The 119988-nt window shown below is 39.4% G+C and overlaps 2 protein-coding genes and 1 long non-coding RNA gene across 7 annotated transcripts; 1 reads left to right on the top strand and 2 right to left on the bottom strand.

The window, feature by feature from the left end:
* Nucleotides 1-2856: 2856 nt before the first annotated feature.
* LOC120887863 (uncharacterized) lies at nucleotides 2857-6248 on the bottom strand. Its single transcript, XR_005731180.2, has 2 exons — nucleotides 5353-6248; nucleotides 2857-4097 (listed from the first exon to the last, which is right to left on the bottom strand). It is a non-coding gene; the product is annotated as an uncharacterized LOC120887863 (long non-coding RNA).
* Nucleotides 6217-60901, top strand: Washc4 (WASH complex subunit 4). Of its 3 annotated transcripts, XM_005322335.5 has the most exons (33): nucleotides 6217-6372; nucleotides 9561-9700; nucleotides 12964-13017; nucleotides 13114-13179; nucleotides 13936-13981; nucleotides 14615-14682; nucleotides 17642-17724; nucleotides 19390-19432; nucleotides 19868-19971; nucleotides 20646-20766; nucleotides 22141-22264; nucleotides 22357-22484; nucleotides 24028-24188; nucleotides 29896-30022; nucleotides 34112-34237; nucleotides 36824-36931; nucleotides 37478-37624; nucleotides 37750-37829; nucleotides 38964-39069; nucleotides 39575-39691; nucleotides 40969-41137; nucleotides 41394-41548; nucleotides 42708-42782; nucleotides 43031-43135; nucleotides 45137-45271; nucleotides 46535-46643; nucleotides 49879-49945; nucleotides 50396-50482; nucleotides 53809-53956; nucleotides 56072-56168; nucleotides 56917-57113; nucleotides 57431-57530; nucleotides 58717-60901. In XM_005322335.5, the coding sequence occupies exons 1-33, from the start codon at nucleotides 6312-6314 to the stop codon at nucleotides 58782-58784; spliced, it is 3522 nt and encodes a 1173-aa protein (XP_005322392.1). In that variant the 5' UTR covers nucleotides 6217-6311; the 3' UTR covers nucleotides 58785-60901. The 3 variants fall into 3 exon arrangements, 2 of the variants coding, with proteins under 2 accessions (XP_005322392.1, XP_021580142.1); XR_013440327.1 differs by lacking the exons at nucleotides 56072-56168; nucleotides 56917-57113; nucleotides 57431-57530; nucleotides 58717-60901 and adding an exon at nucleotides 51780-51954 and having other exon boundaries at nucleotides 53809-53931; XM_021724467.3 differs by lacking the exons at nucleotides 6217-6372; nucleotides 9561-9700; nucleotides 12964-13017; ... (1 more) ...; nucleotides 13936-13981; nucleotides 14615-14682 and having other exon boundaries at nucleotides 17643-17724; nucleotides 19856-19971.
* Appl2 (adaptor protein, phosphotyrosine interacting with PH domain and leucine zipper 2) lies at nucleotides 51114-113957 on the bottom strand. 3 transcript variants are annotated; one of them, XR_005731179.2, is made up of 22 exons: nucleotides 113733-113956; nucleotides 107842-107940; nucleotides 96957-97016; nucleotides 96318-96389; nucleotides 93263-93350; nucleotides 90097-90138; nucleotides 89904-89962; nucleotides 88928-89074; nucleotides 85447-85529; nucleotides 81649-81807; nucleotides 80156-80344; nucleotides 78718-78760; nucleotides 78582-78638; nucleotides 78414-78502; nucleotides 73864-74022; nucleotides 73646-73698; nucleotides 72149-72323; nucleotides 68427-68463; nucleotides 68082-68222; nucleotides 67243-67290; nucleotides 65639-65998; nucleotides 51114-53973 (listed from the first exon to the last, which is right to left on the bottom strand). XR_005731179.2 is itself a non-coding variant. In XM_013357301.4 (21 exons), exons 1-21 carry the CDS (start codon nucleotides 113784-113786, stop codon nucleotides 65776-65778), a joined length of 1863 nt encoding a protein of 620 aa, XP_013212755.1. In that variant the 5' UTR covers nucleotides 113787-113957; the 3' UTR covers nucleotides 64887-65775. The 3 variants fall into 3 exon arrangements, 2 of the variants coding, with proteins under 2 accessions (XP_013212755.1, XP_005322390.1); XM_013357301.4 differs by lacking the exon at nucleotides 51114-53973 and having other exon boundaries at nucleotides 64887-65784; nucleotides 113733-113957; XM_005322333.5 differs by lacking the exon at nucleotides 51114-53973 and having other exon boundaries at nucleotides 64887-65998.
* Between the last annotated feature and the right edge of the window lie 6031 nt (nucleotides 113958-119988).

Below are 119988 nucleotides of genomic sequence, written 5' to 3'. Positions count from 1 at the left end.
TCTAAGTGGCAGCTGAGAATCTAAGAGATTGAATATCAAGAGTAGTAATTAACAGTTTGAAAAGATAAGTGGAGGTTTGACAGACTCTGCCAAGCAGTCCTGCAAAGTTATACTCCAGGATGAAGGTCATAAAGACAAACCCAGCTTTCAATCAGAACAGTCTTAGTTTGGGTTAAAGTAATCTGTCCCTACTCTAATGGCCTTCCAGAGAAAATGGAGAAAGATAACATCATTCATAGCCTTAAATTATCTTTGCCAACTCTTCACACACAATGGCAAGAGTTCACTGAAAAAATTATCAGATATACCAGGAAATAAGAGCAAATGATGGAAAACCAAGAGAAAAAGAAATATCATCAGCCAGCAGAAAAGAGACCCACAGGAAATCTAGATATTGGAATTGTCAGAAAGGATTTCAGACTTCTTAATTTCTTACATTTATAGTTGTTATTTTAAAATGGGGGTTTACTGAGTCATTAGGGCAGCTAATTTTGAAAAATACATTCTTCATCTACTTTTATTTATTCATGGTGTTGGGGATTAAAACCAGGGCCTAACATGTTATGTATATGTTCTACCAGAGCTATATCCCTAGCCCTGAAAAATAAATTTTTAAAATAAACTTAGAAATTTGAAGAAGTCCTTATATCTAGAATGATCGATAACTACAGTTTTTAATATCTCAAACACTTTGAGTGTTTAATGTATACCAAGAACTGTGCAATATGGGAATAAATCATGGTCCCTGATATCAAAGAATCTATGGCCAACGTGAGGCTGAGGAGCCACAGAGACTTTCACATCCTGACCCCCTGAACCTTAGAATGTGTTAGCTTATGTGTTTGAAGGGAACTTGCAGAAGTAATTATTTTTGAGATATGGCGATTAAACTGGATTATCTAGGCAAACTCAATGTAATCACAAAGGTCCTTATAAAGGGAAGGCAGAGTCAGTGAATAGCAGATGTGGTGACAGAAGGAAAAGGTTTGAGTCATGCATGGCAGCTAAAAGGACAAAGATACAAATTGTCCCAGCAGAATATCCAGGAAGACACCTTGACTTTAACCTGTTGAGACTGATTTTGGATTTCAAACCTCCAGAACTGAAATATAATAGATGTGTTTTAAGTCACTAAGTTTGTGACAATTTGTTAAGCAGCAAAGGGAAACTAATAATACCCTATTAGAGTGGACAACTGCATCAACAGATAATTTCCAAGTGGTATATACTGTGGAAGCACAGGACTGGAACTCCCAGTCCAATCTGGAATTCAGAGAATCACATATAATGGTAATCTATAAGATTCCACAATCATTGATGACACAACCAGTACAGGGATGCTTGGGTCCCTTAAATCAAAGGCCAGACTGGAAGAAACCTTGGACTGCATGCTGTGAAGTGAAAACTCCATGCAGAGGCAGTGGGAATCCAGGAAAAGAGCGGAAGTGGGATGTGACTAGATCTGGTAGGTTTTTTTTTTTTTTAATTGAACCCCAGGGGCTCAATAAATTGAGCCACATCTTCAGCCCTTTTTCTATGAGCAATAGAGAGAGAAGGTCCATCATAGGTTACGTTACTGTCCAAGTGAGAGATTATTTGCTGAAAAAATACATGAACATATTAGCAATCTTTCTGACAGGTATACACAGGACTCTGTGACAAATCACTAGGTGAGATGTCTTCTGGAAGTTATAACCACAGATTTTACATTGTAGGAAAAATAATGTATATTAAAAACAAGTTCACCAAGGCCTTATTTATATAATATGTAAAAATAATTTGGTGTGGAGTGAGCTGGTACTTAATGTGCGGGTATAAACACCTGTAGGTTAAAGGCAGAATTCCTGGGAGCTGGCAGCAGGCACCTTCTGTGGGCAGCTGTTCTAAAGTTCTCAGAAGCTCTCAAATCAGCACAATACTGTCCATGTAAAATGTTTCCCCTTCTATCTGCAAACTCACCTTGCAGAAAATACTGTGTGAATGAAGAGTAGTATAAAGAAAGATATTTAATTTCTCAAAATGATTTTTCATCTTCTGTAGACTAGGTCTAAGAAATAGTTAATCAAAACTTTCAGATAGCATTTTTCAGTTAGTGAATGTACTTTTTTATTTAATATCTAACTTGCACTTTTCTAACAAATTTGAAATTCTAGGCTCTGGAATTTGGTTTAAAGATATTTAATTTCAAGACAGGCAATCCTTAAGTTTTTAAGAAATAAGGCCATATTGGTTCATAATAGCAAATACTCTACAATTTGTGGTTGGTATTGTTCTATGTGCCTTGTATGTAAAAATTAATTTAGTTCTTATAACAATCCTATGAGGTATTTTCTATTTTTTTCTCATTTTAAAGATGAGAAAATTGAGGCAGAGGTTAAGTTGCTTGGTCTGATATCACATGGCTACCAAGAGGCTGTGTTTAGATTTAGACCTAAGCAATATGGTTACTGGAATATCATGCTAAGTGAAATAAGCCAATCCCCCCAAAAACTAAAGGCCAAATGTTTTCTCTGATATGTGGATGCTACTTCAAAATAAGGGGGATGGGCAAAGAAGAATAGTTACTTTAGATTTGGTAGAGGGGAGTGAAGGGAGGGGAGGGGGTATGAGGGTAGGAAGAATAGTAGAATTAATCAGACATAATTACCCTAAGTACATATATGACTACATGACCAGTGTGATTCCACATCATGTACAACCAGAAGAATGAGAAATTATACTCTGTTTATATATGATGTGTCAAAGTACATCCTACTGCCATGTATAACTAATTAGAACAAATAAAAAATATAATAAAAAATTGTGCTTTTAACTATTGTCCTGAACAAGCTATGCCTTTAACATAGACTGGACACATTTGTGTCTTTCCACATTGTCAGGATTTATTGAGTAATAATAAATTTACAAGCTACATCAATTTCATCAGCTTCAAATTCCTGAAATTACTCATGGTTCACTTGGTGTTATGACCCTGGCAATCATGATTTCTTCCATTCCATTTCAGTCTTAATTACTAATGTTTATAACACTCAAATCACACATCATACTTAACGCAATGCTATATAGGTTACAGAAGGCTAAGGAAGGTTAAGGGTGGACACAGGGTTTCAAGAGGCCCAATGGCAGGGAGCAATATAACTACAGAAGACTTACTGCAAGTGGTCAGATCAGGAACCAGCTGAAGAACTTGCTCAGGGGTCAAGGCTATCAGGGTGCTGAACTTATTCTAAGCCAAGGTCCAGAGGGCAGGCAGTTGAGAAGTGGGGGAGGGTGAGGACCTGCTGAGCTGAAGTCCTAGGAACAGAGTTGGGAGTTTGTTACCTGTGGACCTCCTGAGCAGTTCACTGGATGGGTTGCAACACCACCCATTACCGTTTTGGTGGTCCTCCTTTTATGTATTTCAGGTGAGAGGATTACTTCTGGTGAGATTGATAAACTCAGGCGCCTTGTTTCTCTGATATGGGTTTGATGTCCATGCATCCATGAGTTTCTGATTTAATTTGGTAAGTTCACAAGTGGTCATTATTCATTATTCAATTTTCAGTTTGTGCCTTATGATCATGCTGTATTGCTGGAGGTTATTCTTCTTGATGAATTCTGTATGTCTACCATCTGGAGGTTATCTGTTTGCTCAGACAAGTTTTCGAGTCATTCTGCTTTAGCACTTTAATTCAAAATGGAGTAGCTCGGGTCAAACTGCTTTATAAAATGGAATAAGTCAGGGCACTGCTGTTCCACACAAATGGAGCAACTCAGAGCAGGGCAGTGCCTTCTTTCCACAATCATTACTTGATACTCCCTTTCAACGCTAACTTATTAATAAATTAGTGTATTTGCAGATTCAAATTGCTCTTACTTGTAACTTCAGTTTATCATAATGAACTATTGGGAGATTAATTATGTGTGATTAAAGTAAATGTGAAGAACACGGCAAAGCAGATTTCAAGATCACTCAGAGAGTAATGTGAAAAAAGGTTTGCCAGAAGCTAGGCATGGTGATGCATGCCTGTAATCTCAGCTACTGAGGGGGCTGAGATGGGACATCAGTTGAGTCCACTAGTTCAAGATGAGCTTTGGCAACACAGTGAGTGAGATCCCTGTATCAAAAAAAAAAAAAAAAAAAAGAAGGTCAAAAATAAATAAAATGCCCACTCACAAGCAAGAACCAAAGGAGCATGGGTCAATCTTTTTTGTCTGTTTTATTATTTTTACGTTTAAGTAGAGTTGGCACTCTATAAATATTTGATCCACTGCAAATCTGTGGACTCTGTATTTGTTTTTCATTACTGCAACAAAATACCTGGGGCTGTATTTTTTAACAAAGAGGTTTATTTTGGGTCAGAATTCTGGCCTAAGTGTGAGAGGCTGCATGTGGTAATGGTCTGCTTGCTGACAGAATCCCAAGGTGGTTCAGGGTTATCACATAGAAAGAGATTAAGGGACAGGTATGTTCATTTCTTCTGAAGTCTCTCCCTCTGAGCTACAACCCCAGCCCCATTTCCACCTTCTTAATACCTCACAATGGGGATCAAACTTCAACACATGAAATCTTGGAGGATAGCATTCAAACCATATCCAAACAATAATATCTAATAACCTTATATCTAAATCAGCTCACAAAGGCTCTACTTCTCAATACTATTGTTGTATAAATTTCCACCTTGACATTTCCATGGTGTTGGAGACCTCCTGCTGGCTCTACCACTGAGCTATAATCCCAGCCACACACATTTCCATCTTCTTTTTTTAAAAATCTTTGTTTTATTTATTCATTTATTTATTTTTTATGTGGTGCTGAGGATCGAACCCAGTTCCTCACGCATGCGAGGCAAGCGCTCAACCACTGAGCTACAACCCCAGCCCCAATTCCACCTTCTTAATACCTCACAGTGGGGATCAAACTTCAACACATGAAAACTTGGAGGATGGCATTCAAACCATATCCAAACAATAATATCTAGAACAAAGTTTTTCAAGAGAAATTCTACCTGGGTACTGTGGTGCATGCCTGCAACACAAGCTACTTGGGAAGCTGAGGCAGAAGATGGTAAGTCTGAGGCCAGCCTGGATAACTCCTGGGTAAGACCTTGTCTTAAAATAAAAAATAAAAAGGACTGGGGATGTAGCTCAGTGATAGACTGCCCCTGAGTTCAATGGCCAGTAAGGTGGGGGTGGGGAGGAGAGCACTGGACATTGATTACTTATTTTGGTACTTAACATTACACACACACACACACACACACACAAACAAACAAAACAAAAAACTCACCAAAAAACCTTAATAAATTCTCCTTGCTAAAGATTCGTAGAAACTTAAGTATACACAACAAAACTTTAAAACTTTCTACTCACCAACACATACTTTTTCGGAGTTGCTGTCCTCTTTAGTGTGATTTCTCTCCCCATGAATTTGCAAAAACATATGCATGTTTATATAACTTAAAATACAAATGCAACCATAAATATGCATTATTTTGCAACTGCCTGCTGTTGGTGTTTCTTACCATTACAGATCTACTTCTTTTAATAACTCTTTAGTAATTCATAAAGGCTATATTGTTTTCTATTACTATCCCATTCTGAGGGACATTTAGATCGTTTCCTATTAAAAACCACGCTGCAATGTACATTCATGGGCAAATATCTGGATAAACGTAGAACGTGCGGGTAACACCAATCCCTTATTCGTGGAGAAGCCCCCTCCGCGTTCCTAAAAGCGCCGGGAGGAGAGCCGTGGAATGCAGGGTAAGCAGGAAGATGCCCTTTAGGGCAATCGTAATTGTTCCTCTCGCACTGAGGTCTTGGACGAGCTGGGAGCGCAAGGCCTCCGTTGCCAGTGACAGGAAAGACGATGGACATCTGCGCTTCTTGGAAAGGAGCCTGGACAGCGTCCTCCCCAAGACCACGCCTTCCTGTGGAGCCCCCACGCCGTCGCTGAGGCCCTTTCAAGGCCGGACTGAGGAGCAACTCCCCTCGGCAATAAAAATAGTCGTGAGACCGCAAGGTGAAATTGCGGGAGCCTGAATGGCATGGGAAAGTAGTGAGCGGTGGCAAGGCCCACGCAAGGACCCAAGAAGCCCGCGGAAACAGGCGCCGCAGCCGCCGCCGCCGCCATGGCGACCGCGTCCGTCCCCGGCGGAGGACTCACTTTCCCAGCGGTCCCCGCGGCCGCAGGGGCCGCGAGCTCGGCCGGCCCTCGCGCGCAGGGGCGGGGCCGAGGCCGGAAGTCACGTGCCGTGACAGCCGCTGGGGCGAGGCCGGCGTCGCCGCCCGGGCTGGTTGGGGCTGTGTCTGTGGGAGGCGCTGGGGTGATGGCGGTGGAGACTCTGTCCCCTGACTGGGAGTTTGACCGCGTTGACGACGGCTCACAGAGTAAGGGAGTGTCAGGGCGCGGGCCGACCCTGCCGGGCCGGCCGCAGCCCTGGCGGCGCTCCTGCCAGGAGGGCTCTGCGTCGGGGCGCCGCGCAGCCGTCGGGTCCCGGACCCTGGCCACCCCGGGGGTGTGAGTGGGACGCGCCCTCGGGTGTGCCTTCCCGGGTCGCGGCCCGCAGACGGCGGGTCGGCCGGCCAGGGCTCTGCGTGCGCGGGCCGACCGCGGTGGCTCTTTGCGGCCGGGGCTGCGGGCGGGCGCGCCCAGGAGGCCCCCGGCCTGCCTCGCGGGGACCTCGTCGAGTTCGCGGAGTGTGCACTTCAAGCAGAGGCTCCTGCCTGGGTTCCTGTTTCGGTTTCCTGTTTTTCTTCTTTTTCTCAAACCAACTTTTGGAAGTTTGGGTTCTGGTACTTAGAACCGTAGAAGATAGCGAGGAAACAGCTGTTCACGCTGTAGAAAATAACCCGAATATCATTTTACCCTTCTCCAGGCCCATTATGTTAACTCGTGTGTTTCCTGGGATGGCCAGTCTTGCATAGCAGCTGTAAAAGCTTTCAAAAATTACAACAGAGCTTCCCATTTTGCTTCATAAATAGAATGGACTGATTTTTTAAAACTTAGAATTCAGCAACCAAAAAAAAGGAAAACCTAACAGTTTCTTTTGGCAAAATATAGAGCCCAAACTAATTATCTTAATGAAACTACTTGAGATTACTGCAAGTCCTCAGTCTGTTTCTTTGTTGATATTAATCTAAATAAGAGATATTGGGGCATGCTGTTTTCCCCAAATCGGAAAGTCAGTTTTTAAAAATTCTAGGTGAACTTTGTCTGATTTTATAAAGAGAAACTTAACATCTATGAATTTAAGATTATTCATTTCTCAAAGATGGGTAAACTACATCCAGCATTGTTTGAAGTTTTTTACAAAACATTCCTTAAGATATTAACGCTTATGCAACATAAAAGTAATCTTGGAGCTATTGATAAAAATCTTGAATGATTTTTTGTTGCAGGTCTTTGGTGCTTATTGTGATAATCATGTTGTCATGTATGGTGTTTTGTGGGCAAAGGTTTCCTATGTTAGTATCTTCAAAACAATAATGAGGCTGGGGGTTGTGGCTCAGCAGTAGAGCACTGGCCTAGCACATGTAAGGCCCTGGGTTGGATCCTCAGCACCACATAAAAATAAAATATATTGTGTCCAATTAAAACTAAAAAATAAATAAATGGGATGGGGTTGTGGCTCAGTGACAGAGTGCTGGCCTGGCACACGTGAAGTACTGGGTTTAATCCTCAGCACCACATAAAAATAAAATAAAGGATATTAAAAAATAATGAAGATATGTTATTTGGTTTTGAAATGATTCCAACTTGAAGTAGAATAATCTGATTCATTCAACAGACATTTTCTACACTCCAGTTGCTGTTAGGGGTACAAAGATAAGGCAAGGAAGGGTAGCTATTGGAAAAGATGACTGTTATACAGGTGTTTAGAATTCTGAATAATCATGTGATTCTTATGTCAAGTCATGTACTTTAACTTTTACTAATTTTTCAACTATTCATAATTGGCAAGGAACCTCAATGTTATTAGGGTTTTCTGTTCCCTTCTACCTTGTGAATTCTCAAACTAAGGGAGCAATTTATTGGTGTGTTTTTCTAGTATTGTCTTTGGGAATTCATTTGCTGGTCAAATGAAGCTTGATCCTTTCCCATGTAACAGAATAAAATGTCAATTTGGGGTCCTGAACACTTATGTAGTTTTTGTGTTAGCTGTAGGAAAGAGAAGACTGGTTTTTATTGATTTTTGGACTATGAATCATATCTAGACTAAATGTTTTCCAAAACTACCTAGATTAATGCTGTAATGAGATAAAAACTTTATTGAGCTAAATTGGTTCTTCTGATTCAGATCATGAGTTGCAAACACTAAGGAAAAATAGGAAGGTAGATCTTTAATACAGCATGAGTCAGAATATACTTTATCTTAGAGTGGCTTCAGATTGCTAAGTTAAAAGTTTTTAAAAAAATTTTAGTTGTAGGTGAACATAATACCTTTATTTTATTTATTTATTTTTATGTAGTACTGAGGATCAAACTCAGTGCCTCACATATGCTAAGTAAGCACTGTACCACTGAGCTACAACCCCAGCCCCATATTGTTAATTTGAAAAGAAAAATTTTCTTTTATTAGAAGACAAAGATTGAATAGTTGTACACATCAATAAAAGAAACTTGAATTTGCTGCCTTTGTGAATAAATAATTTTTATGTATAGGATGAAGTAATTACTTTCATTAATTTTGATGAACTGGCATTTTTAAAATATAGTTTATTCCAGTGACTTTAAGCTTAAAGTCATGAATTGTGTTAATTCTGTAAATATCAGCACAGTGTTTTGTTCTGATTTTACTATTCCAACTTGTTTTTATAGTTAAATAATTTAACAAATTATAAAACATGGTAAATTTTTAGGCATTATGAGAAAAATATTCTTAAATTATCATCTAAAAATGTTGCTTCTTTAACAATACAGATTTTTTTTTTTTTTTTTTTGGCACTGGGGATTGAATCCAGGGGTGCTTAACCCTTGAGCCACATATTCAGTCCTGTCTATGTTTTATTTTGAAACTAAGGTCTTGCTAAGTTGTTGAGATTGGCTTTGAACTTGTGATCCTTCTGCCTCAGCCTCCTGAGTTGCTGGATTTGCAGGTGTGCTGTGCCTGGCTTAAGTTACCAGCCCAGCCAGCAGCTTGTTTATTTTTGTAGTGCTGGGGATTGAGCCCAGGTCCTTGCACATTCTAGGCAAGCCCTCTACCACGAGCCATATCCCCAGGTCAATGTAGATTTTTGCACCTGCTTCAGGCCAGGTTGTGAATATTTATATTTTTCAGTAGAGTTGTTTCTCACTAAAACATAGAATCAAGACATTGAGTTGTCAGAGGCATTATTCAGATTGGTTAGAAGTCCTGGGTAAATGGGTCACTGTTTTTAAAATTGTTTTATGCATTTGGAAAAAGTTGAAGGCTGAATTACTGTTTAACTTTGGAACTTTATTTTCAAGAAGTCCAGACATTCCAAAGTAATAATTAACAATGCTTTGCTGTGATTTCTGAGGTTATTTGAAGTATGTAGAGTTCTGTAATTCATTACTTGTGGCTCTAACATACTGTTTTAAAATTTAAATTTAGAAATTCATGCTGAAGTCCAACTTAAGAATTATGGAAAATTTCTTGAGGAATATACATCTCAATTGAGAAGAATCGAGGATGCGCTGGATGATTCAATTGGAGATGTTTGGGATTTCAATCTTGATCCTATAGCGTTAAAGGTTTGATTTGGTTTGATTATTTTACTTATGTATATATTTTCAGGACCTAGTATATATTAAACTTCAATTTTAAAGTAGAAAATATATTTTATTTTCAATCTTTAAGAGTAAAAAGAAATTACAGAAAATTGTTAACTTTCTTTTCTCTAACCTAGGTAGATGTTTTTAAAATTTGTTTTTTGAAAGAATGATTCTTGAAGATGTTAGTGTCAAAGAGTGGTACAAGCTTCAGCTTTTTGACTTGGTCATTGTTTTTCATCACTAAAAAAATAATAAGAGTGCTGGATAGACTATTTAAGCTTGGCTTGTTTGTTCTTATGGAGGTTATTTTCATTCACTGAAAAGTACTGATTTTTAAAGATACTGCTCAGTGAATTTTGCCAACATGTATGCCCATAACTTGTATCCCAATCAAGATATAAGAATATTTTCATCATTTTCAAAAAGTTTCTTTGTGTTGTGTTGGAGATATTGAAGTGGGAGTGATTGTTTAATGTGTTACTCTGTTACATTTTGAGATTACTCTCTTGTTCTGTCTTTGAAACTGGTCTGTTTCCACTTAAATAATAATTAATATTTGTTGAGCACTTATATACTGTGTCTGTCCTAAGTCACACATTCCCTTTTTGTTAATGACAGCTTTCTTGAGATGTAATTTGAATATCATAAAATTAACCCCCTTATTAACCCCCTTAAATTGTACAATTCAGTGATCTTTTTTTATGTTTATTTACAGAATTGTGCAACCATCACCATTGTCAGTTTTAGAACATTTTTATCACCCCTAAAATCTTGCACCTTTTAGTCACCCCTGCTCCCATATTGTGCTACACCAATATCCACTGACTCTAGGCTACTACCAATCAGTTTACTTTATCTCTCTATAGATTTGTCCCTTTTGAACATTTCATAGTTGGAGACATACAATATGTAGTCCTTTGTGTCCAACTTCTTTTACTTACCGTAATGTTTTTAAGGCTTATCCATATAAGGCTCATGAGCATGTCATACTTTATTTTTATTGCTGAATAATATTCCTTTGTATGAAATGCAAATACAGTGTATTTATGCATTCATCAATTGCTAAATAGTTGGAGTTTTCCTTTTTGGAATAGAGTTCTAAAATAATGCCGCTGTAAGCATTCGTGTACAAGTTTTTTGTAGACATGTTTTCATATCTCTTGAAGTGTAAGCCTCAGTGGAATTGCTGGGTCATATGCTGTTTAATTTTCTAAGGATCTGTAAGACTTTTTCCCAATGTGGCCACACCATTTTACATTCCTACCATCAATGCATGAGGGTTCCAGTTTCTCTCCATATCATTGTCAACACTTGATATTATGTTCTTAAAAAAATTATTATAGCCATACTAGTGGGTATGAAATGATATCTTATTGTGGTTTTGATTTGAATTTCATATGGCTATTTCTCCTATGACTAATGATGTTGAGCATCTTTTCCTGTGCTCTTTGCCATTTATACAAATGGAGAAATTCTCTTTAGAGAAATGTCTGTGCAGATCCTCTGCTCTTCCTTTTTTTTGTCAGGGGTGGGAGGAGGTGGCAGGGTCTTGCATTGTTGCCCATGCTGGCCTCAAACTCTTGGGCTCGGGATTCTCCTATCTCTGCCTCCCATCCAAGTAGCTGGGACTTCAGGTGCTCGCCTCTGTACCTGGCCCTAGCCCATTTTAAAATCGGACTTTTAATTCTTGTGTTGTAAGACAGGTATTGACTTTTAAAATCCCACAACAATGCTGTATCATCTCTGTTTGCAAATGAAAAATAAAGGAATGGAAAAGTTAAGCAACACACTCAAAAAGTGAATTTAAGTGACAAATCAATAAAAGGCATTTTAGTTCCAGAGCACATTCCTTATCTGCTACTCTAAATTGCCTTACTAATGCTTTATGTATTTGTAAAATGAAATTACTCTAAACTTTTCTGTCTTGCTGACTGGATAAGCATAGTTATCCTTTAAAAAATCTTTAAGCTAAATTTGTTGCTGTCTGTTTTTTTTCTTTGACACATCTATCAGAATCATTGTATATAAATTATAGGAATTTCACTAGGAAATTGCCATTGTCAACCTGTATTATCTCTGAAGGTAATGAGTTTCTGTATTTTTTTTCTTGTTTTATAAAGACTTATTCTTGAGCTTTAAGAGCCTCATAGTTGTGATCATAAACATTGGTGTTTCTCTCAACTCTCAGATTTTATAAAAGGGTGAAATAATCTCTTAGCTTTTATGTTCCCCCACAGAAGCATTCTAATCTCTTAAATTTTATCATTATACAAAACCTTCCTGCTCCCTGTTGCTTTCTTTGGAATCTTCTTAATTCCATTATTGGGCAATTGTTTCATGTTTCTAACTCCACAAGAGTAGTAGTACTTTCGGGGAATCACAAAATCAGGCAAAATCTCTGAAAACAAATTCCAACATAATAATAAGGTTATTTACCTACATAAATAAGGTTATTTACCTACTTAATTGTTATTATTATTACCAAAAGAAAGATTTGAAACTTAAAAGTCATCACTTGTAGATGATGATTATAGGAAGGCTTTGTGAAAGAGGTAGATTGTGAGCTGGTCTTAGAAGATAAGTGAACCAAAGACTGCATTTTTAAGTGTTTTTGGATCTTTGATTTATACAAGAAAAGATTATATTTTCTCTTTTCTTCTTTGTTCTGTTCTTTATGATAACTTACTTTTCCCTTTTAGCTATCATATTAACATCTTACTAAATTGTAAATTGTTTTTTCCCCTCTTTGGTACTGGAGATTGAACGCAGGGTCTCACACATGCTAGGCAAGTGCTCTACCACTAAGCTACATCTCAGACCATATTTTATTGAATGTATGCCTGCATAATGAGTTCCAAAATGATAGTTGTCCTTTCCCATGTTCATAATTAATAGAATTTATTGATTAGTATTATCTCATTACTTAGCATTTTATTGCACTGCATTTATAATCAACCACCTTATGTCCCAGAGCACAACTACAGTCTTTCAGCATAGTGGTGTTATGTTGGGTCATTTCTTCTTGAGCTTGTTTATTTTCCTTCTTGAGCTTATTATTTTTTCTTACTTCTTCTGTTGAGATTGTTTTGAACAAACAAGTTGGTTGGGTTTTAGTTCTGAGTAACAGGGTCTAACACAAGTTTAAACAGAGTATAGATATTCTCAATTCATGTATTTAAAATTTCAGTGATTTTTTTTTTTTCCAGATTAAAAAGAAATGTTCTTTTTCTTTGTTTCTATAGCTTTTGCCTTATGAACAGTCTTCCCTTTTGGAACTCATAAAGACTGAAAACAAGGTACAAAGTCCTAAACCTAAAAATGTATTTTAAAAAAATGCTTTTGTTATTTGTTAAAATTTACTTTTTCTATTTTCTTTTCTCTCATGAAACTAGGTTTTAAACAAAGTCATCACTGTTTATGCTGCACTTTGTTGTGAAATCAAGAAATTAAAATATGAGGTAATTATTTTTATATCTAAAACTTTAAAACCAGGTCATTTAGAGCAAAAAAGTGCTTATATATGTGTGGTGTCCTATGAATATTGAATATTAAATGAATTATTTGAAATAACAGTAATGCTAATAATACTAATAGTAAGATACTAATAGTTATAACACCATTGCGTATTCTTGTGTGCCAAACACCATGCTAATATGGTTAGTCCTCCCTAACTCAGGGAGGTAGGTGAGGAATAGAAGAAACTGAGGCTTAAAGAGGGTGTCACTTTGTCTAATGTCTTGCATCTTAACAGTTTGAATCCAGGTCTGGATACCTCCCAAGTTGGTGTTACCTGCCATATGTAGTGGCTAGCTAGATATAACTGATTTCTTAAAAAAACCTTTGAATCCTTAGTACCTATTTGGTTTTGTGTTTTCTTATCCAAGAGCCATTTACACTCTGATAAAAGTTGGTTTAAGTGTCATCTTTTTTTCCCTCTCACTCTTTGACACTGTGGTTGCTATCTATTAACTAGTGGAACAGTGTGGGACAATGAGGGTGGTCAGATGAGTTAAGGCTAAAGAAATCAGGATATAGCTTTGAGTATCAGTAACATATTTGTTAATCTTAAGAAAAATTGAATTTACTTGTAAGTAGCTTTTGAAATTAAAAAAAGTTGTAAATGATGTTGTAGTCCTCTGTTATGTATAAATAAGAGAGCCTAGAAATTTGAAAACAAAACAATGTTTAAAATTATTTTATTATTTTTTAAACAGGCTGAAACTAAGTTTTACAATGGGCTCTTGTTTTATGGAGAAGGAGGTATGTTTTAAAGTTTCAAAATGGTATTGTGGTAATGAGATTGAAATGAACAGAAAGTTGACAGAACATGATTATGTCATGTATTAGTGTGAGAAAAAAAAAATTCCAGTTTTTTGTTGGTTTATTTGGTTGGTTAAACAAGAGAATTCTCTAAAACTGATTTGTGGTATTTTCATAAGTTACAAAGCATGGTAATGCATGCCTGTTACTCCACCAGAGGCTGAGACAGGAGGATCACAAGTTTGGGGCCAACCTCAGCCACTTAGCAAGACCCTGCCTCAAAATTGAAAAGGCAATGGGGATGTAGCTTGTGGTGTAGCACCTTTTGGTTTAATCCCAGATACCAAACCAAACTAACCCCCCAAAAGTACCATAATTAGATGAGGATTTTTCTTGAATTCATTTAATAGTGTAGCAGATGGTTACTTTTAATTGTATGACTAATGTCGCATTTTTCTCTTTAGTGAAAATTCTTTAATGTTATGCAGATTAAAAAAATGAAGAAAAAGACAAGAAAAAATATAACAAATACTATGTGGATTAGAAGATGTCCTAATTAAAAAAATAAGTGTATTTTGGTGTTGAATTCAGACGAAAAAATTGAAATGTAATTATTCATGTTGCCCTTTAAAGCTACAGATTCCAGCATGGTGGAAGGTGATTGCCAAATTCAAATGGGGAGATTTATTTCATTCTTACAGGTAAGTGATTTTTGCTTTTTAATGAGCTTTTTCTTTTAAAAGTTTGAATAAATCCCAATTTAGAAAGTTCTGGAAACTTTACATGCTAAGGATATGTGTGCTCTGTGAGACACTTAATAAGCATTGGATTGTAGTTTAAGAGATAGACTTCTGAAAAATTTCCAAGCACTCTTAGAGGAATAAGGTATCAAAATCAGTTTCTTGGCATAATTTTTTAAAGGATAATTTATCATGCTTTTAAAGTCACTTCAAGTTTGTACCTTGTGGAAGAAGATAAATTACATGTGGGAAAGTTGTAAATGGTGAAGCTTAAGCTGTTGGATGAGCATTGATAAGATTGTTAAAAGCAGCGGTGCTTGATGCTTCTAAAAGAATATTTCAATTTAGATATGCTTTGTATCTCTGAAGAGTTTTAGTGATTCCATATCTTTTGGCTTGATTTAATCAAAAGCATGAAATAATCTCTATTCCCTTGCTGCCCCAGTGGGAGAGCATACAATAATGCACAAAGTGACAAAAACAAAAATCAGGACTAAAGAAAAAATATCCATAGTTCCACCTCCCTTCTGATTGTTGGATATAAGACTTGATACGTTTTATCAAATTGTGCATGCAAATATATGGTTCAAATCCTTATAATTTCTTTGTGGGGTGTCTACTTGACCTAATTGAGAGCACTTTGTTGATGATGGTATGTGTTATTCAAGGTCTTATCTAGAAAACAAATCACAGAAGGTCCTTCAAAAGATCTAGATCAGAGGTTACAAAATGGCGAATAGTGTAGCAAGAAGTCTAGAAATCTTAATTTACCACATGGGGGCAATAAGCAATAAAATTTTATATGGAATTGTTTTAAATAAGTAGATTTTAGCTGCATTTGACAAAAAACTAATTATGTTGCATACCTTAGATATACACAATAATATTTTTAAAAGAGGGTATTTAATATAAAGAATTGGTTACACAGGAATTAGAGGACTGAAAGAACAAAATAGGTAATCCAAAGGAAGTAGATATGACCTCAACATCAAGGGAACAGAAGGAAAAAGTTGGGTTTTCCAGAATCTAGGAGCTTGAAATAACCATGTGGAATTGGTGTTCATATCCCCGAGGATTTGGCCCTGCCTGTGCTGGTACCTTGAGAGGGTGGTTTGAGGTTATATTTGAAGTGCTGAAAGAAACTGGTTACTGGTGCAAACTTCCATTGTTGGGATGAGGAGCTCTTACAGAGGTATCTTGATAAAAACAGCAAAAAATTGAAAGCATGTCCTCTTCCTGCCTCCTAATCTCTTGTTGGCAGAATCTAACAGGAGGTCTTCTGGATAGGAAAGTGTCTAAAAATATAGTTTATAGGGTTTCAGTAAATGTGTCAGTTTCTCCCCTTAGTTTTATCAAATTTGCATTTCTTAATTTGCAGATATTTTATCCTGTGTATATAAATTTAGAATTTTTAATGATTCCTGATAAATTTAATCTTATTGCTATGAGGTGACTCTTAAGTTATGATAATAATTATATAATATATAATTGTGGGGGCTGGGGTTGTGGCTCAGTGGTAGAGCGCTTACCTAGCATGTGGGAGGCACTGGGTTCAATTCTCAGCACCACATATGAATAAATAAAATAAAGATCCATTGACAACCAAAAAACATTATATATATATTTGTGGAAATATATGTTACATTTACAGGTTAAGAATCTCCTATCCAAAAATACTGAAACATTCAGCTCCAAAATCTGAAACCATTTGAGCACTGATGTGACAATCACAAGTAGAAAATATCATAACCTAGATTAATAAAAATACTATGTCCAGTTGCCTGCAGGCTATGTGTATAAGGGGTATATGAAACAAATGAATTTCATATTTAGACTTGGTTCCCATCCCCTGGATATCTCATTATGGATATGCAAATATTCTCAGGTATTCCAGCCAAAGCACAAATCTGCTTCCAAGCATTTCAGATAAAGGATGTTCAACCTGTGTAGTGATTAGCTATAGTAATGCTCATAAAATCTGTTTGTTTGATAGTAATATGGCTGCCTCAACTCTGTTCTAGTTGGCATTTTCTTGATTTATCATTTTATAATTCTTTCAAATATTTTGTGTCATCATGCATTTTTTAAGAAAAAAATACATTTTAAAATAATTGCACATACAGTCATGTGCCATGTAACTGTTTCGGTCAACAGTGGACTGAATTTACAACAGTATTCCCATAAGATTATATTGCTTAGTGGTGTTATAGCTGTATTGATTTGTGTAAATACACTTTGTGATGTCTGTACATCTACTCTTAGTGCTGAGGATACAACAGTACATAAAACCAACAAAAATTGCTGCTCTCATAGAGCTTAAAATTATAAATAGTTTTAAATTTAATCAGATTTAAAATGTTTTAGATACACACTTTCTATGGGTTTAAAAGTCGAGGTCTGAGATACAACAGATGTGAATTTATTATTTAATGACAAGCACAACCCTGGAGTAATTGATACTTCACTTATTGTGTGCCAAGCCCACTTATAGATTATAAAGGTACTTAATATTTGAAGTGATTTCTAGACCCCTTCTCTCATCTTCCTATTTTCCAAAACTGGCAGCCTTTGAGCTCCTTCATTCATGTTGAGCAATAATTCAGTGTTAGCTATCATGCTAGGCAATAGATATTCAAAGACAGAATGAATCCCACCTAGATGCTATATGAATAGCTAGAACAGTTAGACTTAAAATAGAAGTATGAATGAAGTGCAGTGGGAACAGAACTAGGAATGGCCTGGGATGCAGGAAGTGAGTTAATTGATTGCTTGAGGAATGCTTAAGTTATTTGACTTGTGGATAATTGGATATTTTACTAGAAAGTGATTATTTTTCAAAGGTTCTTTACCATAAAAATTAGTTTAAAAAGATGACATTTAAAAGGCAATTTTGTAACACATACTCAACTTATCATTTCAGGAACTGTCTTGTTTTGTTACGAGATGCTATGAAGTGGTGATGAATGTAGTCCATCAGTTGGCCGCCCTCTATATCAGTAACAAGTAATAGATTTTACATATGTTTTTGCTTTTATATTAGAGATACAAGAAATGTCTTTTAAAAACTAAACATCTGAAATAGTTTTTTGTTCACTTATTTATTCAGCATTCTTTGAATGCTTACGATGTTTTAAGTGCTACTTATGGGTACATTACATAAATTAATAAGCACAATTTCTACCGTAGTGCATGACCCCATTATTTGTCTGAATGAGAATGTCAACCAGAAAAAAAAAACTTAGAAGAAATTTGACCATATAGAAAAAAACTAATGTGGAATTTATTCTTGCACTATATTCTCTCTTTGCTCCTTTCTTATCTACATTAGTAGTTTCCTGATTCATGAGACTTTTTTTCTTAAAATCAGGGGTCCTGAGGAGTGGAGCTAAGGAATCTATACTGAAAAAATTTTGTAGTCCTATAATCTTCCAAATTTAGGGACCACTATCCTAAATTAAGAAACGTGATCAAGTTTTCCTAGAGCGTTTGCTATTCTTACTACCACACAATAATATCTACCATTTGATTAATTCTTTATACTTAAACATTTTCTCACATTTACTATTTAATTATATCCTTACAGTAATTTTGTTTAGATGTTTGACTAGGGCTCTTTTTAAATTTTTTTTAAATTTAGTTGTAGATGGACACAATACTTTTATTTATCTATTTTTATATGGTGCTGAGGATCAAACCTAGTGCCTCACATGTGCTAGACAAGCATTCTACCACTGAGCCACAACCCCAGCCCCTTGACTAACACTCTTAATGATAAGAGATATATGAGGCCCATAGAAGTTATTTATTAAGATTCCATGGCAACTTTGGCACTGTTACTTTGGTCATCAGTTGATTCATTGTTCTAAATGTGTTCTAAGTATACCTTAACTCTAATTCATTAATTCATTGTTCTAAATGTACCTTAACTTTTCATAAATGGGTAGAATGTTTTTACTCTCATTCTCATGCATTTCTTATCAGGTACTTTTTTGTTCTGGCTTATCAGTGAAGTTATCCCTGTGTCAGGAGAGAGGGAGAGTATAGCTCCCTGTCTCTCCCAGCCCCACCTCGACCCTGAAGGATGAAATTGATTTGAATTTTCTCTTTATTTAAAAAAATGTGTTCTTTGAAATATCTATATGTATTTTAACATATAAATACTATTATAAATTATTTATTGTTGAGTAAATTGGATGTTTAGGAAGGAAGTGAAATGAATTTTCTGTGGCTTTTGACTTTAGTATAATCTTAGAAGTATGTTTTTCAGTAGGAATAAGAACAAGAAATCAATCTGACCAAAGAGAGGCCTAGTTCCAAAATACCACTTCGGTTAGGATTCAAAGAGCCTAGCTGATATTTCTGTCATTGTCCAGGATATATCTTTTAGGTTTAAATCGCTAGGATTATTCATGGGCCACATGTTGTCATGTCCCTTCCTGTGAGTACACAGGGATAGCAGTCTGAATGCATAGGTCAGTTCCCTTCTTAGGAGAGAGGAACATGGTAGTAATTTCTTAGATCTCTTAAATTTTAATGACTGAAGCCTTAAGATGAGTGCATATTAAAATTCTAAGAACTTCTACTAGTGTGTATATTCTTTAAAATAAGAATGAACTGTTTCTTTAAAAAAAGCAATTTTTTTTTAACTTGGGTGTTATTTTATTATAGGATTGCCCCCAAAATTATAGAGACAACTGGAGTTCATTTTCAGGTAATTTAACTTGACCAGTAAAGCTCATTTTTACTGTGTTTTACTTTGGAGTATGTGTGATTAGGAAGTGTAACAATCATACCAAGATTCTTATAGGATTTTTTTTTCATATTCTTTTTTCACTTGTGTAGTTGATGAGGCATTACTGACTATCACTGTTATTTTTAGTTTTCCTGGTTGTGGCCCGGTACACATTCTTCATAGTCTCTTTGATCAATGAAAAATGTCATAATTAAGGAAGAAATATTGGGCAAAGGTTTCTCTATTTAAGACTGATAGTCTCATTTGAGGATCAAACCTGTAGTTTAATAAACTATGTTACCCCCCTGCTTTAACTAATTCAGTAATTAGCCCAAATATTTTACTTTGAAAATCTATATGAGGCTTAATTTCTAACTAGTGACTAAATGATAATCATTAAAGGTTTTTTGACAGACTATGTATGAGCACTTGGGAGAACTGCTGACAGTTTTGCTCACTCTGGATGAAATTATTGATAATCATATCACACTGAAAGACCACTGGACTATGTACAAAAGGTACATCAATTAAGATAACTTTATTCTCTTACATTTATGAAGATAGTACTGTTGCTTAATTTCAGATGGATTTGTCTGAGGGCATGATAAACCTATATAAAGCATATTCATTCATTTTGTTTTTGTATCAGGGATTGAATCCAGGGGCACTTAGCACTGAGTCACATCCCCAGCCCTTTTTAAAATTTTTTATTTTGAGGCAGGGTCTTCTTAGTTGCTCAAGTCCTCACTAAGTTGCTGAGGCTGGCTTCGAACTTGCAATTCTCCTGCTTTAGCCTCCTAAGCCAGTGGGATTTAAGGTGTGCATAGCAAGCATCCTCATTCTTAAGAAGAGTCAAATGTTAATTTACCTGCCTTAGGACTCTGATTTATTTTTTTCTTTAGACTCTATTTAAGTGATTTTTTTTCTCTGAATTGACTTCATTTTATTAATGCTCTAAAACTTTATTTTATGTTTTATTCAATGTATAAATATTCAGTAAATATCTGGTATATACAAAGCTCCAGGCATCTGAATTTAAGATGATATAAAGAAGCAAAAGAAAATTTCATGTATGAGGATTATTCTGCTCAAATTTTCAAATGTATAGCGCCAAATAAGAATGAGGAAAAAGTTTGAGTTTTTAATAATTCACTTAAGTAGATTTAAGATCTTTTTCCTGCTTTTCTACAAGGTTACTGAAGTCTGTACATCACAACCCTTCCAAATTTGGAATTCAGGAAGAAAAACTAAAGCCATTTGAAAAGTTCTTGTTAAAACTAGAAGGGCAGTTACTTGATGGCCTGATATTTCAGGTGAGTAGAGCTGTATCAGGCTATAACCAATGATCTTGTATTAGTTAACCCAGCTAAGAATTTTTTGAATAATGTTGAGTTTGTTTTTCTTTAAAAAGTGCTTTGACTTAAAATCATTGTTAGTGTATTAATTGATAACTATTTTGGTATTTAGTAGTAAACAAAAAAGTGTATTGATTGTAATAGGGGTGAGGGTTTTCTTTTAAATTATGTAAAAGGAGAAAATTAAGGACTAAGATTTAAGTGTTTGTGTTAAATATTTTTTATTGTTAAATACATATTGTTTGTTGTTAAATACCTCTAGATTTAGGTTTGTAAAACTACCTTAAAAAAGTCTGATGAGGGCTTGGGGTTGTGGCTCCGTGGTAGAGTGTTTGCTCGTACATGAGAGACCCTGGGTTCGATCTTGAGCACCATATAAAAATAAATAAACAAAATAAAGATATTGTGTCCATGTATAACTAAAAAACCATTAAAAAAAAAGTCTGATGAATTCATCCTAGGCTCAAGGAATATAATGTTGAGTCTGCACAATTCATTTAGTACCTTCTACGAATGTTTAAATTCTGCATACATTAATTACTTCCTATTTTTTTTTTCTGGTGCTGGGGATCAAACCAAGGCCTGCTATGAGCTATATCATTAGCCCTAAAAATCACTTTCCTAGTCATAATAGCTACATTTAGGTATTACTATTACCTAATAGTCACATGTAATTCACGGCAAACTGTTAATCAGATAGCACATAATCAGAACGTTTCCATCATCACAGAAAGTTCTATTGGAGAGGTCTGATTTAGGTAGTGTTCCCAAGAGATTGGATTATATTCTGTTTTACATGTGCTTTAGGGTAACTTTTAATTTATATTGCTCATGATCACAATTTAAATAGAGTAATCCGAGCTTTTGTTTTTATAATTTAACTGTTAATTAGATTCAGAAGGTAACTATTTTTGATATTTATTCTTTTGCCAGGGGATATTTCCACACATACTATAATAAAGTGCTAGGAAAGCAAATGTAAACAGAAAAAAAATACAGGTTCTACCCTTGAGAGTGCAAAGTAAAATAAAAACATGCTTCCCAGTGTGTCATCAGAAATATCTTCTGTACACCTCTTAAGCATCATTTTGGATATCTGTTTATCCAGAATTAGATATTTGGGGTTTAGTTTTATTACTTTCACATAATTGTAGTCAGATGTATAAGTATATACACATTTTTCAGTCAAGAGGACTTAGGTACTAAAGTAAGAATTTGTGTTTTAGTTTTAATAATATTAAAATGATAACTATAGGTGTTTATCATATATTTTAAATGTTTGATGCTTTATGATTAAGAGTCTCAATTTCTCTTTAAATATCTCCTGTATAGGCCTGTATAGAACAACAGTTTGATTCTCTCAACGGTGGAGTATCTGTGTCAAAGAATAGCACTTTTGCTGAAGAATTTGCACATAGTATTCGTTCAATTTTTGCAAATGTAGAAGCCAAACTTGGTAATATAGATCACATTTTATTGTTTGCAAAGTTTGCATTGCCTTATAAGCATAATTTAAGTGTATTTTCTCTTGTGTTATTATTTTATAAGGAGAACCTTCTGAAATTGACCAGAGAGACAAGTATGTTGGAATTTGTGGACTCTTTGTACTGCACTTTCAAATTTTTCGAACTGTTGATAAAAAGTTTTATAAGTCTTTGTTGGATATTTGTAAGAAGGTATGAATATGGAACTTATTTTTTGAGTAGATTGAAAAGATTTTGGATATAACTAGATATTTAAAATACATTTTATTCTTATTTACAAAAATAATTAGATAGTATTCAGAGTTTTTTTCTTCCACATTTTCTTATTGGTGCATTATAGATGTATGTAATTATGGGATATGTTGTTACATATTTGTATATGCACACAGTGTAACAATAAAATTTGGCCAGTATCTTGATAGTATTCAGTTTTAAAATCCAAGCGTTCCAGAAATAAGTAACATAGTAAATGAAAATATTCTGTAATTCCACTTCATAAGACTATGTATAGACAGGTGGATGTTTAGATTTTTTTTTCTTATATATTTTACTGCTAATACTGCATTTTTCTTCTGTTTCTTCCTCTTCTTTTTGTCACTCAGTCTTACTGTTAACGTAGAAAAAATTTAAAGTATTTTTTCTGCTAATGTATAAAAAAATTTTTTTCTGCTTCTTTGATATTTCCCTGGGATTTCTGAATTGAAAATTTAGTTTGTAATGTCATCAAATTATACAGGACCACATGAGAACCAGCCATCAGTTTTTTTTCCCCCCTCTCATTTGAAAAAAAAATTTCTTTTCACTAATAATAGAGTGAAAGTAAGGACATGAGTATTTAAGTTTTTATTTGTACTTTCATTGTAAAATCTGTAAAAGAGCAGGGAATTGGGTGTATGTGCCTGTGTATGTGTTAATATTTAGGAAGAATAAAATTGACGTGTTCAGCACCAGAAATAGAAATGCTTTCACTTTATGTCATAGTAAAATATTTGTTTTATAATATATTAGTGAGTTTTTTTAGTTCTGTTTTGATTTTTGGTACTGGGGATTGAACCCAGGAATGTTTACCACTGAGTTGTATCTCCATGCCTTTTTATTTTTAAATTTTATTTATTTATTTTTATGTACTAGGGATTTATGTTTTCGTACCCATAAGCACTTAACCACTGAGCCACATCCTCAGCCTTTTTTTTTTAAATACTTTTATGTATGTATGTATGTATATATGTATTTATTTTTATGTGGTGCTGAGGATCAAACCCAGGGCCTCACACATGCAAAGGATGTGCTCTACTACTGAGCCACAACCCCAGCCCCAGCCTTTTTATTTTTTAAAAAATTTATTTAGAGATAGGGTCTTTCTGAGTTACTCAGGGCCTTGTTAATTGCTGAAGCTGGCTTTGAACTTGTGATCTTCCTGTCTCAGCCTCTCAAGCTGCTGGTATTACAGGCGTGCTCCACTATGCTCCTTTTTATTTTAATTTTTGAGACAGGGTCTCACTAAGTTTCAGGGGGCCTCTCTAAATTGTGAAAGCTGTTCTCAAACATGAGATCCTACTGCCTCATCTTCCCAAGTCACTGGAATTGCAGGCATGCGCCTTAGCACCAGCTCTATTAATGAATTTTTTTGTGTGGTTACTTTTTCATGAATTATTTTCCATGTACATTGTAGAACTACTAAACAGTGTAAAGCTTGCATTTAATATTTTTTTCTCCCTTGTCTTCACTGTTTCAGGTACCAGCCATCACATTAACTGCTAATATTATTTGGTTTCCTGATAATTTTCTGATCCAGAAAATACCAGCAGCTGCCAAACTTCTAGACAGAAAAAGTCTTCAAGCCATTAAAATACACAGGGATACTTTCTTACAGCAGAAAGCTCAATCACTTACCAAGTAGGTTTCATAAGCAATTCTAGTGAAAATATGTGTTTTATAATGTTTTATATTGAAAGCATTTGAATTATAAGATCAAGGGTACTTTTTCATTACCAGAGAAATTTGGGCAATTTCCAGATTTATTTTCTAGAAACTTTAAAAAAAAAGTTGTGTAGGCTTAAAGTCAGTTTAAAGTGTAGGCTTATTGTTTATAGATACACTTTTTATTAGCCATATTTTTTTTTTTTCCTAAAGTGAAGTCTGATTTATTTGCAGTATGTCTTTTTTTTTTTTTTTTGTACTGGGCATCAAACCCAGAGGTGCTTAACACTGAGCCACATCCACAGTCATTTTTATTTTTTATTTTGAAATGGGGTCTAAGTTGCTTAGGGTCTTGCTAAGTTGCCGAGGCCAGCCTCAAACTTGTAACCCTCCTGCCTCAGCCTCCTGAGTAACTGTAATTCTGAGCATGTACTACCTCACCCAACAATGTATGTCTTTTGATGAAATCAGAAACCTTGGGTGTTCATGATATTTGGAGGAATTTACTTTAACTTGCTGCTCTTCTTTTTATTCCCCTTTTTACTTACTTATCTGAATTTCTGTTTCTTTATTTTGCAGTACTAGGGATTAAGCCCAGGGCTTTGCACAAGCTAGACAGGTGTTCTACCACTCAACTGTATCCCGAACACGTTTTGTTTTGAGACTGGATCTCAGTAAATTGCTGAGGTTGGCTTTGAACTTTGGAACTTTGGATCCTTCTGCCTCAACTCTATTAGTTGTAGGGATTGTAGACATGCGCCACTATGCCCATCTTATTTTTATTTTTATGAAAGTAGTGTATGCATATATTTAAAAAGTCAAAAAGTGATAAAGCTTAAAGAGAAAAAGAATTGTCCTGAGCCCAATTGTCCTGTTCTTCCCTGTACCTCAGTCCTACTTCCTAAAAGAACACTTAACTCTTTGTTTCTTCAGACATTTACATCTTTATGTTTTGTTTATCTCTTATTGGGTTAATTTTCAAACATGCATATAATAAAAATAATGTAAAGAAACATGTTTTCATCACCCAGCTTCAGAAATCAATGTATAGCACATTGTTACATGAGTATACTGCTAACACTTGTTAAATTGGATGAAGATTTTAAGTGAAATGGCATGAAACTATACCATTGACTTTGTTCTGTATACATATATTGTCTGTGTTATGATGAAAAATATAACAGGAATTCTTAACTACTTTCTGTTGATCCTGATGATCAAGGTGAAATTGGGTCTCTGCTTTACAACGAGGGAAGGAGAAACATTACTGAAATACAGGAAATCCTTAAAGTATCTTTTAGGAGCCGCATATATTGTGATTAGTCAGTGGAAAATGATAACACTTAAGGTAGGTCTGCTCACAGCAGAGATACCAGAGCTCTATTGTACATCCTAAAACAGTGGAAGGGGGACAAAGGTTTGGGTATAAAGAGGTGAATTTAATATCAGATGGAGAGTTAGGTTAACAGGAATTAGGTTAAAAATAGTTGCGTTATCAGTAAGTTAAAAAAAATGTATGGGTAATTAAGTTCTTAGAAGCTCAGTATTCTTTTGTGGTGAGATGCAGTTGTTAAAAATGCCAGCGTATACTTGGATTACATGAATAAACATAGTACCCAGGTCATGGACCTATCTGGGCCAAGGGAATTGTTAATTTCATTAAATTCTTATTGGTTAGATCATAGTTAATGTTTGGAAGTACTGCTTTTTACAAGGGCCAGAACTCCAGCTAAGTAAAGCTGATCAGGATGGCAGAGGATCTGGGAACCATGCCTTCTCTTTTTAAAGGCCATGAAGAGTCTTTCTGTAGTTTGTCCTTTAAAAGAGAAATCTGAAGAATGATGTGGTGAGTTTCTTTCTGAGGGTCATTCAGAGTGAAGAGAGAGCAGATTTGATCTCTGTGGCTCCAGAAGATTAAATTGAAAATGGAAGGTGGAGATAACAGATAGTAATGATAACATTTTAGAGCAATTCACTATGTAGCAGACCTTGTGCTGAAGGGTTATGCACATTGTCTCACATAAATTCTGTAATAATCTTAGGTGAGAAATAATAAAAGTAACAGCTGGAGACTATGTGAGTGCTCACTGTATGGAGTGTGTATGTATGTATGTATATGTGTGTATGTGTATATATATAATTTCAGGAACTTCTCACGTATTATTTCCTCTATTTACCAGAAAAGCCCATGAAGTAAATAGATAACTCATGTTATTGCCATTATATAGATTAGAAAAGTTAAGTAGAGAGAGATTAAATTTTCCCAAGTTTAAATAACTATTAGATGGCAGAACCAGGAAGTTCAGCTGTTGGAGCCCAAACTATTAACTGCTACTCTAAACTTTTTAATCGTATTTTAATCCTATTTTTAGGAGGAAAATTCGGTTTAGAGAAATGAAGTTTGCCAGGCCACACACTTCAGTACATATTAGAAAAGGAATTCAAACTGGTGTCTCCTGTTGTAGGGCATCTCCAGTGGGTAGAGTTGTGCAGTAAACTGATGTAAACCTGAGATAATAGATTGCTCTGAGATAATATACTGTGCTTCACTGGAGCTGTGTGCAGTGTAGATGAACATCAGCCCACCAGACAGTAGGAAGTGCGTCTTAGTAGGTAGAGATAGAAGTTCACATACAGATTTTGTTTCTAAATTCATTTGAATCGATTCCAATATCTCTCTCTCTCTCTCTCTCTCTCTCTCTCGATATCTTTATTATTTCTCACCTAAGATTATTACAGAGTTTACATGAAACAGTGTACATGATATATATATATATATATATGTGTGTGTGTGTGTGTATGTATGTATGTATAAATAAAATTTTGGAGTTTCAGAGAGCTGAAGGTGGTGGTTATGTTTTTCATTCTTTTTGCAGTTATGCCAGAAACCTAAAATTCACCTCGCTAAAGTGAAACTCTGGAGAAGGGAAATGCAGTCAGTGTGAGCTTTGTCTTGACATTTTAAAGCAAGTTGGGGGGTGATAGAGTTGTCTGAAGGGTGGGCTGCAGTGTTTATGTAAGTGAAGAGGCAGGACTGCAGGAGTTTCCCTGCCCCTACACTAAATGTTAGATTTGAAGTCATCAGTGTCCCAGCCACTGCCTTCACTGGGATTCAAAGTCTGTGGTTGGTACATTTTGCTTTTCATTCACAACCATTTTGACCCTCAAAAATAACTGCCTTTAGGGGATAGAGGTCTAAACCCTTGTGTCACTCTCAGGTTGACATACTGTTGTTGACATTGCTTAGTACTTTTTATTGGGACAGGAAATTTTTTTTGTTGTTGTTGTTGTTAGTGTTTTTCCTGTTTGTACTTTGAAAGGAAGCTGATAATCTGATGAGACTCTGGGGCATTTTTATACTTTTTGTTAACTTGAAGCAGTTTCAAGATCTGGCTCTGAATGTGAGAGTGATGGGCAAAACTGATGTAAACCTCTACTTTGTTGACAGTCTTATCTGAGGCTGAGAATGCTTTTTGCTTTTGTAATGCCTTATACAAAATTTATCTGCTTGCTATCAGGGAATGCTACATGGTCTAGTCTCTTTTTCTGATCCTTGCTTATGACTTTTTTTTTCCATATGAAAATTGCCAATATCCTGCCATTTTTGACCAGCAAAATTGTAGTTTTTCACATACTCAACATAATGTAATAAAACTCCTTATATTCCTCACTCACTTTCAACGCACAGCTCTTATGAATTTCACTGGAATTATCTTACACTTTATATTCACCCTAAACATTTGTCTTTTCTAAACATGATTCTTTTCTAGAACTCCTGTTCATAGTATTCTAATGCATCTCCTTCCAATCCTTGCACTACCAGAAAAGCATTTACCCAGCCTACAAGTCCACATTTATTCTCACCTGGGACACTTCATTTATTACACTCCCTGGACCATCAAATGCATCATCCCCATAGCTCTTCCCACTGGGAGTTCTTTCATCACTTCCTTCAAGATCCCCCTGAGTTGTTGCTCATGACCCATCTAGGTGCCTCCTGAAAACTGAAAATGCTGCTCTAAGACCTTGTTTTTTCACTGTTCCATACTTTTAAATAGATGTTTAATAATATATTTCAGCACCTTTGGAAGCAAAGCCAAAACTGTAACTATTGATATCTTTTGTTTAATGGAATCATGGCTCCGCAGAAATTGTTTTTCTCAGAGTTTTATGCTAGGGGTTGCTTTATACCCCTAAACACATTACAGATTTTGATGTAATCCCTTTTCAGATTTAGTTTTTGAGATTGACAGTTTGCCTGGCAATGTGGCTACCCACCAACTTCACTGTGGGATTCTACCCTTAGTCAAGTGAGTATCTTTAGTCTCTTGCCCCAAAGAGCTCTCCGTTAGTGATTCTGACTGGCAATAGTCAGATATTTCTTTATGCTGTCTGAAGAAGGGTTTTAAAAAAAGAATTAGTTTTGTTGGATCACATAAAAAGGAATTATTCATTTTTTGCAAATATTTTTTTTAGAGAGGAAAATTTAAATAACTTGTAGGAGTTAAAATTTCCCATCTGAATGAGATTGTCTTAGACATATTGGCAGAGTGATTTGTTTGTAATCATTTTGAATAGTAGAATTATCCTTATTGTTTGTTTTCAGGATGGGACAGCTTCCTGGATTTGGGCTTGAATATTAGTGTGGAAGCTTACTAGTTGTATGATCTTGGCACATTACTTCTGTGTGATAGTTTCCTCTTCTGTAAGGTGGAAATCTAGCATCTACCTCATAAGGCCAATGTGAAGACTGAATGAGCAAATTTTTGTAAAGTGCTTAAAAAAGTGGTTGGCAGACAGCATTCAATAACTGTGATCTTTTCAATTGAGATTCTGGCAACTTCCATTGTTCTTTCTGGTTCAAGCTGTCATTATCTTGCATTATTACAGTAGCTTGCTTGGTGCTTTTCCTAAGAAAACCATTGTCTCCTCTATAGTTTGTCAGAAAAGTGATACTGATCATCATAAAGTTAGATCAAGTCACTCTGATCAGATCTTCTAATGGCTTCCCATGTCACTCAGTTGAAGTCCGTTCTTTCCATAAGGACTTCCAGTCTCTTCCCCACATCTTGAGCCCCACCCTTGTACTTCTCTGTTCTCCTTTTCTGCTCTCATTCCTGCTTAGTCTGCTCTAGTCATACTGACTAAATTTTTGTTATTAACTAAACATGCCAGACACATTTCCAAATGTCTTAGGACATTTACGCTTATTACTTACTTTCCTTAAATTCTGTTCTTATATATTTTGCCTTGATTACTCATTTATTTTTTTCAATCTTGGCATGAAGTCACCTACTTAATTAGCCTACTTTGATCACTCTATTTAAAATTGTACCCCTGATCCAGGCCTTGCCCCTTTCTCTGCTTTATTTTTTTCTCACAGGATGTATTCTCTAACATCTTTGAGTTATTTTAAGATTTTAATAATTGATTTCTTGATTATGTAACTCTAGAATATAAGCTTCACAGAGGAAGGGATTTGCATCTGTTTGTTCTCAGTACTATATAGAATGCCTCACCTGTATAGGCACTCAGGAAATATTTGTTGAGTAAGTAAATTATATCTATTATATCTGTCTTTTGAATGGCTGCTGTAAGGAAAAATTTTATTCCGACCAACATGATAAAAATCAAACTCAATTTCTTTCCTGTGCTTAGTAACCCCAATATTTTCCTTTGTTAGAGATGTACAGTCTTACTACGTCTTTGTGAGCTCATGGATGATGAAAATGGAATCTGTTTTATCTAAAGAGCAGAGAATGGATAAATTTGCCGAAGACCTCACCAATAGATGTAATATTTTTATACAGGTAGTTACGTCTTCTTTTTTGGAATATTTTTTGGGGTAATTTCTTTGTTAATTTAATTTATAGAAGTTACAATTAGAAAGTACTGGGAAAGGATAAGGGTATGTTTTTGTGTTAAAAATTCTTTTGGTTATTTTTGGATAAATGTGCCTTATTAATTTGGATTTCCTAACCCAAAGCTCTGCATTCCCTTTAAAGCATGACTTTTTTTAATTGCATCTCATAAATTTTAATGTTGTATTTTCATTATCAGTTTAAAATATTTTAAAATTTTAATTGTGACTTAAATCTGTGGGTTTTTAAATGATGTTTCTTAATTTACAAGTTAATTTCTTAGTTATCTTTTTATTACTGATTTGAAGCAATATTCAAATTACTTGTTTTGAAATTTATAAAGTCCTAGCCTTGGCTCAGCATTCGTAAACATTTTATGTGTATTTGGAAAGAATGTAAAATTTACATTTGTCAGTTGCAGTGTTGTGTATATGACAAGAGACTTACTTTTATAAATGATTTTTTCTGTGTATTCTATTTGTTATTGAGAGAGCTGGGTCAGAATCTCCTACTATTGTGCATTTGTCTATTTAGTTTTGTAGTTCTGTCAATTTTTGTTTCATATGATTTGAGATTATGTATTAAGTTTAGAATTGTTATATCTTGTAGAACTGGACTTTTTATCATTACGAAATGTGTGTTTGTGGGCTGGGGATGTAGCTCAGTGGTAGGGCATGTGCTTAGAATGAGTGAGGCTCTGGGTTAGATCCCTAGCACCCTTGCCCCTTGAAAAAAATACTTGTTTATCTTTAGTAATGCTTTTTGTCTTAGGTCTCTTTTGTGTGATATTAACATAGCTGTACCAGTTTTCTGTTAGTTAATATCTGCATGGTATATCTTTCTTGATATTTATACTTAGAGCCTTTTGGCTCCCTATGTGTGTCTCCTGTAAGTAACATTTTTCCCCAATCTGATAATCTTTGTTTTTCATTGAACTTTTTTTTAAATGTATGTAACTATTGATGTATATACATTTTTTAAAAATATTTTTTAGTTGTAGATGGAAGAGAATACCTTTATTTTTATTTATTTATTTTTATGTGGTGCTGAGGATTGAATCCAGTGCTTTACACGTGCCATACAAATGCTCTACCACTGAGCTACATCCCCAGCCCTTGATGTATATTTTTTTAAAACTATCACTTAACTAGTTGCTTTCTATTTGTCTACTTTTGTTCTGTATCCCTTTTCCTTCCTTGTGGATTATTTTTATCATTTTATTTCTCATTTCTCTAATAGCTTGTTATTCTGTATTTTACTGTTCTTTTTGAGATTACTCTGGAGATTTAAAGATGCATTGTTTTCTCACTCAGCTCTCATATAACTTAGTAGTTTTACCACTTTCCAGATAATGTAATGGTTTTAAACCACTTTAAATCTGTTTATTTCCCTCTCACCTTTTGTGTTGCTATTGGTAACTTTGATTCTTTGTATATTTTAAATATAAGCATTATTTTTGCTTATATTTTGTTATTTTTATAGTCAGTGTTCATCTAGATTCACACTGCCCTATACTGTCTATTTCTTTTCATCCTTGTGTGGAATACCTGCTAGTAATTCATTTAATATGAATTTTTTTTGATGAATTGGCATAGTTTTGGGTCTGCGTATATCTTCGTTTCAATAGTTTTGCTGTGTTAGAATTTGGTTGGCTGGGTTTTTTCATCTAGGTTTAAAGATGTCATTGTTTTCTGGCTTGCTTTGTTTTTGTTGAAGTTAGCTGCTGATTTTAAATCTTTTTTTTTTTTTAAGACCTCTTTGTTTAATTACCTGTAAGATTTAAGTTTTGGATTTTGGCAGTATTACTGTGATGCTCTTAAGTGTTTGTGTACGTGCTGTTTGGAATTTGTAGTTTCTTGAATTTGTGGGAAATTCTCAGTCATGCCTCAGTACTGTTTCTGTTCTTTTCTTTTTCTATTCTTATTCTCTATATCTAATCTGCTGTTTAGGATAGATTGGGAACCCAGTCTACCACAATCAGTCCAGGACAGTTGGCAGCCTGGATACATCAATCCAGTCATAGATTGAGATGATTTGAAGGACTTCAAACTTCTGATGGCTAGTTTTGTTCCAGTTCACCCTTAATTGGGGGAGGGGGCAGGTAATCCATCTTTTCAGGGTCCCCAAACGGAGCCTGCATGGTTTCTCAGAACTTTCTCCCCTCCTTGATGGGCTGTGAACTCCTGTTTTTTATCCTCTTCCCTGGAGACATTGTTGAAAGATGTACTTGGCTTTTGTCTTTAACAGAATCCTCTAAGGTAGATATTCTAAGAGAAGGCAACCCCACATACTGGCTCCCTTCTCTGGGTTTCTGTCTTCTCTTAGATCTTGGCCTCCTGTTTTCTTACTTTTTTTCTAGCTCTTTCATGCCTTCGGAGAGATTTCACAATTGTTTTGCTCACCTTTTCTGGTTCTCAGTGGGAAAGGTGGTTCATATTATTCATTCTGTCTTTAACAGTGAGGTCCCAGACTCCTCTGTCCCCATTTAGATTTTAAAGTACATCCTTCATGTGTAGCCAGTTCACAGATTAGTGATGAAGTGGGTGGAATGGGCCCAGGTGTTCTGTACTTCAAGCCCCCAATTGGGGGGGAAAAAAAAAAAAAGGAATCCTTTTTTCTGCCTGCCATAGTGTGGCAGCAGAATGGAGTCTGTCTCTTCCCTGGCAGGTAAGATAATGATGAGTAGATACCTACTTCCCTGTTCTTCTGTTTCTGCTTTGTAACTTTTTCTGGCATGGCACTAGGGCAGGGTTGATGGTCTGTAGCTGACAAGGTAAGACTTGCAGCTCCTTTTTGAAGTATATCCCATGCTTTGGTCTTACTGCTACTTTTCTTTCTCTTTCATTTCCTCATTCTCTTACTGAAGCATGTTCAGAGAAACTCCCACTTCTACTCTGTGTTGAGTATCATTCCTTTAGCAGAGCCATGGTTACTTCTGTGACAGAACTTTCTCATGTGTGGTGGGGCAGGAGAAAAAGGTTGACAAACACTGGTGTAGATCTTGTCTCACCTTCTTGCCTGTATCCACAATTACATAGTTGGTTCATCTTTGAAATATAAATGTATATTTTGGGGACCTGTAGAAGCCCAGAGAATTGCTATCATTATCTTTGCATTTTTGTGTGTCTCTTTTGGGTTTAAAGGAAAATATATATTTGAGCTGGGTGTGGAAGCGTATACTATAATCCCAGCTACTTGGGAGGCTGAGGCAGGAGGATTGCAAGTTCAAGGTCAGCCTCAGCAATTTAGTGAGACCCTGTCTCAAATTAAAAAATAAAAAAGGCTGGGGATGTGGCTTATAGACTAAGTGCCCTGGGCTCAATCTCTGGTACAAAGAAAAAAAAATTGAGAGTTAACGTCCCTTTTTCCTGTTTTCTTATTTATTCTTTCCCTGAATTTAATAGTGTCAAAATGTTTTTAAACCTGTGCTTCCTTCATGGATTGAAGGGGAGGAGGCAATCTGTTCTCAGTGAGCTAAAAGGAGAAAAGACCTGATTAGCAGAGACAGGATAGCAGATGGACTGTGTGGACTGGTCTAGGAAAAGAGGAAAGGTGGAAGTGGCTTGGAAGTCAGAGATTTCCTTGTGTGTCTGCTTTGGTCAGAAAGCAGCTCTCTTCTTTTTTAATTCCTAGCTCTTTAGAGTCCTCAGTTCTTGCCCTAAGTGGCAACAGATAGGAGTCTGTTCTCTTCCCTGGCAGGTAAGATGAGGAAGAGTAGAAACCTCCCTGACATCCAAACCATTTCTCTGAAGTTTTTTTTTTTTTAATGGAAATATTTAAAAACTGATTATATACTATAATTTCAGTGGTACTAATCTTCTGGTTTTTGTGGTGGTCTAAACTTTAAGGGCTGCTTTAAGCTTAAATTGTCCCTGAAAGCAAGATTATTTCAAAATTTTAAGACTGGCTTTAAAAGGAACTTGAAAACACTAATTATTGGCAAGTTGGGGACTAACTACTATTAACATAGAGAATTAAATCTTGAAGAAAAGAAATCTTTTCTAATGATTATACTCAGTGTTTTATTTTCTTTTACAGGGCTTCTTATATGCATATAGTATTAGTACTATTATTAAAACCACGATGAATCTCTACATGTCCATGCAAAAGCCAATGACCAAAACCTCAGTTAAGGCATTATGCAGGCTTGTTGAACTTCTGAAGGTAGGTCTTGGGTTATGTTACCTTGCCATCATGTTTCTCAAATGATCCAGGCTTAAATTAGAATGATCATGTTTGTAACATTTGACTTTTTGTTTACATGAGAACAAAAACTTGTGAAAAAGTGTACTTGCCTCTCAAATGAAATTTCTAAATGTTGTGAATGTTCATTACAGATGCTTCTTGACTTATGATGGAGTTATGTACTGTTAACCTCATAACTTAGTGTAGTCTGCCTTAATATACCCAGGATGCTTACGTTAGCCTGCAGATGGGCAAAATCATCTAATGCAAAGCCTATTTTATAATAAAGTGCTGAATTAATCTCATGTGATTTATTGAATAGTATACTGAAAGGAAAAAACAGAACATAGGCTTTTATACCATTATAAAGTAGAAAAGTTGAAGGTTGAAGACTGCTTATATAGTTAAACTTTATTGAAGGTTAAGGTAGAGAGAAAGGAAATAGTAAGGTTTTAGTATTATTAGTTCAGTTTTATTTATGGAAATTTAAAAAGTGGTTTTTAAAAATTTAAAAGCATGTTAAATGAGGTTAAAAAACAACATTCATTATTTTTTAATTTTTATATCCATTATTTTATAATGCTCACATGCATATGAGATTAGTTAATAGGAAGATTTTTTTTGATATTTAGAAAAAGTGCTTATAATCTTGTGATTTGAACAATAGGCTACTTACAGAGGTGGTCATATGAATTCAAAATTATAGTACTTGTGGAAATATAAAATGTTTCTTAGCATATAGTGTAAATAAAAAATAAAACCTTCAAGCAGGAGAGCCCAATTTATCTTATATAAAAATTTAAATTAAGATTTACTGGTAAATATCTGCTAACAATGGACATTAGATTTGTTTAGGAAATATTTTCTTTTTTTTGATATTGTGCCTTTGGATTTTCAGGGTTTTTTTTTTTAAAGAAATATTTTTTTAAATGAAATATAAAGATGGACGTGAGTATATATAATATTTCAGTATAGTTTTAAAAGAACAAATTTATCCCACTGAAGAAATAGAGTGTTACCAGTGATTTCAAAGCCTCCTGTGTGTCCTTCTGGATTGGATCTCAACCAGGCCCCACAGAGGAAATCAGTGTTCTGAAATTTTACACTTATTTCCTTGTTTATCTTTTTAGCTGAATCCATGAGCCACTCATAGTTACATTTGGCTGTAGAGTTTATGTTGATGGAGTAATACTTTATATATATTCCTTTTGTCTTTTTTACTCATCATTTTGTATTGGAATATGTTGGGATTAGTAGCTGTATTATGTTGCTTTCCATTGCTGGTGGCTTGCTTGAGGATGGAATTGAGAGTGGTTTCCAGTTATTGCTATTATAAACAGTGCTGCCATTCTTGTGTTTCTTGGTGTATCTGCGGAAGAGTTTTTCTAATGTAATATATACCTATGGGTGCGTTGCTGGGTTGTAAGCTATGTGTGTATTCAAGTTTTAGGATGAAGACAAATTGTTTTCCCAAATAATTATGTCATTTTATATACCTCCCATATATATTAGACTTCCTCTTATTCTCTAGCTGGCCAGCCCTTGTGTAGGTTGAGTAGCATCTGAAATGTTTGGGACTAGACATGTTTAGCATCTCAATTTTTTTGTTTTTTGTTTTGTTTTTAGAATATTTGCATATGTGCAGTGAGGTATCTTAGGAATGAGATCCAAATCTAAACATAAAATTCACTAAGAGTTTCATATATACCTCATACAAATATCCAGGAGATAACTTCATACAATGTTTTTTTTTGCATGCCCATGCTTTGACCATGACTCTTGCACATGAGATCAGGTGTGGAATTTTCCATTTGCCATGTTATGTTAGTGCCCCCAAAGTTTTGATATTGGATCATTTCAAATTTCTGATTTTTAATTTAGGGATACTTAACCTGTATTATCAGGCTTCAGGTATTTTTGTTTCTTTTATAAATTAGTGAGTATAATTGGTTTTGGTCATGACTTTTTATGTTCAACTCCTATTTGTTAGTGATGCTGAATATTTATTCAATGATTTATTAACTGTGTTTCTTTTGAGAAAGATGTGTTCTTGTTTTTGTTCAGTTTTCAATTGCATTGTATGCCTTTAAAAAAATCATTCTTTTGGAGTGTGTACATATACTGAATACTAATTTCTTGTACTTGGCAGATTCTCTTTTCATACTTTGGCTTATTTTTTTTTTTATTTCTTTAATAATAGCTTTTTTTTTTTTTTTGGTGATGGGAAGTTCCGAGATTGAACTCAGGGGCACTCAACCACTGAGCCACTTCCCCAGCCCTATTTTGTATTTTATTTAGAGACAGGGATTCACCAAGTTGCTTAGCATTTTGTTGTTGGTTTTGAACTGTGATCGTCCTGCCTTAATCTCCCAAACTGCTTGGTAATGATGGCTTTTGGCAAAGAGAGTTCTTAATTTTAATACAGCGGAATTTTCCAGTCTTTCATAGTGTTATTTTTGTATCTCATTTACAAATTTCTTCTCTTGCCTGAGGTCATAAAGATATTCTTTAATTTTGCTTGAAAGTTTTAAGTTGATCTTAACAAAATTACTTTTGATTTTTAAGGCAATAGAGCATATGTTCTACAGAAGAAGCATGGTTGTGGCTGATTCAGTTGCACATATAACACAGCACCTTCAACACCAGGCTCTTAATTCTATTTCTGTCGCCAAGGTATGCAAATTATTATATATTCAGCATAATTGGGTTACTGTTTTTTTTTTGTCCTGTTGTTTTATATGTTTTCTAGCTTAGCCTATTTATTCCATTCCTTTGAACATAACATCTTGGTCATTTATATCCATGGTGTTTTATGATTTTTATTTAGGATCATTGTTATCTCCTCTGAAATTGCAGCATGTAATATACTGTAATATACTTCTACTAAAACTGATATTGTATGTACTTTTGAAATTGATGTATCATTTTTTTAAAGAAGTGATTTCTTATTAGTATGGAAATTCAAGGGTTTTTAGAAGTGATTTCTTGTTAAATTTATATGGAAAATTTAAAGTATGCCCAATACATTTGCTATTCCCATCAGTGCTAAGACAAAGTTACCGAAGGAAAGTACAAAACATTATATGACAAGCTCAGGGGAAAGGTGTTATTTATGTTTTCTTAAACTGAATTGTGGAAGAGATAAAGAGAAGTTTTTCTTCTGTAGCTTTGGTCATTATCCCAGGAGCAAAATTAATAGTTTTCTGTTTTGTCTTAAAGAAAAGAGTAATTTCTGACAAAAAATACAGCGAACAGCGTCTTGATGTGCTCTCTGCTTTAGTTTTGGCTGAAAATACTCTAAATGGACCAAGCACAAAGCAACGGCGACTTATCGTTTCTTTAGCACTAAGTGTTGGCACACAAATGGTAAATGTATTGCTATTATTTATGGAATAAATATAAGGTCTGAAATTTCACAGTTTCTTTGTTATTGATCCAAGAAACCTGCCTTTACTTTGACTGTAACTTCTCTTTTCCCTACTTCCTGATAGAAAACATTCAAAGATGAAGAACTCTTTCCACTTCAAGTAGTCATGAAAAAACTGGATCTTATCAGTGAACTTAGAGAACGGTAAGCAGGACTGGTGAATATAATAATACTCAAAAAATAGGGCAATTTGGAGCATTAGTTTTCTTTTTTAGCATAAAGAGGAGTAAAATTCAGATTGAGCATTAGTCCTCTTTAATTTCTTTGGCATGACCAAAGTGAGACTGTGACTAGGGATCATATTCATTTAGCTTTTCTTCTCCATGAAGCATGCGGCTTCTAGAAAAGCAGTGCACTCAGAGCCTTAGGCAGATTCTTGTGCATGTTGTGATTATTATGCTGATTATCACTTACTGGGCTTTCAAAATTGTTGCTTTATTGTAAGGCTTCATCAATTTGTGAGAAACTTAGAGATCCTTTGACTCATAGTGTCCTATGATTTTATTTTGAGGTAGAAATTTTAATTACAATGTCAGTAGCCAGTCACATTTTTGCAGCTACTTGTGACTTTATTGTTTACTTTTTGTTGAGTAAACAGTAAGCTTCCTGAAAGGAAAATTAGCCTTACAAATTTTGACTTCCAGCTGAATTATGTTACAGCACAATAATATTTTTAATGCTCATAATATATATTTTTTTAATTTTGAGCTGAACATATATTTGTAGTTGCATTTAGTTTTCCATCTTTGGAAGAAATATTAAACCTTCATTATAAGATTTAATGATCATTTTGTTACTTTATAAGGTATGAAATAGTCATTTAGTGACAGAGACTATGGATAGGTTATGTGTGACTGGACTTTTTTGCATTACAGTTTTTTAAGTTTTACTTTCCAACTTGGAAACAGGTAAAATGGTACATGTTATGCAATAGTCATATTAAATAATATTGAAAATAAATTTATTTTAAACTCTTCTTTAAAAGTCACCCATTATAGTTTGATAATTTTTTTCTTCTATTTTTTTGAGAATCTAATTCTGCATATATGCAAAATTCTGTCAGTGTGTCAGGTATTGGAGAATTTTATTAAAATCTTAGCTCAATTTGAAAAATAATTTTTTTGTGATTTTTCTGAACTAATGTTAGGTGAAGTGATGTAGGGAAAGTAAAATGAGTGACAGGTCTCTTGCCCTAATAGTATATAAAGTCATTCTTTTATGTTGTTTTGGGAAACTTTAGTTTTGATACCACTAATTACTATAATACTTATATTGTAGAGTTCAAATACAGTGTGACTGTTGTTTTTTATACTGGCATCGAGCAGTCTTCCCAATTTATTTAGATGATGTGTATGAAAATGCCGTTGATGCAGCTAGATTACATGTAAGTAAAGAATAATAAAGAATTAACTCATCATATTTTATTCACTTTAAGTTTTAAAATAGGTTATCTGATTTAATAAACTATTTTAAAATTGACCTCTAATACTGTTTTGAACAATGTTATGAATATCCAATAAATGTTTCTGTGGTTTAATTTTGTTAATATGAAGGAAGTTAATTTTAATATATTTAACTTCTCACTTATTCCTGATCATTCTCATTTCACTTGATTTTAATTGGTATTAGTAGTCTGACATTACTCATCAGCAAACCACATGTTATTCATAATTTTTGTTTATGGAAATAAAGCAGTTTCAGTGTACAAGGTAGGAAAGGATGTCAATATAAAATTTTATGTATTTAGGAAAGTAAGATAGTTGTAGAAAAATCATATTTTCTTCAGATCAAGGTTTTATCTTTCTTGATTCAGATAAATAGCCTTTGTAATATTGTTTATAGCTTATGTTTTTTTTCTAAATTCATACTTTAAAATTTGTTTTCATTAGTACATGTTCAGTGCTTTACGAGACTGTGTGCCGGCTATGATGCATGCAAGGCATTTAGAGTCCTATGAGATTCTCCTGGATTGCTATGACAAGGAAATTATGGAAATTTTAAATGAGGTAAGACCATATTTGAGATTGGAAAAAAAAAAAAACCCACAAATATGCAAGTGAGGAAACGGATTAAATAATGTTTTGGAATGCAGTGTTTGAAAAAAAGTTTTGAATTGAAACAGACTTCCATTGAGTCAAAAATTACTCTTTATAAAAAATCATTGTATAGAGCAAAGGAACTATTTTTAGTTATAATATCACTATTATGCTAAATAGTCTGTAATTCATAATCATTTTAGAAATCAGACTAGGAATTAGGAAATTTTTAATTTAGCAAACAGTGTGTTCGAATTTAAATTTGTATTAATTAGAAGAATGTATACATAAAATGTGTTTGTTGAATGCTGCTGATAGTACAGTTAAGGCAATTTTACTATTAATATTTTATTGAATTTCATATGAAGAGTATCTTAGAGGAGAGAATTATTTAAAAGACTTGCATAACAATTTGACTGCAATATATAGTGTTTCCTGTTTTAGTGTTTATAATAAACACTGATACCTTTAAAATCAAATTTCCATCTAGTGATGTTTTATTTGGAGGGAAGAACTAAAAATGAGTCAACTTTACAGTGTAAACCTATGTGGGTTTGATGAAATTAGGAAAATTTTATGTAATTTTTTGTATTAAAAAATATTCTTTCTTTTTCTCTCCCTCCCTTTTTTCCTTCCTTCCTCTCCATGTCTTCCTTCCTCATCTTTTTCTCCCTCCCTCCCTCTCTCCCTCCTTTCCTTTTTTCTAACTTCAAACCCAGGGCCTTGCATATACAAGGCAGGCAGGTGTCTCCTACTGATCTATATCCCCAACCCATAAATATTTTCATTTAGAAATTAAATACATATCCAGTATTTAGAACTCTGTGGTAGATCAGAAAGATTTTTTTTCTTTCCTCACTTGCGTATTTGTGGGTTTTTTCTTCCTTTGTTGCTGTTCCCATAAATTTTATGCTTATATTACATATTCATGTTCCTTATTGTGAAGCTATTGCTTTTTTGGTTTTCTTTTTAGCTAAATTTAAAATATTAATGAAAATAAAGGTTTGACAATTAGATAATTTCTCCCTGGCCCTCTCCCTCTAATTATTGTTATAAAATGAGCAAAATAATTTTCATTTTCCAGTTAAAATATTATCATGATGTATTTAGAATCCTAAACAGAACTAGTTTGATAATTTTTTTCTTCAATGCACTGATTATAAACTCTCAAAACATAGTCATATAGAGAAACAATACAATTGGGATATCATTTTGAAAAATTAAACTATCAATTCATCTCTGAACAGCATTTGTTGGACAAGTTGTGCAAAGAAATAGAGAAGGATCTGAGACTTTCTGTGCATACTCATTTAAAGCTGGATGACCGAAACCCTTTCAAAGTTGGCATGAAAGACCTGGCTCTTTTTTTCTCTCTAAATCCAATTAGGTTTTTCAATCGCTTCATTGACATTCGAGGTGAGTTTTTTTTCCTTCTTAATTCATATCCTATATCTCTTTAATAAACTATGAAAGAAGAAATAAAACCTTGAGGGTATTATTTTTGGTATGTGCTAATTTATTCTTTAACTCCTTTGTGTTTATTTCCTAGCACCTTATCTTAAAGGAAGAAATATAATATTCAAAGACAAGTATTGTTTTTCTTTCCTTTCTAGTTCCTTTTCTGCTGTTTTTTATGATTCAAAAATTGTTTGGAATTTGTTTTTTCTGGTAGCTTATGTAACTCACTACCTAGACAAGACTTTCTACAATCTCACAACAGTAGCCCTTCATGATTGGGCCACGTACAGTGAAATGAGAAATTTAGCTACTCAACGTTATGGATTGGTTATGACAGAGGCACATCTTCCTAGTCAGACTTTGGAACAGGTATGTACAATGTACTCCTAACATAATCTGACTGTAATATAACAATATTTCTTTAGGAAGTCTTTTCTTTTTACTTTTTACTATGTGTGTGTGTGTTGTTTTTTTTTTAAAGAAAATATTTTCTATATAAAACCTCATACATGAGAAGAGTGAGAAATTAGATGCCACTATTTGACTTTATGAAAGAATTACTAGCGGCTTCCAGGGTGCACCCAGATTTCTGTTGAGTGTTGGTGATGTATATAAATTTCACAAACATACTAGGTGACTTGAGCAGAATTGCAAATAGTTTACTCAGGTTCATATTTAAGGATTTTAAACTTAGGCATTAGTGTCTTAGGAAAGTGGTTAATTTTATAGAATTACGAATATATTTGCTCTTAAAATGAGTGCAAAGCAGCATTTGGTGTAGAGTAAAAAGGTGTGAACAAATTTTTAGATTAGAACACAATAAAAAACTATAACTGAAACTAGAGGTATTGTAATGCTACTTTAAGCCATAATTAGAAAAGTATAGAAAAATGTAGATGGTATACTATTGGGTGTATGTAGTAATACTGTGTCTGAAGAATGAAGGAATCTCAGTAGAGAACTTGTGCAAGAGAACTTGTGCATTAAAAGATGTCTAATTTGGAGTTAGACTTTCTTAAATCCCAGGGTTCTGGCTCTTCGTGACTTGTGACCCTAGAGAACTTCCTTAGCTTCATTTTCTTCACCTGTGGAATTTAGAATAATCCTTTGTAAAAGAACCTTGCATAGTAGCTGAAACGTAGTATGCATTTTACAAATATAGTATATCCTGTGAATACCATTTAGAATCTGTTCATTAGTTTATATAAAAAAAATGTGAGTAATATCCTTGGAAAGACAAATAGGTATTTTCAAGGATGGTGGGGAAATGATGGTGGGTCATCATCTTTGATTATTTGAACTTCTGTTCACATAGAAGAGGTAAAATCGTAATCAACAAGGCTTTCTCAAAAAGGTAGTTCTGATTATGTATGTCAGAAGGCTCTTATACCTTTGGTCATACTTTTTATTTAGTTTCTTAAAATAGTTTCAAAATATTGGGAAGCTTAATATAATCAGTGTCACTGTATTGATATAATTTTGATTATTTAAATTTATAATTATAGAACTTATGTGGATTATGTTGTAGGGCCTTGATGTTTTGGAAATCATGAGAAACATTCATATATTTGTGTCTCGATACCTCTATAATCTCAACAATCAGGTAAGTAGGTTGAAGAATTTTTTTTTTTTAATTGTGAGTGGTTATTTAAGTGGAAGACAAGGCACAAGGAATTGATTCTCAAGGCCAAAATTAGTAAAATATTCAAAACAAAATGAATGATTAGAGATCTTGTTTATTGCTTTGATGCTACTTGGTTATACTATCTTCTTGAATGGCTTCCCAGTTAAATTAATGAAACCAATTCTAAAATTTTCTTTGGATAACTGATTAAATTTGTTTCATTGCAGATTTTTATTGAACGAACAAGCAATAACAAACATTTGAATACTATTAATATTCGGCATATTGCTAATTCAATTCGAACACATGGCACAGGAATCATGAATACCACAGTAAGTGCACTTTTGGTGGGGGACTGGGGTTGGTTGGTAGGTACTTAGACCCCTGCTTAATTTAATAGGTTGGAAGATAATTTTCTTATAGAATATTCTGGCAAATATGCATTACTACTTGTTGATATTATAGCTGAATTTCCATTTTTTTTTCTGTTAGTATAATTAAAAATATTGGGCACTAAATTGTATTCGATGTGATAGAAGTTTTGCTTATAAAAGGCTCCTTAACAGACATCACAGCATCATCATTATAAATAGCACTGTAGTTTTGAGGACGTCCATATGTATGTTGATTCTGATATTCTCTGGAAGTTAATTAAAAAATTAATCACTGATAGTAGTTTAAGGTCATTTATGTCCTTTACGTGGAGGGGCTACTAATTATTAAATATCCATATAATTGTGAATTTACTAAAAATATTTTACTCTTAGAAATGGACATTCATTCACTTGAGGAAATCTTTTAAATGTGTGTGCTGTTTTTCCCTTTCTGAAGAAAGAGATCTTTGAATTTACCTCACTTTTAGCATAATTTCTCCTGAAGAGGAAAAAATTGTGAATGCTTAAGTAGTAAAATATTAAATATCTTTGGAGTGAGGGAATAGGAAGAAGATTGGAAAGTTAAGTTGGGATCATTTTAGTATATATATTAGGAATGCTTTGAAGTTTTAGAGCCGATGAGTGTGATTGAGGCTCTATTTTAAAATAGTTAAATATTTTAACTATTTTAAAATAGTTACCAGTATAGAAATGAAATCTGTATAGTCAGAGTTTTAAATTTAAAATAAGGAATCATCCATGTAGAAATCATATCTGAAACCTTTCATGATAAATCAACTTTTGAGGATAAACTCTTCCTTACCTTCTATCATCTACCACAGACTCATTCATGTAACAAGTATTACCAGTGTATTTTATGTGCCTCTGGCACTAGGGTGAGAAAAACAGACATTTCCTAGTAGAGAAATATTGAAAATCAGTTAATCTTACTAATGAATGTAGGTTACTGATGTGTGATGATAAAGTGAGCAGAGGAAAGTGAGAATCAGAGTGGCAGAGTTACTATGAAGAGTAGAAGGACAAAGAAAAGACCACAAAGGAGATAAAAAGCAAAGAAACAGACACAGAGCAGGGAGAGTACAAAGTTTAAGCCACAATGTAAGTTTAGAGGAAGGACCCATTTCTATAACTAGGTAAATGAAGATTCAGTAAAAAGGGCTTAAATTTGTCCAAACCATTTGTTGTATCTGAGAGTCCTAGGAATGGAAATGAGTATGGGGCTTCCATTTTGTAGGTTAGAATTAATGTTATGTTATTTTAGTACAATCCCAGCTCAACTTTCACTTTGTCAGAAGATTCTGAATCTACTTCAGGCCTTTTGTTATTCATTCTCAAAGCACTCATACTTCTCATTTTTAGAAATTATTGCAGTTGAAATATAACAACTTATTGAACAGAACTTGTTTAAAACATCTGTCACTCCTGCTAGAATATAACCTCATAAGGACAAGGACTGCATCTAGCATGAGAATAGCATATTGCTTTGTGTGTAAAAGGCATTAAAAAATGCTTACAGATAATTAAATGTTTAATATCGTCCTTGAGGAATCTTCAAGGAGCATCATGTTTCTTACTTCCGTTTCATTCTAGCTGTGCATATTAGTAATAAGTAATCTTAATGATGGATCAAACATAGGAACTTCTTACTGGTGCATGACTTAAAAGCTAGGGGCTTCAGTCTTGTTTTGTGTTTCCCATTACTACTTTTAATCCTGTCATGAGAATATTGTACACTTTTTTCTCCTTTTTTTAGGAGAAATATGAGAAGCCTGTAGAAAGTTCTATAAACTTAGGCAAAAAAAAGCTTCATTATTTAAATATTTCAGGTCCAAAATAAGTTGAATTTTAAAATAGTACTTTTTAGATCATTGTTATTTGATAATATTGACCTAAAATTAATTTTTTAATTTAACTTTTTTTAAAATTTTAATTTTATAGGTTAATTTCACTTACCAATTTTTGAAAAAGAAGTTCTATATATTTAGCCAGTTTATGTATGATGAACATATCAAGTCCAGATTGATTAAAGATATTCGGTTTTTCAGGGAAATCAAGGACCAAAATGATCATAAGGTACGCTACATATTTGCTATTAGGTACTTTGATTCAGCTGTGTGCCGTATATGGCTAATGTTTATGCTACAATACATTATTTAGATCTCTGTGGGGTTTTTCTTTCTTTATTAATTTTTCACATGTTATCTACATCTGACCTCCAAGTTCCTTTGTCTTTTCCCTTATAATTTCCTAATCTTTGCATTCTCTGTGTGCTTAAGCATAAGGAAAAATAAAATAATCAATGTAGCCAGGTTTACTTTTGTAAAATTTTAAAATAATATAAAAACATAATTTTGAAACATTTAAGCCTACATGTAAAGTGTATATTCTATCCTCCCTCATTTTCTTCCTCTCAATTTTATTTTCTGGAGACAGTGGCTGTTAGCAGTGCTGTGTTATACCCTTCACAATATCTTCACAGTAGACACACATAATTACACACATTTATACATCTGTCTTTTTTTTTTTTTTTAAAGAGAGAGTGAGAGAGAGAGAGAATTTTTTTAATATTTATTTTTTAGTTCTCGGCGGACACAACATCTTTGTTTGTATGTGGTGCTGAGGATCGAACCCGGGCCGCACACATGCCAGGCGAGTGCGTTACCGCTTGAGCCACATCCCCAGCCCCACATCTTTCTTTTTTATAGCAAAAATGGAGTGATGTTATACACATTCTTCTGCAGTATACTCATAAAATATCAGTACCTATAGATCTAATTATTTTTAATAGTTGGTAGTATAGAGATAATAACTTACTTAATTTTATATTGATGAATCTTTCCCCCCTCATTTTTCATTTTTATAAATGGTGCTAAGGGTAGCATCCTAACACATATGTCTCTAACTTTAAAAAGTTGTTTTATTATTGATGGCACCTAGAAATTTTAAGCCACTTGATGTATTTTCATTGGAAAAAAATGTTCATAAATATCAGATACCTATTTAGCCCACAGAAACTTGACACATCTAGAAACAAATGTTTCTAGGATGAATAAGGTTCTTTTTCAATCTGATAAGAGTTTTGAGGTGTTTAGACACTAGTAATTTGTGAAGTAAAACTTATTTAGTGGCATACCTTTAATACCAAAAAGAAAAAAAAAACTGAATGTTAATAGTGTTTTTTTTTTCACACAACTTTTATGTCATTAGACGTGAGTGGTATCTTTTTGAAGGCATGATGAGATACAAAATTAGACAGGAAAGTTTATTGCCGTAATTGATTTAGTAGGCATTTTATGGTTTAGGGGTCTAAAGGTAGTCTTAAAATTATCTCTCTAGTATCCTTTTGATAGAGCAGAAAAATTCAATCGAGGCATCAGAAAACTTGGAATAACACCAGAGGGACAGAGCTATCTTGATCAGTTCAGGCAACTCATCAGCCAAATTGGTAAGTTACTATAAAAGTGTTGGGAAACAAAGTACAAAGCCCAATAATCTCATATATTAAATAGGTCATGCTAATAAACAGCTTATTATGTGAATGTCTCAACTTAGTTTTATTTCACTGGGGTAATTTTCTTAACACAATTACTGTTGCTACAGAAGAAATTGATAGACTGATCACAAATTTAAAATATACTTAATACATTTCACAAAGATTATATTCATAATTGATAGTCTGCTGGTTAGTAATTACTGGGTACCTACTCTGTTCAAAGCACTGTTTTGGGCTTCTAAGAGATTTTCTCACATTAAATGTAAGAGTATAATGAATTTACGTGAAAAGTTAGTAATTTAATAAGCTGTATAAAAATTTAAAGATAAAATACTGGATACTATAATTTTTGATGCTGCACCCTTTTATACATGTGCATATGATTTGAACTAACAAGTGGAATTTGTCTTCTGAAATATAGTATATGACATTTAAAAGCAGTTAAAAATAATCATAGCTTAATAAAATCTTATACTTATTTAGGCTTTTCACATATTATCTTTGTTAATGTCCTTACAATAATTCTGAAAGAGAGACTGTAATCACTGTTTTTAAAATGCAGAAAGAGGCCAGGCATGGTGGTGTACACCTGTAATCCCAGCTACTTGGGAGGCAGAGGCAGGGGGATTGCAAGTTTAAAGCCAGCCTCAGCAACTTAGGGAGACCCTAAGCAACTTAGTGAGACTGTGTCTCAAAATAAAAAAAAAGGGCTGGGGATATAGCTTAGTGGTTAAGCATCCCTGGATTAAATCTCTAGAACTAAAAATAAATAAATAGAAAAGGAGAGAGAAGGAGGGAGTAAAAGAAAAAGAGACTTAGAGAAAAAAAAATGGTGTTGCTGAGGCTTAAATCAAGGTTGTTCAGGTATAAGTCCAGAGGTGTTTTTAAATTCTTCACATTTTATGTTAAATGATACCAATCACTTAATAATATCTTCTTAGCTATATTTTGGGAAATTTTTGCCTTCTGAGATTCATTTATTCATTTATCAAACATTTACTAAGCATCAGTTGTGATGAATGTTCTTTTAGGTGCTGGGGATGCAGACAATCTTTGCTCCCAAGGGGCTTTAAATTTACTAGTAGGAAATATGTTACAAGTATTTAGTGCTAGAGTAACATCACTGAATTGTAGCTTAAGTTTTATAGATTGCTTGGTTTGGATATTAAATGTTTCTATGATAGTACAAAAATATTAGCTTTGTAAATTTTTTATCTTAAACCATTTAATATAAGGTGTTGAGTATTGTTTTCTTCAGGGAGTATTGTTTTCTAATATGATATCATTTAATATCATATTAGGTGGCCACTTCTGGAGCAGTATTTCTTAGTTTTTGAGAATCTGGTGAAAATTCTGGATTGATTTCTCCTAGAACTAATATTAGCCTGTATGTACTTATACTTTTGTATATAAGGTACAGGAGTCCAGGTGCTTTAAGTGTGGGTCTAGGGACCTCAGATTAAGAGCTGTCCTTGGAGCAGTATTGCTTAAATTTCATTTTTCACATACTAATATCAGAATTTTGACAGTAAAAAAGATCTCTGCCCTTCTAGAGTTTAATAGATGAGACTGACATAAAAAGAAGTTGTATAATTTGACCTAGATCTTCCAGCTAATGAGTGGCAGAGTCTGAATGTGAACCCAAGTAGTCTGGTTTCAGAGTTTTGCTCCTAACCATTGCTCTGTATCTACCTCTCACATTTCAATTGGCCAGACATATGTCTGACAGTTTGGAGGAAAATAGTAAAACTAGATAATTGATTTTTCTAATATGTGCTTTAAAAAAAAAAAAAAACCTCAAAAACCCCACTGGGACAGGCCTTAAGATAGATTCAGTGATACCTGCCTTGTAGGGTTGTTAATGTCAAAACATATGTTACCATAATGGTTAAAAAATGTTAACTGCTTCTTACCTTTTTATCTGTTCTCTCCTAAATAATTTCAATTCACTTCAATTTTGTATTGAATTCCTACCCTGTGCTAGGACTTGCTGACTCTAGGGATGAAGCAATGAAGAAGTCAAAGGCTGTACTCATGGATCTTGCATTGTAGTGGGGGGAGATATAAACAAAAAGATAATAAGTCACTGATAAGTGCTGGGTGAGGTTATGTAATGGCATTATGCAGTGATATTCAGGGAAAGCTTTTGAAGGTGACATATGAACAGGGACTTAATAAAATGAGGGCATAAACCTTGTTCATATCTAGGGAAAAAGTATACCTGACAGTTGACAGTCAATTGCAAAACTCTTGAGTCTGCTTGGCATTATGAGGACTTGGCTGGGGGCTGGAATGGAGTTAGTGAAGACCTGATTGGCAAGGTGTGATAGCAGAACAGCATCTAGGGGTAGGAAAATGCAGGGCTATATTGAAGTTGAACATACAGAGTTTGGGTTTTATTGAGATGGAAAACCATTGTAGAGTTTTCAGAAAAGGTATGATGTGCTCCAACTTAGTTTTTATAAAGTAACTAGCTATAGCTGGGTGTATTGGTGTGCACCTGTAATCCCAGCAACACAGAAGGTTGATGCAGGAGGATTCCAAGTTCATGGTCAGCTTTAGCAGCTTAGCAAGGTCCTAAACAATTAGTGAGGCCCTGTCTCAGAATAAAAAAGAAAAAGGGCTGGGAATATGGCTCAGTGGTTAAGCACTTTTGAGTTCAATCCCCAGTACTGCCCCTGCTCCCAACAGTAACTAGCTGCTAGTTAAATGAAAGATTGAAGGATATGGCAAAGTGCTTATGGTGAAGGTAGGGAAATCAGGAAACCATTGCATATTGTAGTGTTCTAGGCAAGATGTGGCAATTAGGAATAGGATGATAACTGTAAATGTTGTTGAAGAGGGAGGGAGAAAAAGAGGAAACTGGATTTCAGTGTGAAAGCAAATAAACTATTGATATTAGAATTTAAAACTCTTAGATCATTTTAACATAGCATTTAATGAATTTAGTTTGTTGAAAGTTAGGTTTATTTTAAATATTTAACGTGGATGTATATAACTTTTAAGTACAGAAATATGTTAACAGCTTTGCTTTTAATGGAACACTGAACAGAACTAAAATGTAGCAGATTATTTTGGTACTTTGGAGTGGAAACCTTGTAATTGACTACTGTATGTAATTATATTCCTGATTATAGAATTTAGAGTTATTTATATAAATATCTGATTTTTTTATGTGGTTTTTAAGGTAATGCTATGGGCTATGTACGAATGATAAGATCTGGTGGTCTTCATTGTAGCAGCAATGCCATTAGGTATGGATGCAAATATCATTTTTGCCTTGTTTGTGCTATTTGAAAATTGTTACTTAAATCTGTTTATTGATTATAGAGAAGGTGTTTATTTGTGTTAATATATTTTGAGATAAAATGTAGACAAAATCCATTAATTCTAATATGAAAGAAAACCATTACTTCTACTAGATTTCTTTGCTTTATACTTTTGAAATCTTTATTTCTCTTGAGGTTGTAGTTATGTTTATTTGTCAGTATGGAAAACAAGAGGATCTAAAGAGTATGTGATTTTAAGGATTAAAATGTGATCATGTCTAAAATTTGATTTGGAACTTAAGTGGTGATATTAACAATGTTACTGAAATGTAGAGTTCTTCCTAAATGCATAATTGAAAAATTTTGAGTCCTATGGTACCACTTTTATGTCTGTGTCAGTTGCTCTAATAAATTCTTTCCCAAATTCTTATATAGATTTGTGCCTGATCTTGAAGATATTGTAAACTTTGAGGAACTAGTGAAAGAAGAAGGTCTTTCAGAAGAAACATTAAAAGCAGCAAGGTAGTCTAATTTTGGAATAACTAAATTTGGAAGTTTAAAGTAGTGTGTTTATATAAAACATTAATGAGAAGACTAGAGGGTAATATGTAATTAATATGCCAGGATCTTTATTATGCAAATTTTGTATGGTCTCAGTTTATGAAATAACATTGTTTTTTAGAGACTTATGGCATTCTAGGATCTTTCCAACTTCACTAAAAAGGCATCTTCTGGAACATGCTGTCTAGTATGGAACTCACTAGCCACATATGACTCTAGGCACCTGAAATGTGTTTGGGTCAAACAACTTATCTCAAAGATTTAGTATAAGAAAAGGATTGTCAGATATCTCATTCGTAAAATTCATTTTACCTATTTCTTCTTACTTTAAAAATATTTCTATTCATTAGCACTGTTTTTGAATGCCATTTCTTCCTTTCATGTCCTCTAAAGCAGCATAGTAGAGTCCTCTAGGAGAGCAGCCACTACCATACCATACACTGCTGTTGAGCACTTGAAATATGGCAGATTAGACTGGGGAACTGAATTTTTTTCATTTTACTACTGATAGGGATCTTAGTGGGTAGTGCAGATCTACAGGCTTGAGTCATTAGTGATTTTGTAACATAAAACTTGAGAGAAAAATTAAGAATTTGTTTAGAAAATTATAGATTTTATTTTTAATATTTATAGCACTTTATTGAAACAGATATGAAGGGGCACTCTGAACAAAGTGGAGACAGTTTGAATGTCAAAAAGAGTAATGGGGAGCTGGGGTTGCAGCTCATTGGTAGAGCGCTTACCTCGCCACGCGTAAGGCACTGGGTTCCATCCCTGGCACCACATAAAAATAAACAAAATAAAAGTATTGTGTCCATCTACAGCTTAAAAAAAAAAGAGTAATGATAGAAATAGGTCATAAAACATTGAATAAAAAAAACTATGAGTTACAGTGATAATAAGAAAGGTTAAAACAGAGTTGTTTTTTTCTTTTAACAAAAGAATGGCAGCTAACATAAAGCAGATGAGAAAATTAAGGGGAAAAAACATCACATTTTGCAATTATAACACTTAAATGTTGGGTGAAAAGTTTTTGGAAACCAGAGAACTCATTTTCAAAAATCATCCCACAAAATTGCTTATTAATCACACAGGGAAAAGCTATCTGCAATGTAGAAGAGATGTCTACAACGTTAATCAAGTGATAAAACAGCACATTGGTAATGGGACAGACTGATATTATATGGCCTCCTGATGTAATGTAATGAAAAGCACCTAGTTTATATTCTTCCTAGGAGTGTTTCTCTGAATTTATTAGGAAGAAGCAATGTGAGAAATCCAGAATGTGGGGCGTTCTGTGAAATACCTGGCCTAGACTCTTAAAAAATGTCAGATGTCATGAAAGACCAAAAAGGCAAAGAGGCTGTCTAGATTAGGAGAATAAAGAGACCTGATAACCAAATGTAATGGGGTTGTCCTTAATCATAATCCAGGTAAAGAAAACATTTATCTATAAAGGACATTTGGGGAATGATTGGGGAGATTTGAAAAATGGGTTGTGTATTAGATAATGTTATATTTTATTCTTGGGTGTACTGATGTGGCTTTCTAGGGAAATGTCTTTATTCTAATAGAGTAATGCTGAAGTATTTATGTGCTAAGTGACATGAGGTTTGCAATTTTGAAATGTTTCTGAAAAATAGAGAAAACTAGCAAATTGTGAAGAAGTGTGAATCTAATTAAGGGCATTCAGGGTTCATTATACTATATTTTAATTTTTTTATAGGCTTGATATTTTTAAAAATAAAAATATTAAAATATACCAGAAAATATATGTGTACATTTTAATGAAAACATGACCTGAACACAGAAGCTTTGTTCTGCAGTATCCTACTGGATAGCATAGTGTGCTTTACTAGATTTCAGAAGACAGGTATTAAAGTCATTTGAAGTCATGAAAATGATTAAAATGGTTGCGGCTTGCATACCAAAGAAAGAAAATTGCACCATTTATCTCCTCTTAAATGTCATCATTTTCTTCAAAATTGGGGACTGTTTAAAAAATACTTTGAAGAAGCCAAAGGAAGTTACAGTAGGATATTGGTTTTTAAGATATCTAGGGTAAAGCTGATTGCTAACTGAAAGATCCACATTTGTGCAAGGGAGAGAATGGTTAATAGTAAGTGAAGAAATGTCATGGCAGATGAAATCCAAGAGTTGTGGGGTCATGGTAATGAGTAAATTATCCACATAAACAGTAGAGAACTGGGGAAGGCATCCTAGTCCTAGGTTAGGGTAGGGGCTAAAAGTTGGTAGATGCTTGCTTTCCAAAAGAGTAGATGAATATACAGATGACCACTGATTTATAATGGCTCAACTTACCATTTTATTTTACTTTCAACTTTACTCTTTTTTCAATTTTAGGATGGTGTGAAAATGATAAAGCATTCAGTAGAAATTATACTTTGATTATTTTGATTTATGTTTTTGTGGTGCTGAGATCAAGCTTAGGGCTGGTGCTTGCTAGTACCTGGTGCTTTCAAGGCAAGTACTTTACCACTAAACTGCATCCCTAGCTCCTGTATGTCTTGGATTTGGATCTCTTTTTGGGCTAGCAATTTGCATTATGAACTTCTTGTGCGATTCAGAGCAGAACAGTGAGTTATAGCTCCCTGTCAGCCTCACAATCAGAAAGCGAAACAACTGATATACTCCAGTATACTGCATTGCTAGGCTGTCATGTTCAGTTGGCTACGTGTGTACACACATTTTTATTTTATTTTATTTTCAATTTACTGTGGATTTATCAGGATGCAAACCCATTGTAGGTTGAGGAGCATCTGTAGTTGGATCATGTAGTTGGATTAAAGGAGAGATTTCTGCCTTCCTCTGGTGGAGGAATAACATGTAGAAGTAGTATACATGAGGATTTCAGGAGGAAAAGCAGCTAATATTTCTGAAGATTGAAAGAAAAGCTTCTTGAAAGAAGGCCAGGTTTAAGTTGAGGTAAGGAGATGTAGAGGAAGGACTAGTGAAGAGACTTAAAATGAAGACTTTACTTACAATGAGATGTTGTACAGGGCTCATTGTGGGGAAAAGAAATACAGAACCTTATCATTTTAAGTCCCCGGATGCTCTATTCTGTTTTAATAATTAAGTTAACTAGATGATTCTAATTAGTTTCTGTCCATAAGAAAATTATTTCATTGTGAACTCCAAGAAAACTTATATAGAAATTGTATAATGTTTCCTGCTTATGAGTGCTTTTATCTAAAAGCACACACTGTTTTTTAAAGGCCACACCTTATTTAAAAGAGGAAACACATTTTTGTTTGTTTGGTTTTTAGGCATTTGGACTCGGTCCTCAGTGATCATACACGAAATTCTGCTGAAGGCACAGAATATTTCAAAATGCTTGTAGATGTTTTTGCTCCAGAATTTCGAAGGCCAAAGAATATACATCTCCGAAATTTCTATATCATTGTTCCTCCTCTAGTGAGTATATTCAGAACCTAAAATGAATTTGAAAAAAGAGTATTAATAAATCTGGTTTTCTTGTAAGCATGAAATGCACACAGACTGTATTACTGACTTTCTGGTTGTAGGTAAAACTAAGTGTGAGCTCAGTGAATGTGACCAACTTTTTTTTTATTCATTAGCTATGTTGAACTTATTTAATAGTTAAGAGATTATTATTTGTTATAGACTGCCAGAGAAATCATAGTGTTTTAAATTACTTGAGTATATGCCATTACATATCCCATAGAATCTTTGGCCAGAATAATACCATGTAATCATTTTAATCGCTTAGCATAGACTGACTTCAGCTGTTTTAATATAAAGTTTTTTCTAACATCTCTCTTAAAAGCCTGTTATTTGAGGATAACTTCTGTCTATTCAGTAGTAAATACCAATACCTAAATATTTAGTGCTTTCTCCTTATTAAAATATGTAATATGTTCTGTATTTCTGTAGTCCCTATCAAAAAGTAGCTTATTAACAAAAATGACATTATAAAGACAATTTTTCCATTGGGGGAAATGGAGTCAAAAGTTTAGATAGGTTAATCTTCCCTGAAGCTTTCTATAATAGTTTTTCAATTTGTAAATAGATAGCTCTAAAATCTAAATATCACTTTGCAGTTTTAGCTTTTTATTGTATCTACCTTTGACCAAGAATAACAACTTTTCATATTTTTGCCTGAATTGTTGACACCCATCTTCATACATTTTACATAACCATTATTGCCTATCAGAAATAGCTATTGACTTATTGATAGCTTTTGTTTTTCATAAATTTTGTTTTATATACTTGTTAGTTATCATTACAATTTAGTAGCTATGGTAGAGCAAAGATGTCCACATTCATCTAATAAGCATCTTTCCATTTTAGGTTAGGTCCAAACTAGTATGTGGCAACACTGTAGTTCACTTAGGGTGAGTTCTCACTGTATTTCTTTAAGATGGAGGAAAAATGTTTAGGCCCTAGTAGCAGTAATGAAAACCATTGGTGACCTTAGCGGGGAGCCTGGAGATTTACAGAATTCAGTTCCAAATGGACTAAGAGCTCTACCAAGAAGTATAGAACACTACCTTTGTGCTCAAGTTTACAGTTTTAAAATGTAAATAAGCTATCTTAAAAAAGATTTAAATAACAGTTGATAAATATTTTGCAAATATGTGATTGTGAAATGAATTTCACAGGCAATAAAAGTGAAACTTGATGTTTTGTTTTCAATGTTGGCTGTTAACTGTATTCATCACTGTATCGTAATTATTTTTAAACAATGTTTTCTGAACCCCTCTATGGCTCTGCTGTCCTTGTATTATCACATGTGGCCACTAAAAGTTTTTTTTTTAATTTTATGAAATTAAAAATTCACTTTCTCAGTTATACTAGCCTCAGTGGCCACATATGACTAACGGCTTAGTATGTTGGACAGAAAAAAAAAAAAATCTGTGCCAGTAGTGCTGCTTGGTGTAAACTCTAGATGGTAATTAGTTTTTTTTTCCTAATCAAAAGTTCTTTTATGCATGTTACATAGTAGCTTTAGTAAATCTTTGTTGAACAAATTGATTAGTTAAGGTATTTTGGAAAAGCTTAATTTTCAAGAGAAGTACTACTTTTGAGGAATTCACCCTTTAGCCAAAGAACTTTTAATCCCTTTTAACCAAAAACATGATAAGTAGTATTTTAGAATGAATCAAGCAGGCAGAAGTAAAAGCTTCCTGCATAGGCTTAAGAGTATTTTGTTATAAAGCAGGACCATTTCTGACCCCCACATTCTTTTTGTATCATTTTGGGTAAGATGCTAAATCTCCCAGTGCTCAGTGTTTTCATCTCTAAAATGTGTATCATACTTTATAATGAACCATATACACTGTGCTTGGGTTAAGTAGTGATTGAAGGAGGACTCATGTTTTAAGGGCTTGGAAAGAAAGCCATTAAGAGACATTTGAACAGATTTGTGTCCTCACTAAGAGATTGTCTTAGGCAAATGTTTCAGAACGAAAGACAGGAACCTAGGGTTATTTTGCGGTTTTTGAAATGTCTGTTCTGAAGATTCTAAAGACTTTCTTAACACAGTTGTTTCTTTAATATCTCTTTTAGACTCTCAACTTTGTAGAGCATTCCATTAGTTGCAAGGAAAAATTGAATAAAAAAAATAAAATTGGAGCAGCCTTTACTGATGATGGTTTTGCCATGGGTAAGCTTAAATGGAACTATTTTCGCACTGATTTTTATGTTCATCTTAAAATATGTTTTTATATTGACTTAAAAATAGGTTTTTGTGCTCTTTAAAGATTGATTTTTCATGGGATAGTGCTTACTGTTTGTTTCATTTTTGTGGGGTCATCTGACAATACTTTTTTTTCCTCCTCATCTTTAACTGTATTTCAGTAGTCTGTTAGTATTGCTAATCACTTTTCTAACTTGACTGAACACTTAGGCTTTGTTTTTGTTGGGTTTTCATAGTTTTAAGCATCTTGTATTTAGTTTCCCTGTAACTTCCTCTTCATTTGCTCTTTATCAGTGGAACTTTTTTTTTAAATGTTTTTTTTAGTTGTAGATGAACACAATACTATTATTATTATTTTTATGTGGTGCTGAGAATTGAACCCAGTGTGTCACACATTCTGTGTGAAGCAAGTGCTCTACCACTGAGACCCAGCCCCAGCCCTATCAGTGGAACTTTTTATTCGCTACTCTCAATAGCCCAATATTTTTCCAGGCCATATTATTTATTTTCTTCTTACTTGATTTTTCTTTAGTTTTTTACATTCTTACATATTTTCTTAGGAAAATTAAGCCATCTCGGTAGCTTCACTCATTTATGAAATAAAATGTGATTTGAAAGAGTATTGATTCAAAATGGTTAGCTTATTGCTAAGAGTTATTGGTGAAGGCATAGAATACAACCTCTACACTCACTGTAATTTTGCTTATGACTGTAGGTGTGGCTTACATCCTAAAGCTTTTGGATCAGTACCAGGAGTTTGATTCACTTCACTGGTTCCAGTCTGTTAGAGAGAAATACCTGAAGGAGATAAGAGCAGTTGCTAAGCAACAGAACATACAATCAGCTAGTCAAGATGAAAAACTATTGCAAACCATGAACCTCACTCAGAAGCGACTGGATGTCTATCTACAGGTAGAGGAATGTAAAAGTCAAATCTGCTTTGACTTGCTTTTTGATATCTGAAAACCATAATCCATATGGAAAACCCCATTTTAAACAAGTGAGATGAATATAGGGTATATTTTAGGATTAATGATATTTGAAAGTTGTTTGATTCAGATCTTAATAATGGATAGGCTACTTAGTTTATTTATGATTTATGCCAGAGGGTTTTAATATAATAAGACACATTAAAGTACAAATATTTTCTTTTTAGTTTTGTTTCTTTTATTCTTGATATTTTGTGATAATAAGCATTTTTTCTTTTTATTTCAAATTTGTTTATTTAGGAATTTGAATTGCTCTATTTCTCACTGAGCAGTGCAAGAATTTTCTTCAGAGCAGACAAGACTGCAGCTGAAGAGAACCAAGAAAAGAAAGAAAAGGAAGGTCAGTGAGTGACTTGAATTTGGAAAAAAACAATAAATCTCTTTTTAACTGTAGACATGAATATACCATTTTTGGGTCAGATTTCTAGCTTCCTTTTTTCTTTTGGAAAATAATATAGACCTAGAAATAAGTCTTTAAAAAAAAAAACTAATGCCTATATTTAAGTTGAAAAGAAATTTACTTAATTCATGAATTAGAATTAAACATGCTTAAAATTATTTTAGACTATTATCTGGAAGATATTTAGTATTTTTTATTAAATTAATTCAATTTAGGATCATTTTCAAGGCAAAAGATTTGGAAGAATTTGAGTTAATATAATCTAAACTGTGCAGAAACTTGAGTGCTTAGGTTCTGCTTAGGCATTTTGTGATGCTTTTCAGTGCAGGAGACTGGAAAAAACTGCTGATGGACTAGACCATTTGCTTTAAATCCTGAATCATTAAAACAAAACCACCAAACCACTGTAGTCTCAAGGCAGTGGGATTCCTTGCTTTGATTTTTTTCTTGAAGAACTCTCTAGGGTTCTGGTTTGATGTATATCACTTACATGCTCAAGTTACACTTCTTAACTGTATTTTAGCTAAAGATTGCTCAGAGATGTCAGTTGCTGAATAAGTACATTTGTCAAATAATTTTCATTTGTTAAATAGTATATGCACATGACATTTACACAAAATGCCAGGATTTTGTTCTGATCCCAGACAGTAAAAAGCTGTTTATAAAAAGTAAGTTACAAGTACAAATGGAAAGTTATTCATTCTGGACAACTTTAATATGTGAGTTTGCTGCCACATCTCTGTCAGTATTGGCAGTGTACCATAGTGGTGATTTCTTGGTTCAACTGGAAGAAGTGGTGTGCGGGGGAGCATAACCTATTTAGATGAGAGATACCAAGATTCCACAGGAAAAAAATGCTCAATTTGAAGTCCCTCCCCAGTTGCAATTCCTCTCTCTCAACTCTGCATTTCCATTAACAACCAGTCAGAACTTGCTTAGTATTTAGTCTATGTAAAACAAAACAAAAACTAGTTATAATTTGTTATGTTAAAGAAAAGTTTGATGGATACCACCTTTTAATTTGACAAGTAACAATATTGCTCTTTTCAAATTTTATTTACGTTTTAATTCACTTTTTAAAATTGGACATAAATATGACCATTGTTGTTTTCACTCATACTTCTAGAAGAAACTAAAACAAGCAATGGAGACCTGTCTGATTGCACTGTGTCTACTGATCCTGTTGTGAAGTGATATTGATGGTATGAGATCATCAGAATTGTGTTAATATTTTTGCCAGTGAAATGGATGTTGTAAGCTATCATCAAATTGTTTCCTGGGTCATCTCTGGAAAATATTTTAGTTGTGACAACTCTTAAGGCAGTGCTCTGAAGTTCAGCCATTCTGTTTACAAAGGCTCTGCTTTTCAAAGGTTGAGAATAAGATTTTAAAAGTTGACTTTTGCCTAGACTTTAGGCTAGAAGATGTTTCTAGGAAAAATTATTTGTTGGCAAATCCAGATTCCTAAAATGTCACCTCAGATCTCTTGCAGTCTACAAGTGTTTGTAATTTATATTTGCATAGGTCTTTATCTCAAGTCATTGGAAATTCAATGCATACACTATATAGCCAGTAAATACATGTCTTAAAAAAAAAAGAATTGAACCTGAAATTTATGAAGCATACATATCAATATTCTTACAAAAAGAGTATGTGAAGACGACTTTGATACTGGAGGTGAGATACAAATGTGTTATGTACCCTTTGTGTACAGTATAACTGATGATCCTTCGTTGTTAATTTCGTGTGACTCACAAGAGCTGCTGCTGATGTCTTTTGATGAGACATTGTAATTAGTTTACATTGCTTTGGGAACATTTAACCTCCAACAACTGCTTTAAGATTTACTTAATACTCAAAAAGTCAGATAAAGCCATAGAATCCTGCTTGTTCACTTTTGGTTGATATCAAAAAAAGTTGAATGAATTGTTTCTACATCTAAACTCAGGTTTCTTCTGTTAGGTTAAATTGAAATCCTGATGGTTTGGGCAGGCTTTTTCTTCATATCAAGTATAATCTAAAATACAAGATTAAATAATTGCACTGTGCAGGCTTTTAAAAAATTACCACTGTGAGAATAAAACTCTAATAAATCACTTTCTGATTTTAAGAATATAGAAAGATTTTGAGTAAATTTTAGTTCCTGGCAAGCTACTGGCTTTATTTTTGTAAAGATGTTAGTTAATAATTATATGGTTTAATCTTGGCCTTTTTAAATATAATAAAATAATACCTTTATGATGAAAAAGAAAATTTAAAACTTTAAATGTAATACAAATATCATTTGGGAAAATGCTTGATTTTTCTGTTGCATTTGCCTGCTAAACATTTCTTTGGATAAATCCTGCAAGGAAGGAATTCTAACATTTTTGGAATGGGTATTCAGTGCTCTGTCTGTGCTCATTGGTTTAGGGTCAGGAAAACTTTCCCAGCCCAAGATAAATACCTTCCCTATTAAAGTCAGAAGAAACAGAATTTGTAGAAACTGTTTTATGTTTATTATGTAAACATGGCTTAAAAATTATGGACAATGGATAGATTAAAGACATTTGATATTTTAAATTCATACTAACTGTAGAAATGGCCCTAAAGCATGCTGCATAATTGATAATTTGATAATTTATATTTTCATTATTATAAATGTTTATATTAATGATATTGCATTTAATTATATCAAATTAGTCACCATTTCATAGCAACAGTATTGTTTTCTGTTTTTCTTCTCTAACTTTCTAAATTATATCCTTCAATGGGGATAGAAATTGTAATTAAAAGAATCACATCTTTTGATTATCCCCATATGTAAATTAATCATTTTATCAATACTAGAGGCCACATGCTGACTCCCTGGATACCTACAATTGAGAAGAAAGTGACAGATTATTATTTCACCTTTAGTTCAAAATAACATCACTGCAGTCTGGAGAAATCATAATTTCAGATATTTGAAATAAAATCTCTGAAAAGTATTTAAATGGTATCAAACTGCAGAGCAACAGGGCTTCAGTATATTCCCACCTGAGTTAATATATACACTTGGATGTTTTTTCTTACTAACATATTAATGTTAATATTTTTTCAGACATACTGTAATTTAAAAATTAATGTGAACATTTGTTATAAGTTCACAGAAAACTTAATGATGTTCAAATTCTCAGGAATTAAGGACTAACCATACATTGTCAGTTCAAATTAAATTTTGTAAAGGATGGCAAGTTTGTTACCTCACTTGAGTGGGGGTTCCCTCTCCCAATTCTAAGAAAATACAATATGTATAATAAAACATTAATAAATATAATTTTAAACTTTTCCTTCCCCTGGATGTTTATGTTCAAAATTGAATATCTTGAACCAGTAGTTCTTAACATTTACCTTTCTGGGTCTCCTTAAATCAAATAAAATATACGGAATCTCTCAAAGAAAAAATGCTTGCAAGCTGTCCAGAGGCAAAAAATTTCAAGTATATAATGGGATTGGATTTTGTCTATCCCAGGAAAAGAACCTTTGTTTTCTTTCCTTTATCCATTCTTGATCTTTCCAATAGCTTGATATTTTCAAATAAAAGGAACAACATGAATTTATTTTAAATCCTAATCCTGGAAAGGGATCCTAAGTATGAAGTGATATGTTAGAAATAACTATAATCCTATTTACAAACATGGGTTGAAGTGAAACAGTAATAAACAAGAGCCTTTTAAATACTACATTGGAAGGCAAGAGATAACAATCCTGTTAAACATTATGCTGGAGAAATGTCTGATTACCACCTTTTTTATTCTGAGGTATTAAATTTGTAAAATTGTGGGAAAGATAATACTACCACGTACATCATGTTACTTTTTGATGCTGGTTTTGCTGAAAGTATGAATGGTAGACTTTCATAATTTGGGGGATGGGTACTGGGGATTGAACTCTGGGGCTCTTGAATACTGAGCCATATCCCCAGCCCTACTTTGTATTTTTACTTAGACACAGGTTTTCACAGCATTGCGTAGTGCCTTGCTTTTGCTGAGGCTGGCTTTGAACTTGTGGTCCTCCTGCCTCAGCTTACTGAGCCACTGGGATTACAGGTATGTGCCACCATGCCTAACGACTTTAAAAATCTTGGCACTATTCTCTTTTCCAGCTTCAGGTTGCAGAAGTTTCAGATGTCTATCACCCCGCTACTCCTTGGTATTGATGCACCATTTTATTGAACTATTTTCCTGTCAGTGGAGATTAACATTACTTATTTGGTTTGCCACTAAGTCAATGCAAACCACAATTTACATATGCTCTTGGTATAAGGATCTTGGATGTGATTTTACCCTACTTGCAGGCTACTACGTTTGATTGCCATGATGTCATGGATGCTGACCAAAGGGACAATAATGCAGGCAATATGAGCACCAGCGTATTTTCATCAGTCCCCCTTTCCCTTAAATTCCATAGGGAAATGTTTCATGGATCCTGACAGATGCTTTAATGCCTAGGGGCTTTGTTACTCCTGAAGACCACTGAGTATAGGAAATCCATGACTTATATAGCAAATAGTAAAAAAAAAAAAAGCCTGCTCTATGTACTGGAGGAAGATACTTCATCCTTCAGGGTTGCTCATTTCAGTTTTCCCATCCAGTATCAGCTCTTCTCTGGCTTAGGGAGAGCTGACAGGTACCTAGAAGTATCTGTCTGTATAAAAATAATTTTTAAACAAAGCTTTTAGGTGTTAGGAACAATTACATAGGTTTTTAAGATTTCAGATAAAAAAGAGGAATCTACAGTAAGTGGAAATCTATGGAAATTAGATTGCACAAGGAACTCTTGAGATGGTGATGGCAAAGTTATAGTTTATATAAAAGTAAATTTTTACATATAGTACAGTGTATAAAAAGTTTGGCCAGTAAGTAGTTTCCCTATTTTGATAGCTTACCTCTTCATTACCACTTAAAACTAAGTGATCTCTCGAGTTCCCATTAGTGAAGATAAATTTCGCAGGAATATAGATGAAATTTATCTTTCTATTGATGCATGTCTGATGATGCATAATTCTGGGATCATCTTTAAGAACTAAAACATTGTATAATGTATGTAAGATATATGTAAACTGAAGCATTCTGTAGTAGTGCCCTCATTAAGGAGGAGGGAAACTTTTATACCTAGAAGTATCTGTTGATATACAATCAATTTTAAAGTATTTAAACAATTTTTGTAGAAATAAAAATACTTTGAAATTGTTTCTGAATATCAGAATAATCTTCACAGCTTAGTACTAAGAAATATTTGGTAATTGCTTATCTCTGAGGTCATATACATAACACATAGTGGTTAGAAGCATACACTCCAAGGACAGACTGATGTGAATCTTGATTTGCTGCCTGTGAGGTTATATAGGCACAAGTTGGGATAGTAAAAATAAGGAGTTCATGAGATTTTGAGGATTAATTTATATAAAACACTTTATATTTTACATTTTAGCTATTTTATATGGTTTATTGATTTGTACTCTTAGGTAGAAATGCATTTGGTATATAAGTGTTAGCTGCTATTATCACTCTTTTAGGTGGAGTTTGAAAAGCAGTCTGTATTTGACTGTGGCGAGTCTATGTTCTTAGCTCAGTGACTAGGCTAGTTGTAAATGTGAAGAAGGCCTTGCTCTTCCCTAAAAGCAGTCATAAGAGGGCAGACTTATGGGTATGTGATGGAGAAATCCATATGGAAATCGAAACTGGTGAGGATAGCTGGTTTTCTAAAAAGGTTCCATTTCCTATACTCCCACCATTCATTTGGCACTAATTTTTCACAGGGCTTCTATATGCATTAATACATAATTCAGTAAGTTGAGGAAAAAGTGCAGATCACCTGGTTTCTAAATTAAAATTTTTATTTAAAAATATGTATGACCTATTTAAAGAATACTACTTGGGAAATGACGGTGTTGGTTGAACACTTGTTCCCACTTCCTCAGAGGCTCCCTCCCAGCATTCCCCCAACTACTGTTCAGGGTTTGGTGGAAATAGATCTGTTGCTTTTGTTTAGTTTTGTCACCTTTCTGTATTTTCCTAAATAATGTAGTGTTTTGCATGTTTATCCTTACCATAAATAGCATCTTACACTGTATGTTTTTATGACTCTAGTATGATTTTTGAAATGCATGTTGGTGCATAGCTATATCTTATTTTTACTTCTCTAATATTGTTAGTGATTGTAGATGTTTAACCTACTGTACCATTGATGACATTGGGGTTTTCACATTTGGGATACTATTGAACATCCTTGCTGTAACCACTGTTGTACATGTCCTAGAGCATATGTTGAAACTGCTAAGTGGTGGGACAGGCACACTTTCAAATTTACTATAGACTGTCACATTGTTCTCTCATTTCAGCAGTGGGTTAGACTCCCCATTGCTCCTTTCCCTTCCAACAGCTGAATATTTGCAGTCTGTTGAATATAAAATGTCTGTTGTTTTAATTTGCACTTTCTATTAAGAGAAAATGAGCACAATTCTGTTTGAGTACTTTGTAGTTTTTAATCTATGAAATGCTTTCATGACTTTGTACGTTTTTAAAATACTTGGGAGTACTTTATATATTCTGAATATTTGGTCTTGTATCTTTGCTTAGTTAATATTTTCATTCTGTTTTTTTTTTTTTTTTGATGATGGGTTTCAATTAAATCCAGAGCCTCACACAATGCTAGGCAAGTGCTGTCACTGAATTTCTTCCCCAGCCCTCGTATTTTGTGATGAAATTTTTTTTTAAGGTGCTGAATTTCAGACTTTTTCTCTTTTCCTTATTTTCTGCATGGTCTATATTTTATTTAAGCCACTGTATTAACAATGCTTTAGTTTCCAACCTAGTAACTAACTGTTTAAGACTTGAGATTGTCTACTTCATACCTCCCTCCATTGAAAAAGTCTATTGGGGGCAGGGAGGACTGTGGCTTTTGCAGCTGAGAATTTACTGATCTACTACAGTTAGAATGAATCTAGAACTCACTTAATGGTCTCATATTGGCTTAGATCAGCTAATCATGTCTCTGATGGTGTACACATTTCAGGAGTGATTCTTCTAATAGACCCTATGAAGTTAACTTAGTTTTGGTCTGCAAAGGTTGTTTTATTAATTCCCCATTTAAAAAAATACTCATGTTGAATAGTTACTTTTTGATGAGCTTTCCCCTCTGCAGTGATTTCATTAAACCTTAGTGGTGTTTGTTTTGTTTTGTTTTTTGTTTTTGTTAAATTGTTATATCCAGAGAACTGACTCTAGTTTCCTTCCAGGAAATATTCTACAAAATAACAGCAAGCAAAAGAAAGAAACAGAATGGTAATTTTTATTGCTGGTTAATTACAAAAATGATAGTCTGTTGAACTTGGTTACAATTAAACATACTGTACCAATTCATGATCTTATATTTATTTCATAGCTAGGAGGGATCTGGGAGTCTTGGAACAAGAAATATTGGGGTAGAAATAGGAACTTAAGACCAAGCCCCACGACCAGCTGTGCTTCAAGTGAGTTTTAAAAATTAATTGACCCCTTCCTTGAGGAGGGTCTGGCTCAGAAGAAACAGGAACTGATAGAGCTGCATCCTGAATAGCCATTTAAAGGTCATATCTAAGAGGACCTTAAACTTCTGAATGCTGGTTCAGTGAGGTTGTGTTATAAAACTTTCTTTGTAGTATTCATCTACTAGTCCTTTTATTGCATGATGTCTAACATAGTTGCCAATACTAGACCTGCATCTCTACTGGTACTTGGGCTTCAAAGCAGTGCTTGTCACCTCACTGCACATGGTAATGCTGCTAGGTCCAATTATGAGATAAGCTGAATTATAAATATACAACCTTCAGGATGACAGGCACTTGATAAGCTTTAAGTAAAATATAAAAATAGATTATATTAATTGGAAATATTTAGTATTTATCAACTTGTAAAGCTACTTTTTCTCCACCTTTAAAATAGACACTAGAAACTCAAGAGATGACATTCAGATAAAATGAACAATGCATTTTTCATAGCTTTCATTGTGAGCACTGCAATGCAATCTAAGGAAAAAAGACTTACCACAAGGCACCTAAAATAACATTTGTAGATGGGTAGGAAGGCTGTCACCCTTTTCTTAACTGTTTCCCTCCCAAGTCTCAGTATCAAGGCATCAAAGGGCACATTCCACAAACGATTGTCAGCATTCTGAAGCCAGGTCAGTGTGCCTATACATCAGAGAAGTTGAAAACCCTTAAGGAGGTAGCTTTCCTTCCTGTGCGCGCTTCCCCCACAGGCCCCAGTGAGTCACGCTTCAGATTCTGCGCTTCTATTTTCACTTGGATTTCCATCATTGTCATCTGATTGATCATTTAACAGTACATATTTTCCATCATTGGTTAGTGGTATAGACAGCATTAATTGAGCCAGTGCTTCTGGATCCTGAAGTTAGGAGAGTTTAAAAGAAGGAAAAAAGAAAATGCTTAAGATGCACTTAAACCCCTTCAGTTTGGCTTTCAGTGTGTTCTGTTACCTAACCTCATTCCTCCTGACTCTTGTCAATGTGGGCTTTCAGCTGGGTCTCCTCACTTTGCTGAAAGAAAACTCAAAGGCATTACTTATTCTAGAGTCCAGGCTAATTTTCCTCTTGGTCATAATATCACTTATGTACCCATAATTAGCTTTCCAAAGAGAGTCCATATAGGAACTTCCATCATAAAATCTTTGTCTTCTTTGTCTTTAAACCCCATTCTTTTCTGTCTTTAGTCTACATCAGGAGTTGACAAACCATGGCCATTTATTTAGCTCACTATTTATTTAGTCACTAAGTTTTATGGGAGCACAGCTGTACATTTACATACTGCTTATGGCTGCTTTTGTTACAATAGCAGAGTAAAGAGGCTGTGAAGATAATAAGCCTAAAAGATAAAGACCTTTTATAGAAAAAGTGGGCCAACTTCTCACCTATACCATTAAATACTAACTTTGTAGTGTGTGACATTATTTCAAGTTTATAGGTCTTCCACCCTCTTCAAGCACTGACTACACTAAAAAGGTATCTTCATTTTACTCTTTAAAGTAAAATATTTTAAGTTTAAAAATCCAGTTCCTCACTGGCCACATTCAGTATGCATATTAAATAATGCAGATCTAGAACATTTCTATTATGTAATATAATTCTTCTAGACACTGCTGGACTTAAAGATACCCCGAGATGAAGGACCATATTTTCCTTTCACTACTATAATTCCAGGATTTTTTATATAAAATAGGTTCTCAAAAACTTGTTGGATCAGACTGTAAGCTGCTTAATGTGAGAGACAGTGATCATTTCTAATAAGTTCCCAGGTGATAACTATCAATGCTGCTGGGCCTATGATCGTCCTCTAAGGAGCAAGGCCGTAGAGCATGGTGGGTACCTACCTCATGGGAAACCTAGCCAACTAGTATGCAAGCAAGAAAATTAATAAAGCAGGAGCTGCAGCAATGATACTTATTAATTAAAAAGTATAGATATGCTACCAGTGAACATGGAAACAGATGATCAAAGATGTCTGGTGGTTAGAATGCTTAAAGAAAATCCCAAATTTGGTCTCACTGTCTAATGAGTATCACTTTTCTCTCTTGAGAAAAATGTACAAATGTCTATAGAACAGTTGTTAAACCAGCACTAAAATCCACCTTACCTTTTGAACCTCAATAATTTCTTTTCCCAAATTAATAGCATAACATATCTGCAAAAGACAAGAAAAGTAATGTTTGGTAAAGGTAGAAAAGGATAAAAATTTTAGGAAAAAAAATGTGATACGGAAATATAGTGAGGGCACTGTTTATGTCCACATGGAAAGACAGGATTGGCTGTTGGAGATTTGTCCCAGCATACAAATGTCCTGACCTCCTATTGCTGATTTGTACCATACAAAAAAAATTACAGGAAAGTTAAGTTATTCCAGCATTTAAAATTCCTGATAGGATTTTTTTCTCTGAAGTATATTTAGCTATTACATGTTCAGATACATAATGGTAAACAGATACTTAATAAAGGAAGATTAACTTTGATAATTCTAAGTACCAGATGTAGTCAGTATTTTTCATACTAAACAAAAGAACAGCTTAGATGTGTTTTCCTGATGTCTTCCTTGATTTGCTCTTTGAGACTATTCTCTACTGTAACTTTCTGCTTTATTATTTCTTTTAAGGAACAAATTTTGGGGGAACTGCTTTTAACATTTCATGATATCCTTATAATAATAAACTATCTTGCTAATATAGTTCTTCCCCATTCACCCTATTTTAGCTGACATATAATTTGTTCCATGGGAAAACTTTAATCAAGTCAGTTTTCTTAATTTAGTAGAGCCTTCCTAGGAACTATCACTGTCTGAATTCCTGGATGACTGTCTGAACACAGGAATGACCAACTAGATACAGGGGGCTAGTACAGAAAGAAAATCATTAAAAATGGACTTGTCTGGATTGAGATTTTACAGAATCTTAATATTAAAAAACAAACAAAAAACAAGACCTTTTCGCCTTCTGAGTTGCTTTCAAAAATGTACGTGCTGAGAGACTCTTCTCCTGTGGACTCTGGAATTCGGATGACAAAGCCAACCAGTCTTTTGTTTTCTTGATGAGCAGCAAACTGTGTGACACTGGTAAGTTCAAACTGGAGGGATGGGAAAGGGTTAGATGTGTAATCACAACAACTGGAATTTTAAAAATAAGGTTATTCTCTATGGAAAAGTCGTGAAAAAGAATGTACTAGTAGTGACTGTCATTTAACAAATTATTAAGTGCCTAGGTGTGTTTAAAGTAGAAGGTGAGGTAAAAGGCATTGAATCACTAACATTAACATGGATGAGGTACTTACGTTGGCCCTTGACACCTGAGTCTGAGGATCTATCAACCTGCAATTTTAAGAGATTTATAATATCACAAATGTTGAAAAAACTTATAAGAACTGGTGAGGGAGGGGTTATAAAATAGGTAAAAGTTCAGAATGAAGTCATCAAATAACCTCAGAGATAAAAAATAAGGTCGGGCTGAGGGCAGGGCAAAACAGTTTCATGAGACCATGTGCTGTGGTTTCTGCCTTTTTTGAACCTCTGTAGGTAATACTCAGGCTGTCTATAGTGGAAGATTATAAGCAAGTAGAAGAACTGATTTTCAATGTTTTGGTGCTTACCCCCCAAAAAAGCAGCAGCATAATTTTTGAGAGTTCTAGTGTATAATAGAATGGATCATATTCTGTACAAGCTTCCTTTCCAACATTCATTGGCTTCTTTAGTTACCCTGAAGTGCTGGATCAATTTATTTTAAATTTAACTTAAAAAGTGTGTGTGTGGGGGGGTAGGTGTGAAAAGAGAATGAAGGGGTTTTGACAAAACTATACTTTTCAGGATGGATGTAAGAGGGGTTATGTTTAATTTTAAGAAGGCATTTCAGACTGTATTCTTTCAACATTTTAAGCTTCATTTAATAATGAGGTTGATGTATCTTGGACCTGCATTAGAGAATTTAATGTTGTCTTAAATACAAAGAGGTAAATTTCCCCTATATACTTATATTGTGTTAGTTTAATTAACATGGTGTATAAATTATTATGGAATTGGTATAGTTTTTTTAGGTGAAAGCAAAAATCTGTTTTTAAAACAATGGTTATAATTTCCATATATTTGAAATGTCTAGAGTAGGGAAGATATGTCTAGAGTAGTCAAAATATGTCCTGGATCTATAAAAGATCCAGAACATATCCTGAGAAAAGCTTTTAAAAAAATAAGATTTTATTCATAATAATCTAATTCTCAGGGTAAGGTTCATCAGAAATATTTGAAAATGTTTAAAGTAAATGAAAAGGGCAGATTTAATGAATGGCAGAAACTAAATCCTCATTTTTGCCAAAGTTTTAGTTACTTTTCTTGAAGCTGACATTGAGCATTTTCCATGTCCCAGTCAGTTGTAAATGCTTTAAATATATTAACTCAATTATTTCTTATTTCAACACTATGAGGTGTGAATACAGTTTTCATTTTAAAAATTAAAGGAATTGAGATACAGAGGTTAAGGAAGTTTGCCTGAAGTTGTGCAGCTAAGAAATGCCATAGCCAGGTATAAAACCCTCATATAGTCTGGCCTCCCATAGAAATCACAGGCAGATGGGCTGTCCAGCTGGTAAGAAGCATTCCAGACTTATAACAGTAATGTATACCACTATATGTTAAAACACTGGCATCCATTCCACCTTTAGGTCTCTTAAGTTTGGTTAGAGTGAATCAATCTCTGTGTAACAACTCCAGGTATATTTAAAAAACAGATTTGTAGAGCTGTGTGTATGTAATGGAAATTCGATCTTGTGATTGAGATCTCCCATGTTCTTGGGTAGGCAGAATTAATATTGTCAAAATGGCCATTCTACCAAAACTGTTATACAGATTTAATGCAATTCCTATTAAAATCCCAATGACATTCTTCATAGAAATATAAAAAGCAATCATGAAATTCATTGGAAAAATAAGAGACCCAGAACAGCTAAAGCAATCCTCAGCAAGAAGAGTGAAGCAGAAGGCATCACAATACCAGACCTTAAACTATACTACAGAGCAATACTAACAAAAACTGCATGGTGTTGGCATCAAAATAGACATGTAGACCAATGTTACAGAATAGAAGATACAGAGACCAACCCATATAAATACAATTATCTCATACTAGACAAAGGCACCAAAAACATATATTGGAGAAAAGATAACCTGTTCACCAAACGGTGTTGGGAAAACTGGAAATCCATATGTAGGAAAATGAAATTAGACCTCTTTGGGGAAAACTGGAAATCCATATGTAGGAAAATGAAATTAGACCTCTTTATCTCTCACCATGCACAAAAATCAACTCAAAGACTTAGGCACTGGAACAGAGACCCTGCACCTAATAGAAGAAAAAGCAGGACTCAATCTCCACCAGGTTGGCTTAGGAACTGACTTCCTTAGCCAGAGATTTGGTTGCTTTCTTATTGGAAAATCCACAGAGGTCCACGTTTAGTTGTTTAAAATGCCAGAGGGTGGTTTTTCGATGTATCAATTTAAACTTATTTAACTTTCTCACTTTTTAAAAAATTTTTGTTTTCTTGTATACTTGAAACAATTATTCTTATAGTATTTCTCTTTTTTCAGTAGTGGGGATTGAACTCAGGGGTCTTTTCATGCTGAGGTACATCTCCAGCTCTCAGAATGGGATCTTACTGAGAGGTTCAGGTTGGCCTGAAACTTTTAATTATTTTGCCTCAGCCTGAGTCTGTCCTACTATATTTCTGTAAACCATTGCAAATTCTATTCAACAAGACAGACTAGAAGTAAATACATTAATGTTAGTCCAAATGAGCAGTATTGATTGATCATAGGAATTAAGCTGAGGTTGGAGGAATGGAGTGGGAAAGAAAGGAAAAGTATTTAAGTAGAGTTGATCCATCTCAGTGATTAACTAGATCAGGAATTTGGAGAGAAAGGTATTTAGGATGCTTTTAGTTGAGTGATCAGATAGATGAAGTTGACTTAACTTTTTGTCTGAGTCAAGGGAAGATATAGGGCTGTTGTACTTTGTACAGATCACATGATAAAAGCTTGTATTTCGTTCCCAAAGGCCCCCACGAGACTTATTCAAAACAAGACTAAGACAAGTAGGCCAAGGCTTGATAACTGGCCATAGTAAGGAGACTTGACATTGTGAAATTCTCGGAATGAATTATTATTCCCGGTTTACTATCTTCAATCAAAATCTCTAATAATAACAAATGTTATTGACGGTTTTTGGCTCTGACAGAGTGCTGTCTCGTAGAAGTAAGGTATGAAGTCTTACACATCATTTAAGTCTTCCCAACAGCCACAGTAAGAAACATGAAAAGAAACAAATTAATCTAAAATACTGTCAGACATGTACTAACACTGAAAAACTATCTCAATTCCAACTAGTTAAGTAGTCTAGTTTAGGCAGATTCATGTTTTTTTTTTCATTGTTAATTTTTATAAACAGTACTCTCAAGTGAGTTTCATTTTCAAGCTGAGATATGACATAGAGAATAGAATAACAGCATGGTTAGAAACATAGTACAGGCTGAACATACCTAATCTGAACATTAGAAATCCAGAATGCCCCAAAGTTAGAAATGTACTGACATGATGCCTCAAGTGGAAAATTCCACACCATGAAATTTTATTTCATGAACAAAATTATTAAAAATATTATATTATTTAAAATATTACCTTTGTGTATATGAAACAAAAGAATTTCATATTTAGACTTGTGTTTCATCCCGCAACACCTCAAATATTCCAAATCTGAAAAAATCCAACACAGTTCTGGTCCCAAGCATTTCTGATAAGGGAATTCTAGTCATCACTGAATTTTTGTCCTTAAGGGAGCATCTTTTATATTATATCTTATAAAATGGAAATGTAAAAAGGAAAGGGGCGAAACAAGATTAGCATCTTCATCTAATTCAATTGAACATACTCCGGCACTAATTTTTCAGATGGTTGATGTGCCCTAAAAGAGGAATCAAATGCAGCCATGAGAGTATGAAAATGAAACCAAATGTACCTCAGAGTTTGACTGGTGACCATCAGATGAGACTCTGTCATTCGGAAGATGTTATGAATAGCCCGAGCTGCTAACACTTGTCTCATTGCTTCATAGATCACTTCGGTAGTGCTGTCTGTTTTAACTGCCATTGACCCCAAAAAACGAACTATAAACATCTGTTGCAAAAGAGAATCTGCAAGAGAGCATATTCTGCTCAGAATCACATTTATTTTGCCTGCTGTTAATCTGCTTACCAATGCCAGATACCCTGTCTGAACAGGCCAAAGACCTCAGGCTTGCTTTCTATGAAGAACTTTCTACTCAAATTTCTCAATAAGACTTTTCAAAGCCTAGTATTGCTAAAAGCTCTGAATCTTTTCTCTACATCTGTCAGTTTGAAACTACTTTAAACAGACTAGAAAAGCTCTTCTTTTTCTCCATTTATGAGATGGAAGTGCCAGGTGAATGTACTTCTAGAACTAAATCTCAAGAGCATTTCCACTAGATCCTGGAAAACTCATTAATTATTTGGGCTTCTTATAGAGGCAGCTTTATTTGTGGTAAGAGAGACCTGATGTTGGGTCTCACTCAGCTCATATATCATACTTATAACTGAGACAATGATTATAAACCAAAATAACTTATTGATCCTAAAGAATTTCCAACATTAGCTTCTAGATATTGGCATATAATCTGACAAAACTGGATAATGGCAACCACAAGTTAAAGATAATGAATGTTTTTTTAAAGTTCACTTTTTCAGTAGGAACAATAATTCATGCACCCATTATTTTAAACTGAAGGGCCTTTTTTTCTCTGTCCCTAAAAATAACGTAAGGGTTTAAAAATTACTAGGAAACTATAAATGGTTACTCTAATAGTAACTTTTGTGGGGGTAACAGGGGCACTTAATCACTGAGCCACATCCCCAGCTCTTCTTTATATTTTATTTAGAGACACGTTCTCACTAAGTTGCTTAGGTCTTTGCTAATTTGTTAAGGCTGGCTTTGAACTCATGCTTCTCCTGCCTCAGCCTCCCGAGCCACTGGGATTACAGGTATGTGCAACCATTCCTGGCTCCTAATTTCTTTTTTTGTATAGACACATTTGAAAGATTTTTTTAAGTTATTTATTTAATTAGGTTTATATGCATTTTGATTCATTGTAGACAGTTGCAGCAAACTTTTCATTTCTCTAGGTGTAATGATGTAGTGTCGTACCACATGTGCAGTCATACATGTACCTAGGGTAATAATGTCCATCTCATTCCACCACTGAAAGATTTTTTTCCTTGGATTGTTGCCACACAGTGTACAAAGACAGCCAGATACAAGTAGCACCAGACTTTAGACACAACCTATTTCTTTGGAGGAGCTCCAAAGACAGTATGGGGTGGCGCATAATTTCAGTTCATATTCTAAATCAGAGTTCTCTTAGGACATTTCACATCTTATTTCAATTACCCTGATCATTTTCTGCAGGGGAAAGAATAAGCACACCAAACTTGCCACTTACCTTCTGCTTCCGGAAATGACTCATCTTCAGTTTCACCAAAAGGGTTGATCCGCCTAGGGGAATAGCCAAGGTCAACAATCATGACAGCTACTGCTGAAAGGACACTGAATACACTGAATTCTAAGTCAGAATGGGCCATGACCTTTGGTGGTGATGGTGGAAGGAACACAAGATATTGAATCTACTTTCTCCCAGAGATATCTTCCCTTATCCCATACCTGCTCCCTCTGTTCTGATCCAGGAATTCTGTGGCAGGAAGTACAATATCAAACTGAATAGGCGTCCCAGGTGCGATCAGTTCTTCTGCTTCAGGAATACTGACTTTTGCTTTGGGAACAATCTTGTCATTTTCTGTTTCTGAATTTTTCAAGTTCTGGCTGAAGTATAAAATGGGGGACAGGGAATCAAATGACTTTTAAAATCTCAAGGGAGATTTCAGTCAGTCCCTCACTCCAATCACATCTGGCTAAAAACCTTCAGATCGCCCCACAACAATCTGAGCTGTGACACTACAACCTGTTATATCACGTATCTCTTCCTTTGGACAGGTTTTTGAGGTTGGGGCTATAGCAAAGTCATATTATTATTTAAAAGTAGGGACCGTTAGTAGGAACTCAAAGTGTTAGCTACAAGAACCAGTGTCTTGGCATTTGATCAGTCTGGTTCTGATTACCTGGAACCCTCTCCCCTTCCCATGATGACTTCCTCTAGAGCCACACCTCCACGTGCTGCACCTTGCAGCTGCCTCCAGCTGGGGTGTGGGGTGCCTGATGTTGAAAACCCTGTGCTCCCCCTATTTTTGCCCCAAGGCCTGCCCTCACTGCCTAGTAAGTGTTCAGAGAAGAGTTAGCCAGCTCTCCCCCACACACCAGCCTGTAAGTCTTTAGCTCCTGAGTCTTCAAAGTCACAGAGCCAGTCTGGTACCCCTGAGCTTAACACTGTGATATTCCCGCCCCGCTGCCACAAACCCCACCACTGCTTCTGAGGGGACCCTATAAAAACTGTGTCATTTGCATAGTGATTAATCATGTACCAACATATTTCTTTCTTCTCTTCCAGTGTCAGAATACTACAATTTAACTTCACCATTGAAAAATCTTTTCTCCTTAGCTAGAATGTAAACTCCTTTGAGGGGCACAGAATATCAATATTTTTATTTAATTGTCAGGATCATACAAAGCCCTCAATTATCTTTCTGCTCATTTGATGTTTTTATAACAGATTTTTGTTACAAAAACATCAAATGAACAGAAATGACTGTGTGAAACTACAAGAGTCATTTGACAGATGGTCAATGACTGAATGGAATGTGTTGGACTACATAGGCTTGGAGATGGCCACTGCAAGAGAACCTTGGAGACCTTTTAAACTCCATTGGTAACAGAAAAAAATTGAGGTTCCTAGACAACCTGTGAGTTAGGTTAAGAGTGGTAGAGCTCCCCTTGCTGCCTCAGTAATCTCAGTGGTAGAATCACAGCTGCTTTTTGATCCTGTTGTTATGAAGGACCTATGATTTAATAAGTAGTAAGCACAAGAGAGTGGTGTGAGTAGAAGTTTAAAGGGAGAAAGTCCAAGATTTTGGCTCCCCAGAGTGTCAAGTGGGCGGTAGCCCAATCAAGTGAGGGTGGGACCAGGTTACTGAAGACCTTAATGCTAACGTTTTTTGGGGCTGGATCAGAACTTGACTCTCCAGTACAGGAAGCCACTGAGGACTCTGAACAGAGTAACACGTCAAGTTTCACCTGGGATCTCCAGTTTTGATGGACACTTTGTAATCATCATCCTAATTGACCTCTAATGGACATGGCTTCTCCTCCCTGTAGCCCCTCTCTTCCAGGTTCTGCTGTGCCACACTTGTGGGTTTTCTGGAGGTACTTCTCTACTCCAGATGTTGGAGTTTTTCAGGATTCTCTCAGAGCCTCCACTTCTCCCTCTGCCCGCTCGCCTCACACAATCTCTTCCACTACCGTCTCATGCTTTGGCTCATACCCTGCTCAGACTTGCATTCTAGCCAGAATCCTTGGTCAAATGCTTGACTGGGAAGACTTAAAAGCCTCTTCAACCTAACGTGACCCAAACAGAACTCCTCTTTATGTCTGCTGCCACCAGACACAAAGGTTGTCCTTTGACTGTCCTTTTCCTTCTACTCCATATCTCATCCATCACATGTCCCACATGACTTACCTACAAAATAAATCAAATCCATGTCCTTTTCATGTCTGCCATGGTCCTGGTCTAGCCACCACTCCCAAGGACTGCGTGGTTCTGCCTCTCCATCTTTGTCTGCCCTCCTCCCTCCATGAGTCCCCAAGATCCTGAACATGGCTTCCTTCTGGTCAGCCTCATCTTGCTCCATGATCTCCTTTGCCTAACAGTTTCTCAGGTGTGCTAAGCTCTTTCCTGCTTCATCACCCCTGTTGTCAGGAATGCATCACCTCTGGCTGGCTGCAAGAACAGTGACTTCTCATCTTGTATTTGTCAATCTGAACACCTCCACAGACAGGCCCTGCACAGGCCATCTCTACATTGTCCATGACAGCACCTTGGTCATTAATATCACAGTTCTTTCCCCCATTTTAATAGTGTAGGTTTGGGGCTGGGGATGTGGCTCAAGCGGTAGCGCGCTTGCCTGGCATGCGTGCGGCCCGGGTTCGATCCTCAGCACCACATACCAACAAAGATGTTGTGTCCGCCGAGAACAAAAAAATAAATAAATATTAAAAATTCTCTCTCTCTCTCTCTCTCTCCTCTCTCTTTTAAAAAAAAAATAGTGTAGGTTTACCTTTTGTGGGTCTTTTCCCAGTATTCTGTAAGTTTACCTAGTTCAGTCCTGGGCACACAATATTTGTTGAAGCAGGTATGTAATAACTGCAAAGTGAGGGAATTTCATGCGGATTTGTTTAGAAGTAAATGATAGTTTATTCCCAAGAAAAGGTTTTCTTTGCTGCTTTCCTCTGTTGTCATCTTAATGAGCTATTCTAAGAGAGGCTCCCTCCCCTCACAGCTCTGGAGCCATCTGGTAGCCACATCTGTCACCCCTTTAATCTTTGGGTTAAGTCAACTGGCTGGCTTACCTACAAAATAAATCCAAATTCATGTCCTTTTCATCTCTGCCATGGTCCTGGTCTAAGCCATCATTCCCAAGGACTGCCTGGTTCTGCCTCTCTATCTTTGCCCTCCCAGCCCTCCATGACTCCCTAAGTCATCCACTTTCCCCCAAGGGACTCGTCTGTGTCCCTTCTGTAGAGTCCTTTCTAAGAATGTGACTCACTTATTCTAGAACAGGAGAAAAATCAGTTACTGAATAATTAAAATGAGCTGCAAGTTTCTTTCCAGAAAAAAATCACACCTTCTAATACTGACACTAAATTACCCATCAGCACTCTAGGAAGATGGCATCTTAGAGCTGGAGGGGCTATGGAGGTCATGTGGTTTCTCAGGTCACCAAATGAAGTAGAGAAGGTCCAGCAGCTGACTAGCTCACTCAGGGACATCAGGCTGTGCAGGCACCTCTCTTCTTCGGCCACTGATGTCATGGTTTTAGGAACAGAAGGCCAAAGGGCTCACCTGCGCCTCCTAGATCTTTACTCACTTACTTCCACATGGTGCTTTCCCTAGAGCTGCACCTCGTGAGCACACTACACTGCTGCTAGAATCTGCTAAGGCCTGCCTTAAAGCACCCAAGTCTTCCTCAGACTTGTCTCTTTATCATTCCTGTCACTGCTGTGAAGGGTCCACGTTTTGCTTGATGCAAGTACTACCGCCAGCACCTGCTGAGTCTCACTTTCCTCACCACCTCCTGCCCAGTTTATCCTATGTAATGCTGCAGAACGGTCTTTCTAAACCTGGTTCTGATCGTCACCCCTTTTCTTAAAACATTCAGTTTTGCTCCACTGCCTGTCACTTCTGAGCAGGACATATCTTTCACTGTCAAGCTCAAACCTATTTTCTGACCTTACCTCTTCATATACCCAATGCCAGGAGTGTGAACTTAGGAAGGTACATAACCACTGGGCTCCTGCTGCTTTAGAGAGTGTCTAAAAGACACCGTGCAGTCAGGATTTTAATTGCCCTTTGATGCCACGCTTTCACCAGCATGCTAAATAAGCCAGCCCTCTACTACCTAGTTTGCCATGTAGAGATTTTCATGAAGACAAAAGGTTGGATTTCCTAAAGTCAATCCTAAAATGGTATTCAAGAGAAAAGCTGTTATGTAAGAAAATGTTCACCTTGATAACAGCAGCAAACAATGGAAGGAGAGAACCTAAATATTCAATGGCTAATGGCAATAATAAATGATGGAATGGTATTAAACCATCAGGAAAAATCTAGAAATGTTTAAAAATGTACATGTGAAATACCACTACACATAAAGAATACGTCTGGGTAGTAACCCAGACACAACAAGATGATTTTCTTATTTAAAAAAGAAAATTAGTTCTGGTTATGGTACTATTGATGCTAATGGAAAATGTGGGCAAACTGACAGGACCTTGACACAAAAATTTACTCAAACTGCAGCAGTGTGGTCCAGTGGAAATGGACAGGGGTGTTGAAATCAGATAGGTTTGAATCCTGGCTCCACCTGTGAACATGGGCAGGACACCTAACCTTTCCCAGCCAGTCACTGTTCCAATGAACAGGGCTAACTGCACCCCTGGGGTGGTGGTGGGGGTTGGAGGGGGCTGAGGATTAGCTAACATCTGGTCAAATTCCTTGTACATGGTTTGGCTCCACAACAGCTAGTTTTCTTTTGTCCTTTAGTTACCTGAGGCAGGAGCTTTCTTGTTTTTTCCCAAAACTTGTAAATGGAGTCACAGCCTGGAGAGCCGTCTGATTCAACTTGATGGCGACTGCCTAAAAGCCACAGGAGACATGCTCAGTCCAGGAGGGGGCGCCTACCTTTCAGGCTGAGCTGCAGGCAGATGCCAATTACCTCAGGGTTGTCGGTCAGGTAGATCTGTCTGGAGATGTTGTTTATTGCACATATCCACTGCAGAAGACAGTAAAAAGAATGTCAATCCAAAAGCCACCCACCACACTAGGAAAAAGGCCAACGGTCAAAGCTTTACCTCTTCATTTTCTTTTCTGCTCTCTGCCTGGAGGATTATTCCCCTGAAAGAAAATGCATCTACATCAGTGCTTCCCTATCTCAGGCTACCTGAGGAGGATGCTAAGCCAACTGAACTCCGCACCAGGGGGGAAGCATGACCAGGTGGAAGGGGGGGGTGCTAGGTCTGCCTCTGGTGACAATTCACCTGGTCTTGGATAAACACCTGCTTTCCCTGGGCCTAGGCTTCCTCATCTATAAAGTGAGGGGGAGTCGTATCTTTCCACTTAAGTCTGGGCTCCCACAGCAAGGACCATCTCTGTTGACCCTTCTCTAGATGCCTGGCCACTCCTCCACCTATGCCCAAAGGACCTGGCACTGAGAACTTAAAGGCCAGGGAGTGCGATGACAGTACTGCCCTACCTTCACGAGGGCCTCAACTCTTTAAAAGGGCCTCTGCCTCTGCTTCTTTGTTCCTTATGTCTGGCAGATAGGGGAAAGGGTCTTATCCTTACTTCACACTTGAGAGGACAGAGGCCCAGAGCAGGCAAGTAACTCAGGGGACTATGACTAGAATGCAGGATCATCTAGCTCACTGCCAGAAAGAAGATCATGTCTAAAACTGCTCTGCTGATCTGGGAGGAGAGCCATCCATGCCACCCCACTTCTGCTTCCATGCCCGCGGAAGCACACATGTGGCTGTGAGCTCCTCAGCGCACTGAAAACCACTGTAGAAGTGAGAGAGGATCTGCTGGAATGGGCTCTACTGTGAGTGACCACAGGCTGCCGATGATTTAAAAAAAAAAAATTTTTTTTTTTTTTTTTAGTTGCAGTTGACACAATACCTTTGCTTTATTTATTTTTATGTGGTGCTGAGGATGCAACCCAGAGCCTCGCATGCACTAGGTGAGCGCTCTACCACTGAGCCACAACCCCAGCCCAGGCTGCCGATGTTTAAAGCACGACTTCTGCTGGGCCCAAGGTCCCCAGGGTATGTGGGGACAGCATGCTAACAAATGATCCTGCTATGGCTGAACACACTGCTCACATCTCCCATTTCGTCTGGGAACATGGACTCCTGGGCAGCCTTCCCACCTCCCCTCTGCCTGCACCACCACTGCAGAGGCACAGATGCCTGTTCAGGGATAGGCCAGGAGTGGCCACTGCCTTCTCTCAGAACCTACGCTGACAAGAATTACCTCTGTTGCTCTTACAAAAGTAGGTCATCTCTATGAAGACACACATAGGTCCTCTCTGGTCTCCCTAAAAGAAGCAGTTTGGATCCCATATATATAGGTCACGTATGCTTATTTAAAGAGAACATAAACCATTCTCCCAAAAGGTCAGCATGACCTAGATAGGGACTCGCAAGGAGCATGGCCCACAGGACTGAGCTCGGCAGCCTTCAGCAGGGGCGGTGTCACTACACTTGTCCTCCCAGATAGCACCCGCTGGCCTACGGTTTTCCGCTGGGAGTGGTGATCTGGAAGCAGTATCGTCGGTCTTCGCAATCCACCGCCATCACTGAGCAGTTGTCCAGGTCCTGGATCAGACCTCCAGCCACAGCTCCCCTGGGCTGACACATGAGATTCCCGCCTTGGGTGAAGAAGTAAAGTCTCTCCCAGGTGGTGGTGACCAGCCCCGTCTTGCTGTATGGGTGGTATTGAAAAGCCATTAGCACTGTGAAGCCCAAGCAGCATCTCCAATTGTGCTGCTGTCTAAAGGTACTGGTGACACTGTAGAAACTGTTTCCTTATAGTAAAGCAAAACCTCTTTGAAAAAGAGTGACAGGAGAGATCAGTTTGGCCTGAGTGACCTGGGAGACTGGGCTCCACTGCTACAGGAAATGCCAGTTCCAGTGCCAACTCCAGATCCTCAGCAGGACGTGCACCCTGCTCCCCCAGCACGGCCACAGCTTCCAAAGCTGCTGCCTACAACTAGAAGCAGTCTCCTAATTAAGAACCTGAAATCCGGGGAATCTTTCCTCTAGGACGTGGAGCTCTGAACCTAGTTAGAGTCACTAGGGTCTCAGCCCACAGCCCATGATGGGGGTGGGGCTCTTCCCAGCTTGGGTTTTGCTCTAACTGGAGGTTATTTTGTGAGATGCTTACAACAGGAAAATGCTTTCTTGGCAAATAACATCACGACTTTCACCTCTATAGATTGAATGGGGACACACAGCTTGTGATCTTCATAGAGGGGCTGTACCTGAAGAGGTGGCATTTCCTCTGTAGACACCCTCACTTGCAGAATGCTGAGTAATTTGCTGGATTTACTGAGCTGCCACTATGTGCAAGACACAGCTAATAACTGAGGGCTCCTACCTACTAGGAATGACCTCGCTCAATCCTTGCAACGACTGTATAAAGTAGGTGCCATTGTCAGGGAGGGATCATGGCTCGTTCTGGCCGGGATGTCCGATGCCAGTGTCCAATCCTCACATACCCTGACATCATCCTCTCTCTGCTCTTGGGAGCAGCTAACTTGACCATCCCTTTCATTCAGAATGGTAAATTTAAGGACCTAAGTGTCAAATGTATGACCTAATCTGAATGAATGTGATTTACCAAAAGCTTCACCTCCACATGGGTCTCTAACAAAATGCTCACCTGCTGGGTGGCAGAGGGCCGGGGGACACTAACTCTCAATGATCCAGAATGATGAGTATAGAGCAGTTACAAATGGCCACGGTGGCCAGAGACGAGGGTGGCCTGCCTCTTCCTGAGTCCATGGCACTGAGTGCTCACTCATACAGGCTGTTTCCAGCCCCATTTCTGCATGCAGTTTGGGACCTGGGCCCCAGAGTGTCCTGTGTTCTAGTAGGAGCAGGGCTGTGTGCGAGCTCTTCCTGTGCACCTACCCCACCCTCAGGCCTCAGTGGGCACCACAGACTGCTTTACAACCACTTCCTAGGGAGAAGAGTTCAGAAAGAGGCAGCCACTGGCATTCTCACTTTCTAAGGTTAAGGTAACCAGCCTTCTGGATGAGGTTCCTGTTGACCTGGGGTGCAGCCACATCGAAGTCTGGCGTGTAGACAGATTCATCAACAGATAGCAATTCTTGCTGAGATATCCGCATCTTTTCTGCTTCAGCTTCCAGTTCCACCTGAATGCTTAAGACAGAAGGTGGCAGCTTGGTCAGAAGCTGCTGGCCAACTCAGCAGTATAAGAAGCAGGTAGCAGGGCCCTCACCCACCCAAAAGCTTCCTATCTACACATGAAGTCACCAGCCTTCCTTGAAGCCACAGCACTCCACCCTCCAACTTAGACTCCTGAGCTACAGATCAGTGTTCAGACACCATCTCAGAACTGCACGAGAAGGGACGGGGAGGTTTCAGTGGTAAGAGCACCTGCCAAGCATGAGCGAGGCCCTGGTTCTATCCCCAGCACGATGGAAAAAAAAAACAAAAAACAAAATCCCCCCAAACACACAACACCCTCTACCAAAACACCACCCCCACCAAAGGAACACCACTAAACTATGCTTGAACCCAGATCAACAGTTTTATTGCTGGCGAAGAGCACCATTCTCAGAACTGGTGGTCAGATTCTGGGGGAGCTTTGGCAAGCCTATCCTCCTGGGCTGTACATGCAGGCAGCCTGTGAAAGTCCCACAGAGCAAAGAATGGGAGCAGTCACCCTCCCCTGGGCTTGGTGTGAGGCAGGGGTGGTGAAGATAGGTCACAAGAAAATGACCAGGGAGTGTCCCAGGACAACAAAGCTCAGAACAACACTTTTCCTTTTATGACATCCACCAACTGCCCAGAGATTGCACGGTGAGCTAGTCAAGGGCTACCCAGAGAAGAATAAGCAGGACCATGCCTGGGCTCTGATGTAACAGCCCTAGCTTCCGTATGTGGGAGGGGCTGGTGTGGAAAACCTAGAAGCTTTGGCTTGAAACAGCAGCTGCCCTTCCACCCACAAAGGATGACTGGACACCATCTGCCCAACATGGTCTTATTTGAGAAAGCAAATGCCAAAGAGGTGTTCCACCATTCCACCAGGGTGAAGAAAGGACAGAATTATAAATGTTAAAATCAGAACAAGGGACCTAGGGAATCCAGTGTTTCTCAAAATGAGCACCTCAAGATTTTCTCTCTTCCATAGATAACTCTAGGCTTGTATACTCCATCTTCTGTTTAACACAGCTTGATGCAAACAATCCATCTGGGTTAATTTCTGACATTTGAATGGGATGACTAGGAACTCCACCAGTGGAGACCTTAGGTCACTGGAGAACAAACCTCGCTGGCTTAAATTGCCAGTCACTGCCAAGGCTGAGAAAAATGGAATGATACAGAAAAATGGAGCAGGACAGGACACAGAAGGAGGCATTCAAGAGTAGACAGCTTTATTATTGGTATTTTGTATTACTGGGGATTGAACCCAGGGCCCACACATGCTAGGCAAGTATTCTACCACTGAGCCACATCTCCAACACTTAAATTTTTGAAATAGGCTCTTGCAAAGTTCCCAAGGTTGGCCTCAAACTTGCATTCCTCCTGCCTCAGCCTCCAAGTACCTGGGCCTATAGGTATGTATCACAGCACCTGGCTTGTTCTTTAGCTTTAGTAGATGAGAAACCTCTTGAGGGATCTGATGAAAGATAAGGTTCATCTCCCCAGAAATATACTCACTAATGTGCACTAATGTGATCTTTTTTAAAAAAAATATTTTTAGTTGTAGTTGGACATAATACCTTTTTGCTTATTTATTTTTATGTGGTGCTGAGGATTGAACCCAGTGCCTCATATGTGCTAGGCAAGCTCTCTACCACTGAGCCACAACCCAAGCCTCCTAATGTGATATCTTGCACACAGCTGTAGGAAATTCTTAGTAACTGTCCTTCCCTATCTTCCCCTACTCAGACAGACTTAGGCTCAAAAACGCTAATCAAATCCAAGCCCCCGTGATCCAAAGGAACAGAGTGGAAAAGTAACTGCTTTTGTCCTCTTCAAAGATTTTTTTTTTTTTAAGAAAAGTATGTTTCTACACACACATGAAGGATCCAAGAAAAAAGGTAATAAAATATCACTGTGGGATTCAGAGCTTAAAAAGCCCCAGGACTGTTGGGTGGCTGGAAACGATGCTGCCCTCTCTGGGTTCCAGTTGGGCTCTAAGAGCAGGAGAACACCAGGGGAAGCCACCTCTCCTGAAGACGCTAAATTGTTAGTGGCACCACTAGACACCGCCCTGAGGCCCCTCAGCTGGGCTGGCTGCTCATCATGGTGACACGATAGCAAGGCCACTGCTTCCTCGTGATCTGGAGAGAAGTGGATGCACTGTCTCTAAACTGAGAGGACAATTAGAATTCTCTGGACCAAAGGCTTTAGCTAGTTGAACCAGGAGGATCCAATGTGTGGGCTGCCTTTAGCCTGTAGTGAAGCACACCTTATCAGGTGGCAGAGGGATGGCATGCAGGGACCAGGCCATTTAGTCAGCGGTGCTCTGTGCTAATGCCCAGTTCACAGTCCAGCTGGGAAGGAGGCCCACACGTCAGTGCTCTCATAACGGTTCATGGAAAGGCAGACGTGAGGGGAAGACAGGCTCTGGGATCTGCAGAGAGGTTACCATGGCGTCTCGATGACACGGGCATGAACAGCCTGCCATCTGTCAGCAAAAATGACTCAGGTCCTAAGCAGTGTTTGAAATGTGGGTGGTTCTCCAGAGACACAGAAAGCCACAGGGCTATGAGAGTTAAGGCAGGGAGAGACCGAGGCTAAGGGGGCGGTCTGTGGGGACGCCACGTTCAGCAGGCTCCCTCTCTCCCCTCATGTTCCCAGGGCTAACCATCAAATTCAAGGGTGAGAGACTGAAATCAGAGCTCACAGATTGCTTTCTCACATAATTATAAATACAGCCTCCCTGCTCACTGTGGCCAGCTCTCGGGCACCCAGCACAAGGACCTGAGGAGCAGCAGAGGCACACCACCTCCCCCAGCTCCAGGGCTTGGCCCTGGCCCCTTGTGGTGCATGCTTTATTCTTAGAGCCTTTGAAGTAGACTTCTGCCTAAAAACGTTCCACTGCTTGGCCTTCATGAGCTATTTTGAAATGTAATATCTTCAGAAAATGAGCAACTTTATCCTTTTCCACACAAAATAAAATTCCATATTATTTCTATTTTATGTATTTTTCAACCACACACATGTGCACGTGTGCCCACAGGTGTATTTCTAGACCTCAGAAGTCATGACAGGTCCTTGCTGCTCAGGGTGAAACAAGCCTGATGTGCCAGGGCCCATGGGCAGCCCCAGAGCTCCAGGATGTCAAGAGGCTGAGGGAGGGGCAGGAGGGATAGCAGCTGGACCATCATGAAGTGTGGGCTGACCTCCTGAATAGAGTAATTAGAAAAAAATAATAAGTGTTTGCATGGCTGAGCTACCTTTTCTTTAAAGCAATTTAAAAGAAGCTTAACAGCTTGCCTATCATAAATTAATGTAATGGTCAGAGATTCCCCCCAAATTCCAGCACTTCTGTCCACTAATCCCATTAGCTCAGAGGGGAAAAAAAAACAATTTAAACTAGATTTGGGTTTATAACAGATGAAACTTGGTATTAACACAGGGACCCCAACAGGAGGCAGCAGGGTCTGTGGGGAAGGTCACACAAGGCCACAAGGGCAGAAACTAGCTCCGTCCTATTCTGCCACGCGTGTCGCCTGTACAGGCGCTCATGGTCAGAGCTCACCCCCAGACTCCTATTCAGCGGGGACAGCGAAACACACCAAGATCCAAACCAGTGAGCGGCATTACCTCTGAACCATGTCTGCAACAGAGGATAGAAAGCTGTCCATGCTTTTGGAAAACATCTCTGCTCCCTTCTTAAAAAAGTTAATCTGAAAGACACAATTATGACATGTTGAGAATCACCTAGCGAAGGGGATGGGTGAGTGCCCTTAATGTAATGACCAGCGGCATGGGGACAGAAGACCTGGGTCGCGCCCTCCCTCACTGCAGTTCTTACAGCGTCTCAACGGAGCCTCAGCCTGACGTGACTCCCAAAGTCCCAAGGGCTTTGTAAAATGGGGGAAAAGTGGAACCTAGTCATCTTTGTTGAAAGGCTGTTAAACATCAGGAATGACATAAGATAATGCCTGATATGTACCACGTATCTCAATAATCATGACTGATAAGTTTGAAATCATCACCAGTGGTTTTTTAATATGAATCCTAAGTAGTGAGTTTCCTGAGGTCTCATTCACCATCTCTAGCCCCAAATGGGTGTGTGACAAGTGACAGATGCTATCAGCCCAGCAAGAACCTGAAAAGCACTTCTTGCTCTTGTACAGCATGAGATGTTTGCCTGGCCTTGAAGGCCACGGTGTGACAGAGCCTGGTCATTGAGCCCTGTGCAGCTGTGAACACAGGCCAGATAGAGGGGCAGATGGATGACAGCTTGGTTGAGACCCTGCAGAGGGAAAACTGGGTGGAAGGCTTTAAAGGCCTCTTCCAACCGTGACAGGAAGTTAGAGGGGATTATACACATAAAGGATGTTGGGGGTCCTGGCATAGTGCAGCTGCTCAGCAGAGGTCCCTTGGGCCCTGTAGTGGACGCTTTCCCTGCCCAGGGGACAGTGGCCTCTAGGAGACCTGCAGTCAGTGCAGGATGTGAAACTGCAGTTGTTGGCTTTTGGAACAAATGGAGGAGTTCTTCCTTCCTGTGAAGATTCCTGCGACTCTTGTAAAATACTGCCTTCCCAGGAGGTCTGGGTGCCCTGAGACGCCTGCAGGGCAGGACACAGGAAGAGAGGGAGAAGAACACCCCTGGGTGTTACTGACATCTGCAACCCCCCACCCTGAAAGGCTCAACTTTCCATTCTTATGACCATGGCTTTAAAAACTCAGGACTTTATGGATAAGCTGCTCTATTCTACGTGCTGGGATGTAATGGCTGCAAGCCTGTGTCACACACAAAAAAGAAGAAACATGCAGCCTGGACACACTCTCATGTGTCTCCCTGCTTATCTATCTGATCTGGAATCCCACCTTGCCCTGGCTGATGGGCTATCAGCAGGGTTTTGACATTCTCTCTTGTTCTGGGAAAGCTCATACCCATTTCTTAGTTACCACAGGGTAAAATCAGATGATGACCACGATTACCCTAATGCCAAATGATACCTATAGGGGATGTTCTGGCACTGTGATCTTTGAATCATACAGAGGTCAACACTGTAATGCTGCTTCAATCACTGTAATGTCAAATACTGAAACGATACTCGTCAGTTAATATCATACATCTGTCAAATGAGCATTCGGCATCCCTAAAGGGCACAACATCTTGGGAGCTCCTCCTCTCTCCCCTGCCTGACCTCCCTCTGGAGTTTTTACTGAGTCCAGGGCTCAGCTCTTCTGCTCTGTAGGTGCCCCAGGGCAGGGGCTCACGTAAGCCCTACAAAAACCAGATGAATGGAAGGAAAAACACTGCCTTCTCCAGCGGCATTACCCAGCATCTTCCTGGCAATTCTACACTAGCACGCATCTTTATGTGCTCAAAAACCTGTTCACACACTACAAAGCCTCAGTGTGCACCAGGGCTGAATCATGAATGTTAAACAAACCTGTTTAACAAGGACCAGAGAAGGCAGAAATGGAGTCAAGGCACCTACACAAAAGTAAGTAGTGCCAAGAAGGCTGATATGGATCTCCCTCGGATGGGCCAGCAATGGCCACAGCCACCAGCCATGACCAACAAGGGTGGGGCTCCATAAACAGGCTTCTGAAGGCTGATAGGACGGAAGGAGAAGTGCTTCTGAGTCATCAGAAAGACTCACGTGCTGGGCGACAAACAAAGGGAGGGACTAGAGTTTGCATTAGGATTTTAAAAGTCTGTAGCAGAAGGGACTGACTTGGTCTAGTGTCTTGAAATTTAGAGTCCTCAAAATGATGCTCCTGCCACCCAGCAGTGATGGGGAGCTCTGGCTGCTCTGTCCTCCTGGGCCTCGGGCTGCATCTGTGTGAAGGTGCCCTGGTCTCCTCTCCTTGTGAACAGCAGCACTTGCTTAAAAGGCCCAGCTTGGAGAATGGTGCAGCCCTTGCCAGCCGAGTCCACTCATGGGGTGCAACACCTAATCAGAGGAGGAAGGAGGGCAGCAGAGTGCCCATCTCAAATGCCATGGAAGCTGCCAAGCTCCCAAGGGGTTGCCAGGGGCTGGAGCCCCTGGCTGGACAGTGCTTATTTGGGGTTTTATTCAGCTTTAAGCGGATGACACAGAAAGGTTACACTGATCTACTTACACATCACCTCTGATGACAGAAGCTGACCTCTGGGCACTCCCGACTCATAACCAGCACAGTGAGCCTGGCAGCTGGGCTCCGATGCTTAGGTTCTCCCCTCTTTCCCTTTTCCCTGAATGAAGCTAATTCTGTTTCTTTTGAAATGTGTGAATTTTTCAAATGTGCTTCTAACAGTAAAAGATGCTCGTGTGTTCACTTTTTCTTCAAATCAGTGACTTTATTTGAAGCAATTCCTGGCTTCCTCACACCTTCCTGCTCCTAGACTGTCTGATGAGAGAAGATTCCTGGGTGCATGTTTCACGTGCCAAAGGGAAATTTCAGAGTCAACACTCTGGGGTTAAATAGGGCGGGGAGGACATCAGCCTGACACACTCCTGCTGGTCCCTGCCACTCCTGTTTTATGCCATAACAATTAAGGCTCCTTCCGTAAGTGGAGCCTCCCTTAAGACAAATAATATTCAGTAGATCAGTCAATAAGAGGGAAGAAGCCAAATAAATTCTCTACAAAATACTCCATAAAGCCCTGGCAACTCTTGCCTATGCCCCAGTAGGTGAAGGCCTCAGCAGCAACCTTGGGATGAGTCAGCTGAGCATCGCCCAGCCAGGGGCACCCGACTGCACACAGCAGCTGAGCATCGCCTACTCAGGGGGCACCCGACTGCACACAGCAGTAAGGGAACGTCACAATCTTGACTTCTAAGCCAAACATCTCAACCGACTGTGAGCTGCTTCTAGAACACTGGACCAGGCCTGACTTTTGTATGAATCAGAGACAAAGGGCCATGCAGGATCCTCCCCCAGGGAAGCTCAGGATCCAGGCCATCATTTCCTGAACATATGGCCTCACAAGTCCAGCTGAGGATGGCCTGCCCAGCTGGAAGGACTCCACAGTGTGAATCCAGGAAGTTTCCAGGGAGGCTGTGCATCTGTTTCCTGCTATGACGAGGTTTCCTGCTAAATGTTCTCAGGTTTTCTCCCCCAGGTGAGAGGGCTCCCTTACCTGTCCATGGGCGAAGCCTATCATGGGCTCCATCATGGCCATCCGCTTCCGGTACTGCAGTGCATTGAGGGCGGAGTAGTACTGGAGGGACGCCAGGTGCTGCTTCCGCCGTGCAGCTGCCACCTCCTTCACAACTTCAGTCTTTACCTGGTTGAAAGGTGAAGGGAAAACTTCCAGGTGTGAACGTTCTGTAAGAGCATGCAACTTAAGAACATTTGCTTATCCATTTTTGTGCCAAATACAGTAACACTTAGGTAAATTTCACCTCAATTTAAAATATCCCAATTAAAAATACCCAGGTAAGGGCTGTGGCGGGGGCTCAGTGGCAGAGAGCTTGCCTTGCTTGGCTGAGGCACTGGGTTCAATCCTCAGCACCACATAAAAATAAACAAACAAAGACATTGTATCCATCTACAATAAAAAAGAAAAAAAATACACAGATAAGAGCATCTCAGTGCTCGTGAGGCTGCAGGAGGCAAAGCCGGCACCCTGCAGGTAGCAACACCCACACTGCAACCCTGCAGGAAAGCCACTCGCGATAGGCATCAGAAGCGACAGACATTTTGGTTCACTCATAAGATTCTGTTCCAAAGAAATAATTTAGCCCAAGGAAATCATCTAGTGGAAGTAAAAAGCAAAACCCCTCAAAAGCAGGGGCCAGAGTCAACAGCAGGCAGGGAGCTCAACCCGCTGGCCTAGCACAGTAGTCAGCCAATCCCATGAGGGACCAAGTGGGAGATAAAGCTACTGTATGATTGTAATCTACAGTGGTTCTAAGCTGGTGTTTAATATCAGGCTGAAAAGTCAGTCTAGCGAAGCGGAAGCCCACTTATGAGATTCAGAATAATTTCAAAAGTCCACGTACAGGAAAAAGAAAGTAACGTCTCAAGACACCTAACTGCCACAGACTCAGAATATGAGATACAGAAGCAGCTTAAGTAAATGAAGGGAAAAATAATAGGTAAGGTAAGCTTACCTTTTCATTCTCCTTTTTTTTAGGGAGCCTGCTGTATTTTGCCATTGAGAGGTCATGCTCTAAAAATAAAAAGACATCTGAGCATCCAGAAAGGTCCAAAGGCAAAAGCATTCATTCAGCATCTTCTCCCCGACACACACACTAAACCCACACACACTACCAAACCCACCAACCAGGAATGGAAGATGCCTACCACTGCTGGCGAGTCCGAAAAGTTCCTTCAAAGTGCTTACTTCTGTACAAGAGGAAAAAAAAAAAGTCTTAGAGCAAGAAAAATAAAGCATGCCAACCCAGGGCTCTGCTTTCCTGAGAAGGCAGAGTGTGTGCTTGGCCTGGCCTGCCCTCAGGTCCTCTGCTCCCCTGGCCTAGGCCAATGGTTGCATCCTGGTCTCCCTGGAGCCTGTGCGGGCAGCCTACACTCCACATCTGGGGGTCTTGCCTGCCTCGGGAAGAATGCAGCTCTCTGGGAACACAGAGACAGTGGATGGCCAGGACTGTCACACAGACCTGGAGTATAAACTTAAGTACTGATTCTCAGCCCCTAAGTGAAGTGTCCAATGCATCTTTTCTCAGAATGATGCAGGATGACACCCAGAAGTTCCTTCTTGTTGCCATTTTAACTTCTGACTTATTAGTGTCACCAGTGAACAAAGAAATGCTGCAGTGTCTGTGTTAATGAAAACTACGATGCCATCTGGTACCTGCAGCAAGCCAGCACCAATCCCCACCACCCACTGGGCTACTTGCCACTCCTGGGACAGCTGAACAGGTCCAAGACAAAGCCACAGAGGACTCTGAGCAGTGAAGGTCCAGGGTTAAACAAAATCAGGACCCTAAGGAAGCAAACCTTTCTACAATTCTAACAACTTCGTCTGACTTTGTCAAACGCGGCTGGGCTTTCCCCGGCTGTGCTCTTTCCAGCGCTTCCTTCTCTAAACACTGTTCTCACTCCACAGCGCAGGGCTGCCGCCGCCCTCTCCCACTTGCAGTTTTCTCTTCTTTCTCTCCCACCTTTACTTCCTGATGGAGCAGTTTTAGTGTAGATATTTTTTTTTAAGAGAGAGTGAGAGAGGAGAGAGAGAGAGAGAGAGAGAGAATTATTTTAATATTTTATTTTTTAGTTCTCGGCGGGCACAACATCTTTGTTGGTATGTGGTGCTGAGGATCGAACCTGGGCCGCACACATGCTAGGCGAGCGCGCTACCGCTTGAGCCACATCCCCAGCCCTAGATATTTTTCTTATCAATTTTAAATAGCTTCATTAACCCTCCTGTGTTCTCTTCATTCTGATCACATACTTGTGTGGGGGACCCAGGAAGCAAAGGCAATAAAACAACACCGCGGCTCACGGACAGGGTGCCAGATGCCCATGTGGGTCCAGTGTGGACTCAGGAAAACTGGGCCAAACGCTTCAATTCTATTTTTGTGTCACCAAAAAAAGGGAGAATTTAACTCTCTTCAGAGAATTAAGAAACTTCTCTTCTGACTACTACCGACCAGTGAAAATCTACTTTTCAAAAGAAACACCATTCTGTGCAATAGCTACCAAGGCCACTTGCTGGGTCACACTCAATCAAGCAGGGCCACCATTCCCCTCAAGCCAAGGTTCCTCCCACAAGCAAACCTGAAAAAGAGCAATCTGACAGCTCGGGGTGAGGGGTCATTATTAATTTCTAACAACTTGGGGTCTGCTCTTAAAATGACATTGCCTGGTGGTTTTATTTAGGGTAAATCTGTTTTAAAAGCATCCAACGAGGCTTTCAGTTGGGACTAGAAACCAGCACCACTGGATTTAGCCATCTGGCTTCCTGTTCGACTAGAGATAAGCCAATGAAAAGCCCGAGATCCTGCTCAGCGAGGGTTCCTCTTGACAAGTAGTGTATTACTATTTTTCACCTACAAAATTTTAAGGCCTGCCAAACTGGCCTTGAGAGTGTGTGCCAGTTCATGTACCATCATCCCCAGCCCCAGGTGATACGACAACAGGGGACCAATCCCAAAGGGGGAAACCTTCATCTTCAGTATCTGCCCTCAGATTCCCTGCATCTTTTATGCTCGTTAAATAAATAAATAGATAGATAGATAAATAAAATAAAGGCTCTGTATTTCTGAGGAGCAGGATACTGAGACCTGCCAGCATCAGGTTTGAGCTTCTTCGATCAGAATTTTTTCTTTTATAGGAATGTTCTTCAAACACAATGAAATAAGAAGGAACAATGGGACTAGAAAATTTGCATTCCTTTTTTTTATAAACATCACCTGGGTTTTTTCAGTATTATTCTTTTCTTTCTTTTTTGGTACCAAGGATTGAATCCAGTGGTGCTTAACCACTGGGCCACATCCCCAGGCCTTTTCTATATTTTATTACAGACAGGGTCTCCCTTAGTTGCTAAGTGCCTCGCTAAGCTGCTGAGGCTGGCTTTGAACTCACGATCTTCCTACCTCAGGCTCCAAAGCCACTGGGATTACAGGTGTGTGCTACTGCGCCCAGCTAAGACTATTCATTTTTATTCATTTTTGACTGCTTTAATTTCTAAGAGAGATAAAATCATTCTTTTTTCTATATATTTTTTAGTTGTAGATGGACACAATATCTTTATTTTTGTTTTTTTTTTTTTATTTTATGTGGTGCTGGGGTCCGAACCCAGGGCCTCACGCATACAAGGCAAGTGCTCTACCACTGAGCTACAACCCCAGCCCGATAAAATTATTCTTAAGTCCAAAAAGCCACATAGGCTCTCTGAACCAGTCACAGATGTCCTCACTCACAACTAGGCACTCCACGAGAGAGCAGGGACCCGCCCGCCCATCCACAGCTATGCCCTGGAGTCCTGCAGAGAGAAAGCATGAGTTCCCACCCGTCCTCCCCCCCACAGGCTGCCGCGTCACACTCTAGAGCATTCAGGTTCCCCAGGAACATGCCTTTGCAGAGTCCTTAACCTGTGACACTCACCTCAGTCACACTGTGTGCTTGCTAAATATCATACACCATTCGACACCCAGGTCAGAGCTGGCCTCCTCCAGGAGCCTTCCCTAGCACCCATTCCGGAAGCCATCCTGCCCCTGCGCTCCTTTCCCATAGGGCTCTGCCTCCTCACCTCCTGACCTTACAGCAGTCTGTTTCTCCACCCTTGTCTTATTTGCCTGTGGCCTCTTTAAGGTGAGCCAGGAACATGGGGTGGGGGTGTGTGGGGGGTGGGGGGATAGGGTGGTGATGAAGGTTTGCTAAACTGACCTACTCAAAAAGAAAGGCATTTCTCAATGATCCACACACATTTAAAGACACTAATGCAGTAAGAATTACTGTTTTGAGTTAAATAGTATTTTGAAGGTAAATGCAGTGAACTGAGTTACAATACCTGTGAGATCCTTTTCTCGAAATTGTACAATAGGTAGGACCATGGCGTCTGCCAGCTGTTTGGCCAGCTCTGTATGGAGGACATTAAGCTGAAAGAAAAGAAACTCCTCAGAAAACCATCCATTATTACTGGGTCTCAACTCACCAGGGGACTCTGCTGAACACTTCTAGGTGGTTAAAGAGCTTGGCTGGACTTCTTTAGCAAATAAATACCCCCATAAAGCTGTAAAGGAGAGGCCCAGAGGCACTAAAAAGGTAACACAGGGTTCCAACTAACTGGGCCGTCAGTGAAGCTTGCTAAAGGCGGGCCCAGTTACTCTTGGTTCACTGTGCAAACTCCGGTTCGTGTTCCTGGGTCACACCCCCTGGAGAATGGGAATGCTGTATTTGCTGGCAGTAGCGTGGCTTGCAGCCAGAGGTCAGCACAGTTAGCCATTCCCAAGGTCACAGTTCTCTCTCTCAGAGAAAGCTCCAGTTACACCAGAAAAACAGTCTGGCTGGGAACAACCAGCCCCGAGCCCAGGGCCAGCAGCTGTGGGCCCCACGGATTCAGCGGGAGAAAGCTCGGTCCCTGGTCCCTGGTCCCTGCTGAAGCCAGCAACAGGCTGCAGGCCTCAGCTCCCTGCAGGACCACCAGCTAGGAGCAAGCCAGCTGCGTTCCAGGGTGACCCTCCTCACCAGACACCTTCAACAGCTCTAGGTGTCCTCTCCCCTCTGCCTTGAGGGGTTATTAAAATCCTGTCTTGGGGGGCTGGGGATGTGGCTCAAGCGGTAGCGCGCTCGCCTGGCATGCGTGCGGCCCGGGTTCGATCCTCAGCATCACATACCAACAAAGATGTTGTGTCCGCCGAGAACTAAATAATAAATATTAAAAAAATTCTCTCTCTCTCTCTCTCTCTCTCTCTCTCTCTCTCTCTCTCCTCTCTCACTCTCTCTTTAAAAAAAAAAAAAAATCCTGTCTTGGTAAACAGCCTAGGAGAAATAAACACGCTCTCCGCAGGGCCAGCACTGGGGCACTTTTTGTGTGCCCGCTTTACAGACTCTATGCGGTTCAGTCCTTGCCCACTCTGTGCATTAGGAATTTATTATTCCTATTTTACAGGCAGGCAAACAACCCTGTAAGTCCGGAAAGCAAATAAATGGCATGGCCAGGGCTGTAACCACAGGCTGCTGGGATCTAGAACGCATGCCGTCCCACTACACAGCCTGGGACGTGGAGCTTGGTCCTTTACGCTCACAGTGCTGTGAAGCTTCATGGGTCTGGGCGGGTCTGGGGGGGTGGTCTGGGAGGGCCTGGAGCAACAAACAATAGGAGACTGTCCCTCAGGTGCAGACTTGTGGGCATGCTGAAGGATGTTCCGGGACTCCTGCTGGTGGCTAAGGGCACGTCACCCATGGTCATTTCTAAGGACCCAGAGTTTTGAGCCATCAAACTTCTGCTGTGTTTGTCACCTCTAGCCACTGTGTGATTGCTGGGAAGAGTGGAAGAGGTGGCCCACATCTCATCTTGGTGCTTAAGGATCGTCACAGAAAATGAAAATGGCAAGAAGACCTGCTTCTGTGTATGGCTGCTGTGAGGACGGGACAGGGACAGTACACAGAGGGACCGCCCAGAGCCCGACACGCACATCCTGGCACTTGCTTGACCACTGGAAGCTGTGATGACAATGACCTCCTGTCTTGGGCACCACCCCAGGAAGTGATCAGAAGCCTTGCTTTAGGGGAGACCACCAAGCCCGGGATCCCCACGGGACTAACAGGGAAGAGTCCATCCTACACATTTGATGGACTCTATCAACCATCAGACCTTTCACGCCACTGGCTTGTTTTTTTAATTTCATGGTCAAATTACTTGTCTTGAAGACTTTTCCACCTGGTTGAGACCCAGGTTGAAGAAACACCCCAAACCCACCCTCCTCTTCCCAGGTCTGGGCCCGCTGGTACCCAAGCCTCCTTCTGGGTCTCCGGAGAAAAAGCAGCTTGTGTGGAGCCTCTGACGGTACCAACCTCCGGCTGCCATGCTACCACCCAGAGACTCCACCACCCTGGGGAGGTTCTAGTCCACCAACAGAACCAGCACTGCCCAGAAGAAGATGGCCACGAGTGAGCATTTGAAACTGAAAATCTTAGTGGGGGTTCAGGCCACCAGCCACGCTCCTCAGCAACGCGCCTCTCTGCAGAACACAGGTGACTTCAGGTTCAGTCTACGGCTTCCCCCCAGATACCTGTTCACTGTTAATGAAGAAAAAGTCTCCTCCCTACCTCCCCAAATCACATTTTACTTCTCTGTAACCACATTTTACTTACCTTTCACCCATCTCAATACACATTTTAAAGAGCCTTGACATGAGTATACCATTGTGATATAATGAAAAGTACAGATTTAGTCTCTGTTCCTAGCTCCTAGCACAGAATTCCTAAAACCCTTATAACTTCCTGAGCAGTGGGGACACAGGGGGTTTATGGCTATTGGTCTTATGACTATCCCCGGCATCACATCTTAGGACCGCTGGGTGACAGGACTGCCTTTTTTTCTAATAAGGCAGCGCCTGGGAATATTGGGAAACAGTGTCTTTGCAGAGGTAATGGAGGGTCTTGAAGTGATCATCCCTAATTTTCTAGGTGGCCCCAAATCCAGGGGGCAAACACAGGGGCAGTGAGGCCATGCAGAGTCAGAGTCAGAGAGCCACGGCCAAGGCCCACCAAGAGCTATAAAAGCTGAAGAGGCAGGGGGGAAGCCCAGGGACTGTGGGGGAGTGTGGCCTGCAGATGCCGTGGTCTAGCTGTCCGGCCTCCAGGGCTGCGGGGGAAAAGGTGTTGCTGTGAACTGATACACCCTCCCGAGGAAACGGAGCTCAGAAAGCCTTCTTTCCCCTCAAACTACTAACAGACGTAATAGTGCACATCCTCTGTCATGGAATGAAGCTTGGAAGATCAGCAAGTTGAGTTACCTTCTCAGATATTTAATAGATATTTAAAAATGGAAACCAGGACAAAATAAGGAAAAAGAAAATTCAAGAAGAATCACATAAAAACATCTCATGTTGCTATCTTACCTTATCCACCACTTCAGAAAAATAATGGAGTGTAGAAATTACCTCTTCATCACCTTTGCCAAGAGCGAAATTCTAAGACCAAAGAATGAGAGAGCCAGGTGTCAGCTAAATGAGCATCACCCTCCAAACGCCACCCCACGCCCCTCCTCCTGAGAGCACCCTGCAGAAGTGTCCAAATGAACGCAGCTGGAGCTCCCTGCTCCCCCCGGCCCCTGGGTTCGCCCAACAGCCCTCTCTGGCCATCCCCTCTTTGGTCACCTCCTTCTGAACATAAAGATTTCTCAGGGAGCTTACTTCCTGGGGTTGTCAGCTTGAGTTCCCTGTAGCCCCCAGAAGCTGTGGGCTCTCAAGGGCAGCCAGCTACTTCTCCTGTAGGCCCTCAGAGCACCTCAGAAGGACTTTGGGATGATCACTAGTTAGTATTTATCAATGGGAAAAAAAGAAAGGCCCCCCCCAAAAACGCTGGGGGAAAATAAGGGAAGGGAGAAGGAAGAGAGGAAAGGGAAGACAAAAGGAAGAAAAGGAGAGGAGAGGAAGGAAAAGCAGCACAGATCTTTAAGGACGCCTTTGGAGAATTGCTCTAAAGCGGCGCTGAGCAGAGGCCTGCCACAGCGCCAGGCGGCACGGAGCCTGGGTTACCTGCTTTTCATACGCCAGCAGCTGCTTGGAAAGTTGTTGGGTGGCCAAACACATTTCATTCTGTGGAGAGAAGAGAAGGCAGTGAGATCTGCCCACGCATTAGGGTCCATAAAAAAGGCCTCTCAGAGCATCCTTTAAAAAGCGCTGTGTGTGTGCCTGTGGAAGGAGAAATACTTTTTTCAGGCATTATTTAGAAAACAAAACCAAGACAAATCCAAAGGTTAATGCTTACCTTTTCCCCCACTACACCCTTTGCAAATTACTGTTCCTTCTGGTTTTTCCATCAGTAAACAACTGGAGCAAGAAATTACAATCCAGCCAGGCACAGTGGTGCACGCCTGTGATTCCAGCAACTCGGGAGGCTGAGGCAGGAGGATCGTGAGTTCAAAGCCAGCCTCAGCAACTTAGAGAGGTGCTAAGCAAATCATTGAGACCCTGTCTCTAAATGAAATACAAAAGAGGGCTGGGGCTGGGGATGTGGCTCAGTGGTTAAGCGCCCATGAATTCAATCCCTGGTACCAAAATAAATTTACAATCTGCCAAGCATTCAGCAAAGATGTGGTCCCTGTCCTGTGGATTGATTGGGGAAGCAGACACCAAAAATATGGCCCCTTGCATAATGAGAAGAGCACAGGAAAGAGGCTGGCGCATGGGAGGCAGGGACAGGAGGACCCAGATGGTCTCTGGGAAGACGTGTCTTAAGCAGAGCCTTGCCCAAGAGTGAGCTTCCAGAAGGAATGGACATGGAGACGCCCAGCAGAGCAGGGCTGGGACGGGGCAGGCAGGGGGCGGGCGAGCTGCAACACGGCCGAGTGGGCCTGCAGGGCCTGGGCCAGGTGGGCCTTCCTGGAACTGTGACGGGAACGAAGCAGCACTGGGGCAGTCACCACGGATGTGACAGAAACATTGCTAAACCCAAGAGTCCCATAAAACCTGGGGAAGGCACCGCTCTTTACCAGTTGTGATGCCCGGGGAGGCCGTGGTGGCCCCTGCCCTGCCGGTACCGTCCACTTTGCTCTGCTCAGGTTCCTTCCTCCCTCTCGGCCACAACGTGGTTTCCTACCACCTGCGAGCTGCTGCCAGCCACGAGCTGCGGGCTCCCGCTAATGCTGCTCCTAATTCGGGGCTCACTCCTGCAGGCCAGAGCCCCGGGTCTGACCTGGCATGGAGAAGGGAGGCAGTGGCCGGCCTTCCTGGCCTTGGCCTCATTACTCTCTTTCTCCAGGGGTTGCTGTTCTTCTAAGGGTCAAGTCCTGAGTCTATAGGAGCCTGTTTTAGTTTTTGTGGGCCCATCAGAGCCAATCCCACTTTTGGGGGTACTCTCGCTGCAGACAACTGGCCCAACTCCACTCTGCTGTGCTCCGCTGCCCTAAGAGTAGGCATGGACACGCCAGGAAAGCGGCTCTCCCCGTCCCACAGAACAAGGTTGAACAGCGCCCCGGGCTTCAGCACCCTACTGGCACGCTGCCCCTCAAAACTGACCGGAACTGGCGGCAAGTGAACGAGCCCAGGTGCCCCGCCCTTCACTTAGGCAGGAACACACAACACTTCTTAGCGCACAGCCGGTACAGACGGATGTTTGACAACGGAAAACTCATCTAAATTCCAAGTTTAAAGCACTACCTGGACTCCTGGTGTCTAACCTAAGCTGTCAACGGGGCAAGGAAACCCAAGCTGGGGGACGGCACAATGAGGCCTCGCCAGCAGAGCACATGGACAGGGGACAACGCAACTCACTAGAGAACAGCGAGGAGGACTGCTAAGGGGAATTGCTCTAGCTACCCTGGCATGTGGTGGAGGACAGCACCCTGTGGGATTCGAGTCCTCCCAACAGCAGCTGACACCGCAGAGCACTGGATTTACACCAGGTGTTTCCTCAGTTAATTCTGACAATCCTGTAGAGCAGGATCTAATTATTAACCTAATCTTACAGATGAAGAAACCAAGGCACAGAAAGGTCAGGCCACCTGCACAAGGTCACACAGCTAGCAGTGACCGGGCTAGGATGTGAACCCAGTCTGATTCTAAACTCCCCACTCCCGGACATGACTCTCTAAGATTCTGAGCCCGACCAAGACGTACGAAAGGAGAAAGCCCGAGCTCTACACAGCCTTGGTCTGTGGAGGGCCAGAGGGGAGGGCATGCAGGTGTCACTGACACAACTTGCCATGGCTGGGGGAAGAAGGGGCACAACACACGTGGTGGCTGTGGGTGACTGGTCTCTGCCAGGTCCCTCCTAACACTCTGGGAAGACGCTGTGTTCCCACAGGGCTGCTGTTTCAGGCCACGGAGACACTGGGCTTCCCGAGTGACTTCACTGGAACCAAGCACACTTACAGTGGCCCGTCACCTGCTCAGAGCAAGACTCAGCACGTGAAGTCTCCTGACCCGGGTCCTCTTGAGCCTCACTCATACCTGACCCAAGGTGCACGAGGCTTCGGGAGACGCCCCACCAACACCAGCCCACGAGCCCAGGCCCCAGGAGTACGGCCCCTCCCGGCACAGGCATCCAACACTGCTCGCAAAACTGGGGCGCAGGCGGAGTGGGGATGTGCACGATGGCGCCAGGGATGGCTGCTGGCACTCTGGGTGTTTTCTGAGCACCCGACATTGCCGCTAAGAGTTTTTCACACATGAGCACATTTACTCCTCAAGTGCACCCACGAGTAGGTGTTTTTCTTATTTCCATTTTACAAAGGAGGATGCTAGCTAGGGCTTAAAGAGGGTAAATCTGCAAGTTAGTTAAATAAAAATAAAAATAAAAACACGATTAATAACTGGCAAGGTAAAATACTCAGCCCAGGTCTGTGGGCCTCTGAACTCAAGTCCAAGTGCTTCACACAGTGCTGTTCCCCTCTGGAGCTCAACCTCTATCTAGTGAGCGTGCGGGTGGGAGGCCTGGAGGGTCTGCAGACAGGAACACAGCGCTCGCGTTCTTCTAACTGAAGCAGAAGAGGTGGCCGAACACATTCTACATAAGAGTCCCATGAACAATATGCTCAGTTTTGTTTGGCAGTATTGGGGTTGAACAAGGGCCTCCTCCATGCTAGGCAAGGGCTCTTCCACTGAGCTACAAACTCTGCCCTGGAGCAGCTCCCTGGCCACCCTTGACACTCTTTACTGCTACATAAAAATCCAAAAAGACAAGCTGGGTCTGGGGCTCAGAACCCACTCAGCACACACAGAGCCCTGGGTTCCACCCCCAGCACACACACACACACACACACACACACACACACACACACACACACACACGGCAAGCTGGCACAGAGCTGTGGACAGTGCCTCCCGTGTTGGCGAGCACCCCCGCAGCTGTGGCCGAGGCAGAAAGACAAGGGGCTAACAAGCCCGACAGGAAATCTGAGCTCCTGGCAAGGGAATGTTTATCTTCTGCAACTGTCACCTAAAACCATCCAGAGGCCTCTGTGGGCACCATCGTCCTTGGCAGCCATGGAGAGGCTGGGTGTGGGGTGGACACAGACACATACTCAGGTCTGAACCTAACACATGTCCAGGGCTGAGAGCCACATTCATTCTATGTTTGCCACAGGCTGGGACACACGGGTGCCCCTCCAGGTGCGCTGCACGGGGAGCAGAGGGCAGTGTGGCCAGAGCAAAGGCTGAGGGGTGCCCGCTGAGGACCTCGATTCTGCCCTGGTGGAGAATGAAGCCCTGAGGACCACGGGCTGCAGGATGACCAGACTGGATACTGGTGGAAGAAAACTGTCGACTGGCTGTAGCGGGAAGAAGCACTGGAGGGGGAGGGCACAGACAAGGGTGACCCATCAGGAGACCATTCTGAGAAGCTGAGTGAGACATAAATACAAAGAGGCCGAGTCAGGAAGCCCCGGAGAGGAACCGAGGCACCCAAACAGGACGCAGGAGTCAAGTGCAGCTGGGTTTCCAGGAAGGGTCCACACAACGACAGAGCCCAGCCAAGGAACTGAGAGGGCACGGGGCTGGGAAGGACAGTACCATGTCCATCAGGATGTGCAGACTGCCAGGAGGAGAGGCCCCACAGCCAGTCCTCAAACACAGAAGGGCTGGGCTCCCTGAGAGCTGAGTCCACAAGGGCCCAGGAGGCCCCACTCAGCGCACCATCAGTGGTCCGGCTATCAAGGGCACACAGGTGAAGGGCACTTCAGCCAGGGAGTGTCGGGGCAAGGAGGGTGTCAGATGCTTTCTCAGGCCTGAGGTCAGTCTCCAAGGCCAGGAAGGACACGTGCCAGGGCAGGGGTGGCTGGGGCCTCCTGGTGTAGACGGTGGAAGGGGCATGGAGGCCTGGCCCACTCTGACATAGCCAGAGACAAGGCTAGCAGAGCAGGCAGACCCCCAGGTCCCGAGAGCTAGTGGGCCTTCCTAGGGTTCACTTTTTTGCCTCTGGGCCACAGAGGCAGCCAAGTTGGGCGGAAGCAAGGAGTTCCGATGTGATTCACTGAGCTGCAGGGTACGGGGGAACTAAAGGAGGAAGGTGCTTTCTTGAGGGCAAGCACTGCAACATCCCAGGGAAACCTAAACATCTACACAGTGACAACAGGTAACAGTTGTTTGGAATAAAGAGCCCGAGTTCAGTGCTCTGCCTGGTGGTGCACACCTGTAATCCCAGGGGCTCAGGAGGCTCAGGCAGGAGGATGGAAAGTTCAAAGCCAGTCTCAGGAAAGGCGAGGCACTAAGCAACTCAGTGAGACCCTGGCCCTAAATAAAATACAAAATAGGGCTGGGAGTACTGAGCACCAGGCATTAGGCAGGTGGGGTGGGGACCAGCTGCCACTGCCATTTGACTTAGAAGGTGGTGCTATTAACACCAAGGGCATGCTTTGTGCCAGGGACTGACCTTAGCACTTTGCAGATATTGATTATAGAATTAACCCTCACATCAACCCTGTGAGGTGGGGAGTGTGGCCTATGTTGAGCCGACAAGGATGCCTGCCAATGGAGTGGCTTGCCATACCTAGGTCATGCCCAAGTGGCCAAATCAAGACCAGAATTCAGATCTGTTGAGCCTACGGTTATAGTGAGCCTCCATACCTAAGAGAGGAAGCCGAGCCCAGAACACTCTTTCATGCCATTATGAAGGCCTTCCCTGCCAGCGTGAGGACAGATTTCACATGCAAGCCAAGCGTGGGTACCCACTTGGGCCCTCTAGGCCCTCAGATCTTAAAACTATATATTTCTTCTCAATCTCTGGCATATAAGCTTCAATTTGACGGGGTTTTTCAGGGCTGCTAAAATGCACTTACGAAAACTATCTTGACAAAAACTAATAAACAAGCCAGGTGTGGTGGTAATACCAGCAGCTCAGGAGGCTGAGGCGGGAGGATTGTGAGTTCAAAGCCAGCCTCAGCAAAATCAAGGTGCTAAGCAACTGAGTGAGACCATGTCTCTAAATAAAATTCAAAATAGGGCTGGGGATGTGGCTCAGTGGTCAAGTGCCCTTGGGTTCAATGCCCAGTACACAAACAAACAAAAAACACTACTAAACAAAGTACGGTGTTCTGGGATACAAAGAGAAACTGGATCCCACCTCTAACATACCACACAGCTGTCAAACAGGGCTTGTTCTTCTATAATGACAAATACCATCTTTGAAACGTCAAATTTCCCTAACCTCTGCTGCCATTTGAGGAGACCAATGTGTCAGAGAAGCAAAGTATTGTGCTGAAGCATGTGTACAGGCTTGGAGTCAAAGATCTGAGTTCAAGTTCTGGTTCTGCCACTCGTCACTGTGTGACCTTAGGCAAGCTACATAACCTGAGTTTCCTCCTCTGTAAACGCATACCATAATAACCCCACACCCTTATTATGAAAGCTAAATGAGCTACTGCACAGTAGATGCCGAACCTAGTGTGTGGCACGTCGGGGTGTCTAATAAATGGAGCTTCTGTTTTAACTGTGACCCGTCGGCCCCTCCCTCTCCTATCACAGGCTCACGCCCTGGCTGCCCCCTGCCCTCATGCTGTTTCCCAGCAGGTACAGGAACTTGCTTAGCTCACATCTGTATGCAGCACCACGAAAGAAGAAGCCTGTCTTCGTTACTACACCAACTTTATGCATATCTCCCCTTCCAATTATTTCACTTCTATTCTCTCCCACTGTCCTCACCCCAATTTGAGAGGACACTGTTTCCACCTTAAATCTGAGCTTTTAGGATCCGTTTTAGGTTCAGTAGTTCTATACTCCAAAAGCTTTGGTTAAGAAAGGGTGGAGACGGGGTTGTGGCTCAGTGGTACAGTGCTTGCCTCACATGTGTGAGGCACTGGGTTCAATTCTCAGCACTGCATATAAATAAATGAATAAAATAAAGGTCCATCAACACTAAAAAAAATATTTAAAAAAAAAAGAAGGGCTGGAGAGATGGAGCTGGGTGATTGTCCTGCCTGGAGGAAGGAAAGTGAGCGCCTTAACCATAGTTCTCAAAAATATTCCATCCAAGATTTAATTTTTTAAAAGCAAAATAACAAAAACAACAACAACAGGACAACCTGAAAGCACTCCCCACAGAGGAGAATGGCAGGGACAGCCTTAGTGCCCACAGCTAGAACTGCCACTGCACCTGGCCCCGATTCCTCAGGACAACAGCTGCAAGGACATGATCTGTGTAATTATCACTGTAAAGCCCTAAGAAGTCCATTTTGAAAAATTAAAAAATGTTAAACCCTTTAGGAACAAAATTATGGCAGGTTACCAGAATCAGAACGAGTATCATAACAAATATACTGAATGCAAAATTTATGTGGGTTTAATGCAAAGTTTACGTATAGGTATAGTTACGCATCTGTTCAGATACTACTAAAGCTTTTAAACTCAGTGTTTTCAAAACAGTCGTGTTCCACGTAACCAGTTCTGATCTGCCAGTGCCCTGAAATGCCTGCGGCTTCGTTCATTCCAATGACCCACAGGCAGGACTCAGCCCCACCACGCGCAAAGGCACATGACAGCAGAGAGACCAGATGTGGCTCCAGGGACTGCTGCTGTACGATGCTGAGAACCACTTCTGGCCTACAGCTGCATTTCAGAGCTTTTGCCAAATGAAATATAAAAAGTCCCTCAACTAGTCACAATGAGTAAAACTGCTCACAGAACTTTCTATACTTTTTCTCTTCCTCTTTCTAAAACTAAGGGCTGAAGGACATTCATCATTCATCAGCAGCATTTATATACAGTTTTTAAAATATATTAATGAGATGAGCATCATGGTGCACACCTGTAATACCAGTGACTCAGGAAGCTGAAGCAGGAGGATCTCAAGTTTGAGTTTCAGTTTCAGCAACTTATTGAGATCCTGACTCAAAACAGGAAATTTAAAAAAGAACTGGGGATGAAGCTCAGTGGCACAGCACCCCTGGGTGCAATACTTCGTGCTGAAAAAACAAATAAGTAAGAAGAAAGAAAAAATAAAATATAATAATGAAAAATTATGTCTAAGTACTTGTTTTAAGAATAAAATTATAAAACTCTATTAACCTAATTCAATATGTCTTAGTAAAAAGTATTTAAGGAATAATATAAAACCAAGAAAATATAACTCAGGGAAAATAAACTTATCAGCTATGTGCGGTGGTGCACACTTGTAATTCCTCTGACTTAGGAGGCTGAGGCAGAGGACTACAAGTTGGAGACCAGCCTCAAAAACTTAGTGGGACCCTAACTCAAAAAATAAAAAAGGTTGAAACGTAGCTCAGCGGTGAAGTGCCCCCAGGTTCAGTACCCAGTGCCCCCTAATAAGATGTAGATATGAAATATTTATAACATTTAAATACATATAAAGACACACATACATAGACATATATCAAAGCAAACTGACCAAAGAAGATTCAGAAAAGTTTTCTTTCTCAAATTTAAAAGGCAATACAACACCTAAGCTTTCACATAAGCCTGACAAACCAACTATCCATGCCCCAGCTGACCTGAGCACATCTGATCAGCACCACTTGCTCATCCTGCAGCACTGACCCAACACTGTCACCAGCCTCTGCTGCAGAACCAGGCGGGAGGAAGGGTTTCTGGCCAGAGGACCCACGTGATGATCATGTGCTGTGAATTAAAAGCTGGATTCCAGCCTCTTGGAATGCAAGACCTACTTAATTTTGGCAAAACAGATTTTCTGTCTCAAAAGAAAAGATGCATAAGAGATTGTTTCACTTCTCCAGGCAAATGATTCGGACAGACATGGAAAAGCTGCACAGACTCTTGGGAGTGGCTTTCAGCCTCAAACAGGAGGGAAATCGGTAATAACAATATTCAAATTATTGAATGGCAAGCAAGTTCAGCATAAGTCCAGTTAAAAAAAAAGTCTCTTTTCTTATATTTCTAGTATTTAGGGAAAATATTTTAAAATGCCAACATAAATAGCCAGGACTTCATATTAAAAATCAACAAAGCTCCCAAATTCTGAATGTCTTTACCAAAACAAGTGGGCAAGCAAAGTCACAAATGAGGACTCGATTCTTTGTTGTAGATAAAAAGTGACACTCATAAAATACTGCAAAGTTTACCTGTCATATGTGTGTCTCCAGCTCTGACTCTGGATCTGAACTTCTAACAAGACCTCTTTCCTCACTGTGATGTCTTAAGAGAGAACTGGGTTGCCCCCTGGCCATTCCCCGTCCCAGCCTACCCGCCTGCATGTGTATACCTGGGTACACACACATGTACCTACCCACCCTTTAAAAATATATATTTTTTAATCGACACACATATTTGCATATTTATGGGGAACAGCATGGCAGTGCACACATATACACGATGTGTACTGATGAGATCAGGGTAGCTGGCATGTCTACACCTTAGACGGTTATCATTTCTTTTTGCTGGGAACATTCAAAATCTTCTCTATTAGCTATTTTAAAATATTCCATTAATTGTTAACGAGTCACTCTGCTGTGCTACAGAACATCAGAAGTGCTTTCTCCTACCCGACTGTACCCTGTGTCTCCCCACGTTCCTGGCTCCTCTTTCACCACCAGACCCCTTCTCACCCAGTCACCTCTCACCTCCTGACACTTCTGAAGCAGCCACCTCCTTCTGTTTCTACTGCACTTCCTCAGCCCAGGCCTCCACCCTCCATCCCATGTAGCAGTGAAGTTTGAGACTAAAGACTCTGCTAGACTTAAATGGGTGGACTGGGGCGAGTTCCTTGTCATCAAAATCCTCAGTCCCCTGACCTACAAAAGGAGGATAATCACAACACCAGCCTCACAGGGCTGCTGGGGAATGTAGATGAGATCATCAATGTAAAAGCTCCTGAAACTGCCTTCCAGCTGTTAAGTACTCAATAAATCTCAACAATACAATCACCTCCTTTTGGGTGCCCAGCTGTTACAGTTTGGCCCCCAAAGGCTGTATGCTAAAGGCTGGGTCACCAGCCTGTGATATTCCTGGGAGGCGGTGGAACTCTTAAGAGGTGGGGCCTAGTGGAAGGGAGCTAAGTGACTTGGGAGTGCCCTTGGAGGGGATATTGGGACCGTGGCTCCTTCCTCTCCCTCTCTTTGCTTCCTGACTGCCATGAGCCAACAGCTTCCTCGCCATGGGGTCCCTTTGTTACATGGGCTGGCCACAGGCTCAAAGGAACAAGGTCAGGCAACTGTGGACTTGTTAGAATCTGTAAACAAGTCAGGATGGCACCTGGCATTTTGTCAGGGGGAGTGGCTTGTGAGGTGGCGCCAGAACCATTTTGTCAGGGGGAGTGGCTTGTGAGGTGGCGCCAGGAGCCATTAAGTGTGGAGATTTCTTATTGGTTGACTGCTGTATCTAGTTTATGTTAATTAAGATAAGCTGTGTGGAATGTATATATACCCCTCCTGTCCTACAATAAATGGCTCCTACTCCTGCTGTATCAATCTACACAAGTTGTTCGTCACCACCCCCCCACCCCCACCCCCAGTTATTTTGCTGCAGCCGGACTGCGGCATGGACTAAATCCTCTGAAGCTGTGAGCCAAAATAAACCTTTCCTCCTTTTAAGTTGATATTCTCAGGTATCTTGTCACAGCTATGGAATGCAGACTAACACAACTCCTCTGGATGAGGCAACCCTCCTCCCTAGTACTCATAGCACTTGCTGGTGATGTATGTATCTGTCTCCCAACCCAAATGTAAGCTCCCTAAAGTCAAGGACTGAGGCTTTTTCCATGTATGAATGACTAATAAGACAATGAGTCATGAGTTTTAAGAGCTATATAATAATGATTCCATATGGTTATTAAGAGTTATACAATACTGAATGTGGTATTTAAGTCTTTAGAAATCATCAATGAGAAAAAGAAACATTAACAATACAAATTTAAGTTGGCAAGGAATTAATAATGAAAATTATCAATAGCCATATTTTGATGTGTAACATAATTTTATTTTTAAGTGACTCATAAATCTTCCCTTAGAAAGTGACACACATGGCACTTCTTGATCTTAAAAAGCTTCACTCTGACTACTCAGCAATTTATTTTCCATGGGTTTGCAAGCCAGAGATATTTGTTCCTCAAAACAAAGAAGCCACCCCATAGTTCCAGAACTGTGACTCAAGTCTTTTCAGAGGAAGCTCTGAAAAAACATGGCTCCCTCCCACACTGACATCCAAGACTGTCCATTTATGAGAGAGACAAAGAGCACATCTCAAAACACTGAGCCCGCTCATTCACCAGTGGGAAGAGGAGACTCCAATGTTTCCCTTTGGGGTTGAATTTTTAAAAATGAAAAGCAGTTCCGTGGTCTCTGTCTACGGGCTCTTGTTACAGGAAAACTACTCTTTCTCAAATAATGAAAAGAGAATGCCTTAGTTTTGGGAGGTGAACAGAAGTGAGAAAAGCAATTCTGATCTTATTTCAAATTTTTAAATGAAGCTTTTCCAACTCAAATTTCTCCTGGCCCAAGGGAAAGGGGCAGCCTACCTGGGCTCCGAAGACGCGCTGCATGGCCTGCAGCAGCTGGTTGGTGTAGTCGGTGAGGGTGCCGGCATCTTCTTCAAACACACTCAGTAAAGAGCGAGTCTGCAAGAGAGGGGGCCGAATTGATTTGTCAGTGTCACAGTCACAGGGAGGCAGAAAACACGCGAGCGCATGCACAAGTGGAAATGGGTGGGCAGGGCCTGGGCCGCTTTGCCTTCATCAGTAAAGCCAGCAACAGTGCCTCCTGTCAGGGTCACAGAAGGAAAACCTGTTTTTAGAAAGATTGTGACTGGGGCTGGGGGCCTGGCTCGGGGCTAGAGTCCTTGCCTGGCGAGCTGGAGGCCCTGGGATCCACAGGGACCACAGCACCGCCAAGAATTCAGAACCAAGGGCTATTATCTGTCCTGACTTCAACCCCTACGACATGCCAGTCAAGTCTGTCCAACAGAGAGGGGTCAGGACCGACACACTCTCCTTTCAAGTCTATAAGGCCAGCGCCCCTCTGTGCCCCAGATGTGGCTGCAGGCACCACTGGAGCCTGACCCCCCACAGCCAGCTGCTTGGGTCTGGGTTCTGGCAGCCTTGCAAAGTGTGTCGTCCGTCCCTCTTAAGATACTGCTGCAAGGTCCCCGTTTTTCATCATAGTTTATTCAGCCAACTCTCAAATTCATGGTTAGGAATTTCATGCTGCCTGGGCCCATTGGCGGTAGCTCTGGGCACAAAACTCAAACAGCAACAAGAAGGCCAGCTCCCTGCTTCCAGAAGTCAGGCTCCCAGGAGCTCTGAGAACCACTGAGCTATGCCACTCGCTGGAGGGTGTTTCCGAGTATTTTCATGGTAGTGCCCAGCACACACTAAGCACTGCAATATTGTTTATGAAATATTTACATATAAAATGGTGCACGAACAGGTGTTAAGGCATCACTTAAGAGATATATCTACTCATGGGACTCTTGTGAATGTGCCCTGCTCAGGAGGAATCTGAAATACTACACTAAGCAATAATGGGATTTCCACTTCAGAAAATAACTCATTAGGCAAAGAATAAAATGTAAGTTACAGAAATATCTTTAGAGGTGATACCAAAGTGCTTTACAAGAAACAATTTATTAAGATTCATTACTTCCCTACAAATAAATTTCAATCCCATCTTTTTCTAACCTATCAGTTGAGAGGTTTTCAAGTGGCCTGGGTTGCCACTATGTCCTATCAATCCTAGGACCTCCCCACTGCCATGCACCCACCTACTAGGGCCTGAGCCACCACAGTGCTGCACTACCCCAGGGGCCTGGGGCTGTGGGCTGCCTGCCACCCTCTAGCCTGAATGCAGCTGGGCCCAGACATCCCTGGGCCCAAAAGTCCCTCCATAAACAGAAGTGGAACCTCCTTTTGCTCTACAGACTCTGGGGGATCTCACAGCAATTCACTGAGGTCTTCCAGGATTAAAAAAAAAAAAAAAAAATTCCCTGCTCTGTGACCTACATACTCTCTTTGGTACTAATGCTTATCAATGGAAGCATCACAGCACTGACATGCAGAGACTGTAAAGGAGTGTGTAAAGAGCTCTCGCGGAGAGCAAACTTCATCAGGGAACTCATTCGGTGTCTAGCTCATGTTAGAATTCTTCAAACTTAAAAATCAAACCCCGTGGTATGAAATACATTTCACACTAAGGCCTGCGCAGAGGTTTCACCACACAATGTTTACCCTCAGCATGCATACACTCTTTTTTTTCCTATTTCATTTGTGAACAAAAATCATGGCTGTGACCCACTGGACTTCCTGACGACCTGTAGGAAAGAACACGGATTTGGAATTCCGTATTACATTTCTTTAAGTGATCATTTTTGTCTGAAAAACAAATATTGTCAAAGGACATTTTCAGAACACACGCTGGGAGTCTGTCAGTATTCAGTGGCCTGTGCCTGCCTCCTGCCTTCAGCCAGCATCTGTGCTGGGAACCGAGATTCAAGGTTGAGGAGCAATGACCCCCCACTCTACAGGGGCTCCGGGCCAGCTGGGGCCCCTCAGAGGAGCTGTGACTCACTTGGGGTCCGTCACCCCTGGGTCCACATCCAGGCTCTGGCACTAATTTGCAGAGTTAACAAGATAACTAATGTATGTGAAGTGTTCAGCAGGGCCGAACGAATACACAGGGATGGCAGAGGATGATGATTATGAAGATAGTGAACTTTCAAAAAAATGTCAGGCACTGGCGTGTCACAAAGACAATGGCAGCAGCACTCATGAAGTTACTATGGCATGTAGGCACATAAACCCCTAACAATCTAGAAAGTGGCTTATTTCTATTCTCCCGCTGTTCATGTGCAAACACAAGCTCAGACAGGGTAAATAACTTGCCAGAGGGAACAGTGGAAAACTCAGGATTTGAATTCCATCCTTTCTGTACTACCCTATGCTCTCAGGAGCATCCACAGCCAGAGGAGGGGAAAAAAGCAAGCACCCTAAGGATATAGGCTCAGCTCTGTGTTATTCCCTTACCTCAGTAAAGAAGCAGCTTGTGACCTAATTCAGCCATCCTAGACCTTCTCAATAGCATGTTATTGTGGAATGGCTCAATTTTAATGCCAGAATATTTTTTTAAATTTTTAAGGTTCAAAACAAAGTTCTACTCCCATCATTTGGTGGAAGGAAAGATATTAACTAGTAGAATCATAAGTCTAAGTAAAATAGTGTTATAAATAAAAAGAGCCTCAGGGGCTGGGGCTGGGACTGGGTGGTAGAGCACTTGCCTACCATGGGTGAGGCACAGGGTTCGATCCTCAGCACCACATACCAATAAATAAAATAAAGGCCCATTGACAACTAAAAAATGTAAAAAATAAATAAATAAAAATAAAAAGAGCCTCAGGACAAAACCCCTCCACAACGAAGCCATACAAGGCCACCCAGGTTAAGTTTGGAAGCATCTCATTGGCATAAAAAGAAAGACCTGATTTGGTTGGAGAGGGCTGTTCCCAGCTGGGCCACTCACAGCAAAATCTCAGAACTAAGTCTTTAATTTCTGTTTCAGTGATTCCAATTGCAAAATAATACAACAAACAGTGGGTTGGGATGGTGGCTCAGCCACAGAGTGCTTGCCTAGTCCATGGGAGGCTCTGGGTTCGATCCTCAGCACCACATAAACATAAATAAATAAAGGTATTGTGTCCAACTACAACTTAAAAAAATATTTTAAAAAAAAAAGCACAAAACACTCTCCCCCCAAAAAAAGCAGGCAATAGTTCTTCTGTCTTGGAAATGTATGACTTATAGGATAAGGAAATGGCCCCTTGACAAAGTACAAGCAGCCATGTCCCTATCTTTCACAGCAACATTCACACTGTCCTAAAACTGCTGTACACTTATCTGGCCCTGGAACATACTGTGAGCTGGTGGAGAGCAGTCACACGAATTTCATTTACATCATATTCCTAGCAGCAAGTAGTGGCTGGACAAATGGCCATGGAGTCCAATCTCTCATCCTGGAGATACCCTGCCTCTCATATGGCAGAGGTAAGCAGGGATAATACACTACACACACAGAATAGTTCTAAATACATCAGGCAGCACTGCCAACTAAAAAGGAGGAAATGAATACATGTGTCTAAGGTCAGACGACTTCTATTCAGCATTTCTTGGGTCACTCAGTTCAAACACAAAAGCTTTTGTGCAACCAGGTTACTTAAGCAACCTCACAGTTCTCCTACATAAACCAGAGGCAACAAACAGTAGCTGGTTTCTTAGGATTTTTTTCCTTTTAGTGAAACAAACTTCAGGTTACCAATAACAGAAAAGCCAGGTGCTAGGTAATTGGACTAACTTAAGCAATATCCCTTTAATATACATGCTGCCTAGGTTCCAATCCTGGCTCTGTCACTTTAGAGAGAACAATCTTGGGAAAGTTATATAACTTCTCTGCTCCTTAATCATTTTAAGAGAGACCTAGATTAAAAGACTGTTGGGAGGACTGAGTTAAGAGGGGTAAGGCATTTAGAACAGTGTCCACACATAACACACATGATCTAAGCTTTTGCTATTCTTTTTATTCTTTCCACATAACATGAAAGAGCTGGATTACTCCTTCCACTTCCAAGTCTATGAACCTCCTTGGGAGTACAGCTGTACCAGGCACAAGCTGCATATAAAATACACAAAATATGCTATAATGATTATTAAAGACCTTCTTAAAGGTAGCTTCCATTCTGTACAGCAACCACATCAAGAACCCTTAATAATAAACTCCCTATATTAAAAGGAACAGGAAATAGGAATCATAATGCCTCTAAACTTCTTTTTTCCACATAAAAGCTCAAAATCATAAACCTCATAGATAAGACAAGAGTTTAAAGCCTCTAGAGTGCCTTGAAGATCATCTCCTCCGTGTCCCTCATTCTGTAGAGGCTCTGCCGATGAGAAAAACTAGCCAGCCACAGGATGGGGATTAAGTGACTGCCCAAATCACATGGTAAGCTCAGTGTTGGAGCCAGAACGGCAACCCAGGTCTCCTGACTCATTTGCCAGTCTTCTTACTATTCCCTCACAGTGCTGCAAGTTCTTCAAGCCACTCAGTGTGTATTCATTTACGCGACAGCCAAAAATTCAGAATGTGATTTGTCAGTGAGGACAGCACAGGGAATGAGTACAGCTTCTTTAGACTGGCCTGCCCAGAGCCATGTCTGGTTAGGAAAGCAATGTATCTTTGCATCTCAGCGTCCCCAACTACAAAGCAAGTGGAGAACTCGGTTTGCAATGATCACTGGAAATTTCACATTAGGTTCCATTCCCATTCAATTGGTGGGAGGTTGGTGGAAATGCCTCCTATCATGGGGTCCAATTCAATTAAAAATACCAGAAGTGTAGAGTTGTATAAAAGAGATCTTTGAAAAATCAGTCAGTGGATGACAACTTGCAAAAAAATAAAAGAAAAAGCCACAGCTTGCTTACAGTGCCCGACTTGCCTGCATAGGAAGGATCACAAAGAAATGCGCACAAAACACAGGTGCACACAGCCCTGTTTACTTATTCTCAGAGGTGGAGATGCAGAGAGCACTAGATAAGTCTCTCAAAGAGTCATCCTGGGTGGTACAATTCACTCAGGAGAGAAAGGAAGGAACCCCCAAAGAGGGAAAACTGGGAGAAAAACTCTTGGCACTAGAAAATAAAGAAACTTAAATAACCCAGGGATGCAGAGCCAGGAAAGGAGATAGGAAGCAAGGGTAGGCCAGGTGGGAGGGTGTCAAATGAAGAACAAAAGCTCCCCAGAGAAAGACTATGAATTAGGAGCTAATGAACTAGTGTCATTTGCACTCATTTGCTATATTTACACACCAGTTTTCACCCCCAAGCTCAAAGGATTCGCATCTCAAGCGTGCTAATGAGGTTCCCTCGCCCGACAAATGGGGCAGGTGTTGTTCATTTTCTCTTCACAATGGAAAACAGTGCCAGAGAGGCTGGAAGAGGGACCCAGCCTCCCTGCTTCCCCTTCTGGACCCTACCCCCCCCCCCCCCCGTTCTGGTCACATCAGCAGAGGTGCTCCGAATGACAAGATGGACTTCTTTACTCTGAACCGCGAACTGTCTGATTTAAAAAACAAAAACTTTACAGGCACCTTCTCATTTAATTCTCCTAACTACCCAGGAGACAGGTACACTCATTCTCTCTATTTGACAGAAGGCAAAAGGCAGGCACCAAAAGGCGGGCACCAAAAGGCGGGCACCAAAAGGCGAACCGTCTGCCCCGGGCACCGTGCTAACAAGCGAAGGAGCCAGAGTTAGTCCCGGGAGGGGTCGCGACACGGGGGCTTCCGGGGTCCCCAGCCCGCCCCCTCCTCAGGAGGCGCCCCTCCGCGGCCTCGCCCCTGCGGGCGCACGGGACCCGTCGGCGGAGGTACCTGGGGGCTGTCCTGCAACGCCTCCTCCAGCAGGAGCTTGTCCACCGCGGGCATGGCTGGGTCAGGGCGGATGGAAGGACGCAGGGCGCGAGGCGGCAGCCGAGGTGCTCCGGGCTCAGGCTACTCAGCCGACTCTCAGTGCCCGCGGCAGCCCCGCGCGCGCCCACGCCTGGCCAGTGACCGCCGACGCCTGCCAGCCCGCCCACCTCCCAGCCCAGCCCGGCACGGCCCCCAGCGGAGCCGATCAACAGGAAGTGTGGCGAGCGTCCGGCCGGCCGCCGGAAGTGTGGCTGCCGCGCTTCCGACCGCGGGGAGCCGCGACCCTCGGGACCCTGCGTCTCATCCAGCGCTTAATGGGTTAGGGTTCCGCAGTCATGGCCGCCTGTCCCCCTTGCGCGTGCCAGTTGATGCTACAAAACCCAAAAGAGGAACCCGAGTGTGGGGAGATGAGGTTTTATCTACTTGTGGCTACTCAGAAACCCTCTTTCGTCGAAGGAGATAGTAGCTAACTCCCCACGCCTTTTTTTGTTTGTTTGTTTCTGGGGATTGAACCCAGGAGCGTTTTGGTTTTTTTTTTAAACCACCGAGCCTCATCCCCCGCCTCTTTTATTTTTTATTTTGAGACAGGGTCTCTCTAAATTGCTGAGGCTAGTCTTTGACTTGTTATCCTCCTCCCTCAGCCTTCCAAGAGGCTGGGATTACAGGCTTTCGCCAGTGCTCCCAGCCTCATCCCTTTTTTTAAACCGAAGGACAACCCTACAGTTCTCACACCAATTTTGCTAGATAAATCTCATTGCCCTGAAACAGTTCTGAGTGCAGAGAGGTCAGCTAAGTTTAGGAAAAGCTGGATTACTATGACTCATCTGTGATAGAGATAACTAGTCTTGGAAAACAGCTCTTTGGTTTAGGCCATGTAATTAGGTCTCCTTCTGCTGGTTGGTTATGTCTTTTTGGAGAATTTCATCAACGAATTTTTGGAATGGGAAGGAATAATCTAGTTCAGAGTTGTCATTTAGAGATGAGGAAACAGATTCCAGAGAATTAAATGATTTGGTTAGGATCATTAGAGTGAAGCTTGCCAAAGAAGATAAGGAAGCCAGATGGGGTGGGGAAGGTTGGCAAAGGGATCTTATCGTCTCTTTTTGTCAAAGGCAAGGGTCTCTGAAGTTCCTTCTTTAGGAATCAGTAAGACTTATCCAGTAGAAAACATCACCAAAATCAACAGGAAGATTATGATGCCGTACAATTTCTATATTCTGCAGAAGCCACCTTGGTATGTTGAGAGAATCTGCATTGCCAACACCTCTGAAGGTCAGTGGCATGCTGCTGTCACTCCCTTGGTAATGGCTAAGCCTGTCCTGCGCTACTTTATGGCCTCCGTTGACCATCTTTCCCCCCATCATATTCTTTCTTCCCTGTAGGTGGAATCATGACCGCACTGTTTCTTCCTTTTCCTCCATTTCTACCGAGTACCATTCAATCAATTTTACCTCATGTAATCTTACAAATTCTCTCGTGACCAAAATCCTCTTCCTCAAGGCCAGATTCGAGTTCTTCCTCCCTTCTGATTGTAAGAACAGTGTGAGGATATGATTATGCCAATTATATCCTTTTCATTGGAAAATAGACATTAAAAGGAGACAGTGCTGTTCAGAAGCTTTGAAAGGGCTCAGATGTTCCCTTGGGGGTTGCCATAGTTTTCATGAACCATCCCATCTTCTAATTAAAATCACCTTTCCTTGAACAGCAATATTCAAAGTTACTCAGATCGTATTCTTACAATATTCCAATCCTTTTTACTTTTCTACATTTTATTGCTTCATTATGAGCTAAACAGCCCTTGTGGGATTTCTTGGTACTTAAGTACCCATTATAACATTGCTTCTCTGGGAAAATGTATCCCAAATTCAAAGTGACTAAATTATAAAACAAATACTGGGACTATAACACATTTATAAATTCTTTTCATTAATTATTTCATCCAGTCATTTGTGTAATAGATGAAAACGTTCAGTGCCGCCACTTGCACTCACTTTGCTATCTTTATTACGAATTATGTAAGAGGAATCTTTAAGTATAAACATGAAAAATTTTAAATGTTTCATAAGAAGTATCTGTCCCTATAATTTTTAAAGGTTTTACAAAACGTGTCTGTCCCCCACCTCCGACTGTGTCTGAAATTCCTGGACAGATAGAGGGCTGGAGACAGGAAGTACAAAGATGAAATTACTGTCTGGAGCCACCGTGACCTGTGGGAAGAGAGGATGAGCTCTGTGGACCATCGGGGAGATGGAATAGTAAGGCACAAAAAGATATCCAGGAGGCCCAAGTTGGAGAGGTGCTTCAAGAATGAGTGGGAGCAAAGACCCCTGTTTTGAGCAAATTGCTCAGCCAGTAGGCCATGGGCACAGATCTTTCTTCTGCCTGCAGTGACCATTCTCTTGCTTCATTTCAGACAAGCCCAATTACAGCCTGCAAATCCCAGCTTAGGATGACCATGTGTGTGTGTGTGTGTGTGTGTGTGTGTGTGTGTGTGTGTGTGTAAGAGAGACAGAGACTTTCATTCATTCTTTATGCTTTAGTCACACTTGACTAGATAATTCTAGAAGGACACCTCTATTTGTTCCCACCCCAACTTTCCAGCTAGAGTGTTTATTTCTATACTCACAGTGTCTTGTGCCTTATCCAACACATAAGCAGTTGCTTGAGAAATGCTTATTAATGTACCACAGATGTCATTATAACTAACACATGGTTAGGACTCCGCAGTTTGAAAAGTGTTTTCGTGAATTTCTTTCCATTTGATACCACGATGCTGGGAGTTTTCTAGTCATAAACTTGCTGTCTAGTACCTCCTGTGCACCGGGCTCTCCTCCAGAAACTCTGAATGTAGCCGGAAGCTCATAGAAGTCCCTGCCCTAATGGAGCTTATATTTAAATAGGGGAGAGAATAAAAAATAAAAACAAATTCATAAGTATATTATAATGTTTAGTAACAGGATAAAGGATTGTGGGAAATGGAGTAAGCAGGAAGAATTCTCTGAGAGACCGACATTTGGGCTGAGAATTGAATAAAGCAAGTGAATAAACCAAGCCCGGAGGGAAGAGCAAGTGCAAAGACCCAGAGGCGTCTCAGTGTGAGGATGAGCAGGAAGGCCAGCAGCCCTGGAGTAGAGTGAGCAGGGAAGAGTGGGAGGGTATGGGGGTGGGGGATGCCAGCCTCCAGGTCACAGAGGACCCTGTGTCCACCGGAAGGACTTTGGGTGGTGTTCTGGATATTGTAGAAAACTGCTGAGTGGCGAGGTCTGATTTACGCTTTTAAAGAATTTCTCTGGGTTCTAAGGGGCTATTGCAATGATTCAAGCAAGAGATTATGAGGTCTGAGTCAAGGTCTGGGTTAGTGGTAGAAATGGTGAGAGGCGGTGAAAACTAGACACGTCTTAAAAGCACACCTGACAAGCTTCACTGGCCTAGGGGTGGGGGAAATAGAGCAATTGGGTGAAAGGCCCTGGGATTTACTGAGATAGGAAATGTTGGGGAGGAGCAGGTTGGTGGTGGCATCAACCATTCTGTTTGGGCCAGAGCACTCGAGATGCCTTTTAAACCTCCAAGTACAGGTGTCTGTGGTACTTGGGTGCACCACTGCAGAGTCCAGGGGGAGACCGAGGCAGCATGTGGATGACATTTAATCCACCAGAGTAGAAGGAATTTCTTAAGAATTGAATGCAGATAGGAAAGAGCAGAGATTGTAAGGGTCCGGCGGAGCGTCAGAGAAAGAGACCACACAAGAGACTGGCTCCATGCAATTGGCAAAAGGGGATTTATTAATTCAGCATACTGAGGTTCCAGGCTCACTCAGAAGATAGAGCAGCCCAGAGCCCAGAGCAGAGGTCAAGCAGAGCTTAAGTACACTTTTTGGAGAGGGCAGGGGCAGGGGGCTTTGCATACATCAGAACAAATCATCATGAGGTGCGGGAAAATTGAACAACAACTCCGAGACATGATTAGTACATTTATTGGCAGGAACAGGCTGGGCAGGGGTGATTGGTCACTCCTAAGTGGGGTACACATTCAAACTGATTGGTTTTGGGGCCTGGTTGCCTACATGCCAAGCTACTTGGAGCCCTTAGCTGTTAAACAACCAGGGAACCAGGAGAAATATTTACTGGGCAGTTCAGGTATTGTCCTAACAGCTACAGGGATTACAGGTTCCGGGGGGTAGCAGAGGAATTTTAACAATACCTGGTCTTTTACTCTTTAGCCCAGGCCTTGCAATTTAGAAGCTTTACAATGCCTAGTCTTTTACACTTTAACTCAGGCTTTTGCAGCTTAGAATCAGCTTAGAAATTTTCCTTTACAAGATCAGAAGACTGAACACGTATAAGACCCAGTAACTAATGAGGTAGGAGGAGGATTAGGAAACTCACACCCCATCCTAGAAGCTATATACAAAGGAAACACCATCCTAAAGACAGTCAAGGAAGTGTTCAAAAAGAATTGACCCACAATGTCAAGGTCAGCAGAAAGGTCAGCTCAAGAGGAGGACTGGGGATGGACCTTGGGATTTGCTGTTGGTCTTTGGTGAGTGGTGAACCTAGTAAGAAACTTTGACAAGAACAGTTTCATTTGAAAGCCAGATGGTATGTGTTCAGGAACAATTGAGGGAAGACAAAACTTACTTCAAGAGATTTTTCAATAAAGGGGTGATTGGAAGGGAATTAACTGCAGGGACGATGAGCAAATGGGAAATTTTTCCTTTGTTTGCTTGTTTTCAGCAAAGGGATGCTGCAGACTTTGGGCAAGTTGTTTTATTTGGGGGATTAAGCATGGGGCACTCCATCACTGATCTACATTCACAATCATTTTTATTTTTTTCTTTGAGACAAGGCCTCCCTAAATTGCCCAGGATGGCCTTAAACTTTCAGTCCTCCTGCCTCCTGCCTCCACCTCCTGAGTACCTGGGATTCCAGAGGTGCCTCACCATGCCTGGCCTTTCTGAGTCTTGATTTACTCTCTCTGAGATGAGCATAAAGGCACAAGCTATTTCCATTGGCACTTAGCTAGCCGTCCCATATCAATCAGAACTTTTTCAGCTGTAAATGACACCACCTCTTAGTTTTGTAAGGAAAAGAAAAGGCAGGGAGACCCTGAGGGGTGGAGAGACTATTTCTTAGATTATTTGAATATTGATGAGAACAAGCCCCTAGAGTGGGGGAGATTAGGCAATAGAGACAAGAAAGTGGCAACTGAGTCACAAAAAGGAATGAGACCCAAATGGCAAGTGAGGGGGATGGCCTCAGGCAGAAGCAGGGACAGTGCATTCTGTGTGATACAAGTGACAGAGTGGGTAGATTAAATGAGGGGGGATGAAGGAGTTCTTTGCTGGGGCTCTTTTTCTCAGTAAGATAGGAAGCAAGGCCATCGCTCAAAAGAATGATGGTCAGATGTGTTGGAGGTCTGAGAGGCGAGGAGAGGGCGTGAAGTAGTCATGGGGCACAGGCAGGTAGGCAACAGAACTGGGTCCCCATGGTACACATGCTGCAGCCGAGGCTCAAATAAATGCTATGATAGAGCCAAGAACCCCAAGGCCAGGACTGTCTGAGCCCCCCATTAGAAGCCCGAGGCCCTAGACCTAGAGCCCCTCTCCCCTTACCTCCCAGCTGTCTCCGTAGTATCTGATCCACAACAGATGCTTCTAAAATGGTTGAATGATTGGGCCTCTTCCCCTAACCAGGACTCCTGCGACTTAGGCTGTGTGTTCGCCAACTGTCTTTCCATGTGCACTCTGCAGCCAGCTGTGGAAACTGAGAGGGGAAATGGAAGCCCTCCAGGGATGAGGGGCATCCTTGAGCTCTGCGAGGCCACCATGGCAATCAGTGAAGGCGGGGACAAGGTGGGGAGAGACCTTCTCAGTTCCTGAGTGTTCATCTTATGATGGGGGTGGTCACTCTGCTACTTATCACCCTTTGGTGATAACAATAGCAATAATTACAAACAGATATTTATTGAGCTGTTACTTTGTGCATTCTTATTTTACCTGTGTTAATGCTATGATTTGAATGTGTGCATTGCTCTGAAATTCACACGTTGAAACAGTCCCGGATGCAGAAGTGTTCAGACGTGAGCCCTTTAGGAGGGTCATTAGGACAACTCCTCAAGGAAGTGAGGGCAGAGCCCTCATGAAGGGGATTAGCCTCTTTAGGAAAGGAGGAAGTCTGTTTGTCCCCTTTGCCTGTCTGCTATGTGGGGACACAGA

Source organism: Ictidomys tridecemlineatus, chromosome 6 (genome assembly GCF_052094955.1).
Source record: "Ictidomys tridecemlineatus isolate mIctTri1 chromosome 6, mIctTri1.hap1, whole genome shotgun sequence".
NCBI lineage: Eukaryota > Metazoa > Chordata > Mammalia > Rodentia > Sciuridae > Ictidomys > Ictidomys tridecemlineatus.
This window is presented reverse-complemented; position numbering and strand designations above follow the sequence as displayed.

What these genes read in the sequence shown, in the direction of transcription:
- Washc4 (XM_005322335.5), top strand. Translation starts at nt 6,312, where the DNA reads ATGGCGGTGGAGACTCTGTCCCCTGACTGGGAGTTTGACCGCGTTGAC. An exon ending in TGTTGGATATTTGTAAGAAG is followed by an intron (nt 22,485 to 24,027) that starts GTATGAATATGG and finishes TCACTGTTTCAG; the next exon opens with GTACCAGCCATCACATTAAC. An exon ending in GACTGGATGTCTATCTACAG is followed by an intron (nt 57,114 to 57,430) that starts GTAGAGGAATGT and finishes TTGTTTATTTAG; the next exon opens with GAATTTGAATTGCTCTATTT.
- Appl2 (XM_005322333.5), bottom strand. Translation starts at nt 113,786, where the DNA reads ATGCCCGCGGTGGACAAGCTCCTGCTGGAGGAGGCGTTGCAGGACAGC. An exon ending in TAGGCTTCGCCCATGGACAG is followed by an intron (nt 85,530 to 88,927) that starts GTAAGGGAGCCC and finishes TGTGTCTTTCAG; the next exon opens with ATTAACTTTTTTAAGAAGGG. An exon ending in AAATTATTGAGGTTCAAAAG is followed by an intron (nt 65,999 to 67,242) that starts GTAAGGTGGATT and finishes TCCTAACTTCAG; the next exon opens with GATCCAGAAGCACTGGCTCA.